The following is a 144179-nucleotide window of genomic DNA, read 5'->3' on the forward strand; positions in this document are numbered from 1 at the left end:
AAATTAAAGATGTAACAGAAGAAATGAAAACAGTAGGGTAAGTTAAAACTGAAATTTGGCGTCTCAGCTCCCACTGAATAATTTAGCTGTAAGCACTTGCTGGAATAACTATGTGCAATTATGTCACCTTTACGGGGAATCATCAGGAAGAATCCTCAAAAGGGCCTGAGATGCCTCTTGGCGCGCCATGTTTTACTTCTCACGTTGTCAGACGAGACTAATGCGTTGGGTACTGTTCTGAAGTACATGGGCCGAGTTCGCTGTGCCCTTTTCCTATAAGACGGGCCTGTCTACACCATAGGAGACATGCACATCCCCTGCTGAGGCCCTTTCTGATTTGGTGCAAAATTGCCTGTCCTTTTGATTCTAGATCTCTATCAATAAATTACAGAAAAACTGGTTCTATTGTATTCCAAACAGAAGTGATTTACCTCGAAGCTAATGAAACTTAAGCCTCCGGGGTCCTTGCTGGTACTGAGCCACTTTCAACGTGTTAATATGTTTTTGTAAAATTGCAAACTCAAGATATTTTTGCCTTCTTGATTCTTAAAGAGGTTGTCCCAAGTTTTAAGCCTCAAGCCCCACAAATGTGGACCTGCCTCCATCCCAAAGAAAGCCTTAATTGGACTTGACCACAAAAGGAGAGGCCATATTAAAATTTCATCCATGGCACACATCTAACCAGAGGCAACATAATAAAAAGGCTCAGAACACCCCTTGCACCTGCTGGGATGTTCACTTGAAGGTTTCATACAGGTGCTCAGCTGCAGCTGTGAGTGTCCATTCTGTCTTTTCTCCTCTATAATAATGGGGCCATACAAGCTTCGGGGCCTAGAAGTCTCCAATGATTGAAATTTCCCACCCACCTCTAGACAGAGGGTTGAACACCATGCAGAGGATAGCTAGATATTGTATAAACTTTGCAGGACAACAGAGAGCGTGAATAAACCCTGAGTTGTCTCTGGCACTTGCTTTTTGGAAACTCCCTTTTCATGGCAAGTCAAAGAATCAAGTTTGGTAGATCCAGAACATACCACCTAAAGCCAACTTACTTCTATTTTAAACTTTTCCAGGGGACACTGAAGTGGGTGATTCCATAGTCCTTACTCACCACTGCCAGGAGCTTGCAGTGTGACCTGCAGAGACCCCTTCATTCCATCATCACCTCAATACTCCTGCCTGAAACAAAGAGACATCCTTTCCTCATCACAAGGTATGTTTCACAAAGCTTCGGATGCTCTAATAACCAGAGGATTTATTAAAACTACAGTTTTCCTTACCTTATATGACCATATATTCATCCATTAGAAAAGAAAAATCCTGATAATGTTCTGCTTGTATTCAATAATAAAATTTTTATTTTGGAAAATAATAATTTATTTTGAAAAAAACTGATAGTTTCCTAAAGGTTGGAAGGGATTTCATTGGCAGCAGCGAGTTGGAGGGTGGTTAAGAAGAAAATCAGGAACTGAACCTCTTGGACCTTTCTTGGCTGAGTTATGACATGTCAATAAAGAGGAGCCCCTAAGAGACTTCCACGGGGTTATGAGAAACAAATGTCACCAATATGTTGAACAAATAGTACTCATGGAGTATAATCATAAACGCAACTTTATATTTGTCTCTCACCATCCTTTATATTTATTCAGCAGAGTTCTTCCCTGGCCCTTGGATGTAAACTCAGGGAGGCCGCATGACATTCTGTTTACTCTTCGGATATAGACAACCTGTAAGTCATAAACACAGTCTCAATTCATAACTTAGTTTGAGCAATAATAACCATAGTTCTGAATTTCATTCAGTCAATGCCTTCCCCTGCTCTAGTTAATGACTGCCATGTGGACTGGCTGGAAGAGAGGTGTGTGGGCCTCTTCTCTTTCCCCAGCTACCATTTTTCCTTCTCAACTCCCTTGCTCACTGTGGTTACTGACTCCAGCAAGGCTGAACAGGTTGAGGTGAGAGAGGAGGGGAAGGAAGATAAAATGCTCCTAATTTGATTGATACCCTTGCAAGCTGGTGTCATCTCTTCATCTGGCGTACGTGTAAGATGCCAATTTCATTAATAGTGTCTTTTGTGGGATCTTCAGAGACCCCATTACGGTGAATGTTTTCTCACTTCCAGTTCCTTTGACCTGGGAAAATGACCCCTATTTCTCCAGGGCGTGGTGTTGCACACCTAATTTCCCTCTGCTGAAGTCTCATACACACTTTGGGTGGCCCTCTGAGATAGGACGTGAGGTAGGTCTTGGACCAGCTCTCTCCCAGGTGCCTCACTCATGTGCAGTCCATCCGAAACACCCACACAACTCCTTGCTCATACTCAGTCTGGAGGCCGGGGCTTTCTCTGGGTGAAGGCCACTCTCCCTCACTCTGCTGCCAAAACAGCTCACCCCTCTGATCTCCTGAATGGGAGTTGACACAGTCCACCTCTTCCCTGTAAAACAAGGGGCACATACCAAGCTCTCTGAGTGGTCACACTGAGGTCTCTCTGATCAGATGGAGGAGGAGGGCAGGCACTCCCACTGCCCTCCCTCTGTAAATCCCCAAAGTATTGAATTCGCGAACCTGGCCTTCAGCCATGGTTGTCTTACAGCTTGAGTGGTTAAGAACAAGGGCTTTGGAATCAGATAAATTCCTAAGTTCAAATCTCCACTCTGCCTCATGTTACCTTGGCATTAGAAAGTTATTTAAATGCTGCAAGCCTTACTTTCCTCATCAGAAAAATGGCAACGGTAATACCTTCCTCAGAGATTGTTGAGGAGATTCAATGAGACAATGCCTGAAAGAGTGTTCATACAGTGCTTGGCACAAAGTAAGTGTTGATTAAAATAACCTACTATAATAAATACTATCCTAATCTTGAGAGAAAAGGGTACAGTATCATAAGAGAATGAAAAATAAAGAGATATAGGAATTAGAGGTGCTCATTTCCTGGAGAGTAACCAGGGAATAATGAACAGGTTTGTCTCAAAAAATGGATATGACATGGAGCATTGCGGAAGTAAAGCACAGACATCTCTCGTGCGTTCTGGAAACAAATGAAGTGGATAGTGATACTAATAATAATTATAGTTGAAATTTAGTGAAATTTACTGTGCGTACTAAACCTACACTAAAGTCTTTGCTGAATTATCTCTTTTACTTCTTGCAATGGTCCATGGGGTAGGTGTTATTAACTACATTTTATTGAGGAACCTGAGGCTCAGAGAGGTATAATTAGTAACTCAGTGCATTTAGCTAGTAAATAGTTGGAGGCAGGATTTGAACTCCTGAAAGTTTGTAGACCTCGATCTTCTTATCTGCTATATCAGACTAACATGAAGTCTTTTCGTGGAATATACTTGCGTTATAATAGGGTATTCTGGAGCAGGAGTCCCCTAATAGCCCAAACACCCCAAAGACCAGAAAGGAGAGTGCTTGAGACTGTGAACCTTCAGGATGCTCCTCAAATTCAGAATGCCTGGGTAATGTTCTGCCCCCACTCACAGAGAAGCTAACCCTTCTAAGATAGCATTAAACCAAAGGATGTCCTCCATTCTCCCACCTCCCTCAGCCCCTACGGGGAGTCTTGAATTACTAATAATTGCTGCATTTACAACAGTTAAAACCAAATAATTGACAGGGATTTTTCCTGTATAAATGGTATTAGTTATAAAACTTCTGCTTGCTTGCTCCAGTGTTTCACCGGGAATCCTGAGCAAGGCATAGCTGTTGCCTTCATGCAGAAAGCCCCAGCAAGGGCAGAGAGAGGTAAATTTCAGGCATGACCAATAGCATATACACTGGGTTCTAAGCCAATGCAAATGTGCTGAAAGTTCATCAGATGTATTTTCACTGATTATTCCTTCCTATATAGGACCAATCCAGCTATTGAGAAGTCAGTTTCCATTATTTTTCTCCACGCAGCAGAACTTGCCAGGGGCCTGGAATACAATTTAGGCTATAGTCAGATGGGATTTGCACTTCGTCCAACCCTGCAAAGTCACTCCTTGGCTATTATTTTTCACTCTATTGTAAATAGCAAGAGGCAGATGAAAAGGTAGAAAATATGTTGGTTGGAAGATACTTACTTTCGCCTACCTAGGGTAATCAAGGGGAGATGTCAGCTCCAGGTTTGGTAAGTAATAACTCACATTTGACTTTAATACACTGTGATAAACTTTGAGGAATATATCTTTTAAAACATAAAATGCTTTACCTCTGATTTAAAGTTTGGGGGATTGGTCCTGTACCATAGGCAGGTTAGATTTAGCATCTCTGGAAATTCCAGAGCAATTTTAAACTACTCTTTTTGATCACTTGCTGCAGCTCCAGCTTTCAAAGAGAATGAGATGTTTTGGGAATGAATTGTGATGGACTTATATGAAAATTTATATGACCAAGAATTGGATTTGTTCCCCCGGAATATTATAGATTATGTTTTATGTTGGAATTACATCAGTGTGCAGAGCAGCAGAAGGCTGGCTTAATGTAGCTAAAAATATACCTTGACTTTCCACTTAGACTAGAACTCCCCCCTCCCCAACTCATTTCTTCCCTAATGAAAATAATGGCTTCATGACTCATATATGTGATAGACAGTGGGGAATATTTGAGTCTTAAAATAAGAAGAGTTTGAGAAAGGACTAATGGTCCTTTTCTAATTTCTTTCCCATCCATCTCTTTCCTCCTGTTTTCCCTGTCACCATCCTATTTCAGGCCTTCATCACCTCATGGCTTATTGCAAATACTCCTTTGTCAGTGTCCAGTCTCTCCTTGCTTTAATTTGTTCTATGCACTACTGCATGCTCAGTCTTCCTCCCACACCACTTTAATCGTATAATCCCTGCTATACTTCAGTGGCTTTTCATCTGCTCCCAAGGAAAGCGCAAGCTAGCGTTCAAGGCCCTTTCTAGACATGGCTCTTGCCTTTTCTTTTCCCCCACAACCACTCACTCCACAACTACCACCTCTACTAGGTCTTACCTGTGTTGGGTAATAGCCTTCTAATTGGTCACCTAATTGGTCTCACTCTTGCTTTCATCTAACCCAGTGTTTCCCAGTATATTATACAAGTACCATTGGTAGAATGCAGGGTGGTTTTTGGCGCTACATAGACTCTTTTATTCTCAAAATTATTTCTAATACATTGCTAATACACTATTGTAAAAATATGACTAGTCGATCAAAATTAGGAATTTATGCATATTATTGCTTGGAATGAGAGTCATTAAAAATGTGAGCTAAGAGATAATTTCATGCGGTCCGTGGATCTCTTGAGTCCCTTCTCCAACATTTAGAACCCCATCTCCACCTCACCTTCCAGGATTATGTCCATAAATCACTCCTAAGCTGGGTGGTTTACTGCCATGCCCACATCAGCAATTATTTGATTGTAACAATGGCAGAGTGACAGCACTGGCACCATCCTACCTTCTTGCCTTCTTCCCCCATTGCAGGGACCTGTAGCTAGTATTGCAAAGCTGTACAGCAGTGATTTGAAATGTTAATGCAGCTTTCTGAAGAGCCTCAATTACAAATGATGACTAGCTTAGCTACTGCGAGAATCTTGTTCAATATTCTTATTTTATTTTTTTAAAAATTTACGGGAACTTGATATTAAATGAGGACTCATAGGCAGAAAGTGCTGAAAGAGGAAACAAAGAGGATGTTGGAGAGTGCTGAACCTAGTGAAAGCTCTGTGTCCACAAAATAAGTTGTGGCTTTGTAAATTCACTCTAAGTACATTTGAGGAACAATAAACCATAAAAGAGGTTACCGTGACCTTGGTTTCTACATAGCTTTTGAGATAAAAGGTCTAAGTATCAGAATGCATTTCGTTGACTGTAGTGTTGTTGACTGATTAAAAAAAATTTATGCTCCTACAACCTCTCGTGGAATGCTGATGAGGGGCTGGCCTGGGTGCTGTATGCAGGATGGACTTTTGAGGCAGAGATCAAAGTTGCTTTGCTAAAATGGAACACTAAAAGGTAAGCCTTCATAACCACAGATGAATGGGGCAAAGCTACTGACATAAAGATTAAATTGCAATACATTGACTTTGCATTTATTACTTATTGGGTACATATCTTAAAAGCATTTTGAAGATGTTTCAAATTCTAATCATTGCACAGGATAACAACTTTTAAAACATTTACTATCAGCAGATGGTTTTCTTTGAATATAGTCATTATATTTTTCTGATTGCTTTTGCTTTAGAAATGAATACTTGAACTTTATCTTGATTTGATCATTTTTCATACGTACAACTTTTAGACTTAGTGATTAAAAGCACGGGCTTTGGAATGAACAGACCTGGGTTCAAACCTTGTGACAATTGCTTATTTGGTGTGTGACCTTTTGCAAGTTGTTTAATTTCTTTGTCTCTAATTCCCCTAGGAAAAGGGGAATAATAATAGAACCTATTTCATAAAGCTGTTTAGAGAATTGCAATAATGTATGTAAAGCACTTAATCAAATATTTTCTACTTGATATTTTTCTCATCTGTAAAATAAATAAGAATAATGTAGTAAAGGGTACATGTGGGGTTCTCTGGTCCACTCCTAACTAGGTAATAAGAGTACATGGTGAAGTTGGGTGTTAGTAGATGGTATTGCAATCCAGGTCCAAGAAATGCCTCGGTCTTACCCACCCACCCACCCCTTTTCCCTACAGAGCTTTGACAGAGAGCGTTTTATGGAAAGGAAAATAGCTAGATAAGGGAAAATGCTCACTTCTAGCAGTGCAAGCACAATCAAGATGGGCCTTTCTGGCCAAGACTGAATCAGAAAATGTGGTTTAGATGTCAAGGCTTAAGTGAGGACTTCTGCTTCCTACCCCTTGAATCAAGGTAGCCCTTGGCTGAGGGGACTCCTCAGTGCCAACAGAGAGGTGAAGCAGAGAGAAGGAGCTGTAGCCAACTTGGTGCAAGGCAATAGGCCCTGGGGCAGAAGGGAAAATGAGAGTGTTCTGCTTCCGAGCTGATCTTTAAGCCGGGCTCCCTCGACCTAAATCACATCACACTGTAAAATGTGGCCCAACGAATGTCCTGGCCTCTGGACCACGAGATAAACAACTCCTCCTCTCTTGGAGGCAGGGAGGGAGCTAAAGGATCATCATTTCCATAGATTCCTTCTCAAAATGCGGGGTCTTTTGAATGAGAGCTGCTAGACTTAGCAAGTAGAAATATAGGACAACCAGCTCAATTTGAATTTCTGACAAGCGAGGAGTCAATTTTGTAGCATAAGTGTGTCACATGAATATTTGGGACATGCTTATACTAAACTATTATTTGTTGTTTGTCTGAAATTCGAAGCATCCTCTATTTTATCTGTTTCTAGGGCAACCCTATTTCCAACAGTGTTTTAAGATCAGTTTGGTGATGATCCATGGAAACTGATGGAAAGGCTTTCAGAGCTTTGCTCTTTGTTGTGAGAGGTTGTCCTGGGTGTTGGAGGACATTTAGTAACCTTCCTAGCTTCTGCTCACTAAATGCTAGTAGCCTCCCCCCTCCTTCCATTGTGACAACTAAATATGTCTCCAGACATTGCCAAAGGTCCACTGGGGATGCTGGGGGCAAAATCACCCCTAATTGCGAACCACTGCTTTAGACATAGTGGCGAAAGCAGGACTGTGAAATATATCAAGATGGTAGACCAGGGCCGGCCCTGTGGCTTGGTGGTTAAGTGCGCGCGCTGCAATGCTGGCGGCCCGGGTTCGGATCCCGGGTGCGCATTGAGGCACCACTTCTCCGTCCATCCTGAGGCCGAGTCCCACATACAGCAACTAGAAGGATGTGCAGCTGTGACATACAACTATCTACTGGGGCTTTGGGGGGAAAAAATAAAATAAATAAAATCTTTAAAAAAAAAAAAAAAAAAGATGGTAGACCAGAAGATGGCACCTTTATCCAAATAATGATACAGGTCCTGCCCCTACCTCCACTGCTCACCCCCTCCCTACATTCTGGGCTCCCTCCCAGTAATGTGAAGAGCTGTCTCCCTCTGTAGAGGAGCCCAATGATACAATTTCAGTCCTGTGTTGACTCTAATCGCTAGAAAATCATTCTGTATTCACTTTGCCTTTCTAAACAGCTCACATGAGGCTATATATGGCAACTGTTTAGGTTTTAACTCAGATATCTTATTCAAAGAACACCCAATGAACTATTAAACCGAGTACTTACATTTTCTCACAGGTCACCAGTTTGTGTGGCCTGGAGGGACTTAGCGTGTGATGGGCAAAAATCTTATAGTCAAACCACTTCATGTAAGTGTATGTATTATTCTTTTGCTCCATATCATAGAGGGAGAGATTTGGAGGCATTGGATAAAGAATTCTGTCCTTCAAACATATCCACCTACATGTTTATCGTTAGAAAAATATGCTGATGTGCATCCACATCACAGTTTCTATTTGTAAAGTTTCCCTGTCTGAATATGTTTTCTTACTCTCTTGGAAAAAACTGAAGCCACTTTCGCTTTATTAACTTTGTCCAGCATTGATAATTAATTTCGTAGGCCTATCAGCTTATGTAGTGGGAAAATTTCATTAGCAAGTTAAATGTAACTTCGTTTCTTCATCGCTTTCCATATTTTGTAGGGTTTTAGAGGAGCAATGGTTTTATAAAAATCCATTGAGCAAAGCAAAGACAATGTAACTATCTGGTTATATTGCTGTGGGAAAAAAATCTCTGTTCTCCATTCCCCATGAAGGTTGTATATTCTCAAATCTCTTTTGTCCAGTGTTCTTCCTTAAACAGGAGTACTCTGTTCCCTAAGAAGCCCATCTTAAAGAATAACATTATCTTTATTTGTAATCACAGGCCTTCATCATTGCTGAAAAAAATCCGAGCCTTCTCAGATTCTGATATTTGTATTTAGTCAATAACCACATTGCTTTTTCATCTATCTTACCTCTACAATTGCATTTTCCCAGCTGTGTATGTTTTATTGTGTAAGAATTCAATTGAAAGAGCCATTCATGGTTGCAAAAAGGATGATGTTTTATTATTGGTCATAAAGAAAAGAAATTTCACACTTTGTATAACCGACCCTTTCCGTTATAGCATGGTGAATTCTGAAAGTGGGGAACAAGTTAACAAACTGTGGAGAGGCCACGACAATCTTGTAGTAGTCTGACCACATTATAAAATAAGACCTGGCAATTTTTATGTCTCTAATTGACAAGCATTCAATTCACATTTGAAATGCATAAACTTTGGACAATTTAAGGGTATACAGATTAGAAAGGATAAGGGGATGATGGTCAAAATGTTTAACACCAGTATGGCATGGCCTAATCAATGACACCAGGTACCATATTATTGGGACAGGATCCCAGAGACCCCCTGCAGGTCCTGGTGTTCTTTTAGTGGCTGGACCATGGGAAAGTGGGGTGGGGGGGGAGCTAGGAGAGGGGCTAGGGTGTCTGGGGGCACGGGGGAAGTACTAAGGAGGTTCAAGGTAGCAACTGTGTATGAGCCAGTTTGGAACTATTTTAATATTTGAACCATTGGAACAGTTGTACCACTGTGTGGAGAGCTATGGAGTGGTGTGGTGTAGTTGGAAAATTAGACTACCTGCCAGAGTTCCTGACACTGCCATTAGCTCACTGCATGGTTTTGGATAAGTCAGTTCCTGCGGCCTCTATTTTCTCTTATGAAAAATGAGACTATTACATAAGAACAGCCCTAGGTTCCCTTCCTGTTCTAAGAATCTACTTTTTTTCCCTCCTAATGATCTGTAAGTTCTATGCATAGAGTATAGAGCTGTCCCTGAGCTTCTGAAAAGCATAGAGACTGAAGTGTTTCATAAGGAGTGTGGGACACTCTCATGCTCTGTGGCTTGTGAATAACATGATAGTCAAACAGGAACGAAGCTGGCATTAACCGTGGATGCACTGTGCTGTCAGGAGCAAGCCAGGAGCAATTAAATACCTTTTTAGAGGCAGTTTAAAAATATTTTTTAAAGACTGCTAGTTTTCAATGTTTGGAGGAATTTATTGCAGCGTAGAAAAATGTGCTAGTTTACTATAGAAATAAAACAAATGTTGCCTTTGCCTGAAATTATCCAAGTCAGGCAAAAACAGGTATTTTGTAATTTGTTGTTGTTGTTTGCCTAGATTGCAAAAACTTCCCTCGACTCCCCACTTCACTTTTGTGTTCTTTGTTTGGTTGTTGATATATTCTACTTTTTTATATTCAATGAATATATTGAGATATCTCCATGGGAATATAAAAGCACACATTAATGAGCAATGTCATGCCTGTAGAAAGTAAAGAAGATTCCAGAGTAACTTCAACCTAGATTTGTTTCCCCCCCAAATTGCTTGTTTTAATTTGTTTGAGTTGGAAATCACTTTCCAAGTTTTTATCACATCTTGAAAAAAAATTTTTGTAAATATGAAGTGGTTAACATAATTATGCATTACTTTATCAGAAAAAGAAAAAAAAATGCTTTCTGAAGCACATGCTGTATTAGGAAAGTCAGTGCTGAATAAGTACCTGCATATGTCCTTCTTTTGGGTGCCTACACAAATGATGAAGTTTAGTAAAATGAGCTGATTCTGTTTTAATATCCTGTTGCTTATTGTACCCAACAGAAATGAGGAAAATGAAGAATTGATTATCTGGGGTCATTTTCTTGAAACTTGCACATAATTCCCATTTATACTCATTAGAATAAAGAAGAGCCTTTCTGTAACAAATTAAGAATATGCGTAACCTGTTATGACATAGTCATAGACATATAATAATATGGTCTAGAATTACAGTACTCTCTCAAAGTACATCATATTCAAAATTCACTGGAGATGTCTTAGAGACATCTGTTGTAATTACAGGAACATGGTTTCTAATTCATTTAATTCCCTTTCCTACCTAAACTGTACATATAAGTGAATTTTAAGAGACTGTATAAATAAATTTTTAATTACAAAATGATGTTATACAATACATTATTAATAATAACCAACAATGCATAATGTTTATGCATGAGTCCATTAGAAAGACAAGCTAATGTATGTCAATTCTAAAAGAATGCACTAATTTGTCCTGAATTTGTGAATGAAGTTGAATCCATGATGCAAGCCAATGAGTGCAATAACAGAGTGGTTTAGCATGCTGTTTTATAGTCAAGAAACATCTTGTACCTATGGCATTTAAGAGGTATTTAAGATTTGTTCGTCACATGTGATCAAGATCTTATTTTTCAGTGAGCCATGCGGTTGTGAAATTTGGAATGAGACCGTTGAGTTGACAATACTAGCTTTCCCAGACAGGTGCAGAATAAAATGGTCGAGAGCATCCAAGAAATGTGTACAGTCCTTACGTATCAGCACATGGAAATCACAGTCTCATTGTAATGGAATTTCCCTGCTCGGCCAAAGGGTCTGTCAGAACGTGGTTATTTCATGGCACTAGCGGTAACAGATTTCTGAAATCTCCATGGCCAACTCCAGACACTCGCTGGTCTCGTAGCAAGGTTCAAAAAGGCTGCAGTCCACGTCACAGTTACAGTTACAATCGTTCCGAGCGTGGCTTTCATCCGAGGTGTGGTGATACCTGTGAGAGGGGCAGCACAGATTGGTACACACCGTTTCGCACATATCGGGGAGCATCAGGAGACAGTCCCAAAACTGGCAAAACAGACAGGTGAGGATAAGGGAGGCACACTCCTCTGTTTAAAGAAGAAGAAAGAAAATTAATAATGGCACATATGGGGGCGTCTACAAAGGGCAGGCGTGTGTGGTGGTATGCTTGATAACTTTACAGCCAACTCTCCATTATTTATCCATGTTAGGGGTAATGTACACGGCTACCCTCTCAAGCTCCCCTCCCCCATGCCAGTACTCACTCTACTTAAGTAATTGCTTTATTAACTTCCTGAGCATTTCCTCTTGATTCCATGTAATCGGGTTATTTAAAGTGCTGTCACTTTTCTAAACTTTATTTACTTTGCTGGCAGGGAAGCCACACAACTAGCCACCTGTCTGGAAACCTTGCAACTGTCTGAAAAACAGCAAGTCCTCCCCCAGGTGCAGGGAGCCTTCAGGAGCAATCAGAGTTGGGGACAAGGAGAGACTGCACAAATTTCCAGCTACTTGTCACAAGGTTTTCTTGTTTGTTTGATGTGGATTCTCATAAACCTGCCGCATATTCAAATGCGAGTGAAAAACGTATTTCAAAACCTAATATAAACGATTTTTTAAATAATCATAGTTTTTTTAATTATATTTTATTTTTAATCCCTGTCTCTTTTTTTCTCCAGTTATGTAAAGCCTTGATTTTATATTCAAGTTAAATGAAATACGTCATCATATGCCTAAAAGGGGATAAATCTTATCAATCCTCTTTAAGAAAATTGGTTTAAAAATTTACTATGCACAGTTGTAAAAATCTGAAAAGTATCTCTAAGGCATTGAAGGTAATTGGTAATTCAAGCCAAACAGCTGTGATGGGTTATAAATTATTATATTTTTTGTTTCCATAAAGGGAATTAGTTAGAAGATGTAGCAGTTCTCTTGTTAAAATTATAACTTTTCTTTTTTTATTCTTAAGTTAAAAAAGTCTCCGAAACACGTGAGGGTTTCGTAAAAGGCTAGGTAAATGTTCCCGTGATATATCATCTAATTAATTAAAACCAGTATCCTCAAGATTGTTGATGGTTGAACATTCTAGCACGAATTGGAGCAAAATTTCTTCCTTCTGTTAGGCTTATCAATTGATTCAAGTTAGACTTTCATAAGGATTTATTTTTTTTCCCCAATAAGAATGTTAATAACTTTTGGTTTTCAAACTTGGGCCCACTGAGACTGTACAAGCCCACAGGAGAGATGTTGCTCTCTCAACCAAGTGTTCTTAGGGCCCAATTCATTTACTCCGAACGGTATTTTCCAGAAAACTTTTTTCTTTTATTGTTCATATACTTGTTAATCTTTAAGAGAAAGGAGAACATGAAAACTTGCTCCATAAGGGAACTAATATTTTAAAGAAAGCCATTTCAATTTCTTTTAAAAACACTGTACAAAGGTCTAAAGTGAGTCCTGAATCTAGGTGAACAGGAATCTTCTTTCCTCCCTTGGTTCCTCCCTCCCTCCCTGCCTTTCACCCTCCTTTCCCTTCTTCGCAGTAAGCTGATGGTAAAGAACCACACCACGACTTTTATGACAACTTTAATTGCCATATATTGTTGCAGGTGCTGTGGTCATTACTCAGTATTTATAGTTTAGGCAGCATATTCCATAATACCTCTATGATGTATGTACTCATCTCTTTGCCAGACGGGGTGTATTTTTATTCACTTGGAGCCAGCTTCTAGCATGTGGCCAACTCACCCATATCTCATAAGTCACCACAAAACACCCACAAAAATTCAGAAGTGAGTTAGTACAGTATATAGACTCTATTTTGCGTATGCATTTCTGAAGAGAGCATGTTGGTGGTCAAAGATCTGGGGCATAAAACCTCATCAAGTTTTACCAATGCCAGGACTGCTACTATAGCAGCCCCTGGCAAAGAAGAGCGTCTCAGTAGAAAATATTCCAAGCAAATGCTCCCTGATCCCTCAGGCTGGAGGCTCAAGAGACTTATACAGGCTATGACCATAGAAAAATGATCCTACTAGATTCTGTCCTTTGCAGATGCAAGGTTGAAAGTTTGGTTTGGAGGTGAGTCGAGTTGGGTGCAGGGTGACTTGTGAGGATAGAAGCTGGTGTTTCAGGGTGTAAGGAACCTGTTTGTAAAATGGCCTTATAATTTCCTGAGGGCATATAACTTTTTGGTTCAATTCCTCTTGCCAACGTCTCTTCGGGTTGGCAGACTCTAGAAGGCTCTCCTTCTGATGTGTACCGTAGATTTTATTTACAAAAAAATGATTTGGCCGAATCCTTTGGCCAAATTGGCATTTGTTTCCTTCCACCTCTATTTTGCACTTGAGAATAGAGCCCATTTTTTTCTGTTTATAAGTCAGTCCTTTTTATTTGGTTATAAAAGGTAGAGCCTCTTGCCCAAAAAAACACGGCCACGTTAATGAATTGAAAACAGATTTTTCCAAACTTTCAAGCGTGTCCCATGTTTTTCCTAAAAGACATATTAAATAATTCTACACAAGTGGGCAAAACTGTTTTGCATATGGCTGGTTTTTGTTTGCACAAAGTAACATAAGCAGTTCAGGGGAAAATTTGCAACTGTTTGAAAGGAGCGTTAGACTTCTCATTCTCCTGAATGGGTATATTTTCCTTTGCCTGCACTATTTCTTGGGGCTTTAGTGTTTAATAAACATGATATTTACAGTCATAGCCCATGATCAGCACCCCTTCTCTCAGCCCCCACCAAAGAGAATGCCATGCGTCTAACTGCCTGTTTCACATCTCTTCTGAAGTGTCTTCCAACATCTCACACTCACCAAGGCCCAATTGCCTTACGAATCTCCCTCTTTCCCCCATTCCGCAAACCTGCCCCTCCTCTGGTTTTCCCTTGTGAGCAGCTCCTGAGCACTCAGATGAATTCCGCAGAACGCTGGGACTCCTTGTCATTTTCAATTCCTCATCATACCCTCTCATCCAATTCTTGGCTGAGTTCTGCTGATTCTATTTCAAATTCGTATTTGAAATTCATAAGCCTCCATCCCCCTCCAGTGCCACTACCTTAGTTCTAGGCACCATCAGCCATCATTAGGTCAACAGCAATAGCCTCCTATCCAAGATGCTGCTTCCACATGAGCCCGTCTCAAATTCTTCAGCACCTGTGATATTTTTAATCAGAAATTAGAACAACTCACTCTCCCCTTAAAGTCCCAAATCCTTGCCATAGCCTGCAAGACCCTGTATGATCGGGTTCCTGCCTATGTCGCTGACTTCTAGTCCTAGTCTCCTCCTCACTTGCCGCACTCCAGCCACGCTGGCTAAATTTCAGTTCCTGTGATGCACCTAGCTCAGGGCCTTTGTACATGCTCTATCTTTGGCCTGTGTTCTTACTCTCCCCTCACAACTTGACTAACTCCTACTCAACCTTTGGGTCTTTAGCTTAAAATACTTTCCTCTAAATCACATCCTTGCTGAAACTCTCATAGCACTCTGCTTTATTTTTTCTTTATGGCACTGACCACAGGATGATATTAAATTAATTAGTTTGTTCATTAGTTTCTCCTCTACTAGAACCCAAGTCACAAAAAACCCATATATTTTGTTGAATGAATGAATCAATGAATAATAAGAGATAAGTAAAGTGATCCCCATTTTTTAGATGAAAGGACTAAGGCTCAGAGATTGTCACTGATTGTCCCAAATCTTTCAACTATAAGGTGCTAGAGCAAGGATGCAAATCTAGGTCTTTCTGGATCCAAAGCCCGTGCTCTCTTTCCCATTGTTATATGTGTCAACTGTTTCATGGAAAGCAGATTTGCAGTCCTCCATCCTTTGTATGTATCTCACATGGGTCTTTAAATACCCCTGAGCTGAGTGCTATTACTATTCTTGTTTTATAGAGGAGGAAGCTGTGACGCAGAGAGTTTAAGAAACACAGGAAGTGGTGGGGCCGCCATTTGAACCCAAACTGTCTCCTCCAGAGCTCTTAACTCTGAAGCTGGCCTGCCCTTCCCAACACTCACACTTGCTTGCATTCATGGTGGAACATGGTGCAGGATGCTGCAGGCTTACTAGTGCCTGCTCTCCCTCCGTTCCCTGCTCTTACCCTGCTCCGCTCTGCATTCCCAAGACTGCTAATGTCTATTTTCCAGGTCCCATCAAGTGGCTTCTAGCTGGCTCCAGTCAAAAAGAGGCAGCGACAGGAAGTGGGAGGGTGGGAGGAAGGGAAAGCCTGGGGTATATCTCCTTCCCTGTCTCTGCTTTGAGTGGTGTCTTTGGCAGTATTTGTATCTTCTCCTTGGTTTTATCTCTTTCTGAATGCCCTTCTCTCTGTGGCTGCTGCTAATGCTGCCTACTATTGGTCTGTCTAGTAATGGTTAGTTACTAGTGGTCTACGAGCTAATGTCAGTACTAGTGGTCTGCTGGTGACCCAGAGGGACAAAGGGAAGAGGTGGCAGAGCCTTCTTATTGTTGCTAAGTTCTGGGTGGCCTCACTGTTCCGTTACTTGGCTTTCACATCTTCTAAAACCTTTGTGACAAGTTCTCTGTATATTCAATTCCCTTATGGAACCACCTGGCATCCTGGCATAGGTTCCAATTGCTGCTGTCAGAGAGCCCTTCTCATGTTCCCACTTCTTACTTTCTTAAACTGGATTAAAGATGGTTTAAGATGGCTCCAAGACCTGCAGGCCTTACAGCCCAAGTGGTATTTGGCTGTGAGCAAGAAGCCTGACAAAAACCCTCTGAGGGTTGTTTCATTTCCTTTTTACACCCCTAGGGTACCTTTAGGACATCAGGCTCTAATGTGCTAAGTGATACCCTAATGACACTGAAGGACTAATGCAGCCTCCAGAAGTGCTAAATGTACAACTGGGGATTAGCTAATTAAGAGAGAGAATCTGCCTCATTAGAAAGAACCATGTTTAATTATAGCGGCAAAGGTAACAATGCAAGGAGTTTCCACAAATGTATCTGAGCTCAGCCTCGAGGTCACGGTCCTGTGATTCCTGAGTTTGCCCTCCCGGCTTTCCATCTTGCCACCATGATGCCTGGGATTCAGAGGAGGGAGGACAAGAGGCAGCTTTAGCTGCCCACTGTAGTTCCTGTAGCATTCCTCAACTCCAGAGACGTCCCTCCTGCTACTTTGGGAATCATTGTCTGAAGTAGCAAGAATATGGTTCTTCCAGAAGTGACCCCACATAAACCACAATCTCCCCTCCTCTCACCCCAAAACAAAGTAAGAAAAGAAAAGAAAGCAAAATGAACCTGGCCCAAACCCAGCATTCTAATACGTTAATGGTTAACGTGTTATCACAGAATTTGACGTAATAACAAGATTCGTGACACAATGGCTCTGACTGATTCCTGAAAGTTTTTGGTCAAAAAGTACAAAAATTGGTTCCCACTCCCCCAACATTCTGTTCTTTAAAAAAAAGGTCTGTAATGTAGAATGGGAATAAATAAAGTGTGACTGAATGCCTTTCTCTAGCTGGGGTATCATCCCTGATGTTATCAATTTTAATAGCTACTTAAATATGTCAAAATCTATTTAAGTTCAGACAAGCACAACTAACGTTCTAGTCATTTCTTTAGAACTAGAATGACTAGATTTGGGTGATACTTAGTAAATTTGTGCTTATGTTTTTTTCTGAGCAAATGAACTGAAATAATTATAAAATTGAAACATTTTATAAGGTGACACTATTGCATTTAATTGTATGAAATTTACAGTGTAGAAAATGTAATCATTTTATTCAGTAGTCCATGGTGTAATTAAGACTATTCTTTTGAGGTATCTTGTATTTACGATTTTCTTCTTCCACCTGGTTGAGACGTCTCAAATTCAAAATTATACATCAATTAGGTCTAGTCTCAGGATTCTTTTTAAGGAGCCTGTTTTCTAAGATCGTGTGTATCCCTGGTTTTATTATCCATGAGGATGCTTTTGCAATCAGAACAGAGAAACAGAAGCGAGACACAGAGAGTGCTCTGGACTTTATCCATTTTCTTCGGGAAAGGGACCACACAGGATGAGCCACGATTTCATAATAAAGTAATGTTGCAGCACATAGTGTGTGATGTACAGTAAAGATTCTTTTAAATTCCCATCAGAGCACACACCATGAACTGTGCTAATGGATGTAACACATTTTACAAAATCTGCATGGGTGAGATTTTTCCATCCTATTTTAAGTGGGGGAATGTATATAAATAATAGATATTAGCAATTAAGCATCCATTCCTATGCACTCATTTATACATTTGAAAATAAATTAACCACAAACTACATGAAAGTGAATGCAATCTTCTCTTTTCCCTTCTGTTTCCCCTGCTGTTCCTTAAAGATATTTCTGTATTATCTCAGTACGAACAATGACCCCAGCTCTCAATTTCTGCATCCTTAAATTAATTACTATCAAAATTTCCCTAAAATGAAGTGAGTCTGACTTAACTCTTGATTTCCTTGATGTTTGCTGTTTAGGATAATGAGGGCTTTTTACCAATATTTGTGAGCCTTAGTCTGGGTGTTTTACTCTCTCTTTTATCCAGGTACCAAAAACTCTACTTCAGTGGGGGGTATTTTTACAATGGGGAGGAAATGAAGGATGGGCTACTACTTGTGTTGTCAGCTTAAAATTGGAATTTCCTGGGTCGTACTGGTCTCAGCCCAGACCTCAAGAAAATAGTCTAACTCAACTGTTGTCACGAATTTTCTTTGCTCTTTTGAAGAAAGAGTAATTGATTCTTTTCCTGCATGAGGCTCCTGAATATCAGTTGTGATTTTTATGGAGTAGTCATTTTGGCCCTTCCCTGAGAATACAAGGATTTGGGTATCAAGCTAGCTGCACTGGCCCTTCTCATTCTCCCAGAATCCCTGATAGAACAAGTCAGAGTAGTTCTGGAGGGGCACTGTGTTTTACTGTGTGGATACGAACAGTGGCAGTTCCTAATTCTGGGATCATTACAACCAAGAACCATTACAAGTAAGATCCATGCATCCCTCATACAATCTGATAAGATGCTCTAGCATCAAAATGCTTTTGCAGAGAACTCTCCTGTATTGCCTGTTTTCTTGATTAGCATCAAACTTTAATAAAGCCAGAGACTTGGGAATCATCTTGGATTTGAGGTCGTAACCTGGCAGTTTACAGACCAAAGTTGGCCCAAAGCTGTGTGTTGTTGGGAGTGTCTGGGGCTTCATAAAAGAAATAGAACTAATGTCAGCACTTAAAAATTTGGAGACTTCACATAATACTCTAGATCTGGCAACTCTGGGCCTATATTTCCTTTTGGCAACTATCAACTGGAGCTGAGTAGAGGCATTGAGCTTTCGATGAGACATGTGTTCTTCACTTTGACATAGTCCTCACCGATCCCTATTATTTACTTCCAGTTTGCTTTATTATTCATATTATCTCCTGGCAACCGCAGGCAATTGTGTCTGTAGCTTCTGATCTAAAGCTTCCATGACAACATTTGCACAAGACACCACATATATAACATATGTTAGAAATCTTCCCTCCCTTTACTTTCTAAAACTGTAGTCATAATAAAAGCAAAAATTGAATATCTATTATGTGACAGGTTTTGTACTAGATGCTTTACACATGTTATTTCATTTGATCTTCAAAACACCCTATGGTGTGTTACTAGCTCCATTATATAACTGAGAAACTGAGATTCAGAGATGGTAAAAAACGTATCCAGTTTTACACAGTTAATAAATTTCGGAGCCAGGAGTTAAACTAATGTGATTCCAAAGTTCTGTTATACAAAGTTTATTTAACTTTTTTTCTCATTTTCAAAAAGTAAATATGACTTTAAATGTAAACCAGAAACTATACACTATTATATTTTCCTTTGGGAAATTCCTAGCTTTCTTTAAATGCAAATGTAGGTATTGAACACTACAAAATTCTTGAATGGTTTATGTCTCCTGTAAAAGTCGCTGCAAAGTTAACCTGAATAAAATTCCACGTCTTGATGTGGAGTTCATGACTTTGAACTTGACTGTGCTCATCATTTAGCACCAAATCAATCTGGCTTTGCAAATGGAACATGCCTTTTATGTCATATACAGGGATGGTTTGGTGTAGGTTTGCACTGATCAAAATGCCTAAGAAATGATATTACCTAGAGGAACCAACACTTTTACACAGGTTGCTGATGTAAGCATCTTGATATTTTATACAGTCTATATATACACATTTCCAGCATTTCAATACCATTCCACTCTGATTTTACTTCCTCTCATCCTCGAGTCATGGGCTGAGTAGTCCCAGATCTGAGAAGAGAAAGGAGTTTGCCATTTTTCCTTATCCACTTCACAGCCCCACAGCAAGAATGATTACACCTCACCCCAGCTTTTAAAAACAGTTTGCCTCCGATTCCCAGCTTTGAGAGCAAACAATCTGCCAAGCGCCTCATAATTGCAAAATGACCTTGACATGTGTCATTCACCAGGGTTTTCAAATCGAAGTCTTCCTGTTTAATATTCATAAAAAATTTTTTTTTCCCCAACAGCATATGTGATGATTTTACAGGGGCTAGGGGTTGAGGAGCTTTATTTAGAGATGGGTTGATTCTGAGAAACATACCATCAGTGTCTCTCTGATGAACTGAAGTATCTGTTTGGAGGTAGGAAAATTTCGTTTGGCATTCTTCAAGGGAGGACAGTGATGTGCTGGATTCTGACAGTTTTTTCTCACTGGGGGTTTCTTTGGCTGGTCCATCTGTGATATTGAATTCGGATACTGAATTTATAACAATAGCATTAATGGGTTTCTCGTCTGCATGCTTTTCATTTGTGAGTTGCGTATCTAGATGAAAAAAGAAAACACACATACACAGACTCACTGTAGTTGACATGACCTAGTGATCTAAGAATGGACATTTGCAGAAAATTTCACATTCTAGACGTTTATAAGAGTGAAGTCTTATTTAAAAGAATGAAGCATTATTGAGTAGGATAATTTTGAATGAAAATATAAGAATAAAAGAGGGCAATAATTGCAAAACTTTACACATGAGTTTTACCTATCACAGTAATATGTAACCCTTATTTCTACTGTGGGTTTTCTTGGTGATGGGTGGAGCAAATCAAGGAATTTATCACTTGGATCAACAAACTCTCGAAGTATGTTGTCAGCTTTCTGTCATAGGGTATTATGGATCTGAGAAGCAATAAAAAAGTCTGAAATGCTGGGAAGTACTGCTCAATAACGTGTGTGATCTCTATCAAGTCGTTTTATTTCTTTGTTTCTACAAACCTCAGTTTCCTCCCTTGCATAAGAAAAGAGGATATGGGTTAGGTCTCTACTCAGGTGATAGTCTAAAGCTTTGGGAGTATGCTTCTTGGGAACATGCCTTATTTCCATATACCCACCTGGCACAATTGTTAGAGATGTTCAGGGAACCTCTAACAAACTCCTTGTCTGAGATTCTGGTTTGGAGAGGTATAGAGAAGGCTGAGAAGACCTAGGTGTTTCATGTATTTTAGAACTCCCGTATGTATTCATTCATTCCCACATGGTAATTGAGGGTCTGTTATATAACAAGCACCGGGCCCAGCAATGGGGATACAGTGATGACTAAGACAGGCATGGGCCCTGGCTTTCACAAGCATGAAATAAGTTAGCAGAGAAATAACCACTTAAGTTACAATATTGAGGAGTGTGTAAAAGAAAGCATGCCATGAAAACGTGTTAGAGAGAGAACCAGACTTGGTAGTGGTGCAGTTAGTTTGTAACTTATCCACATTCATTAAACAGAGTCCTAAGATCAAGAAAAGTGTTCATAGAAGGTATTCTCAAACATGCAGCCAGGCCGATTCCCAGGGACATCTTAAGACCTAAACAAGTAACAGTCCTGGTGATTTGACGGCACTATTGGGAGATGGTAAAGATGCATTCTGGAGATTTACATTCTCATTGCTAGCGCAATGCCTGGTTAATTCAATTGTGTTCATTGAGTGCCTGAAATAAATAATAACATTGGCAACCTGGTTTGATTTTACCATGCTTACACAGCTCAGTGCAAGAAATATATTCTTGCCAAGTCCATTTTCATTGTCATTTCAAAAGTTTTTTCTTAGTTTGGGGCAGATAGAAATCTCTACTTGGTCCCACCTCTTAGGGCAGTGGTTTCCAGACTTGTCTGCAGAGTAGAATCACCTGGTAAGTTTTTTAAAAATTTGGAATTATTTTTACAGCTTATGAAGCCCTCTCCAACAGAGTAGATCACAATTCCAGGGGATTTTTGAAGCTCCCCAGGTGATACAAACATGCAGACAAATTTGGGCACCACTGCCACAGGGGCCTTCTACTTTTGAAAGTGGAGGAAGGAGAGAGAACAGCCCCTGACCTGTGCATCAGTGATTTTCAGAAACCAATCATGAGATAATTGCTCTCTGAAGGCTCCTGACTGGCACAGGAGCTAACAGTATGGCACACACAGTTGCCTTAGGCCATTTTTGTTTTCTTCAGAGCCTACAGCCTTGGCTTCCAACAATGTTTACTTTTTATTCCCTACCACTTGTGCTGCTGGCCTTCAATCTCTTAGTTGTGATTTGACTCACCCTAAAAAGGATTGGCAGAAATAGGGGTTCAGGAAAATATCTATTGTTGATGGCAATTAATATAATATTGAATAGATAGAATTAGCTCAGCAGATTGGGAAACTCTAGGCTTCCTATAACCCAAGAAAGATTTACCAAATTAATGATATGATGATGATAATGATTATGATAAAAACAATAATTAGTTTATTTTTCTTACTTGGGTATCAAAGTGTCCAGTAACCAGCTAATATCGCATACAGCCATTCAATGCCTTAGGACACTTAGAGTAATATTGATTTTTTGGGCTAGATAATTCTTTGTCATGGGGAGATTGTAGGGTCTTTAACAGCATCCCTGTCCTCTACCTACTAGATACCAGTAGCACCCATCACCCTGGGTGATGACAAACAAAAATGTCTGTAGATATCGCCAAATTTCCGCTATGGGGCAAAATCACCCAGAGTGAAAACCAAACCACTGCTTCTTTATACACATGCACACATACACATATGTAGTTGCATGCATTTAATGTCAAGTTCCGTGTTGCCACTTACATACCTTATTTAACTTAAGTATTACAAAGACTCTAGGAGGTAGATATTGTCAGCCTCCTTGAACAGATGGGAAATGTATAAATTGATATCTCCAATTAACAGATAAATGATGGTACCAAGGCTTAGATAGTTTACCTAGATAATTTGCCCAAGACTTCCTCATTAGTAAATGCTAGAACTGACATTTGAACCCAGGCCTGGTGGATTCCAAAAGCTTTGCTCTTATCCTGGTCTCTTTATATTACGCAACATTTTCTTTGATTTGTTCTTAGGTTTATCTCTGCTTCCTAGCTGCTGAGACTGCTCATCAGCAAAACACGCTTCACCCTAAATCCAATGATATGTCACCTACCAAAATCGAGCCTTGCAAATAGCTTAGTTTTACAGATGCGTCTTTCCCTGAGCAGTCTTTGCAAACCAAGACTACCTTCTTGCACCCTCGGGGAAAGGCTGTTCATTCACAGCTGCTTTATACTGTATATTAAAGAGCAGCTCAGAAAGAGCTGATAGATGACGAAACCTTGATGAGTAGAGATTGCAGCGGCTATTTACGTACAGAATTAATTAACAATCAGTTCAAATTATCACACGTAGTCAGGCTGCATGTAATTTAAATTGCTTTTGCACACAGTAATTCAGTAGCAAAAAAAAAAAAGTTGGATAGAGGTTACTGGAATGTAAGAACATGCAGAGAATATAGTATACAGCCAAGTGGTATATGATTCTCTTTTTAATTTTGCAACAATTATAAGTATAGCATTTTGAATGTAAGTGGTATGCTACATTAAGCAACCATTTGGAGAAACTAGCTTGTACTGAGAGGATTTTATGGAGAAGTTAAACTGCCATTCATAAAGTTATTTTAATTCTATATCCCTGTTTATATTTTTATTTTTTTCATTCCCCAGTGGGAACTATCTGTTGCTCATTAGAAAATCATCTGACATACACACATTTCAGAACCCAGTCTGTTCAACCCAGAATTCTGACATCTGAAGTGAGTCACAGTTTTTGGGTGAATGTTGCTGACATCTTCCATCTTTTATAGATGGAATGCTAACAATAATCTCCCCAGATTCCTTCTTTTGCGGTGTTATTTGACATCATACCCAAAGTATTATAAAGTAGCATAAGCTAAAAGGAGAAACACATGAAAAGTGGAATCACATCTTCTGCAGAGAAAACTATTTTGGAATTAAATAGGGAACTCGTGAAACTATATTTGGGATGTTATACATAGTTCTTGACATTAACTTAGAGAAAATAATTTTTTTCAACAGAAAAAAAACCACCAAAATTAGGACAAAAATTAGAAGCTCAAGTATATTTCTTAAGAAAAAAATTAAAGTGTATCTTGAAAGTCAGTGAAATAGAAAATTCATGTTTGGGCTAGAAGTAATTGTGAAACCAATGGGCATAAACGTAAGTAACAGAAAAGACAGACAGTTAATTAATTTTTTATTACCATTGAGCAAATGTTATTAATTTAATTCAATTAACATTTATTGAGTACCCACATGCAATAGATGAATCAATGTGACAGGAGCTATTAATTTATTTACTTTACGTTATTAAGGAAACATTTTAATGATTTTCATTTTTGCTCACTAAATGTGACTTTGTAATTTTTGCATCCATGTATTCTCTATTTAATTCTATATATATAAATGCATTCAAATTGTGAATAAGTAGCATCTCTTCTTTCCTGGCTCCTCTGATTCTATTCTTGTTTATTCCTTTCCATCCCTTCCCGTTCCGTTTCTCTCTCTCGGTTTAATTCTCTGCCTGACCTTCCCTGTCTCTATTATTGGTTTCTTTTTTTCCTCCAGTTCCTTCAATATATTTATTTCTCAAGACTTTGTCCTCTTAGTTCCTTTTTTGTACCCTACCCTTGAAGGTTCTATTTGTCCACACTCACAACTTAATTATTTTCTTTGTGAAGTTGGCCCCTAAATCTCTATGCAGTCAGTCAGCCAGCCAGCCAGACAGACTTAATGAGCATAATCTATGTGCCCAGCCCTGTGCTAGGTGCTGGGGAATTCAAAGAAGAATGACAAATAGTCTTGGTCCGCAAGAGACCCATGGTCATCACAAATTGCAGTCACAATCTTGTAACTGACTATTGGATATTTTATTTGAGTTACCAGCCAAATCCTTATAATTATTATGTCTCTTTCTACTTATTCCCTCATTCTTCTCCCCAGACTGGGTAACTCTGGATAACCCTGGGGAATTCATAATTCAGTTTATTTTTATTGTATTGTTATTTTTCCAGTTCCCTAAGCTTAAAAATAGTCTTTGACTTGCCCCATCCCTCCATCCAATCATTTACCAGTTCTTATTTACTCTTCCTTCTAAGTATCTCACAAGTCCATGTCTGATTTTTCATTCCTATCACTATCACTCAGGTTTAATCCTCTGTGTCCTCAAATCTGGGCTATTTCAGTAGCAACTGGTCTCAACCATAGTGACGACCCTCCCCAAGACATCTTATACACTATAATCAAAATGATGTTTTGAGCACTATTCTTCTGATCATATTACCCATTAAAACACACACACATCATGCACAATACAAAATGTTAATAGCTCATTATTACCTGAGTATTTTCCCATTCTCTTGTTCTCAGTTAACCTATCTATTTTATTGCCAAATTGCCTTTTGAAAATGATGGCTTGTTGTTAAGTTTTTCTTGTGAGCAGTGAACTCCAGAAGTGTATATGAGAATTATTAGATAAACTTTTAAGGCAGAATGATTTAATTTTACTTCTAGACCAAAATGTTTAAAGTGAGTGTATATTTCAAATGTATGGACGATTTTTTGTGTGTGTGTGTGAGGAAGATCGGCCCTGAACTAACATCTGCCAATCCTCCTTTTTTTACTGAGGAAGATTGGCCCTGGGCTAACATCCACGCCCATCTTCCTCTACTTTTTATGGGATGCCGCCATAGCATGGCTTGACAAGCGGTACCTCGGTGCGTGCCCAGGATCCGAACCGGCGAACCTTGAGCCGCTGCAGCGAAGCGTGTGTACTTAACCTTTTGCGCCACTGGGCCAGCCCCACACATGGCACATTTTTAAAGCTATAATGGTGAATTATATTTTCCCTTGGATTTAAACTATACTCTAGCTTAGAATCTAATACTGTAATTATATATGTTTGACATCACATCAAAGCAGACAGGTGACATTGCAAGGTATAAGCTACGAAACCACTAACAAATAATCATGGTTAGTGAAAGTAGTTAATTGAAGTGACACTGTAGAGGGGAAAAAAAGTTTTTTCCTTTGTATGTAAAGTTTGTAAAGTTTACACTAATGTCAGAAATGACTTTTTTGTTGTTATTGTTAGAACATATGGACTGTATTCTCCACAAGTTGGTAGGTAATAACACAATACACAAAATATGGGAAAGCATTCAACATAATCAAACCTGGTGAAAATTATTAGACAGAGCTAGAGTCACATTTTTTAGATGTGTGGAGCACTATTATTCTTATGTTGAGTAAAATTTGAGAACTGATACTATGGCTAAAACAGAATAAAATTAAGATGGTAAGAATTCCTCTGATCTGACAAAAGCATAATGAAAGATAATTGATACTCAAAGAAGCTGTGTTTTTTTAAAAAAAAAAAAACATTTTCTTTTTTGGAAGCTGAATGGGATAATTTTCTCGAGCTGAAGGATGAAGGCTTCCCAAAATATCCTCACCTTTTTGAAATGAATGGAAATAAGTAATTCATGGAGTGTTCCATTTCTATATTCTGTTAGACTGGACAAAACAAAATCTTGGGTTCATTAAATCCATTTTGGGGGGGGGTGAGGAATAAAGGAGATTATTAGACCTTTTTTTCTTTGATTTTCAAATGCCAGCTCTGGTTGGAAGATGTCATTTAAAGACTTTCACGTTAAAGCAGTAGGTTTATATATCATTGCTTTAATTTGTCTTCTGCAGCCCTTCAACTAAAACTCTGCTTCAAAGAAACATTAGATGGAATGTTTATCAAGGGCCCTGACAAGAGGACATGTTAAGCCTTTTCAATCAGCCTTAGTAAATCTTTTTTTAAAAAACAGAGAAAAAGCAAAAAAATATTATTTCTCCAGAAATAATAGCAGTGAATGTTTAAGGTGAAAAGGATTAAACAATAAGAAAGAACTAAAAGAAGAGTGAACACAGCCCCCTCCCCAAGCGTCCTTGACACTAGCAAAGTAATTTCGGTCTTTTGGGGCCGAAGTGGGTTTTTTGGCCTAACTCTTCTAGATAATTACCTCAGTTTTCTGCTTATGACTATATTTTGCAGTGTAGACGGATGTAGGCTAAGTGATATACTTTTATAGCTAGATACTAAGCTGTAACAAGGAGCAATTCACTCCTAGGAGGTGGTTGAATCTTCTTCAGACATGAAAACAGTTTGCAATTATGAGTCTCCATTTCATTTTTATGCAGTTATCTTCAGTTTAATGTTTGTATAAAATGTCTCAAGAAATAAAGATTATGTTATCTCAGAAAAAAAAATTGGCTAGCAGTTCTTATAGCTTCATGCACTTGGATTGGTGATAGGTGTAGGGCTCTGAAAAAATAAATGAAGCCAATCAGGCTATAAACTCATGCATAATTGGTATTACATATACAGTTGAATTTTTTTTACTGTCAGTGTTTAAGTGTAAATGTTAAAAATTAAACTATAATTATTCAAAATATTCTCTATTATGTTAAAACCATCACAATTTATTCAACCCAACTATTTGAATGTCACTTAAATTCTCTTACTTGCATTATCTCATTTGAGGCTCACAAGAGTTTTGCAAAGTATTATTATCATCACTATTATATGAATGAGGAAGTGGATGCAGGGTTAGAGAGTTTAGTGGTTTGTCCAAGATTGCCCAGCTGGTAAGGGACAGACCTAGTACTTGAACTTAGATCTCATTCCCGTGCCAGTTCAACTTTACATTCACAAATTGCTTTATGAAACCAGGTACTCTGTTAAGAGATCAAGATACTTTTCTGGAGTGAAACTCCCTTGTCACTTCTGACATTGTTCTCTCCAGATTAATCGATCTTGATGATATCTGATTAGGAGGCACTGTATGTATATGCTCAAAACCAAAACTCCTACTAGTGATTCCATTTTCCAGACTTACCCCTCAAAGCCCAGTGCAAGTGTCACCTCCTATGTGAAGCTTCCTATAATGCCCTCTACTTCAGTTGAAATTAATTTTTCCCTTTGGGAGCCCCCAGAAGCCTGAGTTGATATCCTCATTATAGCTCCTACTTCAGTTTATTGTATTGTGGTTAATTGTGGATGTATCTCTCTTCCCTGTTCTATTGTGAGCTCCTTGAGGAAATGCGTGCTCCATTCATCTTCAATTTCCTAGCACCTAGCACAGAGTCTGGCAGAAAGCAAGTGCTAAATAAATTTCAGATGACTGATGAACTGACTGACAGATTGAATGTGGGGTGTCTCAGCTTTCAGTTGACAATCGACTCATTTTGCCTGGGACAGGTTTTCTGAGCACATCTTCCATTGGTCTTCCTCCCCCACTTTCGCTATGCCAGTTGATCCTGGTGCAAGTCTAAAAATTCTCTCTATATATATCATATATATAGTGCTTCTAAGATGTGTCACTCACTCTTCTAGGACCTTTGCATATATTAACTCATTTAATACCCAGCAACCCTATGTGATAGGTACTACTAGTGTCATCACCATTTTTTGGATGAGGACACCAGAGCACAGGGATGTAAAGTAACTTACCTGAGGTCCAACCATTATAAATGATGGAGCTGGGATTTTAACTAAAGCAGCCTAGCTCCAGGTCCATTCTCCTACCCATTGGGCTATAATGTCTGTCTAGATAGAGACTTAAAAAGAAAAACAATGTTGGGTTTTTACTGAATGTATTATGTGTTACCATTATATCATGAGTATTTCCCTACATCCTAAAGATTATTAAAAAATATACTCAGGTCTCAGCTCAAATGTCACCTCCTCACAGAGGCTTTCCCTTGCGCGAAATCTAAAGCAGTAGTTTTCATTCAGGGCAGATTTTGCCCCCCAGGGGACATTTGGCTGGAGACATTTTTTATTGTCATGACTGAGGTGGGTACATTTAGTGAGTAGAGGCCAAGGATGCTGCTAAACATCCTACAATGTACAGGCACCCTCCCCCGCCCCAAAAAACCCCCATAAAGAATATGCTTTCAAATGCCAGTAGTGCCGTGGTTGAGAAATCCTTATATAAAGTGGTCCCAAGCCTTCACCACCAGCCACTTCTACTACCTCACTGCTTCATTGTCTTCATAGCGCTTTTCAGTATTCTGAAAATGTTTTATATATTTATTTACTTGCTTATGGAGTACATGTCTCTTTTACCTTTGGCTAAAATATCACCTTTATGAAAGCTTCGTCTGTATTAATTTTTTATTTTTATTTTTTGTGAGGAAGATCAGCCCTGAGCTAACATCCATGCCAATCTTCCTCTTTTTGTTGAGGAAGACCGGCCCTGAGCTAACATCTATTGCCAATCCTCCTCCTTTTTTTCCCTTTTTCTCCCCAAAGCCCCAGTAGATAGTAAATGTCATAGTTGCACATCCTTCTAGTTGCTGTATGTGGGACGCCGCCTCAGCATGGCCGGAGAAGCAGTGCGTCGGTGCGCACCCGGGATCCGAACCCCGGCCGCCAGTAGCGGAGCGTGCACACTTAACTGCTAAGCCACGGGGCCAGCCTCTGTCTCTATTAATTAATTGCTACATCCTAGAAGAGAGCCTGGGACATAGTATGTACTTAATAAGTAAGGAATCAAAGAACACATAGCATTTCTTGCATGGTGTATCATAAATCATTTAACAATTCTCCTATTCAATGAAAATGTAGATTGTTTCCAATTTTTGCTATTATAAATATTCTTAAACATTATTTTGATGAATATTTTCATATATGTGTTTGTTTATGTAGGTTGAATTGATAGGGAAGGACTTATTGAATTAATGGCCAGATTTCTAAAGCTTTTACTATAATTTACTAATTGTCTTCCAGAAAAATCATGTCAATTTATACTCATACCAGCAGTGATTGGGAGAAGTTTTTCGGCTGTTTTCTGGCCAATTCTAGGTTTTGGAATTTATTTCCAAATAATTTATTTATTTTTATCAATTTATTTTTATCAATTCAAAAAGAACTTTGATTCAAGTTTCCAGTTTTCTACATCTGAAAAGATAGTCTTTCACCATCATGAGAGGTAGAAGATTTTTTTCCATATTCACTGCCTTCCTGGGGAATTTTTGTTCCACAACTAGATTCCTGGGTAATTCTGAGTTCTCCTGCATTATACAGAATTAGGCAGTTAAAGGCACTCATTCTGTGTTTATAGATCAATAAATTCTTGTTGAAAAATATTTATTGGATGATTGACGATTGGATTTGTTTATTTGGCTGGTTCTTGTCTATGTGTTGCGTGGGCTCTGAGGCGACATATCGGTTGACAGACTTTGGAGGCCCCCTGTGGGCTTCTAGGCCTTGATGGGTTAGTATCCATCTGTGAGACATGGATATAAATGTAAGATAGGGATAAATCTATACAGAGGCCCTGGAGAGACGAGAAGTCAAACCACACTAGAAGGAAGAGGCAAGAGGTAAGAGGAGGGAGTGAGTGGAGAAGAAAATCACATGCTTATTCACAGCTCCTTTTGCCCATTGTGTGCCCAATGTATCATGGAATCTATCAAAGGCCTAACTGGGGGCTTAAGATCTATTTTCCTGGCGGCCCACCTGGTGGAAGTTTAGCCCAATGGTCTCCAAGTGGCATATATATACCTAGGGAGGGTACAAGTCTATCCAATGGGGTTAGAGCATCTATTTATGTTTATTATTTTTTGAAATCCTGATATTATAGCTATTTTTGCATATTATATAATGTATATAGCAGTTAATATAGCAGCATATGTATCCATTGTGTGTGTATGTATATACATAAGGTGGGCTTGCCGTTTTGCCCCTTTTTTACTAATAAAGATTTACAATAAAAACTTTGGAGACCACTGGTCTAAGTAATAGACTGAGGTCAACTCACTACATCTCTCTCCACCTGAAGGAAATTCAATTTTCTTACGCTTCCATTGGTACCCAGGGTGTGGTTGCTGGAACATTTACAGCCACAGCAGCTGCAGTAGTGGCCTGAGTAGACTTTTCCTCTGAGTTTCTATAGTGGTAACAGGATTAACAGACTCTATTCTGGAAGTACTTGGGTGGCGTAACACCTCCCAGCAGAACTATTCCTGACAAGGATGTGCAGATGGAAATGCATATTTATGTCACTTAAAGCCTACCAGAGACACAAGGATTTGAGCTATAACAATAAATAGAAAAAAAAATCTCCAGCGTTTTTGGTAACCCATGCTCAAGCGCATTGACTGTGCTTGGCGAAAGACCTACAGTGTGCTCTTTGTCCAAGCATAAAATATTCAGCATTCAAGCATGTTAAGGTAGAGTATCCTGAATATATTTTAGAGTGTTAAAACAAGCTAGCTCAAAGTTAGGTTAAAATTTCAGGTCTTAAAAATAACAGGACAATTCTATGAAGTGTTTGGGCCATTTCAAGAAAAAAAAAAAGTCTCCTTTAAAAAAGAGTGTTCATTTGTTCCATTTACTAATAATGATAAGTTTTATAAAATTATTTCCAAAGGCCAAATAGTCATTGCAGTCAAGCCTTCCAAGTTTAAAATAGTCTTTATAGCATTCCTTGATATACTTTCTTCTAACTTCCTCCTCCAACACCTCTGACAATATAGAAAAAGAAAAATGCTCACATCCACAAAATATGGGTTTGATAGTCTTGGGAAAAATTTACACTTCATATCAAACCCATTAGAATTGAACTGAAGAATCCCATCAGTCTGGCTCTGCTGAGAGTGAAACGAACATCCTTGGTTTCCCATGTTCCTGGTTCAGAAATCAATATTTTGTGTCAACCAGAAAACTGGGCAGCCACCTCTTTTGAAGAGGTGTGATTTTGATCTGACCAGAGAGCTATAGTTTTTGTCACTCTAGCCAATCCAGATATAATATATTATAACAAACAGAAGAAAATTTTCAAAAATTGTTCGAGCTTCTCATTAGTTTGCACAAAGAACTCTGAAGAAAAGAGAAGATAATCTTAAGGAGCAAAAAATTGAGATGAAAAATCTACAAGATAGATCCAAAGGAACATGGTGAAATAAGAAAGATTCTGAAGAAGTCAAAATTGTAATTACAGAATTAAAATCTACATTAGGGGCAGTAAAACACAGAATTGACACTGCAGAAAATACCAACAGTAATGTAGAAAGCAAGTATGAAAAATTTTTCCACGGTTGAAAAGGAAAGGACAAAAGATTAAAGTTATAACGGTAAAAATGGTGTGAGACACAGGGGTCAGGGCATATACATCTCATCCAAGAGATAAAGAGTTTCCAAAAGAAGAAGCCAAAACAATTTAAATATAAGCTTTGTTCAATGGTAATCCTGTGGGCCGGCCCAGTGGCATGGTGGTTAAGTTTGCGCACTCTGCTTCGGCAGCCCAGGGTTCACGGGTTCGGATCCCAGGCCACAGACCTAAACACCACTCATCAAGCCATGCTGTGGTGGCATCCCATAAACAAAGTAGAGGAAGATTGGCACAGATGTTAGCTTAGGGACCACTTTCCTCAAGCAAAAAGAGGAAGATTGGCAATAGATGTTAGCTCAGGGCCAATCTTCCTCACCACAAAAAAAAAAAAAAGATAATCCTGAGGTATATGTCCTAAGTAGAAACAATTTTTAAGTGTGTACCTCACTGCCTAAAATTAAGTAAAAAGAGACCCACAATCCTGGAAAGTATTTTGAATTATGAAAATAAAAATCATTTTCAAGCACCCAGACAAGCAAAACTAGATCATATATGAAAGAAATGTCCTGAGGTTGTCGCCCAATTGTTCCTGCACGAAACTAAGTGCCAGAATACAGTGGTGTGATGTTTTTAAAATTCTGAGGGAATAAGATCATCCCTGATAATTTTGTCCTCAGTCAACTTGTCTTTTCTGTGTGAAAGTACAATAAGGTGTTCTCATCACATATGATCAGAAGAAAATATACTCCTCTTAAAAAAACCAACAAAAGCTTTCTTGAAAAAATTAGTGGAAGTCATATTTTCACTTCCTGAGAGAGCAAAACAAAATTAGAAACTGAAGTTTTGAAAGGCTGAGGCAAGGAAAGAATGACTAATTGTGTTGAGGAACCATCAATTGGAACAAAATCGAAATCACAATGAAAGCGTTGAGGTGAATTTCAGCATTGAAAACTAACTCTGACCAAAGGCGACAGAGCCAGAAAGCAGGAAGTGTTTGGCAGTGTTTGGTCTCCTTGTAGGATGGTGTCTGAATGTAATGTATAAGGAAACCTTTGCATCATTAATTTTTATTCTCCATTATGCCAGTAACCTGGAAAGTACACGTAAGAAAGATTCTCTGACAAAACCTCCACTCACAAAAGTAGTTTCTGAATTTTCCGAATGTCTGTAATGAGCATGAGTTTTCCAAATTTTCTGAATCTTTCAAGTTTTCTTAAATGAGCATTTTAATGCAAAAGCCCTTCATAAAATCTAAGAAAAATATATTTTTTCATTGAAGAAATATTCCTTTTCAAAATGACAAGTTAAAAATAGGGCTCTTTAAAATGAGTGTTAGAAAGTACTAATGTGATGATATGGATTAGAAACCAAGATGGTCAAATAGAAACATTAGCGGCTAGAGTGATCAGTGTGCATACGCTGACACATTGATAGCTTTAGTCTTTGGAAAGTGTTATAAGTATTTCTTTTGTTTAATGAAAAGAATGATGAAGGCAAGTATTGTATGTCTTTATTCTTTAGTGATTCTCTAAAATATTTTCATAAAGAAAGGAGGAAGAGAGAATTAAGGCATTTTGGAGAAGACCCTGGAGCTAGTGAACGTTTGAATGAGGAAGCCAACTCAGAACTATGTGGGTGCCGATGAGGTCAGAACGAGGGCAGCGATCAACACAATAATAATGGAGTTGTACAGCACTTTGAATTCAGACAGTGTTTTCATAGCCACTCTCTCATTTGATATGCAGTTCCTTCCCTCCGGACAGCACCCTCCGATACACGTATATTTGCGTCTCCCAATTTTGTGAATGCCCTTTACAAGTGTCATTCTTTCTGCTGAGAGTTCCCTTCTTCTTGTCTCACCTTACTGAACCCCTAATCATCACTCAAGACTCAGAGGCAATGGTTCTTTATTTACTCAACAACTGTTTGTCAATTGCTACTATACTTGGAAACCCTGCCAGGTACTGGGAATGTGGGATGAATGAAACCCATTTCCTGCCCTCATGGACATTTCACCTTCTCTGAAGCCTCTGTTGATTTGCTAAATAGAAGGTCATTTCTGTGCTTCCATGACGTTCTGTTATAAGCATATCTTTCCCACTGTGAGAGAAGGGGCCTATGCCTTTGTATTCCTGAGCTTGCCATAGTGCTTGCCATCAAGATTGAATGAACATAGATATCTACCAGCTTACTAAGTGTTAAGTAATGAGATGTTTAAATTCTGGTTCTCTGGCTTCTAGTCCTATGCACCTTCCCTGTATTATATTGCATCCCAAGTAGGCACAATAGTAGCCAACACTGGTGAAATATTTTCAGATAAGAAGTTTTCAGGCATGAAGTTCTTTGAAAACTCAATAGAGTTATAGGATTTTAGTTGTGGAATAAACCATAGGTGTCAGTTAGTTTCATCGCCCACACACCAATTCATCCATTCATTCATTCATTTAACACCTGCTATAATAACAATAATGATAGCTAACATTCGCTTCCACTATGAGAAGCTTTGGCTAAGTGCTTTAAATGAATTCTGATTTAATCCTCACAGTAACCCAATGAGGAAGTTGTTGTAAGTTCAGTTTTCCTAGTGAGGAAAAGCAGCTTGGAGAGGACGGCAGCTGTGCCTTATTTGTTGTTGTATTCCTAAGCTAGTCAAGAGTGGAGTAAGAATTTGAATTGAGGCGTTTGGAGGCTGCAATCCTTCCTCTTAACCACTGGGGTATGTTCAGGAGATACAAAGATGATTGAGGCACCATTGTGCCTTTGGGGACTTTGTGGTCTATTGAAAGGAGGCAAACATGTCAATGGATAGACTGCCCACAAGCATCCCTTCTATGCCATCTGTAACCTGATTTTTGTACCAGTGTAATTCCCTTTAATGACTAATGGCTGGTCAGAAATCCCCAAGGAGGCCAAGGTTCAAATGAAGGAGGAGAAAAGACAATGAGATAGATCTTGTATGATGGGAGATAAGGCAATTTGGCTGTTGTCTCACTTGCTGGGACTCTGATGCATATGATTATGTCAAGCTATCATTGTTGAGGCGGTCTTCGGTATTTACAGGGCACCGCTAAATTAGATGATGAGTGTTGGTCTTCAGCCCATCAGTTGGGTAGATTAATCACCTGATTCCACTTTAAGACCCTCTATCAATTAGGTTGTCATAGAAAAAGAACCATTGAGCCTGGCTGAAATCCTGTGTGTCAAGTAGGTGAGTGCCCTCGCTCTATCCTGCTTATTAAATAACAAGAACAATATAACTATTACCACACCCGCCCTTTGTTTTAGATTTCTCTAGGTGCTTTTATGTTCCACACACTCTCCCTCCAAGGGTACAGGATGAAGAAGTTCTGCTGGTCTCTTTCTCCAGAAATCTAAGGTCTAAGGTAGGAGAGCATGCAGAGCCATGAGAGTCAGAGGTTTGGGTAAAATTTGAGTTGTTCTTTGCAACTAGAGATGAAGACTCTGAAATTCTAGGACCTCGGCTTCTGAAATACTTTTATGTTGCCATAAAGCTAAAGCTAGTCATTTTAGCTCATTGGCGTTTTTGTTTTCGTCAAATGTTATATAAAACTATGCATTTTAAATAATTGATATTTATGGATTTGTTTGTGTCTGTGCTTATAATTTAGTACTTTGGATGGGTAGGCTTTCAACAAAGCAATTCTTTACTACTACATCTGCTTTGGATTAATCTCACTTTAATTGAATGCCAAATACATTTGCAGAAGCTCAAAAGGTTGAAAACAGTAACAGAAACTCTAAAGGAATAATACTTAAGATGGAACCATAGGGTCTCCTGGGTTACATGAGCTTCCTTACCACTGAGCTAATGGAATATTTAAACCTGAAATGAGCCAGCCATACTTTGTTTGAAGTTGTCCCTTGGTGATACAAACAAGTATAAATATACCAGGTGATTCCAATTCAATAACTGTGGCAGACGAAAGAAATTTTTTTTCTCTATGAGAGCTCCATAAGTCATCAGAAGATACTGCTGATGTTTTAAAGGAAGTACCTTTGCTATTGTCAAGGTTGCTCTAAGAGGAATACCTTTACGGGTGATCAGCTCGTTGAGTCCAACTGGTACTTGTGCATAGTTTATACATCATGTTGGCATGAGCCCACCTGAATATTGTTTTATAATACCTAGGTCAGTGGTTCTCAAACTTCAGCCTTCATCAAAATCACTTGGAGTGCTTGTTAAAACACAGATTGCTGTGTCATACCCTCAGAATTTCTGATTCTATAAGTCTGAGTTAGGGGCAGACTTGTAACTTTGAATAAATTACATTAAACAGAGAGCAATGGAAAACCTGGCATATCTTATGGCCAAATTTCTGCCACCTGCTTCAGATGAGTCTCATTATTCTGTTCTGTCCTTTTAGTTTATTTGCAGGAGGATGTTAATATGTGAAAATGACACTTTTGGTCAAAGTTTTCATTTATTGTGCACCTGTTATGAGCTACGAGGCAACTGAGACTCAGAGATGAAGCAACTTGCCCAAGTTCACATAGCTAAGACTCAAACCCAGTTTGTTCTAACTCCAAAATCCTATCTCTTGCTGCTATCTATCTCTGCACAGATTCCTTCCAGTCACCTTAAACAAGTGCAGAGCACTGATGGAAATACTTGTATCCGGTACTTTGGGCCCATATATGCTTAAGAAGATGTTTGAGTTAGAATTAGAAATGATTCCATCTTTTCCTTTCCAAGCAAAATTTATCTTTCTAATTTCAAGGAAACTAGTTGCAGTGCCTCAATTCAGAAAGATTGAAGTTCTCTCCCTCTAGAAATTGGGAAATCTATTGACAAATTCTTGTACTCTGGGCTGTCATATTGAGTCTTAAAGGCTGGTGCCCTGTCCCAGGTTCATCTCCGAAACTGAAATCTGAGAAATTTCTTTTCCTGGCAGACTACCCAATTTTAAGAGCATCCCAGAACAGAACCAGGTCAACAACAAGCTTGCATACAATCGATTTAATTCACATACAAATAAATATTTGGCTGCTTTGGGTTCTTGCAGTGTTTTTTTTTCTCAGAGGAGAGTTTGTTTTTATCACTCTTTTACACCTAATCTTTGATCCTCTTAATTTTTATTTTTTGCTGAGGAAGATTTGCCCTGAGCTAACATCTGTGCCTATCTTCCTCTATTTTGTATGTGGGTTGCCGCCACAGCATGGCTGGCAAGTGGTGTAGGTTGGCACCCAGGATGCAAACCCGTGACCCTGGGCCGCCAAAGCGGAGTGCGCCAAACCCAACCACTATGCCCCAGGGCCAGCCCCTGATCCTCTTTTATTGTGCTCTTTCTCTGATACCACTTGGTCAATCTGACTTTTACACCCTCCACCCCCACCTTGTGGTTATCTTTCTTTCTTGACTATAACTTGATATGCTATCTGCATTAGATATGTACAAGAGCACAGTATCTATAGTCTTTGTGTATTTCCCCATGCATCTTTACCTTTATTCTTTATCACAATAGACGTTGTAGGAAACACCAGGTTAGTGTAAAACCCAAATACCCGTGTGTATCTTTATCACTACTAACAAGCAGAGGGAAAATAATTGACTGTGGGTGAAACTGCATTAGTAAACTGCAAGAAATAGCAAAAATATGTTTTCTTCTAAGTTTGTAAATGGGCGTTTCTCATTCCGATTCAAAGTCCCAGCTAAGGACTCAACATGGACCAGACACATTGCATTCTTCCTCGGTATTCCAAGCACATTATAATGGCAGATGAACAACCCCAATTCACGTATAGAAATGAGTCCATACTGCAGCTGATGTTGAAACCTCAGTGGCTGAGCCATTTTGCTTCATTATGTTCTATCACTGATTCTGGAAGCCATTTGGATGGGCTCCAGATGTTCCATAAAAGGTGGCACTTTTTATAAAGAAAAACACTTACTTTTCTGTTGGCAGCACTTAATGAGCGTGTTCTCTGAAGATAGGAGAGCACCCTGCAGAGGATACATTTAACACGCTATAATTTCCGCAACGTTCGCTCAGTGCCTGACTTTACAACTGCCCCTTTGCCTTCACAAGTGCCAGAGGCAGTAATGGGGTCAGTCAGAGAGCTGCCTTCAACACTTGCGAATCGACCCTCGGAGACTTCAGTGGAGTTAAACATCAGGAGAAAATTCACCCTTCTGTTTTTTTTTTTATTCATTCATTTAGAAGTTCACTCAGCAAAATGCCATTTCCAATTCTGTTCTCTATTAAAACACTGCAGTTGATAACATCACTGTAATTTTTACAGTTTTTTTCCCCTTAACCATCCAACAAAAAAAGGAGATGGATGAAAATGTATGTTAAGTGAAAACATAATATTATATCTTCTTTTACTTTCGCAAAGGGTGTTAAAACAGATTCATTAGTTTTGACTAAATATGAGGTTTCCGTGAAGATTTTCGATAAGTGACATGTCAATGTTGATACGTGCACTCAAGACAATGGAGATTAAAACTGTTTTGAAAATATATTTCTCTAATATAGCTTGCATGTTGGGAAAGTTACAGAATAAATATATGGTAGATATTTTTCAACGTAAGAAAAGGATTTTCAAGGCAGGTATGTCTTTTCGTAAAACACCTTTTGTGCCATGATGAGCTAGCCAACAAAAGAATTTTTTTTTTGGTTTCATAAGAGAAAGTAATTTATAATACTGATATGTCAATATGTTTTTTCAATAAACTTTTCCCCAGATTTTCTTGAATTCTCGTCAATGTAAGAATTATAATTATATATCTTCCTCCTACTTTGAAAGTGGTACAAGGTGCTCATTTGCAGTTCTGCCGTTCAAGTCGTCACTGGAATAGAAATGTCACGACTCAGTTAACAATGCTTTATTATTCACATTGATCTTTTTTTATAGTGTTCTTTATCTCAAAAACATTGTAAATCAGATATCTACCTCCCACTCTTTTGTTCATTTGCAAATTTTTGTTATTCTAGTTTAAGGAAGCAATGGTGTGTCAAGAGTCAGTGTATACTGTTTATGTTCTCCTTGCTTCAAAATCCTTTTCTCTGTAAAAAGTGAAGATGCCAGAAGCATGCCTAATTCCAACTTCTTTGTACACATTCATAAGAAATTTCGTTTCTCTTCTGGATCAAAAGAGGTTTGGTGTTTCTTGAATCCATGAAGATGAAACAATGGAGGGAACATATATTTTACTGATAAGAACGAAAGCACTTTAGATTTATGTTTTTAAAAAAAATATCCTTTGCTTCTGCCTCTGTTTCTCCTTCTTTAGCTATGTATATGGCTTGTACTGCAGTAATGCTATTTTACAGCTCAAGATATACGGTGGTGCTATTGTTGAAACAATATTACAATGATCCCCCTTTAGACAAATGATGCTAATGGAAAGGATGCTGGCCTCCTATGACTTAAAAATCATGGTATCAAATCTTTTTTCCATCACCAGCTACCAAGTTGTTCATTGATATGATGCTTACATGATTTAAAACAATTTAGGAGGGGTTCACGTGAAACATAGCACCTTATTCCTGAATTCATCTCTGTGTGGAAGAGTATGGTAATCACGTGAATTAACCAACATTCATTAAGAAAATATCCCTCAGAAGATGTCATGCAGTATCCCATCTAAGAGATGAATTCAAAGCAAAGCAGTGATCAGTAATTCACTCACTCATTCAGAAACATTTATAGACTCTTTATAAAGTGCCAGTAAGTACGCTAACTGCTTGTAGATACAGAAAGATGAATAAGACCAGGCCCCTGCCTTCAGAGTTCACTTTTCAGTGAGGTGACAGGCACTAAGACAACTTCAATAGCAGATGATAAGTGGATAATAGAGGCATGTATACAGTTCAACATGGAAGTGTGGAAAACGGTATTTAGCAGAGCGTGAAAGAGCATTGTAGGGAGAGGGAGAGAGAGGAGGGACTGCGGCAGTTAAGGTGAAGCTTTTTATGTTTACCTATGGATTTTAAACTTTAGCTATTGGAGCAGTGGTTCTTGATCCAGGGGGCATGGACCCTGAGGAAATATATGGATCCACTCCTTGGAAAAATGCACCATACGCAGACATACTATACAGTTTCCCCACCCCGGCCCTCCCCCCACAAAACACACAAACTATATCCAGGTTCCCTTAACTCCTATTTAAGAGCCTGAAATAAAGGTTTTACATAGGGATGAAACAAGATCATATTTGTCTTAGAAATGCCAACATGGAGGATGAGTTATAGGGAAAGTAGACTGAAGTCAGGACTCTAGTTACTCTTATTTGGCTAGTCTCCTTCAAATTAACCTGTAAACCAATTACAGCCTTCTCCCCTTCTCCTTACACTATTTTTCTCTGAGCTATTATGATATCAGTCTCTCTGAATTTTTCCATACCTCTTCTTCTTGCTCAAGAAATGAGAACATTTCAAGAAAAAGGGTGTGATTAAATGGGCCAAATGCTGCAGAGAAGGCAAGGATACTTCAGGATGGAAAACAAACCACTGAGTTTAGCTATTTGGTGACTTTTGCTAGAACAATTTAAATAGCTGGATAAGGCTAAAAGACAGATTAAAATAGGAAGAATGAGAGAAAACAGAAATAAGTAGAAAGGTTGAACATATATTACTCTCTCAATAGGTAATAATAGCTAAATGTTTCTAGAGCCTTTTGATGTGCCAGACAATGTTCTATCAGGCTTCCAATGTATAAGCTTATATAAATCCTCACCTTAACCCTATGGGCTAAACTCTATTACTATCCACATTTTACATATGAGGAGGCTGAGGCACAGAAAGGTATTATAAGTTGTGAATTATTATTACAGATAGTGAGTGGCAGAGCTGGGATTTAAACCCACGGAGTCTGGTTCCAGGAAAAATGAGCTTTTAATTACTATGGTGCACTGCCTCTGATAAAGTAAACTTCATAAGTAAATAGTAACATTCATAGTATGTGTAATATAATAAATAATATTGATAATATAGTAGTATTATAATAGTAAGAAATATAAATTATATGCAAAGGAGAAACTTTAATGATCTCAGTTTGGGTAGGTCACCACTATTATTAGGATAATGTGTGCTAAATATTTCAATACTTCGAACTGAATAATATGCTAACAGTAGTTTTTACTACCCCTAAGTTTTAGAAGTTTGATATGAAGAAAGATATTTTTTAGAGGTGAATATCTACAATAAGATCTAAAATGCTACAATAATTTTAAAATACTGAATATAACACTATATTATTTTGTGTTTCACTGTGAATGGAAAAATATTGACAAAAAAATCTTTTCTCTAATCAAAGTTTAATTATGAAAAGTCAGCATAAGTATTTTTTTCCTATCTCTCAGAGAGAACTGTTTGTCTTGTAACTGATGTTAGGCTACCAAAAAAATCATGTTTCACTAATAGAGCTTCAGAGATGGTCTCTTTTTTTGTTAATATAGCACAAAAGTTTTGGGAGAAGGATCCCTGGTATGCTTGTTCTAAGTTGTTTGTCCTTTTTCTGCCTTCTAGTTATAATAAATTAATACATGTAGGAAAGGAAAATATTTCCAAAGTCAATTTACTGGAACTTGGTGAAACACTCAAGATCGTTTACTGTTTTAAAGTATGGTGCTAAACGTTAAAAACTGAAAACAAAAAACCAAGAGTTTTATACTTTTATAAAGGAGAATGTATATTCCTCCCATTAATTTTTTTTGTGAATCATTTATTCTTTGTCAGACAGCACTCCCGTTTCATTTGTATTATGGTTTTCTTTACTTAGGAAGAGGTACAGCTGGGTTACACCTCAAATTTCTTTAATTCATTCAGTAAATGGTGTTGAGTGTCTAATACATGGCAGACATTGTACTAGGAGAGGAGAAACTCAGATAAAAGACATGTCAGTTTTCAAATAGCTTCTAGTCCAATAGCAAAGTCTAATAAAGAGACACTGAGAATTCCACATAACAAATGCTATGACAGAGGGTATGGGGATACCAATGAGGGCATACAGCTCAGGCTCCATTGTAGAAGAGGTCCTCCCAGAGTAGATGAATTAAGACCTGAATCTAGAGGAAGAGTAGGGAAGATGCACTTTTTCTTTTGTAAAAGCATAAAACTTTTTGCAAAAAGTTTGTTTTTCAATTATCAGCATCCTGGTACTCATGTTAGAAGACGAACCAGCAAAGGAGACTGAGGAAGAACAGTCAGAAAGTAGAAGAAAAACCCGGAGACAGTCAAGGAAGGTGAGTGTGTAACAGAATTTAGTGGTCAACAGTGCCAGTGCATATATCAGGAACATTACATATTCAGAAAGCTCCTTATTTGCAATATATTGGCATATCCAATGCTTCAAATATGGCTAAGGAAAATACTGTCAATTACGTCATCTTTAGCTCATAAAGATTGATGTTGGTGACAGAGACTGGCTGGATGCATATTGAGCCAAATCTACTTCTTTCTGGAAACACAGTGAAACTCCATTTTCTTGCCTCTTTGCATCTACATTGGGTCATACAAATAGTTCTCACAAAAGGGATGTGGGCAGAAATGATGTGCCCCACTTCCAAGTTTGTATCCTGAAATATGTCACATGATTCTCCACATTTTTTCTTTACTTATTGGAAAGCTTTAAGCAAAGAATACAGTAGTAAACCCTGAGAAGCCCTCTAGGGATGGCAGAGGCACAAGATGAAAAAATCCTGGATCCCTGAGTCACCACATGGTGGAGAGCAATCCAGAAATGTCTGCCTGCATTGAGCTTCAGGTGGCAAAGAATGAAATTTATTAAGTTCGGCCACTGAAAACTTGGGAGTTGTTTTTTACAGCAGCTACTGTTCATAAATCTGGCTAATAATATGGACTATACCTCATACGTAAATTAGTCAATAAATGTGTTTCAGTATTTAGTATAGAATAATAATGATAAAAATATTTAATATTTTTTGAATTCCAGGATTTGTACAAAGTACAATGTATTTATTATCTAATTTTATCCTATAAGAAATGCGATGAGGTAGGTACTATTACTGCCGTCCCCACTATAATAGTTAAGAAATTGGGGCTCAGAGAGTTGGAAACATTTACTTAAGATCATAGAATTAACAATAGTGTAGCCAGGATTCGAAGCCATGCTGTTAGACATGAGAGCTATCCACTTAACTGTACATTGTCTCCCATTGCTGGATACCATAATATATGTTGAACAACTAATATCTCATATTATTTCTTTCAAGAAGGTAAACATAGTTTAACAACACCCAGTATAGTTCCCTTTATTCTGTAGACTAATATAGGAGATCCATTTCACCTTTAGTATAACAATAAAAATTCTTTTCACCAGTATGTCCTTTCATAAAAATATGTATTTGTTTGTGTGCTGGTGTCAAACCCTTATTTTTGACCATTAAAATGGTTATTTGGTTCTCAAAACCTCTACCAACTCATTGTTATTGTTAGGCAAATAATAGATGAATCATATATACACACACACTTTTTTTAACTCTAGCCAAATGGATGTTTGAATAACAACAGAAATCTCTCTTGAAATTGGCTGATAAAAGTTATCTATTTATTATTTAGTGTTTAATATCCAGATTCATTTAACAAAAACAAAATGAGCTGTGATAACAGCAAGCTGTAATTTATTAGTCAAGGATTCTAGTTTTTTGGTGGATACCTCTTCTAAGTGGTGGTTTATCTATGGAACGCTTTATGTCATCCCCTCATCCTCCTTGAGTTTTGAAGGCCGTGCTCCATGATGAATCCAAGGGCTAAATACATACTCAAATATGAGGATGCTGCAGGGCCCACCTCACTTTGCTTGTATTACCTTCCTCCTCCCAGGTGGGAGAAGAGAGTCTGAACAAACAAAGCTCTTTATTAAAAAGGTGAACTTCAATTTGAATAAAAAGATCACAACCTGATCTCATTTTGCTACATTTCCCTGCCCGCGGGGGCTGGATTGACCCTTAGGAGGGACTGGCAGCCATGAAGCACAGCCACACTGGCCACTGCTCTGCGTTTGTAACAAATACTTTTTTACCTTTCCTGACCAAACAGCCCTATTGTTATCAACTGTAAATGTAGCAAAAACACACAAGAGCATTTTAGTATGTGTATCGTGCATGAAAAATATTATTGCCTAACTGGCTCCAATTGGCAAGTGAAAGAGGTTTTATTGAAGGAAACAGCAGTAGCAAACAGCGAGCAGTGCGCACGAAGGTAATTGTTCCTCTAACGTTGGCGGCACACGTTCACTTAAGACTGAGCTCCTGCCCCTGCCTCGTCCACGCCCAGAGCACCTGCTAGACAAGCAGCCCGCCGCCTCTCTCTGGGATCAAGCTGTCAACGCAAACTTGCGTTCTTTCCCTTGTTCTGAGCTAAGCTCTACCCCCAGAGCTCCCGACGCTTCCTGAGTGAAAGCTCGAAAAGAGCTCCCTTCTAAATTGCATCACGCGCGCCGCACTCTTCAAACTGACAGAACAAAAGAGCCAAATTCCAAAAGTCTGGTCTGAGTGACTTGTTAGTTGCGCAGGATGATTACCTCTGAATGGGCTCTGAGAACAGGCTGTGGTCGTTTTGACGCTGCTTAACTACGCCTTGCAGAGTCCTTTCCTGGTTAGTTACTAATTAAGGTTGATTTGCTTAATCAGCAAAACACACACTAAGGAGAGAGAGAGAGAAGAGAGGGGGCAAAAGCAAGTCCCTACTACGCTCCCTCACCTCTCCCACTTAGTGGCAATGAAATTACTTGGACCAGGAGTCACAAAAATAAATTCTAGTGTGGAAGGACTAAACAGGCCTGCTGTGATGTGTGTGTGTATGTGTGTGCAGGTCTTTTTCCCTCTCAGAGCTGATGCTACACCAAATAATAGCCCTGTTTTCTTGACGGCTATTTAGCGCTGTGTGCTCCCAAACCTTGTTGTCTGCTCCTTCCACCCTGCTCCCCGCTAACCGTTAATGCGTATGTTCAACTGGCCAGGGTCACTTGATTATTCTGACATAATGAACTGGGGGATGTGATTTCCAAGTTCTGAGGCTGACACGGGCAGGGTGACGCCTTCACCTCGAGGTGCCCCGACTGTATACTCGACACACTTGGAAGAATAAATATTGATCTGCTTTCTGAGGATGTGTGCCATGTGAAATGTTAATGCTTTTAAACGACTTTGGACATACAAAGCGGCTATTATTACCACTATTATTATAAGGTATAAAATCTCAGAAAGTAGCTAATCTTTACCCTTTATCCTCATGATTAGTGCAACATGTGTTGAGTGCCCACTGTATTCACACCACCACTCATGTGACTGGATACTGTGATGACATTCTGAGACAAAGACATTGATTTTGAGACTCCCCAGCAAGGGAGATAAGGATTATTCTCAACAATAATGTGAATACATATTGTTTGGCAGACTACCAATAATCTTCATGAGGCCTCCCTTGTTATTATGGGGTTGGAAATTTTCCATTTGTCTTCCCTGGATGATTCACTCTTTTGCACAGAGAGAAGGAAAAAATTGCCCATAGCCTAAAATCATTCTTGCACTTATTTAAAATCATAATTGGCTCTAAAAGTTTGGGGGCCTAAAAGGGATGAGGTTAATATCTGACTTTTGGTTTGGCAAAATAATTTCTGGGAAAGTTTGGGTTTTAAAAGTGAGTTCCCCTGAAGGCTGGTGTAGGAGATAGTCACAGTTAAATTTTTCTACGTAAGAAAAAGCTAAATTTGGGGTTTGGGTGTTACTGGTGAAGCTTTAGGGAGATACGAGTTCAGCAAGATGGTAAGAGGGAAGGTCTCAGCATGGATAATGGCCAATGAGGATGGCCAAGTGACACAGTTAACAATTTGGCTATCTAATATCTAATTTTAAATCACTTTCTAGCTGGTGCTTTGATGATAATGCCCTCCTCCCTATTGTAGTCTCACTGTTGTCGAAGTTTAGGAAAAATCTATTACACACACAATCTATTGCTGATGGCATGAAGAATAAAGAGACTGAAGTCATATTCAATGGAGCCAGCTGAGGCCCTAGGTAGATCTGAGTGAGATGTGGAAAAGTACTTGCAATGAATGACTTGGGATCAGATATGAGACAATTCTACTTTTGTCAAGGATTCTAGACATTTGAAGAGAGGGCTAGGCTGACATCTGAGTTATACATTTGTTTATTTACTAAGTTACTCATTCAGCTAATGTTTATTGAACGTCTACTATATGCCAGGGACTTGATGGGGCTTGGGAATGCACAAGTGTACGGTACTCATCTCTGTGCTTAGAACAGCTGACGGTCCTAAGTAATGAGATACACATGTATCTATTTTGCAGCAATTTAGAAATTTATAATGATCCTTTGTGATCTGCCCACCAACCAGCTTTTCTATTTTCTTCCCTATTTCCTCTGTGCTTCCTTCATTTTAGGTCAGTTAATTTCTTTACTAGCTCTTAGTTTTTCAGATTTTGCTCAAGTTATTATCACATGTAATGACTCCCCTTCTTCTCACCCAGTCAAATCTTGCCAGCTCCTCTTTAAAGCCTGCCTTAGACACCTTCAGCCTAAGAAAATTTCCAGTTTTTCTGATTTAATTGGTCTAGAGTGCAGGCTGGGCATCACAATTTGTAACAACTGCCGAGATGATTCTAACGTGTAGCCAAGGTTGAGAACCACTTCCAAAAGTGTACATATAATCTCATTGGTGCAGTTTCCTATGATTGCATTTTACTGCAAAATTTCTCTGTTCCTTTACATTTTCTTCTATCCTCTATCAGAAGAGAAGGGGCCTTCCTCCTTTTAAAGATGAACCTCTGCATCAGGAGTGTGAATTCCTATCTCTTTCACCATCCACAAGATGTGTCTTTTTCCACCATCATCCTCTTTCTCTGTATTTTTTAGTCTCACTCTTCTGACTCCTTCCTCTGCACGCATGCTTAGGTGTACCATAGCCTAAAATCCTCCTTGTGCTAATTTTCCCATCACCAATTCCTCAGAGGAGTCCTTAACACATACTATTTCAATATCCACTCATTCCTTAATCCCTCACAATTGCTTTTCGTCGCAAATGAAAGTGATCTTTCAAAGCTCATGTGGTACTACATGCTAGGTCTTAATAAATATTTGTTGAATGAATAAACAAATGAATACATGACTTTCTGATCACCAAATCAATGATCTTTAATTGGTTTCCCTTCTCCTTGATACATGGTTAGTCAGGCTCATGACTCTGTCCCTGTCTTCTTTAACATAGAATTCTGGTTTCTTTCTTATTCTGATGTTTCTTCTGTGATCCCTTGGCTGGCCACTTTTCAGGAGGCCGTGTTACACACGTTTATGGGTTGTGGTGACGGACAGACTTGGGGTTCAAATAAAATCTCTGCCACTTCATAGCTGCATGACTTAGGACAAATTGCCTACTTCGCTCAGCCTCATTTCTTCATCTGTAAAAAGGAGAAGATAATAGTGTTGTTCTAAAGGTTGACATGATACTTAACGCCATTGTAAAGGCAATAAACGCTCAGTTAACGTTAGTGAGTATTTGCACTCCAGGGAATATAAGCTCCCTATGGGCAGTTACCATGCCATTTTTTCTGCCATTCTATTCTGTCTTCAAAACCTGCAGTGTTTGGCTCAAGGTCCTCGAAATTATTAGCTGTGAATGAATGAGTGAATGCATTCTTCCCCTTCTCTTAACGGATAATCTTTCCCGAGGTCTTGGCTTCAGTTCTCTTCACTCTCTCCCTTGCTGACTTCATTTAATCCCTGATGACCTTTTGACCTCATTCGCTTCTTCAACTATCGTCTTCATGGAGATGACCACCAAATCTAAACTGAAATCAGACTCAGCTCCTTGTGACCTCCAGATTCAGATTTGCTGTCTTTAAGATACTTCCCAAAAGACATCTTCAAGACATTCTTTGATACCTTTTTCTATATTTAAAAAAGAACTAGTCTTCACTCTTCATCTTATTATTCATTCGTATCTATTCATTATATGTTCACTATGGCATATATTTGTTTATTATACATGTGTATTTGGAATAGCCTCCTATATAAAAATATATATGTTTAATCTATATATTTGTTTAGTTTATGTATACATATACACACACAAAATCTATGTATCTATATTTGTAATAACCTCCAAAGAGTTCTACCTGCCTCTTGGTTAATTGGCTTTAAGATAATCCCACCTGCAAAATATTATTCTTCCTAATGTATAGCTCAAGGTATTAACTACCTGCCCCATTGACAACCAAAAATAATAACATTAATTTTTAAAAGACCACACCCCTTATCCTGCCAGTAATTTAGCCTTTATTTTAATAGAAAACTTTATTTTTTGCAAAGAATATTTATTTATTAAGCAAGCAACATATAGGTACATTTTTATTGTGAGAAAAAGTAGCTCAAGCAATACAGGAGTGTAAAAGTAAAAGCAAAATCCCCACTTGGCTGCTGCTTGCCTCGTTCTTGCTACTCTTTACAGAGGTGATTCCTGTCATCAGTTTGGGACAACTGTTTTCCAGACCTTTTACTTCCATTAATGAACATCTGCATGTTTGATTTTTTGCTTAGTGTAAATGGGCCATACTGTATTTAATAATGTGAAACTGGATTTTTTCCCTCATTAATATGTCTTGGAGGGGTGCTCATTTAGATCTGCCTCTTCCTAGAGAGCTACTGTGCAGTATTGCCTCGTACAGAAGCATCATAACGTGTTTGGGCAGACTTTTATTGATGAATGCTTAAAAGCTATCTTGCTATTTATTTACCATCCCTCTCATATGTGTGATCTTTTAACTAAATGAGGGGGCACATTTCAAACTTGTCTCTCTCGGCCCCTTTGTGCATGCCGTTCTTTTCTTATTCCAGACAGTGAAACTTCTACTTAGCCGCCAAAACCCAGCTCAAATGTTAACTTATACATGCAGTCCTTTAAGCTAGCTCCAGCTTAACGTAATATATTTAAGAGATTTCATGATCCTTTGAAGAAAGACACTGAGGTTTTTGTACTCCCACAAAGCTTAACATAGGGTCCTACATATATGGTAGAGTCTGAATCCATGTATTGTGTAAACAAGTATGTGATTATTAACCTTTTTTCCTCTAACCTGTATACACAGACTATAAGCACCTCGAAGGTCAAAACATATCTCAATGTACCTTGAATAATGCAGATATTTGATGTTTTATAGGCCAGTGCTATGGCAGCTGTACTATGGACATGGACAAAATGGAGTTCATCTCTCATCATATTGCACCAAAAGTGCCTGTCAGTCAATATACAAAGCTATTACAAAGAAACAGAGATGAACCTACCAGGATCTCCAAGAGGATTTTGAATTGAGCCGAATAATGCTAAAAGAAGGCAAATTAAAAAGAATTATTTTCATGGATATCCATTGTTTTTTTGTTTGTTTGATTTTGCCTGTCCAAGATCCCTTTCCCTTTTTTTCAGGAAAGAGAACCTCACTTTCCAGTGGAGGACCTGTTCCATGTGGCTTGAGTGGAATGGCCTTGCTCACCCTTGCTCCCTGCACAGAGACGTGGAACCCAAGTCCTCTATTTCCTAACCATAGTGGTTTGTGTGGGACGGTTCTGAGAGTCAGGTAGTACTAATCAGGGTGTTCCCTGAGACTTGAGATTAGCGTGCTGGGAATGAGGGTCCACCCCTCCTTTGTGAGGTGGAAAGATAATGTAGACTTGTGACTGACAGAAGCCATCCTTCCAGCCATGTGTAAAAAGTCTGAGAATAAAGCCAAAACAAGGGGCCAAACAGCCTAGAAAATAAGGTAAATGCAGGGCACGGAATTCGTCTTTGGGTTCCTGGATTTACTTACTTCTGAAGCTTGTCTACTCCTGGACATCCTAGATGTGTGAGTCTACAAATTCCCTTTACCTTAGCTAGTTGAGTTTCTATGATCTATATTGGAAAGAGACTCACAAAATTGTATAGGAAGTTTAATTAATTTTGAATATTTCTTCTGACTCTATTTTCTTCTTATCTCTTTTTAAAGGATGTATGCTGATGAAATTCTCTAAATTTAATTGTTTAGTCTCTGCTTTCTAACTCTCAAAATGTTCACAGAGTGGAAGGGTTTAATTTTGTGAAGGTATGCCAAAAATGATTTATAAAAATGGCTTCAAATTAGAGTCTGGATCTTATGTTAAAATGACTAGTAAGAAACTGAGATGTGGTTTCTACTGACCTGGTCTTTCATCAGTCCTATTCCATTTACATCAGTGAAAAGAGGGGACAGAAACTGCTATATGAGTACCTACTCAGTTCAACTGTTTCATGAAATTCATCCCTTTCATGTAGATATTGTTATCGCGATTTGAAAGATTTAAAAAAATCCAAATGATTTTCAGAGTTCCATTCTTACTCAATGTCACCTAGATGGTTAGGTATAGAAGATTCAAGATTAGAATCTGGTTGAGTCTGACTTCAAAACCCTCCCTCTCCACCATCCGAGATGCCATACAATTAGGATGGATGTTGACTCTGTTCTCCTTTCTCAAAGCACATTTCCAACTCTTACTCAACTGTCTTGACATTCGTGGCTTGGCCATTACTATTTTGGGGGAAAAAATCATTTTCTGGGGAGAAGTATATTGCTATATAGAGAGTATGAGATTTGAATTGGGAGACATGAATTCTAGTCCTGTGATCTTTCCATTAAAGAGTGCTGTGATTTTGGAGCTCAACGTTTCTAGGTCTCATTTTCCTCGTTGGTCAAATAAAAGACAGGGCCAATCATCTCTGAAGTCTATTCCAGCACTCTTCCACTGCTAAGTGCTTCCCCAGAACCCTGTACTTCCCCGTTAGAGATCATGTCACCTATGTTATGATTATATGCTAGATGCAGTGATGCATCTTCCTATTCAACTTAGCATTCCCCAACCACAAGCCCAGTGTCTGGCAAATGGTAGATGATCAATAAATATTTGTTGAATAAATAGATGAGGGGATGAAGTCTATTCACTTTTATGTACATAATACTACTTTTTATATTATTTTTTTTTCAACTGACCAAAGAGTCATCTTTGAAATTATAGAAAATACTTCTAATTTTGTTGGTGAGAAGTAAAAATAGGTTAATGATAGATTAGAGGACTACAGTGTTTCATACATGAGCATGGATTTTAAAGAAGACTTTCCTTTAATTCAAAGCTCAAGATAAGCAAACAGCTAACTCAAATTTTAAAAATAGGAGATGTACTTTAAAGAGTCAAATGGTCATTTTAGGTGGCCATTGTAAGTCAGCTTTTAAAGCTTGGTAACTGAGCGATCCTGGTGAACCTTCTGTGTGAATGAAACCTTCCTTAATCGGCTTTTCCTGTACTATTTCATCCTGGGAAAGAAAAGCAGTAGCTAAGCCAGAAGCAAGCAGGATAACAAAAAAAGGAGTCTGTGGCCAAAGCAACAGAATTACTTTTTTTTTATCCTTTCATTTGTGTTTGTGAAGGAAAAGTCAGAAACATAATTTTTTGTCTTTGTTTAGACATTGGACAATACAAATCACAAGAACATATATTTTTGACATACTATTTTTTTGGTGTTCTTTGGAATTTGGACCCTAATTAAAAAATATGTGTTTCCTAGCCCTTCTTTCTGTGAAAATCCTTGGCAATATAAACAGATGCACTGGTTGGCTTTTAATTCTGACACCAGACTGTCTGAAATAATAGCTTTAAGAAAGTGTGAATTCTTTCGTTCTTCAAGCTTTAATTATAAGTACTTAATTTGTTTCTCTTTCTGTTGCCGACTATTGTACTAATCTGGTTTATTTTTCATCTGGCTAAACTTGGTGTACCTCAGAAGCCCCTCATTTTGAAAAGTTTATTCTTCCTGGGAAGACAGAAACAAGCTAAAAGTTTGAGTTATTTTCATACTCTGGGGCACGTCACTGTAATTTAACAATTAAGATATTAAGTGATGTTCTAAAAATTTCAGTAATATAGGCCTGTAAGATGACAGAATGAGGATCTTGATAAGCAGTTTGAAAACACTGAATATTTCTCACAAAAGTTGATTCATCATTTGAAAAATGAGCCAAGTTAATAGCTTACTAACTCACCTTGACCTTTGACAATTGCAAATATTCTTCCCTTTTTGTGTCCATCATTTTTTTGTGTGTGTGAGGAAGATCGGCCCTGAGCTAACATCTGCCAATCCTCTTCTTTTTGCTGAGGAAGACTGGTCCTGGGCTAACATCTGTGCCCTTCTTCCTCCACTTTATATGGGACGCCGCCACAGCACGGCTTGACAAGCAATGTGTCAGTGCGCGCCCGGGATCCGAACCGGCGAACCCCGGGCCGCCCGCAGCGGAGCACACGCACTTAACCGCTTGTGCCACTGGGCCGGCCTGCATGTCCATCATTTTTCACACTTTGTAACCGATTTGCTGCCACAATGTTTTTAGCCAGGAGACTGACTGTGATGATACTGATTTCTGTAATTAGATGAGGTACCGCATATGGCACATTAGCCAAAAAAGTCATCAGTTGCTGAGAGGAGGGATATTTTGAAAGAATCTCTAGGTCTGATCTTCCTGAATATTGTCATGTTTCCATTTTGAAAACTTCACTATGTAGAGATGTATTTTTATATTCTAAGGGCAAAAATAAAATCAAAGAAAGACAAATCATTGCTGGAACTCATGATAAACATAATGAAGAAAGGCTCGTGATCTTCCTTCCAATTGGTTTCTTTCCAAGCCTCTCTCTGTATATGTATTTACATTTTGAGATACTTTCACAATTATTTTGGAGCCTAATACTAAAGTTGTTTGTATCCTCTTTGTATATATGATGGAAAGAATGATTATGGCTAAAATGTAATGAGATTTATATTAAGAATTGTTAAGCCCCGTATTTTTATTATCATTTTAATCCTCATAACAGTCCTTTAAGGTATTGTTATTATTATTAGCCTCATTTTAGAGGTGAGGAAACTGAGATTTGGTGTAGCTAAGTAACTTACCCAAGTACACAGAGCCAGGAAGCTTTGGAAGCAGGGATTTGAACCCAGGAAGGGCCAGAGTGTTTAATCATATCCCTGCTGCTACTAGATATTACAGCTATTAATATACCTTATGCTTTACACACATTTAATCCTTCCTAAAAAAACATTAACATGGGGACTATTATACCCATTTTACAGATGGAGAAACTGAGACTCTGATAAAGTAATTTGCACAAGCTCACTCATTTCACAAATAGTGTGAGCTTAGAATTGAGGTCTACCTGATTCCAATAACCTTGTGCTCAACACCTTCATTCTAAACTGCACAATAACATTTGTTTAGGGCTTTAGAGTTTATTACCTAAATCTGGTAGATAGCACCAAAAAAAAATTCTTCGGTATGTAATGACTATCTTAGATGCCAGAAAGATTAGAGATAAGGGTAAGGGCCAATAACGTGTACTGCTGTTTTTGACATTTTTATAACAGTGATGGAAAGGAGTCTGGGGGATATGTATTTCCAGTGGTAAAAGCAGAGGCTAGGGGTTTGGGCTCCTGGATTATTTTCGTAACTCTCCTTTACTTGACACATCATTTAACTCATTTCCCTCCAATTAATCTCCCCCCAAATTAAGTTTGCCATGATCACATCTCTTGAGAAACACTGGGAAAAACACACGGTGAAACTCTCTTGATCTTTTTGCCAAAATGCAAGTACTATTTTGTCCATTTTTTTACTTTTTTCCCATAAGTAGAAAATTTGTTTTTGTGGAATTAGATTTTTGAGAATATGAAATCTCAGTGGCCCTTGAGTTCTGTGACACACTTTGGGGCAATAGCTTGGACAGCAGTGATAGCTTCTAAGTTGTTTCCTGTTTTTCTTGGTCTCATTGCAATCCTTGCCAAAGCTTCCCTCCTTCTCTGCTGCATTAGTAATGCAAAATGAAATTCATTGTGCCCATTATATCTGTTAAATGGTTTCCATTTTAACTTGAGAAAAATGTATTGACGTTCATGTGTTTGGCATGGAAAATGTGTATATCTATCGAAGATAGCAACTTGTCTGTTGGAATTACAGTGCATTATGTATAATGCTGCTTTTAGCTGTGCATGTACATTTCCTGGAATCTTATTGTGTCAGAGCTTGGAAAGTTTACACAAGCATTGGTAATCTAATTTTTGTCTGATGGGTGGCTGTGGAAATATGGAGTATTTGAAAAAGCAAATGTCTTGGCCATCTGTGCCAGGGAGTGGTTTGGTGGCAGGGGTGTACAGTCAGGTGGGTAAAAAGCATCCATCAAAAAAAAAAAAGGTTTTAAAAATATTGCCCCAGGCCTAGCCTAAACATTAATTTCCCAAGAGCAGAAAGATACAACAGTTATTGTGACATGATTTTTAGCACATATGTGGTTATTCTTTTTAGGAGTTCTAATTGTAAGGTTGAGGAATCTGTTTTATCTTTCTCCTGCCTCTTAACAATAATCCTCCTCTAGACTATATTGTTTCCTATGTCTTTTGTCTTCACAGACATGAGTCTTTGGCTCACGAACATCTTGTTAAGGTCTGTTGAGGATTAGGGGCTGTGACACAATTTTCTTGCTGAGTCTTTTTATTGGGGATTTTTCAGTTGGTTTGTCTTGGAGGTCTTTGAAATGTCTTCTATCAAGCAATGATTTTCATTTTTCTTTGTTCTCCTCAAAATTGGGATTGTATTCTGCTCAACTGTTCCAGGGGTCTAGGTAATGAATTGTGTTATTTAATAGGCAAATGTGAAATTCTGTGTGCAGCTGCTGTACTGCTCTCTGTCTCTCAGAGTTGCTTAAATCTGACTGCACTGCTGCTGAACTGTGATGTAGTTTTGTTTTTTAGCTTTAAGTGTACTTCAGTCATCCACCTAAAGTAGGGTTTCTTAACTTCGGCACTATCGTCATTTGGGGCTGAGTAATTCTTTGTTGTGGGGGCTTGTCCTGTGCATTGTGGATATGTAGCAGTGCCCCTGACCTCTACTCATCAGATGCCAGTAGCACCTTCCCTCAATATCTCTAGGTATTCCTAATGTCCCCGGAGGGGGGTGGGTGGGGAGGGGGGATGAAATCACCCCATTTGAGAATCACTGATCTAAAGTGAGGTTGAAAGACAAGGTTGGCGTGATGTAAAGGAATTTCCATAAAAAGCAGTGAACTCAAGCAATGTAATGACTATACTGAGAGAGCTTTGTGTCTTGGAGGATATGTGGAGGAACTGTATCACACATCCCTGGAGGAAATACTGTAATAATTGTCTATAGTTTCTTAGACTGAGTAACAGAGGAGGTAAGGGTCACCTTTTAACTGCTTTGCTTCTGATCTGCTAATTATCTCCTCACCCTGTGATGCTTTTTATCTTGCCTCTGCGAAACTTGACTCACATAAGGAAGATTCTAATTCTTCTCAGATTTTCCACCTTAACTACTTTTCTACCCTAACCTCCCTGCTCTTCTGTTTCCCCACTGGTTTCCTTTGGCTCAAATGGGGACATGGTGCCCATTTATTTCTTTAATCCACTTCACCACCTAATAGTATATTCTCTTCTGAGGATGAATTTTAACAAGATGCTTTCTACTCATAATACCCTTTGGTAGAGAACTAATGTTTACCATGATCAGCATCCTCTGTTCTGACTGAAAAGCAGAGATGCCATCGACCACTGCAGTGTAGACTTTTTCGTGTTTAACTTTTTCTCAATGCCTCTTTGAGTGAGTTCTATCTGTTATATTTAATGGCAATCTTATAGGCCTGTCAAAAGGGCATCTTTTTGCTACTGAAAATAGCAATTAAGATAACACACAAACGAATGAGGTAATCAAATGCATCTGATGATAACATCGAGATTATTTTTTGTTTTTTTTAATCCTGTGAAAGCTGTGGAGGTATGCTAACAAATCTATTTGATCAATATATGGGATATAAAAAGAAGAAGAGACAAGATTGACTGATGAATAAAATGAAACTGACACAAACAGGCTGACAGCCAGCTGTAAGTCTCTTTAGGGCAAATGCAATTAACTTAGAATAATAGACTAAAATTTGATGGTTAGAAATGCATTTTTACTAACAATCACAGGCTGAATCATTATGCTCTTATGAATAAAATGGTACTTATATTTTGTGCATGTGTGTGCATGCATATATAAATACGTATACATATGTCTCTGTACGTATATATCTATGCCTTGCACATTCCTATGTGCTCTGCTTACAATTTGGGTGGAAAAGTTGATTTTTAGAATAATGTACTTTAAAAAGGAAATTCATTCATAAATTGTCTCCAGGACTATAAATTCTGAATATTCTCCCAAATTACTTATATAAAAATCATGCTACTTATCTGGTGCTATTAGATGTAAAGCCAGTGAGCCCTGGTCCCAGAACTGCTGCTCCTTTGGGGATTTGGAATTGCAATCAGGGATTTACAGATTTCATTTTGAAGAGGAGAAGTCATTACTAGAAACCTAAGCTCATTTCCTCTCCTTTAATAGCTATTTTAAATCATTCATTTAGAAAATACATTAACTATTTAGGGTACTTGCAGTGCATTTTTCTTGGCATTAAGTCTGCATTTTTTAAAGAGTTTTTTTTCTCTAAAATTATTTCAAAAGAAGATGAGCATTAGGAAAAAAAAGACCAAATGACTTTTTGGTGATATAAAATTCCTTTTGCATAACATTTTCCTCTCTCATTACCTAAGAAGAAACAACTTAAAATTTTAACAAAATATTAGAATATTATTAGCAAACTCTTTTAATGCCATAGAGATGAAAAAAAAGTGTGTGCCCCTTGGAAAATTACAAACTAGCCTTTGAATATGATTAAGAAATGGCATATGGTCAACAGCCTGTTTAAATGAATTTGTTAATAATTTTAAGAGAAAGCAGTTTTAATTCTGTACTACTTACTTAATATTGATTCCAACCTTAACTAGTAATTGGATAATAAAAGGAAAAAAGGTTATCATAAAAAATAAGTAACTTGATAGTAAAAATAAGTAACTTGGAATATGGAGTCTTGCATAGCGCTGCAAACTGCTTTATATATATATATATATATTTCCAAATGCAAAATAAAGCTCCCTGAGTTATGTAATTGCTATTCTTCAAAAGGACATCGTGAAGGTTGACAATTTAAAATGTACTCTTCCTGTCACCATCCAATTTCTTTAAATGTCTACTGATGGTGTTAAAAACAATCTCCACCGAAGAGGGCTGCCATTGCCAATTTAGGACACTGGCTTTGTTATTAGCGTAGGCATATTAGATCATCCTCTTGCTCTTTCTGCCTGCTTTGTTCTTTTGATGTGGCAGGGAACTGAAATTGACAACAGCCTACATTTATATAACAATAACCTGCATTGTTAAATATATAGGTGTAGATAGACAGATAGAGAGTTCTTTTATTCGCAAAAGATATCAAAGTTCACTACACAGCCTGAAAAAAACCACAGAAATATGCAGATGCTTCTGGGGTGAACCATGGCAACTATTTAAAAGCATAAAGTATTGACAGCCTCAAGTTTCTTGGAATAGTTCATAGTCATTTTTAATTTTTGATATTTTTATCCCTTTAGAAAATTTCTGTTTTCTTCGGGAGGAGGAAAGGATAAAGGTCACACTTGGTGACTTGTGGGATAAACCAGAAGCCTTTAGGAAAGTAAGCTGGGTATATAATTGTCCAAGTCTACAAGCTTAAAAAACATTTCTGCTGTAAACACAGGGCTGAGTAGGCTGCTTTATATCTCAGTCATTGTGTGATCCATTGTATCTGTTAAAACAACATACAGTGAACTCAAAGTGGGGAGTCTGAAGATTGGATGGGCACCACTATAAATAGAGTTACCAGATTCAGCAAATAAAAATAGACTCCTCAGTTAAATTTGAATTTCAGATAAATGACACATAAGTTTTTAGTATATGTCCTATGCAATATGTGGGATATACTTAATACTGAAATTGACATCAGCCTACATTTATTTAACAATATGTGGGACATTAGTAACACTAAAAAATTATACATCATTTATCTGATATTTAAATTTAGCTGACATTCTGTACTAAATTTTGCAATCCTAACTATAAAAGCAAGGCTTAGTGTGCTGTTTAGAAAGTAGATTATAATTGGGGTAAGGAAAGTTTTTAGAGAAAAAACAATAGAACTTTATTCTTTGTTATCCTTAAAACAACATTACCATCTTAGAAACTTGTAAATCTCTTTTCCTTACAGAATAGTAACTCACAATATTATATTGAGACATGACTCTTTGCTCACTTATTCATGATTATAGGTCCTGGACAGAATATTCTTGAACAATATAAGGTTCAGGTCATATTATAATAATCCGTGGGTATCTGTCTGTCTCCCTGACTGCCCATGAAGAATAGAGAATTTTTTAAAAAATTATTTTCCTGAATACCAGATACGGTGCCAAGCAGGTGGTAGGAGCTCAATTCATGTTACTTGAATGAATTTATTTTCTGGCCATTGAATTTATTTTCTCTCCTTTCTTCTAACTTTTTGTCATTTCCCTCCTTTTTCAGACATAATGATAATATTTCCCTCTATAGTTTCATTTCCATTTTGAGATATTCTTCATCATGCACAAGATAAAATTTGACACCTTCCTAGCAGTAAGGTATAGGCAATATTTCTCTGGCTATATTTCTTACACGGATGGGACTAGATTAGGTCTGGGTGGTCGAGGGTGACTCTCCTAGAGGTGCAGAGAATTAGTGAAGTATTATTTTTTTTTAGCCTAGCATGAAAGTTGTATTATAGAAACATTTAACTGAAGATATTCAGCTGTACTCTTGAGCACTTCATATGTATTCTTAATTATGTAATGTACACTATCTATTTATATGAATGTGTTAAGAATTTTCTTAGAGGACTTTAAATATATAGAATTTTTATCTTAGGCACTGTACCAACTTTTGAACCACAGACCCAAGCTGCAACTCCATTGTGTTAGAATTTTAATATATAACATTATATCCCTTTTAAAACTCAGAATTTTATGACTCTTTAATAGCAAAAAGTAAGTCTTTTTATCCCCATAGTCATTGTCATTGGTTTCCTTCCTATTGTATACATGCTATGGGAATTTGCCAAGGAAATATAAAGCCGGAGGGATTGGGGTGAGGGTAGCAAGAAGCAGAGTGAGATAGAAACTTAAGGAGAATTCAAGGTTACAAACACACAAAATAAGATTATGGTCATCAAGAATATAGAAAATAGAAGTATTCATCAAGCACGAACATAATATCAAATTATTTTTCCTCTTAAGTATAAGTTTGTATTTTCTGTGGTAAAGAGATTCTTATTCTCCTTTTAGATTATATTAGATATTACATTAACAAATGAAGTAAAATTTTCAGTTAAGATAATCGAAATAAAAGTTCAAACAAGTCAATTTAATCCATCTTATTATTTGGAGGGCAGGGAAGAGAGTGGTAAAGGAGCTGGGCTAACATTTATTGAGTACCTACTACTTTCAGGCACTGTGCCCAGCAATGGGAATACTAAACCATAATCTCTGACCTCAGGACTCTTTGACTCATGGTCTAATAGGAGAGACATGCAGAGGAAGTAAATGACTGCAATGCATTGTAATTTAGTGCACTAAAGACGTAGTATGTTGTATTGCCATGGTCTCATGTAGAATGTTATCAACCTTCTAAAGAGATTGCATAAATGTCTTCACTCGGAAATAATACTTGAGTTGGGTTCTGAAGGAGTTTATCAACAGGGCAAAAAAGGATTTTACATAGAGGGTACAACAATTGCCAAAGTGTTGAGTCATGAAGCAGCATTAGAAGCAGACTGATTTGATTGGAGTGTAGGGTTCAGGGTAGAAAGAATTCCAGGAAATGGGACTTGAGAGATAGGCATTACTCAGAACTTGGAGGCCCCATATATCATAGAAAGGAGAATTTAAAGCGGGAAAATATATGGTCAAATTTAGAAAGAGAATGCTGGCAGCAGATTGGAAGGGACAAGATTAGGTTAGAAGAGCAATGTTTGGGCTCTTGCAATCAACGGTTCAGGCAAGAGGTAATCAAGGCTTAAACAAGATATCAGTTTGTAATTGGAGATGGACAGGATGTAACAGATTCAAAAATTAATGAACCAAAGAACTCAACAGCTGAACATTCTGGGGAGGGATGATAAACCCAGTTAGTGTACAATAGGACCGTACTGAATAGGCTGCGGTATGTGATATGTTTGCTGATGGGAGCCTGTATGACTCAGATGAAAGGAAATCAAGAGAAGGAAAGCAAATTAACTTTGTTGATGGTAAGTCACCTTAGAAGGAAATGGTTTAGGTTGTTTTACATACATTATTCCAGTTGACTACTTCACAGCCATCTTTTTTCCTATGGAGTTTTATCCCAGTTATCTGAAGAAGAAACTGAAGCTCAGAGATGTTAAGTGTAATATTATAAGTTCACAGAGCTAGGAAGAGATGATGTGGAGGTTCCTTCTCAAGTCCATGTAGCCACTAAGTCCTTGATCTTTCCTTTAAATTGCAAAGCCTCACATTGACTTCAGGTGGATGTGGGTATTTGTACCAAGTTGAACAGGGATTTAATTCTACATCAGGGACACTTTAAGTAATCGATCCAGGGCTATGAAGTAGATTTCAAGAGCTTTGTGTCTTTAACATTTCCTAACCAATTTGAGAGGACAGAACTGGATTCATTCATTCATTAACTCAAGATTTATTTTGTGTCTTCTTTCTTATTGGGGTCATAATTTAGAGCTACCTCAGGCTTTAGTGTCTAAGAGAGGAAACTGAGCACGCCGCGCAAGTATGAACATTGGTTTGGATGGAATTTAGGAGAAACTAACAGATGCTACCATTGTTGTGACCACCATGTCCCAGGAGAAAAGGGAGTAGAAAATAATTAAATTTCAATTTTTTCCCTTACATCTTTCGTTTTTTGATTAATCATCCTTTTCCCTCCCTCCATCATCCCTGTCCCTGTAGGTCAAAGTGAATTTTTTCCTGAAATATATCAGTGCAGGTGCCCCCGCCGTGAAAATGGAAAGAAATGTAATGTTTTTGGCCGTGGGAGAGCTGCCAAGTCCAGAGTACCAACACGATGAGAGTCATCCTCCGTTTATTCCTCCCTTTCCCTTTTTCGGATGTTGATGAGACACTAGTGTGGCATGAAGCCTGTTTGCTCCTTGCTGTATTTATTTTGTTAAGATTAGAGTTGCTAAGATACGGTAGTTATTTCAAATTGTAACCGCCGATGCCAGTGGTCATAAAATAAAGAACTAAAATTCTTTTATTTGCTAACTCTAATGAAAAACATTCTTGAGGGGGTGAGGGAGTTTTTTGTCCAAAAAATGAACAGTATGCCAAGTGGCCTATGTTATAGCATGTAATTAGATCCACTAGTCCAGCTGATGTTGAGCTATTTTGGTTTAAAATCTAGGGAGAACTTCTGAGTTTGAGTTGTTTATTAAGTTATCATTTTTAAACAAAGGGCGTGGTCAGGTTGTGCAAATTTTATGTCCCCTCTTCCATTTAGTGGTTTAAGCCAAGGGATTTCTTTTTCAATCCGTTGCTACTTATTTTTCTCTGTTTAATAAATATTTTGAGAGATTTGGAGTTTCAATACTTTCTCGCAACTTCTTGAGTTGGGCCTCTTAATTCTTCTCATCTTGTGTAGTTAAGGCCCGAAATCTCTCTCGCTGTACTTATTAATTCTACTTTCTTAGTATATAATTTTAAATTACTTGTAACCTCACTGTTATCAATGATGTTTTTTAGGTAATTGAGAAGAGGCCACACCCTATGTTTCAGATTTTATTGTTATTGACAAGAAAACATTCTGTATTTTTATTCATAATGAGTCATTTTTTAAACACTCAGAATGTTTTCCAAATTTCAATCAACTCCAGGACATTCCTTTGAGCTTGTAGGTAAATATTTTCAACTAATACTTAAAAGAAAAACCATTAAACTATTTGGGCGGAAAAATAGTCTCTGAGCAGCCAGTTTGGCAAAGGTTTGTTCTTGTGAATATGTGTAATTTCAAATTACTGTATGTTTTTATTTCACAAATATTTCCAGCTTCCCCAGAACACTTCAAATACTAATATCCAGAGTTTCCACTGGCAATCTTTTGTTTGTGCTGGAAGCATCCTGCAATTTGGGACCAAGAAAATATTGTGTTCCCTTTGGATTCATAGACATAAACATATGTATTTTTCTTCAACACACTGTTCTTTTCAGACGAAGCCAGGTTTAATGGGCAGATTGTCAAATAATAAGAAGGCTTTATCAAAACTATATAGCATGTTTGGCTAAAAAAGTGATCTTTGATAAAATTTAATCTCTTTAGAGAAAGATAAACCATAAAATAGTGACACATCCCAATGTGATTTAATTAAAAGTAATATTTTGTGAAATCACTGTTTAAATACCTTTCCAGAGAGACTTAGAGAATATGCTGTACACTATTGAATTGTATTCATTAAGCCCAACTTGTAATACCCAGTGGAGCCTTATTCCACAACAAGCCTGTGGTTAATTGTAATTCCATTAGAGAAATTGCAAAAAGGTGGTTTCTGCCCTCATCTTTGGAGACAAAGTGACTCCTCAGGTTCTGTGGTTATTGTTGTCTCAGGATTTTGAGATGCCAGTGCTTTGTAGAGTTTCAGCTCTACCCTCTCAGTTCTTAGAACTTAATGTCCAGAAGGTAGAATGATTTACCACAGTCTTCGGTCTTTATATTCTGTTGATAGTTCTTCTTTGCCATAATAAGGACACCATCTGAATTTTATTTTATCTGACTGCATAGTGAGGTCTAAGATTATAGACATACCAGTCCTCTGTCTACTTGCATATAATAGTAGGTGTATATTAGATTAATTTATTGGTCTAAAATTTTCACTCCCTAAATAGCATTTTACCTGTACACTCTTGCTCTGGCTCATGATGGGTGGAGTGTACATCCCTGCTATTTTTTGGAGAGTTTAATATTGTGACCTGACTTGGCCAAGATAAAGAATATGGTGAAAGCAATGTACTTGCAAATATGGGCTCCTGCCCTTTGCATTGAGAATAACATGCCTAGATAGTTGCTAGTCCAAGAAAGATGAAGGACATGTAGGGCAGACCTGAACCCAGTCTGCAACTTTGAGCTAAGGCCTACTGCACCCAGCCTAGATTAGCCAAATTGCAACTGACTCATAGATAACGCAAGCAAGAAATAAATGCCTATTATCATTGCCATTGAAATTTGGAGTTGTTTGTTACACAGTATTATTATGGCAATATCTGACTGATACAGTGTGCCAATTCTAGTTCCTTAACCGGTGTCTTCAAAACAACATTCTGGATAGGTGAGGAGGTGCTGATCTAAAGGGTGACATCTCTTCTGTTCTTAATTAAGCCTTTTGGCTCTATGCTAGTTTGAAGTGGCAGTTTGACTTCAGCTTGTATAGATTTGATTTGATTCAATAAAGTTATGAGTCATATGTAATTGATCAATGCCCAAAACTGTTGGTGAAAAAGAACACAATAGGAGGTTTTTGCAATCTTGATATAATTTTGGAAATGGAGATACACATAGTCTGGGTGGAATTCTTACCCAATATATCCCTTAGGCATAAAGTATGTGTATTACACACTGTGATTTTCCACTGGGATATGATGGGTCCTGCCAATGTCCCAAACCTTTTACAAGTGCCACCTCATTTACATCAATGAATAACCTTTTTTTGATGGGTGGAGAGAGGAGAAAGTCTCAGCTGAGGACATAAGCTATTATAGTAATATCTGTCAAATGGATTATTGAGCTAAGCAGTTCACTTAAGAGATTCGAGAGTAATAGGTTAGACACATGATTCAAGGGTTATAATCTCAAAAGTTAAGCAAAGCCAGGCAAACATAAATCAATAAAGTGGGCCAGGTAATAGGAATTAGACATCCATGGTAAACTGGAGAACATGTGCCTTATTTATAGGAGGGAGCTATTTCGCCCCAACTGGCTTCGTCGTGCAGGCACTGTATTGCCTTTTGTTTATTCAAAAAAAATGTTTTGAACACCTGTTACATGCTGAGAACTGTTTTAGATTCTGTGGATACAACAGTAAACAAAACAAACAGAAACTTTCATGGAATTAACATTCTAGTTCATGAAACACATCATAAAAAAACTAAAGTAAAATGAAAAATATTTTAGATTGTGATAAGTGCTAAGGAAAAAAAAATATAGCAGAAAAGCAAGATATGACATTTTAGAAAGGGTAGCAGGATAGGTCCTTACTGAGATATTTTACTAAAGACCTGAGTGAAATGGTTAAGTGAGCATGGGGACAGGGAAGATCGTGTCATTCATGGGGAATGGCAAGGGCAAAGATTCAGAGGTAGGAGTGTGCACAGTGGCCAGTGGGGAGGTGATTGTGGAAGGGGCTGAATGGATAAAGGTGAGCATGGCATGAAAAGTTGTAGAACACCCAGAGCCTTGGATTGTCTGTCCACTTTGTTTCCACATTGAAACTATTTCGTCCAGACCTTGAACTCTGAACATACAACATCCAGGAAGACCATGCCATAACCCATTTAGAGAAGTTTGAAACTCTTGCATCAAATAAACCTAAGAGAAAAATTCTATTCTAGGAGATAAAAATATTTAAATATATTAGAAATGTACAATCATGTCTAAAAACAAAACAAAATAAAATCCAGAAGCTTTTCTATGATGATCATTGGTATAATGTAGCTAGTTCAGCAAATGAAAAAAAAGGAGTTAACAAATGCAGAAATAAGGTTAATTATGAATCTGCATAGTTTTATTTAAATAACAGTTATTTAGTAGGCATATTTATATTTTTAATATTCTTTTCAGAACATTAAATTTTTTTGGTAATTGTACATAACAAAACCCAGTTCCAATTACAAAAAAATTGTATGCTAAATAGTGATGATAAAACATTAGTGTCAATTGCATGATTTTAACAGCTGTAAAGTCTGTACTTGAATTCTGTTGAATTTAATGGATAAATTAAAGTCATATTTTAAGACTACTTAAAAGAATCTTTTTTAAAAAAAGCTCAACCCCAAACATTCTAAAATTGCTTATTTTTATTCAATCTTGTGCAATTATTCTCAATTATTATTTTGTTTTATACAGGTTTTACATTATTATAAACAGATGTGAGTATGAACTGAAACATAATCCATCTTAGATACAAAGGATATAAAGGCAAAAATAGACTTTATTAGGGCTTTCCTTCCACTAAACATCAGGGAAAATTAGTTTTCACTTAGAAGACTTTTGGAATAATAAATACAAGTCTCTTTTCCCTAATAGGTGGCAGAGGTACTTGCACTTAAAAACCAAAAAGTGGAAAGAAATTTTCTTCTATAAAATAGGGATTATCAAGAAGTTCATTAGTTAAGTTTACCACAGTGGTAGAAAAAGGCAGTCTTTTTCTCAAGATTATAAAATGAAAATTAGACGTCCTACCATTCCTCAACCACTCCGCCTCAATGGAGATGTCCAATTACCTCTCCTAGTGGTTAAACTATGTATTCTTCTATACATGATTTATGCATATAATAGCACTCCCATTTTTATTTAAAAAATGAGAGCTTATTATATGCAATAGTCTTTATTTTTCGTTTTTTCCACTTTAACATTTTTTCTCTTTAATGATTTCATAATATTCCTATGCATTTGACCAGTAATAGACTTATGGCATTTAGATTGTTCCGTATAATCTTATAATAATAATTTTTGGAAAGAGTAGGGAACCAGCTTGAAGAAGAGAGAAGTGCAGGTGACAGTTGTGGACCAATTAAAGGTGCATGTTTCAATTAATGAAAATAGTAAACAAGTGAAGTGCTTAAACCATGCTGATCCTTTGGTATCCAGGAAGTTATTTTGAGATATGTCATTACAAGAAAAGTAGAAGGAATTTAAAATATGTATTATTAAACAACACACTGAAAGTAGATTGTGCTAATGACTGATGATTTTGTTTTTTTAATAAAAGGAAATATGAAAAATATTTTGTAATTTTACAGGCATCATAAGTACACAAATAAAAGGGCCAAAGATGAGTCTGGGCTGGTCTTGACATTTCGTTCATGATAAGCAGATATGGAATAAACCTGCTGGTTCTGTGATTCAGGAGTATATAAGCAGTATATATTGAGCAGTATATGAGCAGTATATTGCTCAACTATGCCTTATGTACCCTCTAAACATTGGGAAGTAGGGAAACATGCACATCAATTGACGAACACCTCTGTCAACTTGGAAAAATGCTTTAACTCCTCGGTTATGTCTAAATGGTGGATCCGGAGCATTTTATGAAAAAAATCTTAATCACATGGAGAATTAGTAAAAATTTTTAAATTACACTTATTATTTTTTTTTCCTACTTAAAAGTATTTATTGGTTACATTCTAGGATATTTGAACCCCCAACATATAATATTTAATGACTATATATACACAAAAAATAAGACAGGTTCTTTGCTATATGACCTTCACAAGTACAATAAAACTCTTGTATATGTAATTTAGATTTTTTTTTCTTTTTTTTAATTTTTTGTTTATTGCAGTAACATTGGTTTATAACATTGTAAAAATTTCAGGTGTACATCATTGTACTTCTATTTCTGCATAGATTACATCATGTTCACCACCAAAATACTAATTACAACCCATCACCACATACATGTACCGAATTATCCCTTTCACCCTCCTCCCTCCCCCCTTCCCCTCTGGTAACCACCAATCCAATCTCTGTCCCTATGTGTTTGTTTATTGTTGTTATTATCTACTACTTAATGAAGGAAATCATACGGTATTTGACCTTCTCCCTCTGACTTATTTCACTTTGCATTATGCCCTCAGTGTCCATCCATGTTGTCACAAATGGCTGGATTTCATCATTTCTTATGGCTGAGTAGTATTCCATTGTGTATATATACCACATCTTCTTTATCCATTTGTCCCTTGATGGGAACTTAGGTTGCTTCCAAGTCTTGGCTATTGTGAATAACGCTGCAATGAACACAGGGGTGCATGTACCTTTGCAAATTGGTGTTTTCAAGTTCTTTGGATAAATACCCAGCAGTGGAATAGCTGGATCATATGGTAGTTCTATCCTTGATTTTTTGAGGAATCTCCATACTGTTAAAATCAGGGTCTACCCCCTCCTCTCTTCATTAGAGTCGATCCAATTTAAGGTGTAATAATAGCACCCAAAATTCTTTTTTAGTACAAATAGTAATAATATACCAAGAATTCAGGATTCTAAGTAATGGGGCAACAAAGTCAAAGAATTTTATCTATTGGTTTCCCCATGGTAAGGAATAATTCTTTAAGACAAGTACTTGTAATTCAGATGGAAACGTTAAAACCTTAATTATATTATAAACTGTTGCTAGTAAAAATAAAATCACTTTCTGGGAATCAAGATAACTTGTATCTATATTACAGGTTCTCTGAGTCATACAGAAATGCATTCATTATTTGAGAGACATGGTTTGGCCTTTTTAGCAACACTCTCTCCGATGATCTATTGTATAAACTAATCTCTAAGGTTTCCTTAAGATGGAATGCTGACTGTAAACTGTAACTATTAAAAGCTTATGATACTAATTCTAATTTAGGGAGGTATATTAACTCTTTGAGAATCTCGGGACCTGATGGTTCAGTTAGTTCTTCTAAGTGTTGTATATTGGGACCCTAGTGACTTTAAAGATATTAATAAAGTATTGAAAAATCTGTGCCACTTTCTGTTCCATCAATAAAATAAATAATGCATTATACAGGAAAGCCTAAAGTTATAAGATATGCCCCTCCTTTTCTAAGGGTGTGGATAAGCAATGGAAAGGGTCAAATGATATTATTGGTCTTCTAGTTTATTCTGACTGTGAGAAATACCCCTATTCATCATTTTCTTCCAAGTTAAGAGCTTCTAAACGTGTTTAACATACTAATACTACAATTCAACATAGATAGGCTATTTCCCCTGTGTTGGCAAATAGAAGCTTAAATAAACTTCTTTAGATGGATACTTGGGATTTTAGCAGATGCTTTTAGTTCCCTGGAAAGTGGATCAAAATTTGTCCCCGCTGTGAAGCCCACGAAAAAGCCAGACTTTGTGGGATAAGCAAATGAGAGGAGGGAAAGACCAGTGGTAGGGAAACTCTCTAGTCAATATCATAAAGTTCAGAGATTTGATGGTGAAAATCAAATAGAACATAGATTTACAAAAAAGGAAAGAGACTATTTGTACAGTGTTTATGGAAGGGTAAATCAGCACTACTTTTCGAGAAAGTAATTTGATAATATATGTCATGATTATTGTAGAGGACTTGTTAACTATCCTTTTGTCTTTCCAGTACCTTCCCTCAGTATTGGACAGGGGTTTCTTTGGCAAATTTTTTCCAATTCTTGAAAACCTGTTATATTTGGTCACTCAGGACAGTTAAAGGATAGACTTCTTTGGGAATTTTCTGATGGAGCTAAGAGGGAAGCATCTTTTCCTTTTGGATCATAAACTTTAAGTAATTAGGTTTAGGAATGTCAGTGGTCATTTTTTCTCTTGGAGAGAACCTGTTTGTGGCAGGAAAGAATATGGCCAAGAGGCAAAAAAAGAACATAGACAAGCAGAGCTGTAAGATGGAGGGAGGTGCGAAGAGAGAGAGAGAATTGGAAAATGAATTTGAAGAAAATACCATTTACTATAGCATCAAAAACCATGAAATACTGACAAATAAATTTAAGGACATGTGTGTAAGATCTGTGCACTAAAACCTACAAAACAATTGATTTTTGACAAAGATGCCAGGTTAATTCAATGAGAGAAATGAATAGTCTTTTCAACAATTGGTACTAGGACATCTGGCTATTCATATGGACAAACTAAATAAATCCCAACTTTCATCTCACATCATACACAAAAAATTAACTTGAAATGGATCATAGATCTAAATGTAAATGCAAAAACTATCATCTTCTAGAATAAAGAGAAAGTCTTTGCAACTTGAATGTTAGGACTGGCAAAGATTTCTGAGGACACTAAAAGGATGAGCCATTAAAAAATTAATAAATTTGGCTAATCAAAATTAAAAATATCTGTTCTTTGGAAGACACCATTAAGAAAATAAAAAGGTAAGTCATATATGGAGAAAATATTTACAGTACATTTATTTGACAAAGAATTTCATTTGAGAATACACACACATACATACACATATATACACGCACAGATACTCATAAACTCTGGATGCAGCCATAATTCTAGATCAAGCCCTAGACTATCCAGTCATACAAGCCAGTAGAGTCTCATTTTTAAGTTAGTACGATTTGGATTTCTATCAACTGTAGATAGAGAGTACCGATTGGCACAATCTTTTAAAATATCCATATGCTCTAACCCAGCTCTCACACTACTAGAAATTTATAGAAAGTAAAAAGAAACTATGCAGTCAAAGCTTTATGTACGAGTATGCCTTGAAGCATGTTTTAAATAATGAAAACTTTAAAATTATATAATTAGCCATCAATAGGGAACCTTACAGTAAAATATTATTTATCCAATAAAATATAAAACTGGAAGGAAATACACAAAAATGTTGACGGTAGGTGATGGCTATAGTTAATTTTTTTTCTTTAAAAATTTTAAGAGCATATTCTAATGGTGAACCTGTTATTTTTATAATTAAAATTTATATGTAAAATTGAGAAACAACTAAAAGGTAAAGAAAAGTACGAGAGAGATAATAGAGAAAGATCCTGAAGTTAGTGCTAACTAACTAGATCAAGATAATGCACGTATCTGGTCAGTCCCTACTTAAAATTAACCACTGGCTCCCAATAGTTCTCAGTTTATCTTCTAAATGTCTCAGGATCCAGACAAGGTCCTTTATTATGTGGCCCTTTGTCCAAGTCTACAGCCTCAGATGTAGCCATTTCCCAGAATACATTCTATTCGTAGTCAATGCTGGAAACCTAAAAGAAAGAGTAAGGTTTGGAATTGCACATTGTCTTTCAAGAAATACTGACCTTTATCAGTCTAAAGAAAGTAATCAATCAAGTCTTGCACTCAGGTCTGTGTGGTGTTGCAAGTAGTAGGGAAGCATTTGAAGGGCAGGGACCTGTCTGCTATATTCTAGGCTGTCTCAGAAATCAGAGCTGCGCAGAACTTTCTAGATTACCCCTCTGCTAGATACTTTTTGTTTGTTCCTCCAGATTCACTTTCTACCCTTGTCCAATCATCTCTGTACCCTGAAAGTCTGATGCGTATGGACTGCATCAGTAGAGTCTTGCTTTAGTTTCCTGTAACCAAGTACCAAAAACTACGTGGCATAGAGTAACAGAAATTGATTGTCTCACAGTTCTGGAGGCTGGAAGTACAAAATCAAGGTGTCTGCAGAGCCATGCTCCCTCTGAAACCTGTAGAGGAATCCTTCTTTGCCTCTTCCTATCTTCTAGTGGTTTGCAATCTTTGGCATTCCTTGGCTTGAAGCTGAGTACTCTAATCTCTGTCTTTGTCATCACATGGCATTCTCTCTGTGTGTCTCTGTGTCCTCGTGGCCATCTTCTTATAAGGAGACCAAGCATATTGGATTTAGGGGCCCACTCTGCTTTAGTATGACTTCATCTTACTAATCACATCTGCATGTTCCTATCTCCAAATAAGGTCACATTCTGAGGTACTGGGGACAAAGACCTCAGCATATCTTTGGGGGTATGCAAGTGAACTCATAACAGCTCCCTTGCCTTTTACCTTCTGATTATGTTAAGGAAATGGCAAGGAGTCCCTCTCATGAGATTAGAGGGTGGGAGGAGAGAAAAGTCTGGCTATTTTATTTATTCCTCAATCTTCTTCCTTTTGGGTTCACTGGGGACTGCACCCCTCCAGGAAAAGTTGCAACCTCTGTCAGACCACCCTCTCTGTAGGCTGCTCTTTCCAGATGCAGCACCTAGGGTGTCCGTAACTACTTCCTCTCCTTTCACTTCAGATGTAATTCATGCTAATGACTCACTCCTCCATTGTTGCTGGCTCCAAGGTACTGTGCTCACTTGTTGGTTTCTCTGACGTCTGCCCACACTTTTAAAAATAGTCCCCTTATGAAACTCTCTTCCAATTAGAGAATGTGCCATCTTTTTGCTGCTGGGACTCTGACTGATATACTCCCATTTGATGGATAAACCAAGTCCAGAGAAGAGAAGTGAGTTTTTTCAAGGTCATAAAATTTGCAGAACTTGTAGACCCCAGATCTCTTGAAAAATTTCCTTTGGCACCAAACAGACCTTGCAAAAGGAGTTACTCAAAGACTAAGAATATAAGCACTTCAGAGTTGTATTTAAAGTTTACTTCCATTAATTCTGGATGAAAGCACCAAAATCAGATGTCCATAAGCAGAAAATATTATATTTCAGTTTAGTTCTCTTTTGCACTGTTTGAAATGTACTCAAAGACTTTGGGTGGTCAAAGCTTTGAATCATTCACAAGGGTCAATCCTAGATTTTTTATATCAAAGGCATGACTATTGCTCTTAAATTAAGGGAGTTGGTACGGTGTAGCTTTCTCTTGACTGATCCCTTGCCTTGTCCCTTCTTCATCATACCCTAACATCTATGCTTCAAAAAAAAACATGCGTGTGGAATACACATGCGCTAGATCTGAACCTCAGCAACTTCATTCTCTCCATCAGCTGTGGCCTGTCAGCATCTCAGATGCAACTTCCCTTGATGTTTGTGACTGTATTTTCCTTGCTTCATTCTCTACCTCCTGACTGTTAATGTAGATTTTAATCCTCTTCTCTAGGTAATGATCCCATCATCACCCCTAACGTTGTGTGATTTTTATACTCATGCGCCCAGAATGCACAGAGACTGGATGAGATAGTGGTTAAAAGCATGGGCATTGGAGTCAGACAAACGTTAAGTCCGAGCCCTGTGACCTTGGAAAGTATCTAACCTGTCAAAGGCCTATTTTTCTTCATCTGAATGGCAGAGAAATAAGACCCCTTACAGTGTTGCTGTGAGGGTTAATGAGATACTGCATGTAAAGTCCTCAGCACACTCTTTGGTACATAAAGGAGTTCAATGAATGAAAGTGGTTGACATAAAGTGGTATTGAATGGGCTTTCTTCACTTTCAATAATTTTTGCTTTCAATAGAACCATCAAATAAAGATGAAAGAACAAAAGCCAAATGAGGACAGATTGGGAATCAATAGATAGTTGTACAAGTAATGTTTGAGTGAAAATAGGCACTGGACTTAGAATAAAATTTAAGTCTGAGATTCCTGGGAGCCAAAGAAAAATGGAAAATAATACATTGTTAAAACTCATCATCTGATAAAATAAGCTGTGATGAGGGAAAAAATCTAAGTGGAATCTAAATTGAAAAGCATAATGGACAATGACTTCAATAAAAGTTCTTCGAAAGATGTGGAAACATTCTTCACAAGTCTCTTTCTATAGAAATGAAATAAGACCACCTTTAGTCAATGCAGAGGAGTTTATCTTGGGGGATGGCTTAGGGAGACCTGGAAGGCCATTTCATGTGGGTCTTACTTACTGTCAAATAAAATAATTTAAAGGTTATTTCTTTATAAGGTTTATGTAACGTATGTACAGAGATTTACTGCTAGGTTCAAAACAAGTAGTCATTCACTGCAGTTTTATGCGTGTGGCACATAACAGGACTTTATGATTTGTGCATGCATTGTGTTTATCCTGCTTGGGGTTATTTGAGATTCTTGGGTCTGTGGCTTTCTAGTTTTTATCAAATTTGGAAAATCTTTAGTCACTTTTTCTTCAAATATTTTTTTCTGTCTCTCATCTCTCTCCTCTTTTTTCTAACTCCAATTACGCATATGTTAGACTGCTTGATATTGTCCTGTAGGTCAATAAGGCTCTGTTTTCTTTTTCAATATTTTGTTTCCCTGTGCTTTGTGTTGAATAGTTTCTGTTGCTACATCTTCAAGTTCACTGTTCTTTTTATCTTCAGTGTCTAATCTGATGTTAATTACATCAGTGAAATTTTTATTTTAGGTATTGTATTTTTCACCTCTAGAAATTTCATTAAGTTTATTTCTATTTTAATCATCTCTCTCCTTATTACATTGTATTTCCTTTACATCTTTAAGCATGAAAGCAAATTTATAATAATTGTTTTAACACCCTTGACTTTAAAATTCCATCATATTTTTCATTTATGGTTCTGTTTTTAATCAACTGATTTTTCCTTCTGGTTATGGACCACATTTTCCTGCTTCTTCTCATGTCTACTAATTTTTATTTTATGTTGGACATTGTAAATTTTATGTTATTGAGTGCTGAATTTTTTTTTTTTTTTTGAGGAAGATCAGCCCTGAGCTAACATCCGTGCCAATCCTCCTCTTTTTGCTGAGGAAGACCAGCTCTGAGCTAACATGTATTGCCAATCCTCCTCTGTTTTTTTCCCTTTTTCTCCCCAAAGCCCCAGTAGATAGTTGTATGTCATAGTTGCACATCCTTCTAGTTGCTGCATGTGGGATGTGGCCTCAGCATGGCTGGAGAATCGGTGCGTTGGTGCGTGCCCAGGATCCGAACCCGGGCCGCCAGTAGTGGAGCACGCGCACTTAACTGCTAAGCCATGGGGCCAGCCCAAGTGCTGAATATTTTTATATTCCTCTAGGTGTGTTAGACTTGTTCTAGTGGCAATTAAATGAATTGTGATCAGCATAATTCTTTGAAGTTTTATTTTTAAGTTCTTTTAGGGTGGGCCTATAGTAATATTTACTCTAGGGTTAATTTAGCCCTTCTTCTAAGATGTGAGCCTTCTGGAATCTCCCCTGAATGTTCATGTATTCATAGAAGTTTTTCCACTTTGGCTGGTGGGAATTCAAGTAATTCTCAGCCTGAAGTAATGTCTGGAAAATGTTTGGCTTTCAGATCCCTGGTAATTGTTCTTTCTCTGGAAGTTTGTGATGCCTAGCCTCCTGGGGTTTCACTCTGCACATGTAGATGGTATGCCTCAAGGACTTGTATGCAAAATTCTCAAATATTTCTCTACATAGCTTATTCTTCTTGGGCTCTCTGCTCTGCAAATTCTGTCCTATTTGGCTTCCCCAGTCTTCAGTCTCTAGTTCTTCAGCAGTGACATTGCCTGGCTCCATTTGGGTTCCTCTTTCTATACCACAGTCAAGAAATTACCCCTAAGCAGAAGGTCTGGGGGATGGTAGGATTTACTTTGTTTGTTTCTTTTCTCTCAGGGATCACAGTCATGCAATTCCTATCATCCAATATCTACAATAGTTATTTCCTATATTTTGTCCAGTTTTCTAGTTGTTAATATTAGGTGGAAGGATGATTCAGATCCTCCTATTCCCTCATGTCTGAAAGCAGTAAGTTCACTATGAATTATTATTACTTTAAAAATTCTGTAATTATCATGTGGCTAGAGCAATCGTTTTGCCTTTTATCTTTTTGTATAAAGCTTTACTTTGAAAATGATTAAAAATATAAATATTTAAAATATAGTTTAGATTTTGCAACAGGGTCTTGGTATTTCTTCATTTTTTTAAAAATATAGATTGCCTCAGGAAAAATGGCAAAGGCTTGAGCCTCTCTTGACCTCCCTTGACTCCTAAAAGGCCTTGCTATTGTCAGGGGAATACTAGTTGTCTACTTCATTGAGTTTATTTTGGTCATTTTCTGCAGGACTCCATCATCTTTACATTCTCAGAAATCTGCTTTTGTTTCATCTTCCAAGAATGGATTTATTTTTCAGGGACCATCTCACAGCAACCAGGCTCCTTAGGTGAATGTCTAAGAACTGAACTAATGTTTGCTAATTTATGGAACACTCACAAGAATCAAAGTGCCTGAGTCCACATGACCAGTGCATTCTCTCCCTGTAGGAGACACAACCTAAAGACTCAATGGTGAACATGGAATTTGAACAGAGTTAGGTGAATCAAATATTGCTGGCATCAGACCACACATTCCATCACTCATCTATGCAACAAATATTTACTGAGCACCTACAATATGCTATTTACTGTGCTAAAGACTTGCTTTGCTAAATGCAGTGAAAAAGGCAAATGCAGTCTCTTGCTCTCAGAGTTCTTGGGCAAACATTAGACAGGGAGTAATAGCATGGGACGAAGCTTATGCTAGGGAAAGTACAAGGAGCTATGAACTCTTGAGGGGTGTGTATAACGGGAGAAATTAAGTAGGCTAGAATTCAGGTAAGGATCTCTGGGAAAATCATAGTTAAGTTGAGATATAGAGGATTAGTAAGAACTATCCACATGAAGAAGGCAGGAAAGCTAACCTAGTAAATTATTCCCTGAATTGTGGTGTTCTTTTCGCTAATAGTAGGTAGAAGCAGGGGTAGAGTGCAGGTTTTGGAGCAGATATGAAGGAAGAAAGAGATAATAGAGGAATTAGGCATCTCTTTTGACTTGGGAACTTTGATAAACACCATTCCAACCTCTCTCCAGCCCCACCTTATGCCACCTCACCTCAACACCCTGTACGCATATACTAATACACAGTTCATGAACGAAACTTCCCAACCATCTTGTGACTTTTGAGATGGGGTTGAGCTATCAAGAATGCAGATAGTTGGAAACAGCAGTTCCTGGATCTCTATACTGAAAGGGCCCCTAACTATATTCATTGCTTTGTTCAGGGGTCTTGGGAGGACTCAGGAGGAATTGTAGCCTTGAAATGTGATTTAGCTGAGGGCAGTAGCTAAGAGCATGGCTCTGGAGTTGAAAACTGTGTTGCATGGTCTTCAGCAGATCTTGAACTCAGTTTGGTTAGGTATATAGTGAAGATAATAATGGCACCTATCTTCTCCAGTTATTGTGAAATTTAAACAAAGTCATGTAAATGAGATTGAAATGAGGTATGTTAAACACAATGCCTTATATCTAAAGAGTGTCTAGTAAATGATAGCTTTGTTATTTCTTTATCCTGCGCCAGAGACAGTACCCCAAGAATGAGAGTCCTGAGAGAAACTGACTGAGAGTCCATTAAACTCATTCATCCATTAACCAATCCACAAATATCCAAAACTTTTTCCCCTCTCTGAACAGCCTTACTTTAAACTTATCTGAAGAGCTTTATGAAGATATTTGACACATTATGTGAAGACATTGGAAAGACATGATCAAGATGCTTTATTAATATTTTTCACAAACATTGAGCAACATTAAGTGAATAAGGGGCATTTTCCATAATGTACTTTGGAACTTTCTAAATGAGTAGGCATTTTTAGAAGAAAAAGAGAATGTGAGATCTTTGTCTTTTGAACCAAAAGTTTATTGAACAAACGTTTCTTACATTATTTTGTTTTTTATATCTTTTTCTCCAATTAAGTAGCCTTAAACAGAATGTCCCTTTATTACAAAGTATTTATAAACATTTCTGTTCTTTTCATTGAGGAAGCTATTTTTAGCTACACATTTTTGTAAATTGATTCCATCTTTTATAACTTATATTTAATTGTTTATATCTACTGTCAAATTTTGAATTTATAAAGTAGAATTACATTTTGTTTAAACTCTTTGCTTTTTAATCGAAATATTTTATGGCAACTGTAACTGCTTTGCTGTTTTACTTATCATGGAGATAATATCATTTTCTTTTAAAATATGTATAGTTAGTTTCTTAAACATGAAATCAGTTTTCAAGCAAATTAATAAATATCAATCCAGATGGTACATGAATATGTCAAAAATCATTAAGGTAGAAGTTTGGGAACATTAAACCCATGTATCCATCTTCACAAGAGGCATGGTCTGGCAATGGGATAAGATTATTGGAGTTTGTTGGCTGAGGAACCTTCACATACGGACGTGCTTGGATGGACACTGCCAACATTTGCCTCTCATAGTTTCCCTTATTCAAGCTCTCACGAATGACCAGTTCTAGCTTCCTTCTGAGCAATGTTGTGTCAATGGATTAAATTGGGTCACTCCCCAAAATTGCTGGCTAGGTGGGTGGGGAGTAGAGAAGAGAGTATCAGGCTTCTATTTTTTAAATTTTTTTCTGATCAATTATACAAAGATTTTATACTTAATTTTCCCTTATTTCTCAGCTAGTATAGGAAGCTTCATTTTTATCAAGGGCAGAAGGAAAACTAAGAACTGATGGATACATCTTAGTATTGTGAAGGTATTTCTATCATGTTCTAAGATAATGTAGTCTAACTTTATAGGATTGTGGACTGTACTATCTAATATAGATTTTTTAAAAAACAGTATTTTCATGGCAGCTGCATAGCAAACATTTTAAGATGAAGACCCTCGCCAGGTGAGAGCTAACTTGTTTTTATAGGAAACAAGTTTTGTTAAGTAAAAATGGGAATCTGACATGATAATCTATTCAAAGGATTAGTTCACCTTCTGAAAGGTGAATTTGGGAATTTGAGCATTGGCTCTAATTTCTGAGCATTCCTTTTCAAACTATTAAATTCTCAGTATCTTCTCCATTTTCTTTTTGCGACTGATTAAAAAAAAGCTATTGATTCTGGCAACTCCTTTAGAGAAGTACGTCAATGAAGTTTCAACTGTATGTTTGATTATTTGCTTTGGAAATATTTTTCTTTCATTTATAAAAGAACTTAAACTATTATTACCAAATATTTTGTATCAATAGATCTATAAAATCTCAAATTATGAAAATAGTTTTTTTCTGAAGCACATATTGAGTGTGTCCTCTATAGATAATTAACAATGGAAGCAATTAAAACATAGTGCTCTCCTTTGGATCAGAAAGAGGCTTCAGCTCCTTGTATATTACAGAGGTTAAATATAAAGAGAAAATGAGAAAAATACTGTTGTGGTGGGAGATCTTAATATCCCTTTATCAATCTGTCAAAAGTTAGAAAAATACATGTGTTTATACATAAATAAAGAAATAAAGATTGGAATAACAAAACTTACAAGGCTGAATTATATCAGAAAATACATATTCTTTTTAGACATCCATGGAATATTTATTTGGAATATCCACATTCAATATTTACAAAAATTAAAAGTTACTCACCCATTACATGCGAGGTCATAAGAAAATACCAATAAATCCCAAAAAAGCAGAAAACGTACAGGCCATATTTTTACTATGGTGACATAAAATTAGAAATTAATGATGACAATTTAAAAAAGAAATGCTTAGCCAGTTGAAAGTTTAAATATTATTCTCCAAATTGTTATTAGGACAAAGAAGTAATTAAAATAAAATTATATTGTATTTAGAACACAAAGGCAGTGGTACTAAATGTCCAAACTTAAAGCAGGAATCAAATATAAATGTGGGAAAATTACTATTCTTAGGGGATAGTAACTGGAATAAGTATTCAACTCAAGAAAATTGACAAAGAAAAAAATGATCCTAAGGAAAAGAGACGGAAGGGAAAACAGGTTGAAGCAGAAATAAGAATTGGACGAGAATACAAAGATAAATAAATCCAAGAGTTTATTTTTCCTCCAGAGAAGGAAAGACGTGGAGAACACAGAGTTCTGAGAAATATAATGCAAACCACAGAATTGTGCAAATAAATTAGAAATTTTAGATTACTTTTAAATTTGGAATACATGGACAAGCAGAATAGACTAACAACTTTGGAAAAAGTGGTAGAAGTCTCAACTACCAGTTGATTTTATGGACGAGTCCTTTCAAATTTCTAAGGTACAGCTAATTCCAGCACTCTGTAAACTATTTCAAAGCAGGGAAAATAAATAAGAACAGTTTCCAAAATAATTTTATAAAGAATATATAATTCTGAACTCAAAATGATAAATTAAACAAAAAAGAAAAACACAGAGCCATCACGTATAAATACAGGATCTGTTTCAGGGCTTTTTGTGTTTCTTTCCGTTGTCGATCAGTAGCTGACTCGCATAGTGTAAGTCCTGGGCTATTTTAATTACTGAATCTTTCCCTAGCACATGTGTGGCTGCTTCCTTAGTCCTACTCCAGTGTTGGCAAAAGGCTGGCTGGAATTTCACAGTTTATGAGAGTTTTCTGTACGTATATACATGAGTGAATAACTTTACAGGACCGATTTTCATTATGTTAAAATTTTATTCCTAAAATTAGATCATAGGTCATTTATCAGAGCTGAGAAGTTGTTTACATCTTGAGGATCCCACTTATTCATCAATGATCTAGTTTAGGGTTTCCGAACTGAAAATGACCAGGGGCTAGACAGGTATGTAAATGATGAAAAGGGCCTGGTAGGAAGCAAGGCGAACTGGAGAGTATTATGCATGGATAAGCAGAGTTGTGGCTAATCAGTTCCAGCTAATTGGTGCCATTTGGGATGCAGATTAAGTATCATCAGATATTTGCTTTTCAAGAGAAGCCAGAAGTCTGGAATTTCTATGAAAATTTTCTGATTCTTAAATATTGGTAATTAATTCAAATATTTAACAAGAATTACTCTGCGAGTATTACATTGTACTGGACTTGCAAATGTTGGCCAAATGTGACCCATGGGCCACCAGTTTGCAAATTCTGACCTCATCCATTACCTTCATCTTACAGCTGAGAAAACTGTGACCCTGGTAAGTAACTGACCCATCTAAAGAGGTCTCACAGAGAGTTGGCAGCAGGGATGAGCCTGAATCTTAGCCTTTTGACTCACAGTCCCCAAGGCTGTGTTACGTTGAAAATCCTCTGAGAAGGTCCTCAATCCCAGTGGTTGAAGTTGGGATGATTCAAACACTTTTTTTTAAAGGAATAATGACAATCTCTATTACAAGCCAAGGATTGCACAGCACATTTATTTTGGTCAACTTTATTGAAGTATAGTTTACGTACAATACAATGTACCTATTATAAATGTATGGTGGAGTCTTGGCAGTTGAAAACACCATCATGATCAAGATGAGAATATTTCTATCTCCCCAAAAAGCTATCTCCTGCCCCTTTGCAGTCATCACGCCCCTCTACCAGCCAGCCCCAGGGAGCCGCTAATCTGCTTTCTGACACTATAGATTAAATTTCCCTTTTCTCGAATTGCATATAAATGGAGCCATACAGAATATGCTCTTTTGTGTCTGGCTTCTTCAGCTCAGCATAATGTTTCTGAGATCCATCTACATTGTTGCGTTCATTCATTTGTAATGCTGAGGCACAGTTCCTTTTATGAATAAGCCACAATTTGTTTATCTATTCTCTATTGATGGAGATTTGAGTGTTTCCTGTTTTTGGCTAATATAAAGAAAGCTACTAGGAATATTCATGTGCAGGTCTTTCTGGGGACATATGTCTTCATTTCTCTTGGGTAAAAACCTAGAGAATAGGTTTTTACCTATTCTGGGTAAATGGTAAGTGTATGTTTAACTTTATAAAAGTCTGCTCAGCACATTTTAAATTGTGAGTTTAGGTAGAATATGTAGCATTGCTGGAATGTAGAAACCCTTTTATCCTTCCACTAAATTCTTCCGTGCTTCCTCCAAGTTCTCACTGAAAAGCCTAGATGAATATTTCCTGTGTCACTGAGTTAGAATTCTCTTTCAGCAAGATTTTTGGAAGGAAAAGAAATGGAAGAGAGATCAGAGGAGATCACTGGATTAAATAACTAAAGAAACAGCTAGCAAGTAATATTGTGCCAAAACTCTTCGAAGAGCCATTCATAGCCATCTGCCTTCTAATTGGTGCCATTAAAGCCTCAATCCAGGTCAAACAGTATTTTCTCTCCTCATTCTACCTCCAAATAGTCTTCTCACACTCCTGCCTACCAGTTGCCAAAGGAAGTCCAGCCGGAGAGCTGAATGTTGTCTGAGAAAGGCTATCTGTACAAGGAAGATGAATCAGATCCTAAGAGGACTGCCAGATCTAAGATTTACCCCTGTGATCAGTGAGACATGAAAGGTATGCATGAGGTTTCATGCAGATGGGAATGCTCGTCCCAGAGGTGGAATAACAAGTGTGCTAAGCCCAGCTAGTTCATTAAAACTTACTCGACTCAACAATTTCTCTGAAGATTACTCTAAAGAAAATATGTGTTTATATAGTACTTATCGCCTCTTTTTTCATTTTAAAAATGAGATGCTAAGACCTTTAATCCAGAGGGAAGTCTTAAAAGCTTCAGGATGAGATCACAGAATTGTTTCTCTCCAGGAGTATTTTAGGATGATTGCCATCACCCAGGAGATGCTCCAGAAAAATCCTCCCTAAAACCGTAAACTCCAGATAATACAGTAATATCATCTAATTGGGAAAAAGTCAACCCTTGTGTAAAGTCTGAGTTATAGAGATATTTTTTAAAAAAGAAGTATGGGTCCTGTTTTTGGTTTATAAGAGTATTTTGATAGTGTCAGAGGGGAAAAAGGCAAGGCATAGAAATACTTGGCACACATATGCTGCCATTCTTCATATACTGTACCAATGGCAGGCATTACTAATCGATCATAGTTTTTAAAGGGTAGCTTTTTTAGAGTTGTTTAGTAGTCAAATGCACAATGAGGTCTAGAATTTGCTTTTTGATACCAAGATTTATCGGCCTTTCAAAAGCAAGAGGTTGCTGTAAATATTATAAATAAAATGAAGAAATAGTTGCCTCTGTGTGTGTGTGTGTATGTGTGTGGAGAGAGAGAGAGCTGATTTTTTTTTTTTTTTTTTAATAATCTCAGGAGGTTCAATTAGGCAATTCAGATTATACTATTTTGGTGCTTTTGATTGCAGATCAATTATGACTGATGAAAACAAAACAAGGTTTAGAGTCATCATGTTCAACAAAATAAACTTAACTCTGTTGAAATATCAAGTGAATATCTGACGGAAATGAGCTCTGATATATAATTTTTTAATGATATTGTTCATCAACTTGGTGTTATAAGATATATTTAAAAAATATTTTCTGAAAATAATTCAATTTTAAACTGACTGAAGAACTTAGGTGCCTCTGAATTGAATATGCATTAAGGAATGTCATCAAAATTATTAGATAATTGCAAGCGATTTAACTTTAAAATCCCAATTTCTTACTACTCCTCCTGGAAGCTCTAGATTAGTTCTGTTAAAGAGTTTTCCCCATTTTGCAAAATGAGTTATATAAAAAGGAAGAATAAAATCTATCACTATTTGAAACTACTTATCTGTGAGAACGAAGACGCTCAGTACTTTGTCTTCCAAAGCAAACTGCAGAAATAAGGGGTCTCTTCAGGGTGATGTAAGTCTGCAGCTGTCATTTATAACTTCCAAACAAAAATTCCTATAGTTATCGGAAATGCCTCCTTATTATTCTTACTCATCTTATAATTATATAAATGTTAGAAATTTTAACTTACAAAAAAATCAATATTAATAAATTATTATGTTTTATGTATTGTGTTTCCAAATAGTATTTATGATGATTAAAAATACAGGCCCCAGAACCATATATATATAACAAAAGTGCTATATGAGAACCTCATAAATAAAATAAATTTCACTTGAAATAAGGACTTTCTGCTAAAAGGTTCTAAAACCCATGTCTTACTCTGTGAGTGTTTAATTAGCAATAATTAGTTAAAATCAGATTATTTGTTATTGATGCAATTCGTGTTAACTAATCAGCTTTGATAAATATTCTTAATCAAAATTAAGTGAATGAAATTTCCCATGATTTTATTTCCCTATAATTAATTTTTTAATGTTTTGATGAAGAATATTTCAAACTTAAAAAAAAAATTTATGTATACTCTTTTTAACAAAATAGCAATCATACTTAATTAAGATAGTATGATATCAGCTTATGTGGACAGAATTCTTGCCAGTTCCTGCTGTATTTCAGTGTGTGGACTAATGCTTGGTATATAGTAGGTATTAATAAAAATACTTGTTCAATGGAAAATACTTGTTTCTAATAAAATTTTTTACTTCATATAGTTGAACATATTTTAAAGATGTTAAATATTACTCTTCCAACATTATATATCATCATTTTTAATGATTGATTAATGTTACATCTTATTGCTATACATATTTTCTTCATCCACTTCCCTATTGTTGGATATTTATGTTACTTCTATTGTCTTGCTATTATACACAAATATTGTGACAAGTACTCAGAGTGAAATATTTGCATTTACCTCTGATTATTTTCTTAGAGTAATGCCTAGAGGTGGCTGGCCAATGAATTATATGGAGTTTTAAGGCTTATGATTCATTCAATATTTATTTAATAAATATTTACCAAATATCTGACCTATGCTCTGTGCTAGACACCTACGTGGGGACACCATGGTGAATAAAGCAGGTATAGTCTTGTTCACATGGACCTTATAGTCTAGTGCAAGGGTAAACTATGGCATGGGTCAAATGTGACCTACTGCCTTTTTTGTTTTATAAATAAAGTTTTATTGGAACACAGCTATACTCATTAGTTTATGTATTTATGTTCTCACGCTACAATGGCCGAGTTGGATAGTTAGGACAGAGACTGTATGGCCTGCAAAGCTGAAAATATTTACTATCTGGCCCATTACAGAAAAATTTTGCCAACCCCTGGACTAGAAGATTGTAATTTTGTGAGATTATACTCCAGAAAGTTTATGTTTTCAACTATAATCTGTGAGAAGTCCTTACATTAATAAGGCAAATATGTCTTGGTTTCACTGGATTTATTTTTTCTTAAGAAACTCCTTACAAATCAGTCATTTTTAGCATCGCACACATGAGTAATTGAGATTTACCTTAAATGAAATATGAGAAATATTGGCTGAGCGTGTGTGATTGACTGAGCCCTCAGAAGTTTTATCGAACTTTCCTTATATGTTCATAAGGACCGAGAAGGCTTGAACAACAAAAGTAGCCCATATCTTCAACTACCTGGAAATAAGATTTTAAAAAAATACTGGAATTATTGAAAGGGATAGTATATCATTTTACATATGAAATCCATTTTGTTTATTCTGAAACTAACCAAGATTACCTTAATCACTTATGTAAACGGAAATATCAGTTATTTGACTTTTTTTCCCCCAGCACTGGCCTCACACAGGCACGCTAATGATTATTTGTCAAAGTCACACTGTTTGCTTACAAGGTATGAACGCTTTTTAGACACTATAATGACGGCTCTTGATTCATTTGATAATATTTAGAATAAGCCATAAAAGCCAATCTCTGAATGAACAGACCGCTTTTATTGGCTTTTAGTGCTATTACTGCTGTCATAAGTGGAAAATTGGCCTAATGCAAGCAATACTGCTGTGTCATACTGCAAAATTGCTGCTTGGTTTTATGGTGTATTTCTTCTAATGAATGCATGGCCAGGTATGAGAATGGTTCCACCACCTCCTGAGCTACAGAGCCTGATGCCACCATAGTCTATGTTTCACCTGAGGAACAGGGAGAGATGTACTTAAAGATTGGTGGGAACTTGCTTAATGTCATAGACCTGTGCTCCTTTGTTACATAAATGCTGTTGAGTTCTATTATATGCCAAATGTAGGGGATGAAAGTGAGAGACAGATCTGATTAAGATGGAACTCAGTTTTAATCAGAAAGTTGATGATTGAGGGCCTGCTCGCTAGATTTCATTGGCTTCCTTAGTGTTTTAAATTAAATTTTTATTGAGATTTGATTTTATATAGAATAAAGCGCACAAATCTTAAGTGTACAGATTGATTTAATTTTTTGTGTAGGCCGGGTAACCACTACCCATCAAGGTAAAGAACACTTTCAGCACCCTAGACAGCTCCCCTGTGCCCCACTCCCAGTCAACACCTTTGCCCCAAGAGTAACTACTATTCTGACTTCTGTCAAAATAGGTTGCCTTTGCCTGTTCTTCATATAAATTGGATCATCCGATGTATATTCTTTCATATCTAACTTTATTTGCTCAACGTCATGTCGGTAAGATTCATCCACATTCTTATGTGTACCAGTAATTCATTCTTTTTACCGTTGTATAGTATTCCATTGCAGGACGACACCACAATTTATTTACCCATTTTGTTGTTGGTGACATTGTGGCTATTTCCAGTGATTGGCTGTCTTGAATAAAGCTGCTTTGAACACTCTTATACATGTTTTTAGTGGACATAAACACTCATTTGTGTTGGGTATAAAACTAGAAGTAGAATTGCTGGGTTGTAGATTAGGCATATTTTTAACTTTAAGTAGATACTGCTTAGCAATTTTCCAAAATGGTTCCAATTTATACACCCATTAGCAGCATATTAGAATTCTGGTTGTTCTGTGTTGTTGCCAGTACTTGGTATTGTCAGTTGCAATATTGTTTCAATAGATTTGAATGCCTTTATATGCAGCATGTACAGAAAATTTAAGAAAAACACACTTTAAAATATGTTTTCTGTGTACACCTGAGCATTGGTGGAGAATATGATGGTCGATAGGGAGGTAGTGAGAACACATGTTTTGGAATCACAGGCATTTAAGTTGATGTCTCTATCTCTACCAATTTGTAAATGAGTAGTCTTGGTAAAGTCACTTACGTTGCCTATGCCTCAGATTCCTCTTCTGTAAAGCATAGCAAAACACCCCAAATCAAAGGGTTGTCATAATGACAAATAAAATAACACATGTAAAGTAGAATGCTAGTGTCTGGCACGTGCCTGAGGCTCAATGAATAGTTCCTTTCCCCTCTTCCTAGTGGTCTGTGCGGTCAAGCAAAACAGTGAAGCTGCTCTGAGAAGATCCATTTCCATATAGCTGCCTATTGGCATCTCATTTTCTACCTTGTCAAGCTTTCTCCCCTCCTTAAAATCCTCTCACTTGCCCAAGTCAGACTCCTGAATGTCCTCTTACATTCTGTCCTCTGCCTCACTCACGGCATGCAATAATGACAACAATGAGTACCATTCCTATTTTTCATTTAGCAAATGCTGTGTGCCAAACACTGAGAAATGCTTTACACGTGTTGTTTCATAAGAACACTCCAAAGTGCATATTATTACTTCCATTTTACAGATGGGAAGAAACTGAGACTCTGAGAGATCAAACAAATTATTCTTGATCTTAGAACTAAGATTTCAAATCAAATCTGTTTGACTCCAATGCCCATTTGACTAACTACAATTCTATACAGCAGAGTAGTCAGAAAGTCCTCTTGAATTTATCTCCTACACATCCCTGAATATATAATTTTATCTTTATCCCCTATATTGCATGAAAATCTTGTACACCTTCTCAGGTTCCCTTGACAATGTTCTTCTTGCCAAATGTGTCACCCTACCATCACCTTTACTGGCACCCTTGGTGAGCTCCCAGTCCACATGGAATCAGAGATGAAGACTCAGATTTGGATGAGTCTCTTCTACTACATGGTGAGTCCCATTTGCGTTAAGTAGCTCCTCAATTTCCACATTTACATGAAATGCACACTACGGGGTAGAGAATCAAGTTTCTTGAGTAGTCACCAAGGGGCTGGATGACACACTCTGGCACATAAATTACCCTTTTCCCTTTCATGGACGGCTGTGGAGTATGGTTTCTCCTTACATACCTTCTCAAGAAGTCTCTTGGGCTGCACAGCTCCACCTGCCAACCCACCTGCTGTGTCATGTCGTGGTCCTGGTTCTTTGCAAAGTGGTGGCCAGCATGGTAAGGCATCATAATACATTATATCCCATTGCTTTGCATCCTTTCCTTCCTTGCTACTGTATTAGTTTCTTAGGACTGCTATAACAAATTACAACCTTGGTGGCTTAAAACAACAGAAATTTATTCTCTCACAGTTCTTAAGGCTGGAAGTCTAAAATCAGTTTCACTGGAACAAAGTTAAGGTGTCAGCAGAACTGCACTCCCACTGGAGTTTCTAGAGAAACGTCATTCCTTGCCTCTTTCAGCTTCTGGTGGCTGCGAGCATGCCTGAATTTGTGACTCCTTCACTCCAATCTCTGTCTCTGTGGTTGCAACACCTTCTCCTCTTCTGTGTGTCACATCTCCCTCTTCCTGTCTCTTGTACGGACACTTATGATTGAGTTTAGGGCCCACCCAGGTAATCCAAGATAATCTCTCCAGATCAAGATCCTTAACTTAATCACATTTGCTAAGACCCTTTTTCTTTACAAAGTAACGTTTACAGGTTCCAGGGATTAGGACCTGATATCTTTGGGTGGCCATTATTCAGCCTACTACTTTTACCTTATTTCTTTACCTTCACCACCTTAGGTATGCACCTCTCAACTAAGCCATCAACACTTTACCCTTGCCTCAAGCTCTGCTTTCTAGAGGAGCTGAGCTAATGCATTATCTTTGCCGTTAACTTAGTTCCAGCCATCACTACTTCTTGCCTATATTCCTGCTGTTAGAGGTCACATGTCAAAACTCACATCTGGTCATGTCACTTCCTGTATAAATTTCTTCAAGGTAACCCCCCATGGATTTTGTGTCAACATGTCAATTCTTTGGCTTATACAAAGACATTCAAGGACCTCCTGATCTGTTGTTACCTTTCAAACTTCATTATTTGACTCTCATTAGTCTAATGGTTAAGATCACAAGCCTCAGAGTTAAACCACATTTGTTTGAATTCTGCTTTTACTAGCCCAGTAATCTTGGATAGGCCACTTAGTTTCTCTGATCCTTGCTTCCCTTAAAGTCCGTTTCACAGTAATTGGGGTGATAAAATGAGATCACATATATGCCTGGCACAGGGTAAAAGTTAAAAAAAAAAGAAAGTTGATCCAGTTATGTCAAATCACATGAAGGAATCTAAGTGTTGGATGATATTTTATGTCTCTAGATATTTATCCACGATGGTTCCTCTCCCTGAGGGATCCTCAACATCATCACTCTCTTACCTCCCCCACAAAATTAACTCTTTCTTATCTTTGGAACTCAGTTCAAGAATTCTCTTCTCTAGGGGCCATCCCAGTAGAATAGCAGTTAAGTTCATGTGCTCCGCTTCAGCGGCCCGGGGTTCGCAGGTTCGGGTCCTGGGCACAGACCTACACACTATTCATCAAACCAAGCTGTGGTGGCATCCCATATACAAAATAGAGGAAGATGGGCACAGACGTCAGCTCAAGGCTAATCTTCCTCAGCAAAAAGAGGAGGATTGGCAACGGATGTTAGCTCAGGGCAATCTTCCTCACAAAAAAAAAAAAAAAAGATTAAAAAAAGAGAAAATAAAAAAAGAATTCTCTTCTCTGCAAAGCTCTCATTGACTCCAGTGGTTGTCCAAAATTTCTGTACATACAGGTCACCAGGGCACCTTGTTTGAAATGCAGATTCTTTAGCCCCAGCCACAGAAATTCTGGCTCATCATATCTTGGGTGGAACCCATGAAATCTTCAGTTATAAAAAGCAGTTTGGGTGATTCCAGTGTGGGTGGCCCCTTGATCATAGCTCAACACTCTGTGCACTGCACATGGCAAGTCCTGGCTGGGAATGGAAGCCTCCCGGACAGACACATCACTCAAGAAAATGTGTCCACCCACATGGAATCTAATGTGTTCTCCCACCGAATTCCCAAATGTCTGCATGTCTTCTCCCTACAGCCTGAATTTTACAAATAAGATCATGTTACCCACATATGATAATGATTTCCCATTCCTCTCAAACTAAAATTTAAAGCCTTCTATGATCCGGCCCCTGATCCTCTCTGGTCTTAACTCTTGGATCTCAGCCAGACTCATCCTACCTCACTGGCCTTGAAAGTGGCAAGCGTTCTCCTGACTCAGAGACTTTGCACTTGCTATTTCCCATGCTGGAAATTCTTTCCCTCCAGATATAAACATGGCTCTTGCCCTCATTTTATTCTGGTCCCTGCCAGAGTGTTACCTAATCAAAGAGGCCTTTCTCTACTACCCTATTTATACCCTACCCATGTCCACTCCTTAACACTTCTCGTCACCAGACATATTGTATTCTTGTTTGTTTGCTTATTGCCTGCCGTTCACCACTAAAATACAGACATCATAACTATTCTGTTTTCTCCTTCCACCATGTCTAGAACAGTGCCTGGAAAAGTGAGATGTTCATGATATTTGTAGAATAAATGAATCTTTCAGCATTGTCTCACCAATAAAAAACAGGAAAAAGGGGGAATAAAAGATGAGGTTGGCAATTGAGTGTCCAAGGTAGGCCTGTTGCCAAGACTAACTCTGGGAACAAGACAAAATGGAGCAGGAGACTGAAGAAGCCGTTGAATACAACCCAAGCATCAAGGCTTTTGAGACTAATGGTTTGGGAACCTCAGTAGGATGCTCTCCACCAATGGCTTTTGGGGTGATGGATAACCAAACAATAGAATCCATTTATATTGGCACTGGCAGCAGCACTAGGTTGTTGGGAACGTAAGTGGTCTTGTGGTAGGAGATGCCTGTGAACCCCAGCTTTATCAGGAAGGAGGAAACTGGAATAGCTTTGCAGAAGCCTTGTAGAATCAGCAGCGCTCTCGTTGATTGTTTTTTGGTTGGTCTGTGTTTTTAATGCACTGTACCTGGCAGATAGTAAGTGCTCAATAATGACGGGATGAATAGGGCCTGGATTTGGCAGAAGCTGAGCCTGGATGGTTACTGTTGAGACTGACGGATATTGTTATTCTTCCTGGGTACTGTAGACAACGTGCAAAGAACAAGGACCTTGAAGACAGGCAGAGCTGAGTTCAGATCCCACAGGTGTCACTTACTAGCCTGAGCAAGTCTCAGCCTCTCCTAGCCTCTGTACCACGTCTGCACAATGGGCATAATTGTGTCCCCCACCTCCGTGCTGTTTGCACGGATTAAAGGGATTGAAGCTTGGGTCAGGCTCTTTGTAGTTATTATCAGAATAAGAGTTGGGGTTTGGATGTCTGAATTTCAGGGGGGTTTCAAGTTAGAATCCTAATTTTATGCAGAGTAAGAGAGAATAAAGAGTATGTGATGCTTATTTTTAAAAAAAAAAAAAAAGAAAAAGAGAAAGGATCTGAGGCAAATATGGCCAAATGTTAACAGCTGTTAAATCTGGGTGGTAAGTAAATAATATATTTTTAAAAGAATGTGTAAAATGTCAAAAATTAAGTACTTAATATATGTACTGTTAATAATCTTACAAGATTGTTAACTCTGCTTCTGATCCCTGATGGCCAGTCTTCCCACCATCCCACCCTCGTACCAAAAGGCTTTCCATGCCTTTGGGTGACAGAGATACTGGCTAATGACTTTTTAAAATCCTGAACTGAGCTTGGTTTTAAAGCCCAATTAGACTGGTTTTCATGAGTGCAACTCGTAAAACTGTTAACTCGCTCTAGTTAAAGTTCCACGAAAGCAAGGTCATGTTGCGCTTCATTTATAGTTTTTATCTCATTAGAGAGACTTAATGAATGTTAACTAGCAGGAAAAGTGACAAGGCCAGGATATTTGTACTTGTTAATCCCTATGATTTATTTTTGTAATCCTGCCCTACGATTTTATAGAGTGAGGTTAGCCCAATTCCAAATGGTAAACTAGCAAAATTTGTATCAGACTCTTCATCTATTTCCTGTGAAACTCTGTTAACTCTTCTGAAAACAAAAGCAGGAACAAAACAAAAAAGAACAACTCTGTCTTTGAAGAATAACAAACATCAAGAGCATATGGAATTGCTATGGCTGACCCATGTTTTTGAAGTTTCATTGACAATGTTATGTGGATTAAACTTAAATCACTATTGTTCCAAATTACTTGTTTCTTACTAAGGAAAAGAATATTCTTTTTTTTTTTTTTTTTTGTGAGGAAGATCAGCCCTGAGCTAACATCCATGCCGATCCTCCTAGGAAAAGAATATTCTTGAAGTAATTTTTCTTATCTCTGTAGGAAATACACCAGTGCAAAAAAAGTATTTTTCACATATTTTACTGGTTAACGTCTAGGGCCCTGGACCATCTGGGGTTTACACCCAGCTTCCCCACCTACCACGTATTGATCTTGGGCAAGTTAACTTACATTATCTAGAGCTCAATTTTCTCATCTGTAAGATGGGGATAATAATAGCAGCCATCTCATATGATTTTTGAGAGAATTCAGTAAAGTAAAACATGTAAGTGCTTAGAACAGTGCTGGGCACATTGTAAGCATGCAGTATATGTACACTGTTATTGTTGTTATTATAATAAATCAAGTTACTAATTTCTCCAAGCAGAACTCCTATATCCCTTTGCTGGACTGACCCAGAAACTTGAACATAGTTCTGCTCCTGTACTTGTCACAGCATATTGTACATTTTCTGTTTCTTTGACCTTATCTCCCACTACACTTGAAGATTCTCCCGAGAAGGGACAATATAATACCCTTAGCATAGTGCTGGGAACATCAGTGGGCAAGAATGGCAAATCTTTGGCAAGTGTGCTGTCATTATCCCCTCCAGTACTCATGAAAGTTGCTCCCCTCATCCCACCAGAGTCCTCTTCGACACAGCATTCCTAGGAGTTGCTGACAACAGACGAGAACCAAGCAGTTCAAGATGCAATGTATTTGTTACTCATACAGTAGATGCTCATCAAATATTGAATAAAATATAACATTTCCCTTGCCTTTTTATTTATTTATTGTTTAAAAAAATTTCAAAGACGATTTTTTAGAGCAGTTTTAGGTTTACAACAAAATTGAGAGGGAGGTGCAGTGATTTCCGATATACCCCCTGCACCCACACATGCATAGCCTCCTCCTTTATAAACATCCCTCACCAGAATGGCACTTTTTCTTTTTTACCTAGGATGAACCTAACCTTCTTCCAAGATGCACAGCCTGCAGATCTTGTCTTTGGCTTCCTGGCAGAATGCAGGAGTGTAATATCTTTTGTTCTCCCATCTTTCACCTCTTCCTTAAATTTTGTCCAGTGTTTTATTTTTATTAAGAGTCATTCATTTGTTAAGTTTTACCCATCACATATAAGACCCGATGGTTTCAAAGATAAATAAATAAACGATCTCTTCCCTCAAGAAGGTAAACGTTAATACAATATAAAGCTGTTATTTTATGATTAATTTTGTGTATTTCCACCTCTCCTATTATGCTGGTAGCTCTGGTGGCCCCCTTATGACATGGGGCAAGTTACTCCATGTCTCTGAATTCCAGCTTCTTTTTATGAAATGAAGATAATAATACATATCTCATAAAGTTGCTGTAAGAATTAAGCGAGATAACACACCCTAGAATTTTCTTTCATAATACTGATAACAGTTGTATTTACTGGATTATTTGCTATATGTAGTATCTGCCTTACTAGACTGGGGTCTCTCAGTGTTGTTACTATGCCTGTGTTGTTCCCCTTGATAGCTACAACTTCAACCACTGTGCCTGACACGGAGTAAACCCAATCGCCGTTACTTAACGGTTAATCATGATTAACAATAGTAAGGGTGAATCTGGAAGCAGCTGCAAAGATGGAATTCAAGCTATTTGTGTCTGGCTCCTTTAGTTTGAGGGACATTGAGAAAAGAAGTTCATAAACTTGAGATTTTCTTTATGTAGCAATATTTTGTCGCTGTTATGTATTTTTTACATGGGAGTATTTTGTATTAGGATGAATTTTCCTCTGTTTGAGCAATAGCCCTTTTAAACCATCTAATAATTTGACAAAAACTAAAATTCATTTCCAGTATGATAGCCTATGAAAAGTTCTCTTGAACGGTGTACAAATGTTTAAAACTATATATTTGATGATATATATATATATATATTACATATATATCTCTATGTATAGATGTATGTGTTGTCTCTCTCTGTCTATCTGCCTATCTATTTATCTATCTAAAATTTGCAGGTAAAGGAAAGAATTCCTTTCCTTTTCATAGTTACACAATGGAATTTTAACTAAAAAATAGCAGTTTTGTTCAAATTTTTTCTTTGAAGGTAGAATTACTCCTGTGGATATAAATCCTATATGATAAACTTTTCCAAAGTAAGCTTTGAATATTTATGATTCAAAATTATCTAACAAGAGAAACAAATGTACAACTGATTACTAAAAGTTCAAGGGTTTATCTTTTTGAAAGAAGTAAAGGCTGTTTGTTAGTAGTGCAATCACAGGGCTTTGATTTTTGTTGTTTGACAGGAAATAAGTAGCGTATTGTATGATGAAGCCAGCCCTGGTGGTCTAGTGGTTAAGATTCAGCACTCTCACCGCTGCTGCCTGGGTTCATGTTCCGGTCAGGGAACCACACCACCCATCTGCGGATTGTCATATTGTGGCGTCTGTGTGTTGCTGTGATGCTGAAAGCTATGCCACTGGTAGTTCCAATAACAGCAGGATCACCCATGCTGGACAGGTTTCAGTGGAGCTTCCAGGCTAAGACGGACTAGGAAGAAGGACCTGGCCACCCACTTCTGAAAAAATTGGCCAGAAAAACCCTATGAATACAGCGGAGCATTGTCTGATACAGCGCCAGAAGGTGAAAGGATGGCGCAAAAAGACTGGGCAGGGTTCCACTCTGCTGTACACAGGGTCGCTAGGAGTTGGAATCCCCTCGACACTCTAACGACAAATTATATGATGGGAGGAGTAGCCAAACCTGCCTCTGCCCCTCGCTTTTCAGATTCCTCGAAGTGTTCTGTCCATTTGCGTTCTTTTAGTTCAGGACTCCTTAACATTTTTTGGTACCATGGAAGCCTGGTGAAGCCTCCAGATCCCTTCTGAGAATAATGCTTTAAATGCATAAAATAAAATGCATAAGATTATAAGGAAACCAATCACATACGGTTATCAAAATATTTGAAGATTTTTGATATAGTAATATATGTGCATCTTTATCAATAAATAAGACCTAGAAATTGAATAACCAATGATGGGATGAGAATAAACAATATTTTGAGATATCAGTAACAATTGTAATGTGATATGAAAATATTCGTGATTTCTGCTGTTCACAAAGTCACAGTTGTTGCCAGTACTGCTATTGTGATATTGCCTATGTTTATGATCAAAGGGAATTCTCAATTTTCGTCAGAAGTTAGTGAAAACAAAACACTTCTGTTTTAGCTGGGTGTTACAGTGATGTAAAATGGTGTTAGCTTGGTTTTTGTCCCCAAATAAGACTTTTTTTTGTAGACCTGCTCCTTTTTTTCCCCATTTTCTCTTTTCAGCACAACACTTGACTTCACTACAAGTAACAGGACTTTTTTAATGACATGAATATGCACCACACAGTCTTAAGAATAAAAAAAGATGAATGAGCATCTGAACCTTACTGAAAAGAAAGAAAAAAGACCTTCTCACGAGCATGGTTATATTTGCTAATTGGTAAAATTAACTGTACTACTTTCTAGCTCATCGCTTTATTTATTTTGGTGTTACACATTGAGGCTTAAAGAGACTTCTGGAGCTAGAGAAAGAGTGAAGTTATCTAATGAAAGAAGGAGTATCCAACATAAAAAGCCCAAGCTATCACTCAGGAGTGTGAATGTAAGATCAAAGATGCTACTTTGGGCAACAGTTGAATGAATTTTTAATATTTATCAATTTTTATTACAGACACAGCCTGGTTTTACAAAGACATTGTCATGTTTTAGGTTTTCTCATCTTAGTTTCTTTTGCTCAGTGCTTTAGAAATGTCAGTTGTTCAAAATAATATCGCCCTGGCATTTAAAACTTGGTTCATAGAAGTGTATATATATTTTTTAGAATGAACAATATATCATTCTTTAAAATGAAGGTTATATTGATTTTTTTCTCATACTATTCTTTAGAAAACAGTCTCTCTTTTTGCTAATGAAATCTGTCCATTCTTGCTCGTTAATAGACCTTATAGTACAACATGTGAGGATGCTTAGATTCAATTCTATTTGAATTGGACAATATTTGTAAGCACTTAGTGTTGACAGACACTGCTGTAGGTGTGTAGGGGAATATAGAAAGGAATAAGAAACCACACATTCCCTGATGGTTTCGAATGGTTCAGAAAAAGAGAGAAAGGGACCTAAAAAGTGAGAAAAAAGGTAAAATAATAATAACAGTCATTATTATTGGGTGCTCAGTACTGTTAATTCAGTATTGCTCATTCTACAAAGTAGCTTTCAGCTACAAATAACAAAATTCCAACTCAAACTGGCTTAAAAAAATAAGGTGATTTATTACTCATTTAGTTTCAGAGGTAGGGTAGCTCAAGGGTTGAACAAATCAATGGCTCAATAACATTTGTAAGAACTCAGTTTTTTTCCCATTTTTCCCTGTGTCATTCTAGTTTACACGTCTGGCTTTATCATCAGTCTGGCTTCCCTTTGTGATAAGAGGCTTCCCCACTTTCAGGCCTCACATAAAGACTTTATAGCATCCAAAAGAGGAAAGAATCTTTTCTTGTGAACTCTTAGAAGCCAAAACAAAACAATAAAACAAAAACCAAAAACAAACCACAAAGCAAAATAATGTGACCAAGCAATCTACCTTCCCCCAAACAAAATAAAATAAGCAAAACAAAAACCTTTACCAGAAGCTCTCGGCAGACAACCCTTCATATCTCATTGTCCTGAATTATTTCACAAACTTTTGTCTAAAACCATCACTGGCTAGGGCAGTGGGACCACCATCGTTGGGTTAGACCAATCAAAATTCATCCCACTCCCGGAACTGCTGATGGAGCCTGCCTCCCTGGAAATGTGTGGTTGCATTGAGATAGGTGGGTTTCTGAACAAAATCTAGGGTCTTTAAGAAGAAGGGGAGAATGGATGATGGGTTGGCAACCGACTGAGTCTGCTGCAGCAGCCTTTATTATTTTTGAATTATAGTTTTGTAAATCGAAACTCAATGATGTTAAGTGATTTGACTAAGATCTACGTTTAATTAGTAGTAGATCCAGATTTTAAATACAGGTCATTGTGTTTCCAAAGACTCGGCTCTTTACTGCATCACTCTCAAGGGTATAAAGACTACAATGGAACTATTTTAAAGTGCTGTATCTTTTGATCCATGATATCTTTTGAGTCATGAGCAATATCTCAGGCAGAGATGTTGCATTTTGTTGTTGATATAAGGCCTTATTTTATGAAACTGAATATAGTTTAATAAAAACACATGCTCCCTACTTTCTTTTCTCCTTGCTTCCCACACTTGCTCATTATATTCCTTCATCTTCATGGGAACAACAAAGCTAAACTATGTGTAAAAATAGAAACAGCTCTGGCTTGCAAACATCACAACCTCTTTGTACACGATTTAAGATTGCATCTAATGTGTCAACTTCTTGAAGACATCAACAGAATTCTAAATGTGTTTTACATCTTGTAATTCATTAAAAGCAGCGGCATTTTTACTGATGGGGCAAGGACAAAAGCCTTGTTTGTCAAGACATTTTCTTCACTTAGTAATAAGGCAAAGATGAAATGAATGAGTTGTTTACACCTGTCACTAACCTTAGATTTCCTTTTCCTATAAGCCCCCAAATAAGTTGTAATTTAAAACCTGAGATGCTGTGAAACTTAATTTAAACCCTATGCTTCATTTGCCTCTCCAAATCTTGAGCTTATTCTTCCTAACTAGGAGACTGAAATAAACTCTAAGCATGATACTTTCTTCATATTAACTATTGCATCCAGAGCCTACCAGAGAATATGATGGAACTCATTTTAGTTAACCAAAGTCAAAGAAACACTCAGCCCCAATTTCTAGAACCTATCACTTCTAACATCTTGACATTGGGTAACATACTTTTCCAAATAAGGTAACTTAAAAAAATCATTTAGTTATTTAAGTCACACCAGGTGGAGTATACACCATAGTTCCTGTGTTTCCAGTTGAGCAAAGAGCTTGGTCATTTACTCAGTAACTTGGATGCTGTCCTTGATGTCATTATCTCCTTCATCCCCTTAACCAATTTACCAGGAAGTCCTGACAATTCTTTTTTTTTTTTTTTGTGAGGAAGATCAGCTCTGAGCTAACATCCTTGCCAATCCTCCTCTTTTTGCTGAGGAAGACTGGCTCTGAGCTAACATCTATTGCCAATCCTCCTTTTTTTTTTCCCTTTTTCTCCCCAAAGCCCCAGTAGATAGTTGTATGTCATAGTTGCACATCCTGCTAGTTGCTGTATGTGGGACGTGGCCTCAGCATGGCCGGACAAGCAGTGCATCAGTGCTCGTCTGGGATCCGAACCTGGGCCACCAGTAGCGGAGCGCGCGTGCTTCACCGCTAAGCCACCGGGCCGGCCCCCTGACAATTCTAATTTTCAATGAATTTTCAAAATTTCTCTTCTCCTTCACATTGTCATTCTTTTAATTCCTACTTTGGCTACTGCAAGCCCTCCTACCTGCTTTGCACCAATCCACTTTTTCTCCTCTCCAATCCACACTACTACCAGAGTGGTCTTTTTAAAAGGCAAATCTAATAATGACCTCTCTGTGCTTAATGCAGTTAATATTTTCCCACTGCCCTTAGAGTAACTTCTTTCACATGGCTCTTGGGTACTTTGTGATCTGCCTCTCTGTTCTAGCCTATTGCCAGGCTCTGGTCCAATACCTCCCAGTGTGTCATGGCTTTACCAATGTGTGTTGATTGACTAATTAGGGTATATGTTATTCCTTATCAAAGGGTTCTTCTGAAATGATACAAACCTATTTCTCTCTGAACCCTGCTTAATTTAAAAAAGAGAACACACTAAATTAACATTTAAGCACAATTCTCTGCTTGTTGAATTTAATATTGGACAATTTTAATAATTGTACAAATTATTTTGCCTGGCTCTGGGTAATTAGTTACTGTAAAATGAATCCTTACAAAAACAAAGTGAAAGAACCAAAACGCCTACCTGTTTACTTAAATATGCTAGGGAAAGTTGAGATAGAGGTTGTAAGATGATTGCCACAGACCACAAAAAGACTGGATGCCTTGGTGGAAATTAACAGTTTGGATATTTGAGCCACTAGAGGGCTGTAATTAGACTATACTTCTGTTTAACCCCCAAGTTGTGCTTTTAGTTTCTCTTATTACTAATGTCAAATTCATATAATCTGTATAGTTTCAGTTGGTTAGACAGAAATACGAATGCTTATTATTGCATATGTCTGGATGCCTTGTGGAGCATTAAGTGTGTTTGTGTAATCAGAATTCTTTGAGTTGCATTAAATTTCTTCTTGGAGGCTGGAAAATATTTGACTTAGTTTCCTCTCTTCTGTAAGATGAGGAATTAAAATCCTTCCTAAAGCATTTTGTTATTGCTGTAGTTTTTCTTTTGTGGGGTAGATAGTAAGAAATCAGGTAATTTGTGAAATATCGTTTGATTACCTAAAAAAAAAAGTTTATAATTTTAACTAAAAAATATCATTATTGTAAACTCACAGGCTTCTGATTACCAGAGTATAATTGAATTTAATTCATGATTGAAAAATACAATGGATGCAGTATTCACAAGGGCTCTCTGAAATATGTTATGTTTATTTCTGGCTTCAAGCTTTTACAGAGTAGTGTCTTTTATTCTTTGCTAAATCCTACTATTTAAAGATTTAAGAGGACAAATTTTTAAAAATTCTAAATGTAACAAGGAAAATCAAGATCACGTCTAAGGTTGACGGTGGCATGCTACCTGCTAAATATGAGAAAGTGGGGCTGTGTGTAATATAATTTTCTTACTGGAGAGATGATATGACCAGATAAAAATATTTGAAAATTAAAGTTAGATTTGGCATCCAAATATCCTGAGGTTTGCAGGTTTTTGATCTGTTTATTAGCCATGCAAAAATATATTGCTGTTTCTTAATCTGATCAGAGTTGATTCTGCCACTGGAGTTATTTTTCCCCCACACATTGATGTGATATGTTTTATTTTCAAGTGCTTGTTTCACAAAGATCAGCAAACAAAATAAGATTTCCACTTTCCTCTTCCATCAGCCATGTTTTTTGTTTAGTTAGCCAACTTCAGTGGGAAGATATTAAAATGATTAATCCTTACAACTTGCCTGTGTCTTAAATGACTGGATACTGTGGGAGCTGAACTCCAACTTTTATCTCTTAAATATGAATGCAGTAATATTACAAAGTTGTAATTCATTCTGAACTATTTAATCACTACAATCTGTAGATAAGTCGGCTTCTGAATCTTCGCCTGATGTCATAACTAAGTCTTCTTTCCCATTCAAATCAGCATGACTGCTGAAAATAGGTGTTTAGAGAATCCAACTAAATGAATAATAGGTTTAAAGACGCCTCGTCTGCGTGACTTCCCTAAACTTCTCCAGTCTGTTTTAATTTTAGTTGTCAAAAAGAGTGCAGATGAGGGTTTATTGGTTATCCACCTTCAAGTACATTTCAAGGCAGAGTCTATGATGGAAAACCACTGGATTTAGGAGCAGAATAGCTGGCCTGAGACCTGGTCCTGTTGTCTATTACCTGTGTGACTTGGGACCAGATTATTTCAACTTCTCTGACCTTGACTTTCTTCAACTATAAAAAAAAAGAATGATAAGGCCATCTGCACGTGGCTTTTATGAAACTGAACGGAAGCACTGATGTGCAATACATTGTGAACTGTCACCTGAAAGCCACAGGTAAGATGTGAGGATTCCACAAGGTACTTTTAGTTAGTCTGCTTATAAGGAAATTCCAATAGATGTTGTAGTGTATTCCTTTGAGATTTAAAATAAAAAACTTTGAAACAACCTGAATATCCCAAAATGGAGAATTGGTTACATATATTTTATTACTTCAATAGTGGAATACCATGTGTATACCATGGAAATGATGCTGTACATCTATATTTATTAACCTGGAAAGGTATTCATATTCATTTATGAGTAAGGAAAACACAGTATTAAATATATTGCATCATCAGATTTTATTAAAATTACTAATTCATGTGTATGTCTATACATACACATTGATACATGGATGTAAAACGTATAAGAAAAGATGTACAGTGGCTATCTATGGGTGTTGAAATTTGGAATAATTTTTTGCCATTTACATCTTCCAATTTTTTAAAAATAAACATAGAATACTTACATAAAGCCACACACACACACACACACGAAATTTCAGTTTCACTCCAGAGCGTTTCTATAAATTCCTTCTCTCTCTCACCCCTTAACATCTAGTCCACGGCCAAGGCCTTGGGGTCAGCACTCTTGGATGCTAGCCCCGTGGTTTCCAGTGCCCTGGCGACCAGTATCCCACTCCAGAAATCATTCTTCCTCATCTGTGGATGCAACAACCTTCCAACTAGTTACTCTATTTCTACCCTTCCCATCCATCTTCATAAAGATCCTCAAATGAAAAACGTTTTCTAAAGCACAGAGTTGATTCTGTTATCTTTAGGTCCTACCTGCCTTTCTGACCCTAACCCCAGATATATTTGATGGCTTCTCTTTGTTCTAGAACATTCGTTTTATGTTCTTCAGCCTGGTATTAAAAGCCCTTCATAATATAGCCAAGATTTATTTCCTATTCTCCCATACATATCCTTTTTCCAGCCAAACATAACTGCTGTTCTCTAAACATCCCAGACAGACTTTTCCATGTCCACTTTAGACCATCATATTCCACCAGTTTGTAATGCTACTGCCTATTGAGACTCTACTCATGATTTATAGCCCAGCTAAATTTCCAATTTTTCTGACTTCTAGGTGTGCTCTTTCCTACCCCTGGATCTCATACCATCCTTGAAATTTATTTATTCATTCATTTATTTATATCGTTTTTGAGCATCTACTCTGCTCCAGGGGCTATCTGGATGCTCAAATACAGAGTAAACAGCCACATACACCCTTGCCCTTGAGCAATTCACAATTTAATACTTAACATTTTTCCTTTATTTAAATCTTTTGACTTTCGATGAACTTTCCTTAACTACTACCACTCCCTGCAACATGACGCACACACTAATTGTAGATACCTGGAGTGTTATTTGTGTTTGATTTGTAAGACAAAACTACTGTGTTGTCTTGCAAATAGAAGATAGTCAATAAATGCATTGTTGGAAGGCCAGAGAAAAAGATGGAATAAAATATTTTGTTCCAGTAAGATAGTTATATATATAATATATGTGTTATATATATAGTATATATATGTATTATATACTTTAACCATGTAACTTTTCCCTATATAGTATTTTTGAAAATTAAATTTGATTCCTAATTAGCATTATTAATTTGGTCTCTAAAATGATGAGAACAAGTTATTTCTGCTAGTTGTATCCAGGGGAGTCCAAGATGAGACTGATTTCCTTAAGTAAAATTGAAGCAAAAAAGTAAATTCTTCTATTAGAGAATAAGTTGTGTTACAGAACTCGTACTTGGTAATTTGACCTAGAAATCAGAGGCCTGAATGTTGCTTCCTAATTAATGCGTTGGCCTACAGAATTTAGAGGGTTAGTAGTATGCTGATTTTGGACAATGTATTCATGCCCTATAAATATACTATGTTTCCAAGTTGTGTTGTTATTAAAAACAAAAAATTGCTTACTGCAATGTTCCCTCTTCACTAAATAAATGACTCACTTAGGAATTTTCCTTGGAAAATTGACCTCCCTTACTATCTATTAAGTATCTCTATCTCTTTGTGTTATAATTTTTCCTCATTTTAAAATGAAGATATTGTTTTCCTTTTTTTTTTTTTAAGAAAAATGACTAGGTAATAAAGAATATTTACATAAAAATATTTTTTTAAGAAACATATGTAAAAAATCTAAGTTAATATTCTTAAATGAATCCTGCTGTTTTCAAGTGAGTCTTTAGTATAGTTGTTTTAGCCCCAATCTGCTGAATCTATTAAAAACAAACCAACAAGCTCTCTTTTAATCTCAAGAGAAATCTGCATCTATCTAAGGAGTCTGGTGTACTCATATGGTTTGGTGTGTGAGAGATTTAATACTGACAAATTGCATCCAAATTGGTTGTGCACATTCTACTGTATTTCAAACATAGCTGAAGAGTTTGCTTTTGTCTGAATCGTATGGGAAACAGGATGTATTGTTGATATTTTATTTCCTCACCTGAATTATAAGTTCCTTGAGCACAGAGTCACGGTTTATTATTTGTGTAAGTCTGTACTTTGCAGGAAATTAAAACATTTCTTGATTTGGTTTACTTAATTTATATTATTTTGTAAAACAAATGCTTCTTTTATAGTATGAATGGTTTGTCTTAGCAATCTGAATTTTCCCATATTGGTCTAAGAAATTAGTTTTAAGACATATGTTTAGAGTGGAATCTATTTTTTTGTTAATTGTGGTCTGAAAATAACTTTTGATATATTTTTCATTCTCCAGAAGAGTTTGTATATATAAATGTATGAGTTTATTTGTATATATATGAGTTTATTTACATAGACTTTTATATTTTTATGAAGTTTGCATTCAAGATGTTTTAGTCTTAACATATGTTTTTTGGTAATTCTACAAGAAATATTATTTCTTATCTATAATGCTGATTATTCTAAATATAAAAAAGAAAATAGGGCCGGCCCTGTGGCTTAGCAGTTAAGTGCGTGCACTCCGCTACTGGCGGCCTGGGTTCGGATCCTGGGCGCGCACAGACGCACTGCTTCTCCGGCCGTACTGAGGCCGCGTCCCACATACAGCAACTAGAAGGATGTGCAGCTATGACATACAACTATCTACTGGGGCTTTGGGGAGGAAAAAGGAGGAGGATTGGCAATAGATGTTAGCTCAGAGCCGGTCTTCCTCAGCAAAAAGAGGAGGATTAGCATGGATGTTAGCTCAGGACTGATCTTCCTCACAAAAAAAAAAAAAAAAAGAAAATAAATTTGGTAAGTGAAAGAAGAGCTGAAATGTAGATTTTCCTCTGCTATTGTCTGTTGTTTGAGATTAGACATCATGAAACACCTTCCTTACCTTCTGCAAGGTAGCTATTTCTTTTCAAATCCATATTGGTGCGGAAATTCAGCTTGAGAGGAAGAATTGCCTGATGTCTTATTTAATACTACGCCTCTATGAGTTGTCCTCTCCATTTTTTCTTGAAGTTATACACTGGCAAAAGGATTGTCATTGCCCTTGCTTTTTGTCTTTGCTGCACATTTACTTTTCGACAGGCTTAAATAATGGCTAAAATGGATGAAATGATTTATGCCTGTAGAGTGATGTCTTCATTTTCTCTGTTCACATTCCTTTTTTTACTAATGGTCTGGTGAACACCTAGTGTAGATGCATTTTATTAGAGAGTATATTCCCTCTAAATGCTGTTCCTAAGCTGAAAGAAATGGGCCATAATCATATAAAAATAAAGTATCTCTTTGTAGAATTTACAAGAAATGGAATGTCCTTATTCCTGAGGCATAGAACATAAGGGACTTTCTTCTCTCACTACAAGATTGCTGTTTATACTAATGTTGATTAAGTGTACCACATCAACAACTGTTGTGACATATAGGAAAATGAATGAGTCTACTGGACATCTCAGTTGAAAGGAGCAAATCTCTTGAAGTTTCTATTTATCTACAATTTTCATCTTTCTGTTGAGACAGGAGAGATTGGTTCTCAGTCTCTACAGATTGCTTCACTCCTAGTTCATAAAATTGCAATTAATAATGGTGAGCTAAGATCATTCCGGATTTGATGTACTGCCCTATCATCATTGAAAGAGAGTCTTTAAATCTGCTGTTTAACAACTTATAGGGACTTTGCACTGATTAATTCATCTGGTCATAGTCTCAAGGCTGACATGGCATCTTCTAGGTCTTCCATTCCATTGGGATCAACATCATCATTTTATAAGAAATGAACTTACTACTTTACAGGCTTAGTTGGAAAGAAATTTCAACCGTCAGCTGTAGAATATGCCACTGGAATTTAATTTGTTGACCTATGAGAACACAGAAGATCTCATCTTTTACTGAACTTTCTAAACATAAAATAAGGTTATCAGAGAATCAAAATCTGACATTTGAACTTCAGGAGAAGGCCAATATATTTAAAATAAGTACTTTCCTTCCTGAAATGTTCAGTGCTCCATCAACAGCACATGTCAGGTTCTTAAGAAAATATTATCCCTTGTGGAGAAAAGCACTGGAATTTGGGTCATGGGTACTGACACTTAGAGTAGGCGTTATTTGGGGGCCGCACAGCATTTGCTCTTCTTTTATTCTGGTGTTAGAACCCTGAATTCCCTCTGAAGAAGCATCTCTCCCTCTTTATGTGTAGCCTTGCGGTGCTGTCAATCAAGGTTCCCTGCCCTGCCTAGCCAGGAGGCAGACTCATGGCCAAAGCTATTGAACTTTCTTCCTTGGGATTTGGAGTCTTGAGTACAGAGGCATGAGAGAACACAAAAAGTATGTGGAGCTAATTTGTTCTGGGAATGGTGACTTGAATATACTGTTAAGTCTTACTATCTGAATTGCCAGAGCTAGATTAGTTCCTGCCCCTTCTGGACCTGGATTTTCCTTCTAGCCTGTGAAATACCTCCAAGGCTTCCAATAAACTCTTTTCATTAATTTAGCTAGAGTCAGTGTCTATTGCTTTCCTCTCAAGAACTATGTGATGATTAATTTTGTGTGTCAACTTGGCTAAGCTAAAGGATCCCTGGTAGCTGGTAAAACATTATTTCTGGGCGTGTCCATGAGAGTGTTTTGGGAATAGATTAGCATTTGAAGTAGTAGTCTGATTAAAGAAAATCACTTTCACCAATGTGCATGGGCATCATCCAATCTCTTAGGTGCCTTATAACACAAAGGCGGATGAAGGTCAAATTTGCTCTCTCCTCTTGAGCTAGGCCATGCATCTTCTCCTGCCCTCGGACATCATCACTCCTGGTGCTCAGAACTTCTTACCTGGGCCAAAATTTACACCATTGGCTCTCAGAACTTGGGGCTTAGACTGGAACTACACCACTGGCTTTCCTAAGCTTCCGGCTTATAGATAGCAAATTGTGGGCCTTTTTAGCCTCCATAATCATGTCAGCCAGTCCCTCGTAGTAAATCTATCTATCTATCTATCTGTCTATCTATCTATCTATCTATCCATCCATCTTATTGGTTCTGTTTCTCTGGAGAACCATAACTAGTACAAACTATTAAAGTTAAATTTTGAAAGTAGTGTGTTATTCTTTGGTAGTGTTTTACCTCACATTCTTTTGAGTATAAAATGTAGTGGGATATATTTTACTACAATATAAAATATATCTTTAGTAGATATTTCCGGGGTAAAGAGTTTATTAGAATTCAAAATGCTGGCTATGAAAGGTTCTAGGCTGTGTTTCTGGGCAAACTCCCCAGACTCATTGAATACCAACCTTCCTTTGGGTCAAGATGCTCCAGCCTCTCTTATTTTCATCCATTTCTTGGAGCATAACATATTGTTTTCTGCCCCATTCCTTCTACCTGAAATTTTATTTCATTTCCTTTACTCTCTCCATCCACAGATGCCTTCTCAATCTTCCAGTCTAAGCAAAATCTCTAGCAGACTTTCTCTGTCAACACTACTCAAAGTATACAACTGATCTCATATACCCTATTGCCCAATTGGTAGTCTTCATAGGGATGCCTCATAGGCATCTCTCCCTTAACCTGATCCACCTAGATTTTTTGGTTGTCCATCTCCAGCCAGTTTTTTCTTTCATTCTTTTCCGTTCAGCATTACCATCATGCAGTGTCTCAAGCCAGGAGTCAGCCTTAACTCATTTCTTTCTAGTGCCCCACACCAACGTACCAGACAGTTCAGTTGGCTCTACCTCCAAAACAGATCCTAAATCCTGTGCCTCCTTTCACCTTCACAATTTTTTCCTGTCCTGGTTATCATCTTTTGCTTTGTCAACTGCAATGTCTTCTATTTTATTTCTGTATACACTCTTCACCTTATAAAATGTAAGTGATTGCTTATACTCCTCTGCTTAGAATCTCCACGGGCTTCTAATTCTAATTGGGAAAAATATCCAAATTCTTGACTGTGGCCAGAAAAGTCCTACATTATTTCTAACTTAAACACCTTCCTTTCCCTCTGTCCCTCATTTTCTTTCTTCTTTCTTCCCCGTCCCCTTTTCCTTCCTTCCTTCCCTCCTTCCTCCCTTCCTTCCTATCAAGCCATTTTGAGCCATAGTATCTTTGCATAGGCTCTTTTCACTTTTGGGATGCTCTTCCCAGATTCTTTGCACAGCTGGCTCCTTCTTGTCATTAAGTCTCAACTCAAATATCTCTGCCTCAGAACTTCCTTGACCACTGATTCTAAAGTAGGTCCTCATGCCAATCTCTATCACATCCTCTTGTTCCAAAGCTTCAAAAACAAGTATCCTCGTGAAGTTATCTCGTTCTTGTACTTGCTTTACTTATTTATATGATTTACAAGGGCACATTTGCACATCTAATTTCTCCTTTCAACTATGTTTAAAAACAAAACAACATTCTATTTGGCTTACGTTTTTCTCACCTGTATTTTGGTTATTAAGTAGCACATTTTCACAAGTAATGAAGACTACAGAAATAAGAGCTAATCATTCTGTTTCCTGTGTATACACGTAAAAGGAATCTCAAGATATGCTATTTGTGGAAATTAACAATGTAAAATAGGCATGAATGTGGCTTAATTTTTAAGCTAGATAGAAAAAGGAGCCCTTTTAAAACTGAGAATTATCTGAGTGAGAGAATTAGCATGGATTAATATTTACTCATTATTCACAATAGCCAAGACTTGGAAACAACCTAAGTGCCCATCAGGGGATGAATGGATAAAGAAGATGTGGTATATATACACAATGGAATACTACTCAGCCATAAGAAACGATGAAATCCAGCCATTTGTGACAACATGGGTGGACATTGAGGGTATTATGCAAAGTGAAATAAGTCAGAGGGAGAAGGTCAAATACCGTATGATTTCCTTCATTAAGTAGTAGATAATAACAACAATAAACAAACACATAGAGACAGAGATTGGATTGGTGGTTACCAGAGGGGAAGGGGGGAGGGAGGAGGGCGAAAGGGATAATTCAGCACATGTGTGTGGTGATGGGTTGTAACTAGTATTTGGGTGGTGAACATGATGTAATCTATGCAGAAATAGAAGTATAATGATGTACACCTGAAATTTATACAATGTTATAAACCAATGTTACTGCAATAAACAAAAAATTAAAAATAAAAATAATATTTACTCATTATAATAAAGCACTTAAATACACGAGTTCCTTGAGGGCAGGAACTGCGGCACTGTCATTGTTTGACATCTTTGTTTCTTTGCCTAACATGTTGCCTGTGAGTTCAAGAGGAGCTTCATCAAATGGTCGCTGAATTGAATAAAATACATATTTTGGAATGGTTTTAATGCTTCTGATCTGAAATTATTTTTTGAGCAAATAAAATAAATTGTCTTCACTTAGAATTAAGGAAAGTCCAGTGAATTTATGAATGTCAATAAATGTGAGTAAGATTTTCACATTTGCAAACAGACATTAATCAGGAATGAGATGGAATCCTTTATTATGGACTTGAGGTTTTATATTATATTGAGAAGAGAGTTTTTGGACATGGCTTTCCGTACCTCTAGGCTATTTTCCAGTATCTTGAATAATTAGTCTCTAGTATTCATTAATTCTGATTAAATGATAACCAATGTATTCAAGATGCCGAGTCACTGATGACCCAACTCCTCTACATCAATACTAAATAAGTTTGGGGGAGTTTCTTCTAAAATGTATCTAAATAATGATTCTGAAATCACCAAAGACTATAGTCACCATGTAACTACTTGTAGAAAAGCAGCTATACTTAGTTCAAAATCACTATAGAATTATCTTCTTCCATGCTCTTTTCTTTTTGGCATTTACGAAAAGTAGGAGAAAAACTTGTTCATTGCCCTCCCCTCCCTTTTTTATAATCAAACCTTTTCTCTAAGTATGAATTTTCTGATTGGGGAGTAGTTATTGGACAGAGTCAACACCTGGTTAGAAGGTTATAGAACTATGCTTTGGTACTTTGAGGCCACATTTGTAACTCGATATGATTTTCTTCTTCCCTCTATTTGTTACACCCATAAAGAGAATCCTTCACTAAAACAGTTATAGGTAGCTAGTCTTTTACAGGACAGTTTTATTTCAATGTTGTTAATTTCACTGTTTTTTTTTTTTGGTGAGGAAGATTGGCCCTGAGCTAACATCTGCTGCCAATCCTTCCCTTTTTGCTTGAGGAAGATTGGCCCTGAGCTAATATCCGTGCCAGTCTTCCTCTATTTTACATGTGGGAGGCCTCCACAGCATGGCTTGATGAGCGGTGTGTAGGTCGGCCCCCCGGGATCCAAACCCATGAATCCCAGGCCGCCAAAGTGTAGCACACAAACTTAACCACTACACCACCAGGCCAGCCCATAATTTCACATTTTTCAAGTCAAACAATTTCTTGACTTTGCTCATACATGTACATATATGTGTATATCTATACATACACACATATTTTTATATATATATTTATTTTTTTATATGCTGATGTAGCAATATTTATGGAAAATTGGTTTTCAGGAAATCATGATAGATTTGTTTAGGGATACAAGATCTTAGGACAGAATTTACAAACTGGTAGCCTATGGGCTGAAATAGACTCATACAACTTGGTTTCATTGTCCTGCATGGTGCTTTATTCTTGTTGTTGTTGTTATTACTTAACCTTTAGAAATCAGGAGAATTCACATAAAAATCCAGATTTCCAGCTTTTCCTGAAAAATCAGGAGACACTATAAGCAACTGGGCAGTTCAAACACTGGTGATGCTGTGACTTTAAACTGCAAATGACAACAATTTAAAGGTTTCCATCCCTTCATTTTGATGTTTCTCTTCCGTATCAAATGGTGTTAGGTGCAGACACTGAAATGCTTACCCAGAATGCTCCCTGGCTTAATGGGGTATTACATGCCATCTTATTCTACCTGTAATTTTCCCCCCAATTTCTACGTTATATCAATTTTTCCTTCATAAAGTTTTTCACATTTGGGCCTATTTTCTTCATCTCCTTGTTATGGCTTTTATCCAGGTCATGTTTTCCTCACTTCAGTGTCTGATTGTTTTAGCCATCACCATCTCTCCTGCCGTAACCTTTTCTCTGCCTGCCCCTTCCCGCTCTGCACACCAGTTACAGATTTATATGCCCAAATCATGCTTCAATATATTAGTCCTGGTCCTCAGACCTGCAGTGACAACCCAGAACCTGTGTCCAACTACTTAACTATAGTCAGAACCCAGTCTGTCTTTCCCCCTCATTTTGAGTTAATCCATACACAAATAACTAGCCAATCTGCCCATATCCCTAGCACCAAAGCAGGCGTATTCCAGCCTCTGATGCTCCCAGCATTATCTCCTTCTCTCCATCTGTGCAAATAGATGGTGACTACCTTCAACACTGGCCTCTCTAGACCCCCTTGGTTCACAGTCCCAGAGTACAGCTCATCTTGCCTGGTGCATATTTCAAAATCATATTTTCTTTCTCTGATTGTCTAAAAGCAGGGTTTGGGGGCCAGGCCCATGGCCTAGTGGTTAAGTTCGGTGCACTCTGCTTTGGGGGCCCAGATTTGGTTCCCAGGCACGAACCTTCACCACTCGGTGGCAGCCATGCTCTGGCGGTGACCCACATACAAAATAGAGGAAGATTGTCACAGATGTTAGCTCAAGGCAAACCTTCCTCACCAAAAAAACAAGCAAACAAACAGGGCTTTTCCGAGTCCAGTCCCTGGATGTCTTACTTCAGAATCACTTGTTTTGCTCTTAAGCATTTATTCCTGGGCTCCACCTATATCATCTTGAATTCTTTAACTTGGGACCCAGGAATCTGATAAATCTAAAATTTGAGAAGTCTAGAATTTAAAGGCAAGGTAACTAATAGTGGTACAAGATTGCCTGATGGTTTGATAGAAGGTAAAATAGAATTCGATTAATTTCACGACAAGTGCATTTTCAGGTCTGCTAGCGTGTTTCTCAAACACTATTTATCCTAGTTGTTGATAATAGCTGTGCGTGTCGCTTAAACCGGCTCTTTGACACCGTTGCTGAGGCCCTCGTGATCCATCCAAGGAATAGTGGAAGGCAAATCAGAGCCTCTTCACCTTTTAGGCAAAAGCAAGACAATTACATAATGAACTTTTGAGTGCAGGACTGTTTCTTTTTTTTTTTTAATTTTTCTCTGCCACACTCATGCCTTGTCTCCAGTAATGCCACTATTAATAAATGTTGAACCGCACTGGATAAATTGAATGAATGTTTGAAGATGAGAAGTTAGAATGAATATCAGTACTTAGGCTGGCAACGATGGTGATAACTCTTATTGAGGTTACACACTGCGCTCAGTGCTTTATGTAGATTATCCCAGTGAGTGCTTGCTCCAGCCCTGATAAGGCATCACGATGACTCCCTACATTTGAACAATGGGGAGTTTTCAGCTGCAGTTCCAGAGGGAGGCAAGAGACATTGTGATGTGAGAAGCAACCACTTTTGTCGTTCATGAAAAACTTTTTTGAACAACTTTAAAGCATCTTTTTTTTTTTAAAGGAGAAAGGGGCCTGATAAATTTAAAATACTGATTGATAACTGTTGGGAAAGTCACTGTGATAAAGTAGTTTAAGGCGAAGAACAGAATTTGGAACTACAAGACCTGGGTTCAAGATTCAATTGGCCACCGAGAAGCTCTGCAAGTTTGAGCAATATCCAAAGTCTCAGCCTCAGTCCTTTAATCTGTAAAATGGGGACAATACTGCTACTGCACAGCAACTTGTTGTAGGGAACAAATGCAGGAGTTTATATAAAATGCTATAAAAATATACAGTGCTATTCCTAGTGCAGATTGTTCAAGGTGTGAACAATACTGTTTTGAATCATGCTGTAAAGAGAGAAGGAAAGAGAAATAATGAAATCTCATCCCCATAATTTCACAAAGAGGTATTACAATCCCTGGCTAAGGAATCTGAGGCTTAGGGAGGTTAAGTCTCATTGCGAAGTCAACCATGCCTGCCTGACTTCAAATGCTGTGCTCTTTCCACGGCACCAGTTTGCCTTTTTTTAAAACAAAACAACACATACACTTTTTCTTAACATGAAAAAAAAAGACCTTTAAGTTAGAAACTAACTCCTTCTGATAATTTCCAATTAAGATGTTGTCATCTAGCATCTGGTTCGATTTTCTTTTATGAAATATGGTAAATATAATTTGAGCGTAGCTTAAATGAAGTGTCCAAATGGGATAAAACAGGTCATCTGGGAAATTAGATTTTATAGATTACAAGAATTCAATGCCTAAATTGTGCTTAACGGACACCATTTTTTAAAAAGAAAATTCTTCAGGAAACAATTGACTAGTCTACCAATTTCATCATTATTTCTATATGAGACACCTATAGCATGGAGCAATTAAACCAAAACTAAATAATGTAAACTTCACTATAAGTAGTAGTGAAGAACACCTCTGTCTTCATGGATTTGGGGTTCACAAGAAAAACGAAGGGAGATCTTTGACCCAAGTTCAATTTTTTACTTCCACATTGTTTTTTAAAATGTTCTATTTAAAAATCGTTTTATAAAGAGAAGTTAGAGAATTTTCTTGCCCTGTGGCTTTTTGAAGGAAATGATCCTGAGAATACTTCATGTCTGTGCCAATTTTTATCGTAAAATAGGAGTTCTAGTGGAGACGAGCTCCAACTATTAATTTTGGTTGCTGGGCCATAGGGCAGAAGGATTGATCTTTTTTAAAAAAAAAGTAAACATTTTTAAAATGAGGGTGGGGGTAGGGCAGGATTAAGGATAAGAGTGAATGTGAGGGTATGCAGGAAGGGGGAAGTGTTGATTTAAACACTGTAGGAAAAATTTGAGCACAGCTCATGCCTTGACGAGTAACTTAAACATCTCTCCTTTGGAACACTCTGTGAGGTGGTAGTTAAGTTCCCGTGCTGTGGAGTCACACAGTCTGGGATCAAATCCCAGCTCTATCACTTCCTAATTTTGTAATTGTAGGTAATTTAGTTAAACTGCTTGAGACTCTTATTTTCTCATCTGAAAATTAGCAATAATTACTGCTTCATAGGGTTGTTATGATGATTCAGCATAATCATTAATACGCATTGTCAATGTGGTTGATATTATTATTATTGTTTTGGTGATGTAGGACTTACTTGACATATATATTAAAGTCTCCATGGCCTTATAAAACAATTTTGAAGAATGACAACTACTTGAGAGCGGTCTCTTTACAATTGAATAGATTCTTGAAATGGTGTAAAAGACACACATACCTATTTAGATAAAATATCAAGTCAGTTTCCTTTAAGAGACCTTGAAGATGTTCATAAAATGACAAGATTATAAAACCAAACCTTCTAGTAAATAATCATGAGTTTATACATTTTTCAAAAGTGCATAAATTTGTATTCCACATAGGAGAACTTATCGATTTGTGTGTGTATTTCAAGCAACCATCTTACGCACGCTGTGCCCGTGGCTGACGGCGTTCTCCCCTGGGAAGGTGGCTTCTCTAATTGCAGTGAATGGCGATTCTATTTGTAGACATTACTTCCTACAGCACGCATTCCTTTCTGTGATTGTTCTTTAAAAAATACTTGTCCTCAACTTTTTTAGTGTTCTTGGCTATCAAGGAGAAAATTCTACAGCACAAGAAGAATCCCATAGATAATACGTATCTGAGATGAAAATGTGTATTGTCTTACCAACAAATAATCTATGTTTACTGCACCACAGGGAAAACAAGAAGCATTTCAATACTAAAGCCCTCAAACCACCACTTAAGCCAAAAAAAAAGAAAAAAGAGAAAATCACAAGTATTAACATCATTTGAACTGCCAGGGCATTTTTCTTCCTTCTCTCACACTATCTCTTGCTTATAAACAAAAGCACAGTTTTCACATTGATAGAAAGTCAACAGCAAGAGGACTTACCTTCCTTCAACCAAGAAATGTTATTTTTATCATTTTCAAAACGCTCTGCTGTTTTTACTTTTATCTTTTCCAGCTCAGTTTCGGACATCTAAGTGGAAACAGAATTTGCGATATAAAAAATTCATTAAGAACCCAGATTTATAACACTGAGCTTTATATTTAGAGACTACTGCCGCATTATAGGAGAATTTTATCTCTGTAGTTTTTCAGTTCACTGTCTAACGGTAAGTCTTACCTTTATCCATTTGCAGTATTTTAAAACACTGGCGTTGAAAACTAAACGTTATATGATATTTCATTTTTCAGCAGTAAAGATTGCTATAAGATCTTATAATTTCTGAATATGAAAGAATAACAGATTAACAACTAGCTACAGATTTGTAAAAGACAAACATGCAGTTGCTGTTTTCATGTTTTTTTCAATGGTCTACAGAAAACACGCTGCAAAGTGATAGAAAAAGATATAAATAATAATAAAACACAGAAGAACCTTTTTAGCAATTTATTGGGTCAAATGAGAACCTTATGACCTAAGCCAGGCCAAGTTGAGCTCCCTGACGGTGTTGAGGAGACCTATATGCACCTTCAGTGCATTGCACTTGACTTGCATGGCACGCATACAATGAGCTAGGATGCTCCACATAGCACCTCGATATACTTACCTGTGTGTTCCAAAAGGAGGAGGCCCAAGCGTGGGACTGGGGAGCAGCGTGGCGATGCTCTGGGCAGCCTTTCTTGTTGTCTCTCAACGTCCAGCATTCCTCTACCCCGCCAGAAGTGAGCGAAGAAGCAAACACACTCTCTCCCTGGGTGGTGCTAGATTTGTACCGCTGCCAGAAGCATCCAACTTGCGGCTGAGAGGTTTTTTTTTTAAGGTAATATAAAGCCTGCGGTTCAAAACAATAAAAACCTTCTCCAGGCTAGCACTTATTTAAAATGACACTCTGTAAAATAGAGTAAAAATAATGAACTCTTTTCAAATTGACAGAGTTTCTTCAATCGCCTTCCTTCCACAGCCGCCATTCATCACTTAGATTAATATTAAAGGGTGTAGAAAAAATATATTGAAAAATACACACAGACTATTTGGGTTAAAAGAAAATGAAGGGGAACTTCTAAAGCTCTATTCTCTGGAAGTTCATCCTACAGCTGATCTTTTGAAAAGCAAGTTTCTCTAATATTTTATAAGCAACAAGAAAACATTTCAAGTTCGTTTGATAGTCTGTAGATATTCTGAAAAGGATTTGGAATAATATTCCAAAGAGGATTTGTCATTAGATTCTTGGTCAAAGATAACACTGTTTTCAATGGAAGGTTAAAAACAAATAAAACCATAACCCTTAGGTACGCATAGTAATAAATAGTCCAACATTCCTAAATGTTGTCATTTTTTTATCTTGGAAAATAATCTTTATTTTTTGGCCCAAAGCGGTTTGCTTCCTCTAGTGTCTTTATCTAAACAACTGTTATCTGATTACCTTGTGTCCATTTCACGTCCTTTTCCAGCTTCATTTCTTCTTGTACTTTGCTTTTTGTTTCATTGTCTTTAAAAACTACCTTGATCAGCCGATTTTCATACTAAGATAACTTTCAATTCCTCCCATTATCAATAAGATAAATTTCAGATTCCTTAGACAGCTAAGGAAGACCTTCAAGGGTCAGAATCTGGAACAACAGTAATTTTCAAACTGTGGCTCAAAGTCTTAAGATTTCTCTGAGGTACCTAAACTTTTACTCCAACCTAAATGTAATGCTGCCATTCCTAAAACTCACGTGCTTCTGTTATTAACATTCCAGAAATGTTTCCTCAAAATCCCGTTTCCACCCCCACTTTGAAGCCTTCTTGACCTCTCTCATCTGGAAATGATCTTTCCCTTCTCTTATTGGGAAGGACTTGGGACTCCTCACATAGTTGTCTCCATTTTAGTCCTATGTAAACCTGTCTTAGCTTCCTGACAAGACTATAAACCAGTTGAGGTCTCAGCCTCTATCTCAGTATTTTATGCATCTTGCTCAGTGTTTGACATGATCACCTACAGATTAATAATTGTCGAATAAACAAATCCACCACTTCAAAAACCGAGAGTGTTTTTCTTTGTCCCGAAGTCACAGGATTCACCTGATTACAAAGTTCCTGTAGGTTGTCTCTTTTCTGTGGTAACAACATTTTGTGTCCCTTCTTCATATATTTGGAGACGTAAACTAATTCCCTTAATAGTTTAGGCCCTGTCCTTTGGAAAAGCAAATTATCTAAATTTTATGTATTAGTAGGACCAGAAGACATTTGGTAAATAATAATCACAGTGATCTTAAAGCAATGAACAGTGATAACACAGGAGCTAAAGAAAGTCTAAGGTGCAAATATCTCGATGAGAAGAGACAATTGAGTACCCAGGAGGGAATGAGTGAGCCAGGGACACAGTTGAACATATTGTTCCTCCTAGTTTATTTTCAGTTGTATTTTAATATTAGACCATACAATTATTACTGTTATTCCTCAACAGAAACAATTTTTTGGGGGGGATTTGGAATGGATTTTGGATCTCTGTAAGGTTACAAGTCATGTAACCTCTTCTTCCATGCAGTTTCTAAGGCAGAGAACCCATTCCTGTGAGCGGGTGATGCTTCCAGGTTCATGATGAAGCCTTTTCTCAGATTCTGTGATCACTTTTGTATATTTTATTTGTGTCCGACTAAACTATTTTCCAATTACTGTCCCAAGAGCAACCCGTAACTCAAATCCTTGTCCACGTTTCTTACTTTGGAGATTATGGAATATTGTTGATTATGGTTTATTCTTTGATTATTCTTGATTTATACATATTTTCTACTTGTTTTACTTTTGCAATTAGTGTTATACAATTATTTGAGGTCCAGTGTTAAATAAATTGCAAACTGTAAGATCTTTTTGCAAGAATTGTTCTGAGGAGGAAATTTTTATGAAGATAAAGTTCATTTCTAATCTGGAAATATTACCGAATTTGGGCTAATGTATTTTCAACGTGTCCTAACACTTGGAATTTTTCTAGTGTTTTGTTTTATCATTTTTTTCTACTTAGCCTCTCACTGCCCTTTGCTTTTACATTTTTCCTTTGAATTGGCTTTTGTCTTCAAGAGTGAGTGCCATTACTTGAATTTTCTATTTGGAATTTTCTTTCATTTTGAAGAGCACCATTTTTTGAAATTGGACAACTCATTTTGAATTCTATTCCTGTCTTTGTGAGTATTAGCAATCATTCTTTATGAGAACTGTAGATGTTAATAAGCATCGTATTCATCTACTCTATCGGTAAAGATGATAAGAATAGGCACCAGGTACTTTTTCCCAAATCAATTGTACATGACTAGTGTCCTACTTGGACATTGAGTTAAGGGTATCCAATACTGGTTACAACCTTTAAACCATATGTTCATCCACCTAGAGAGGTACTTGGGCAACAAAATTCTCCATCTGGGTGATGGAGACTGGTTTGGACCGGGGTTTTAGTCTCTTGAGCTGAACTGGGCCTTGGGATGAATGAGATAAACCACATTTGATGGTAGGAAGTAAAAAGAAACCAAATCTGATGAATCCCAGGCAGAACAATCTGGGAAACAATACATCGTCCAAAATGAAGCTCAAAAAAGACAAGCCTCAGAAGACAAGCTAGTCTGACTTGAATCCAAAGAGAATAAACACATTCTTAAAAGAATTCCCTGTCCAAATCATGTTCATCGTACCCATTTGAAATAATGAGCTAAATAATTCAGACCCAGGGATGTCATCTCAAGGCTCAAGTTTTTTTGTTAAATTCTATTTTCATTTCTTTTCTAAATGGAGATAGTTAAACGTACTCTTGTAACTCTATTCCTTTTATTTTGACACATGCACACATGCATCAATATTTCCAGTTCCTTATCAAAATCTGACCTAAAGATAGAATCTTTAAGGGCAAACTATCCAGCAGAAGGCAATCTTTGCCAAGAGAAAAACCTGCAAGGTTATCATATGTTTCATGTTTTTGTTTCTACTAAAATTGAATGCAGGAAGCTAGAGCCTTCTTTAACAAACAAATAATTATGTGCTATCATATTAGTCTTTTTTAATTGTCTTCAAAATCATCACGTTGTCACTTGCCATTCTTTGTAAAACAATAAAATTATATGTATAATGTAACAATATGATATTAATCAATGTGTAGAGAAGTCACCAACTCAGATTATTGGATTTGAGGACAATAATTTGTAGAGTAGAACTTTCTGAAGGATTAGTGGATTGGATCCAAATGGAAATGGTATAGGAAGGTGTACTACTCCTTTGAAAGTATGTTTTCTGCTACAGAATGGAATCTCTATGTTATTTAGTACAGTTAATTAAAATGTTTTCAATAGCCATTCTGATGACCCATAGATGCCATTAAATGTTTTACATTTTTAAAATTCTCTCTGAAATTTTGTGGCCTTGATACAAAAATACACATGGAGTAAATAAACATTGGTCCAAAGAATCAAAGGGAAAGGTAAATAAAACAAGAAGAAAATTCCTTATTTGTAACACAGGCTTTCCCAGGGAAGGTCACGGCTAACACCACAAGGCATACCAATTCAAGGATTTATTAGATGTTAGATCTTGTCAAAAGTTTGGGTTTCAGAAATAACACTCAGGGATATAAAATGCTTAAGTTTTATCCTTGTTTCATGCCAGATCATTTTAAAAAGCTGTTTACCTTGACCAAATTATTTTTACACCTTGTAGAGTTGCTTTTACTAACTTAGACCTTGGCTGGCATTAGGAAAATATAGAAGAGTAAACATGTAAATGACACTTGCTAGTGGGTTTAATATGAAGATTTTTGGTTCCTCAGGATTACAGTTTGCTTCCTTAACTTAATATAGTCCACTTAGTGTAAATATTGTTTCAAGTCATGTTAAATTTAATAACTATATAACTGTATAATTCCATTTGCACACTCTCTCCTTTGTGCTATTATTTTCATATATTGTACATCTACAGATGGTATAATCTGACAGGCAGTGTTTGTATGTCTTTGTGTGTGTGACAACAGCCAGTTGTCTTTTAAAGAAATTAGGAGAAGAAAAAATATATAATTTTTTTTATGTTTACCCACATAGTTGCCATTTCTGGTTCTCTTCCATTCCCTCTATTAGATCTGAATTTTCATTTGATTTCATTCTTCTTCAGCCTAAAGAACACTTTACCATTTCTTAAAGTTCAGGTCTGCTAGTGTCAAAGTTTTTCAAAGTTTTTCAGCTTTTGTTTATCTAAAAATGTCTTTAGTTCACTCTTATTTGTGAAGGATATTTACCCTGGGTATAGAATTCTTTTTTTTTTTTTTTTTTTGGTGAGGAAATCAGCCCTGTGCTGACATCTGCCAATCTTCCTCTTTTTTTGCTGAGGAAGACTGGCCCTGGGCTAACATCCGTGCCCATCTTCCTCCACTTTATATGGGATGCCACCACAGCATGGCTTGCCAAGCCGTGCGTCGGTGAATGCCTGGGATCTGAACCAGCGAACCCCAGGCCGCCGCAGCAGAGCGTGCGCACTTAACTGCTTGCGCCACCGGGCCGGCTCCTGGGTATAGAATTCTTGATTGCCACTTTCCTTCCTTCCTTCCTTCTTTCCTTCCTTCCTTCCTTCCTTCTTTCCTTCCTTCCTTTTTATTTTGACATCATTCCTATCATTGTTCCCATTTTCCCCCTCTCTGGTAACTTTAATTGTTTTTTTATCTTTAGTTTTCAGCAGCTTGACTATGATGTGTTTAGGCGTAGTTTTCTTTGTATTTTTTTCTGCTCAAGTTTTGCTGAGATTCTAGGTTCTGCAAGTTGATGTTTTTCACCAAATTGAGTGAAATTTGTGGGCCATTATTTCTTCAAATATTTTTTCTGTCTCCTTCTCTCTCTTCTCTTCTTCTAGCATTCCAGTTATGCATGTATTAGACCCCTTAATATTTTCACACAGGTCACAGAGGCTCTGCTCATTTTTTTCCCAACCTCGTCTCTCAAATCTTCAGATAAAATAATTTCTGTAGATGTGCCTTCAAAATCACTAACCCTTTCTTCTATAGTCCCCAGTCTACTCTTAAGGCAATCTTGTGCATTTTTCATTTTAGATATACTTTCATTTCTAGAATTTGCATTATATTTGCTTATTTCTGATAGTTCCTACTTCTTTGTTGATAATACCTATCTTTCACTTATTATCACTGTTGATAATACCTCTCTCTCACTTATTATCACCATCTTTTCCTTTAATTTATTGATCATATTTATTATAGCTAGTTTAAAGTCATTATCTGACAACTCTGACATCTGGATCTTCTATTGACTGCTTGCTTTCTTGGTTATCAGTTACATTTTCTTAATTCTTCAAATGTCTAATAATTTTTTATTGTATACTGGACATTTTGGATGATACATTGTAGAAAGGCTGGACTATGCTGCATTCTTTTAAAGAGTGTTGAATTTTGTTCTAGCAAACAGTTAAATTACTTTGTATCCTGTCAGGCTTGGTTTTATGTTAGGGTCAGGTCAATTTTAGTTTTTTTCTTAATCTTATTATGTAGTTTATGCTAAAGGATCTGGTTATTATGACCAAGGCATGTACTTTCTTAGGTCTCAACTAAATGGCCAAGGTTCTTGGTGAGATATGTCCCTTCTGGATGGACCAGAGTGTCTTCTAGCACTATATTAACTGTGGTACATACATTCAGTGCTCAGCCCCACAGAAGCTACTTTTTGCAACATACTTCAAGCCTCATCCTATGCATGCATAGCCCAAACTTTAGCCAAGAATACTTGTGATGAACTCTGCCACTTCCCTGTTTTGTGCAGCTCCCTCTTCTCCAGAACCCTATACTGAAAATTCTAGCCATTTCAGAAGCTCAAACTCCAGTCTCTGCCTCTTCAGCTCAGACAATCTGCTACTCTACTTGGGTTCCACGTACTTGCACTATGGTATGGAAAGGGTTGCCAAGTCAAGAGCTGGGGCAAATGTGTAGCTCATCTTTTGTGTTTCTCTACTCTCAGGAATTACAGTACTGTTCTCTCTGTTGTCCAATGCTTAAAAATAGCTTCCTCATTTATTTTTATCTGGTTTTATAGCTGTATACGAAGAGATGCAAGCTCAATACCGTTTACTCCATTGTGACCAAAAGTAGAAAGAATTTTATGAATTCCTTTACCCCATCCTTCCATTCAATCACACATCAGAGATAGCTTTCTTTCACCATCGTCCGGTGCAGGGCAGATGAGCCTAGAACAAAGGGTAGCTTATCTTTGAGATTCAAATTTCACTTTATTTTAAGTTCATAGAAGAATCAGTAGTTTTGAAAGCAAGTCCTTTTTATGATAAGTACCAAAGAATTGAGATCACATTTAAACCATAAATCATATTAGGTAAGAATAAAATTTGCTTAAAAGTACTATTTGAGCTGATCACCCCACCAAATTAAAGTTTGACAAGGGAGTAGGAAGGGAATTTGAAGGGGATGTGTGACTATGGTTTAGATGCTGGATGTTCATTAAAAAGGAACTCAGTGCATTATTGTCTTAGATAAACCTAGAAAGATTCAGACAGTAGGATCCTCAGATAATCTGGAGAATACTGGAGCAGAATAGATCTTTGCCCAGTTTTCTAGAAGTCTCTTAGTGGTTTTTAAGACTTAGAGAAAATCTCTGCATCTATCATGACATCTAAGTATCAATAGCAGATGGAAAGGCTTGAGTATTTCCGTAATACAATGTATTATGAGACATCTGGGGAGAATCCCAAACTTCCTCCAAGTTTGAGAGAAGTGCTAAGGGCCAGCAAACAGGAATAAGGCTCTCGATCACAAAAAGAGATGCCATTAGTGGATGCTGCATAGAGAAGGCAAGTTAGAGGCAATGGAGGGGTTATTGATTTTGGGAGAAGAAATAGTGGAGAAAGAGATGATCCCCAAAGGCCAGCAGGAAGTACTCTCCCTAAGTGAAGATAAGCAATGACAGATGGTTACTGTGTACTAGATTTGCTACGCAGGGGGAAAGCAAGAACGAATTGTATGTTGACTGAAAGCCCCTCTTTGAAGCTGGAAGAGATTGAGTTAACTTGAAATCGTAAGTTTGTTTTCCACCATCAGCAAAGATGTGGGCTCAAATGCTAAGTTAACATCAGTTATGGAGAAATAAAAACATTATGTGTTTTGTGGATCTGAATACATAGCTTTGCTCTATACTTTCTTTCCATCTATTCTCCTGAGACCTGTAAGATGAGTTCACCAATGTAGTCAACACTATAGGAGTCCTACTGAAAATTGCTTCCTTCTTAGATAATGACCACCATCACTCACAGAGGTGGGTCCAGTACCATCAGGTGACCCTGTTCCTTGGCCATAACATATTGTATCAGAAATAGGTGATTCAAGCTGGCCAATCCAATATCCTCTTCCGCAAAATTTGGAATTGGGATCCAATCATTAGGATTTAGCAGTTTAAATCATCTAGGGTTGTCTGTGTCATCTAGGGTAACATGTCTGAGCTGTGGGAAAGTAGAGAAATTAGGCAATTAGGGGAGAGCAACTTTGCTCCAGTTTTGTCATTTGTAGAGTACAGAGAATAACAATGGTATATACTTTGGAGTTGTTGGGGGGTTTAAATGTTAATGAGTGTAAAGAACTTGGAAAAGTGCCTGAGCATGTAGTAAACACTCAGTAAAGACTTAGCAATTATGTTTATTACGAGTGATTTTTTTCAACTTTTTTGAGGTATAGTTGAAGTACAACAAATGACGCATTTAAAGCATGTGGTTTGATCAGTTTTTTTTTAATTGAGGTCATAATAGTTTATAACATTGTGAAATTTCAGTTGTATATTATTATTTGTCAGTCACCATATATATGCCCCTTTATCCCTTATGCCCATCCCCAACCCCTTTCCCCTCTGGTAACCACTAATCTGTTCTCTTTGTCCGTGTATTTGTTTATGTTCCACATATGAGTGAAATCATGCTGTGTTTGTCTTTCTCTGGCTTATTTCACTTAACCTAATACCCTCAAGGTCCATCCATGTTGTTGCAAATGGGACAATTTTGTCTTTTTTTATGACTAAGTCCATTGTATATATATACACCACATCTTCTTTATCCATTCATCAGTTGATGGGCACTTGGGTTGTGTCCACGTCTTGGCTATTGTGAATAATGCTACAAAGAACATAGGGATGCATATGTCTCTTTGGATTGTTGATTTCAAGTTCTTTTGATAAACACCCAGCAGTAGTATAGCTGGGTTATATGGTATTTCTATTTTTAATTTTTTGAGAAATCTCCATACTGTTTTCCATAGTGGCTGCACCAGCTTGCATTCCCACCAGCAGTGTATGAGGGTTCCCTTTTCTCTTCTCCTGGTTTTATCAGTTTTTATGTATGTATACACCCATAAAACCATCACTATAATCAAGATAACAAACATCTCCATCACCCCAAAAGTTTTCTCATCCCTTTGTAATCCAATTCTCCTTCTACTCCCATTCCCAGACAAACACTGATTTTCTTTTTGTCATTCCCTGTGGATTAGTTTGCATTTTCTAGAATTAAATATAAATGGAGTCACACAGTATGTATTCTTTTTGCTAAATTCTTTTATTCAGCACAATGATCTTGAGATTCATCTACATTACTATGTCAACAGTGCATTTATTTTTATTGCATTCCAGTGTATGGGCATACTGCAATTTGTTTATCCATTCATCTGTTGATGGATATTTGAGTGGTTTCACATTTTATCTATTACAAATAAAGTTGTTATGAACACTTGTGTACAAGTCTGTTATTTTTCTTTTTTATAGTTTTGGTATTTATCATATTAAAATTTTTTAAGGGGAAAAATGAGAAAAACCCTAAAATAAATTGAACTGTAACTAGAAAATACAGTTCTAAAAATAGTGTCCATTAGCTTTCAAAGTTAATTTTAACCTAGAATATACAACTTCACCTTTAAAGGACTAGTTGATATCCACATGGAATTTACAACTGTCTTGTCTTTATATGTGACTACTATGAGGTCTTTACCTAACTAAAACCTGCTAAAAAACCCTCTAAAGGAGAAAAAGATGGCTTACAAAAGTCAAGAAGATAAGACTAGATATTACCCCTTAACCTTTTAAAATTGCATGGTAGAGATGAAGAGACATAATGTCTTTCCATAAATGTGGACGATTATTTTTCTTAAGATATTGAAGTGTTAGTACTCAAGCAAGCTCAATTTATTTTATTTTAAAAATAAATTACAGAAATAGCTGCCTTGGTTTCTCACTCAAAACCTAGATATTTTGAAATACTTGAATGATAGCTATTGCAGGAATATAGAGTGTTGCTTACTGAGTTTGTATTAGAAGTTACTTTAAAATTATTTATTAATAAGAAGATATTGATTTATTGGATTCTTACAGTACAGTGCCTTTTGTTAAATTCTTAATAATTATTTAAAATAATTATGTAAACTAATAGATAATATTGATGAAGGTATGATGATGTTTAAAACAGTCTTCTTTAATCAGTACAATGTGTCAGTAAAATTTACCCAAATGTTAACATCTGGAAATGTCTCTCTCTTTGAGGGAGAGGCATTTCTCGACTACATGTAGTTATTTTCCTTCTGTTTTAGTCTCCTAATTGTCAAGTTCTTTGTCATCTTCTTGACTGTGTCTTTGCTTTGTAGTTCTAAGATATTTGACAGAGGTGTCAAATAAGGCAGACAAACATAATTTCTTTCATGTAATACTTGGTCTTCTACCTACATTAGTGAGGAATACTTTTGTTTTAACCCAGGAGAGAAAGAAAAAAAAATATGTTATCTTGATCACTCTTTTCCCTAGACCACCTCTCATGGGTCAGTCTTAAAGCAAGACATTTAAATAAATTGAACTTCAAATACAATTTCAGTTTAATAGGACTTTTGGATCCAAAAAGAAATTCTAACATTTGATCAGCTATTCACAAATGATGTCTTTGTATCCTTTAAAGAACTATAAAGCAAATAAAAAATTGTAAGCTGTTTTATTTGATGGTATGTGAGATAAAATAATTCTTTGAAGAGCCGTAGAGACTAATTGGAAAAGAATATCAGTATATCCCTAAATTATGAAATTAATAAAGTTAAAACCACACAGGACCTACATAGGTAATGGCACAGTGATTTAAGAATACACAATTGTTAATGTTGTATAAATTCTAAGGGGAAAATATGTTTTCTGGAGAAGAGATGATAAAATTTTAGTAGGCAGAGATTAAAAAAATAATGGTTGAATATGGGAAGGGAGAAGGTGAAGATGATAAAAGGGGAAATTTCTCCTTCCACAAATTAGATTGAAAATGTCATTTTCTTTGCTTTTTTGATAAAGGAAAAGTTCCAAGTTCTTTTTCTTGAATTGTAAATCACCTCTAAGATGCATAGGACAGAAAGAAGAAGAAAAAGAGAAGCTGTCCTTTCTCTCATAAATCTTGTTTGGAGTTTAGAAAAATATAAGGTTAATCCAAGATTTTTTGTTATTGTGAAAGGTGAAAAGAAGCAAAATCATTTTGAATGTGTTTGTTTCACTAATAAGTGGCAGGATTGGGATTTCCATGCAGGGCTTATGGGTCTTAAATTAATACCATTGAAAGGGAAATTTCCAACATTACCAGGTTATTTCTCCCACTTGCCAAGTGCTCTGATGTGACTGCATGATTCACTAGGATAGTCTCTTACATCACCATGCACTTCCTTTTTTTAGCCCTTATCATAGTAGAAATGTTACCCTGGTTGCATGGTTAATGCCTTCGGGCTGGCACATGTGGTTGTGCAGGCTGTACACTGCAGAACTCTAGGGTGCATAAGGTGACTTTGTAATATGTCAATTTAGCTAGGTTGAACTACATTTCCCAGAATTCCTTCCTTGTATATTCCCAATTAGAGTGGGCCACAAAAGATATTTTTGTGGGAGATTTGAAAGATATAAGTATAGTAGCAGCTATGTTGTTTTTACAATAGGAAGGTTAGGGTAGACACTTTTGTAGTTCCTGCACATTGTTCCTTATTTGCTGGCTCACTTCCTTGGTGTGGGCAGCAGCCAGACTGCAACTTTCCGTCTTCCCCAGAGTCATCCTCCAGCTTCTCCATCTCCTGGGCTGGTAGTGTGTTTAGCTCCATGATGAACGGCACCAGCTTCTCCTGCAGGACACCCACTTCATCAGGGTTGGAGGTGGTGAGAACCAACACAGATTCCAATTCAAACTCATGGGTTTCAGCTCAAGCTCAGGGGTTCCAGCTTATCCTTGTCCTCTTCCACTTTATATGCAGTCTTGTCTTCCTGATGACCTGCTCTGCCAACTTGAAGCTCCAGCATTGGAAGCAAGAACAATAGCTTTATAGAGACTAACCAGCTCCCCAAATTGAGTAAGGTCAAGTCCCCGTAGCAGAGCCCTTAATATATAAACCTCCTCGTGGTTCTGCTCTTTTGATTGAACTCTGACTGATAGAGTGCACCATTCACATTGCACCATATAAATGGCACCACCCCCTATAGTCATGCAGTGCACTGCCTGGAGGCCAAATCAGCAGCCCTGAAAGTCTATGTTCCCAAATTTTAAGTGGCATGAAGACTAGAATGATTTGTTTCTTGTGGGAAAGTTGGCTCCATGGCCAAATACATTTGGGAAACACTGAAATCATTCCTCAGCCCTGCATTAAGATCCTACCACATTCACACAGTAAAGGCTCTGTAAAGCTATGCACTGAAGTAATTTGTTCAGTCCTGCCAAACTTATTTGACCATGGAATCATTTTCTAGGTAGTGCCTGTTAGCATAGCCCTGGAACTAGTGGTCTACAAAACACACTTTGAGAAACACTGTATACATTCTGATAAGCTCAGTCATTTAACATTTGATTCTCATAATTTCTAAGTGCTATCTAAGTACAGCATTAATGTAACTTAAAATCCCATTTAGGCAGTCAAAATTAAATGCAACCAGGGGATGCGATAATAAGAATGTAACGAAGAACAATGCTTGCTGATGTGCAGTGTAATTCATTCCAGCGCTTTTCAGAAGATCTTAAACAAGAAGATCTTGGCATAGGAAAGGCACAATGTATTGCACCATGACAATGAAAAGAGGTGATAGAGGAAATGTTTCTTTTCCTCTCTCCATTCCTTTTCCTTCTTAGTGATGAGTTAGAAGATGAATATGTGAATGGCAAAAAAGGCAATGAGATCAGGAAGAAAAGGCATTGGATATTGAAAGCTGGAACCAGGTTAGCTTTGAGTGAAATGGAGGAAAACTAGGCTCAGAGCATCCACACAATTTGTATCTTAATTCAGCGTTTACATGTAGATGAGATATTTCAGGGGCATGCTTGTTGCTACAAGGCCAACCCAGACAAAATTGCAAAATAGACAAGGTTAATTTTTGATGTACTTGTTTTCTCTTGATGAAGCAAGCAGTGGTTCTCAAAAGGAGTTTTGGGGTTGCCATAATGACTGGGAAACATCACTGGTATGTACAGGACAGGAGCCTGAGATACTAAACATCCTATCGTGCAAGGAAAATCTTGCCCAATAAAGAACTGACCTACCCAAAATGAGTTGCCTCTCTGTTGAAACACACTGAAAGTACTTGGTTTGGTTCCATATATTCCTTTTCCATTCCAGTCACAGCACCCATGTGGGCTATGTGTTTCTCAAGTAGGTGTAGATCTGATTAGCTGATAAAAGTTATTGCAGAAAGATTGAATAAGACTCAACTTTCAAGTGTTCATTTACATTTCAAAAGAGGAAATAATCAACTCCAAAGAGTCTCAAACTAATTGATGCTGTGAGAGGGAAAAATGTATTAAAATATTTTATTAGAAGAGTAATGTAGTCCTCTTATATGCAGAGAAATTCTGAGACATTTATTTCCTTTGCAATTTGCTCATTTCAAGTTCTAGTATCTTTTTCTCTATACCTCTACTCATCATATGCCCTTTCCAGGGAATCAAATATGTACAGCTAATATTGCACCTGCACATCAACCTTTAATCTTTGTAAATATGTGTTTATAAAAACAAAGTGCCAGCATTTGAAGAGAACTGGTAGGTATGTCAGACTGTAAATCATGCCTCTGTATAAGTAAAAGAAGTCTTGTCTGAACTATTAATTTAAACTCTCTATGAAAAATAGGTGATCAGACAAAATGGCAGCCTCCTACTTTTCCTTCTCGCCTACACATGAGCGAAACAAAAATATTTAATATTCTTTCCTGGTTTATGGTGTAATAATCCCTTTCTCAATTATTATTTCATATCTTGGAGTAAAAGCTCCAAAGGTAGGAGAATAGGAGTAGCTGATGTGTTATAGGACTGGCTGCTTTACATATGTATTTATGGAAGCTCTACATTCTGAAATGTGCATTATCTCCATCCTAAATATAGGAACCTGAGGCTCAGAAGGCTTAAATATCTAATGCATTTAATGATAAGAGCTAGTACAATCGAGCCTAGGTCAGCTTAGCATTTAAGCTCATACTTTATTACTATGTCCTACAGTGTCCAGGTCTTTTTAGTTTGCTTTATAGGTTGTCCTGCATGAGTATGCATGTTCCAGATAGCTTTGAATGCAGCCAACTATTTATTGGACTACTCTAAGGGAAGTATAAATAATCCCTACCATCAGGGAGGTCTGGCTGTAGTTGGAGAGATGTCACACGTACAATGGCACATGCACATGGAAAGGTAGCCAACAAAACATGACATAATATTAATTAGTGCCAGCTGAGATGCACATTCAATAACTCTGTAGGATTTTAGCAGGGAAGAGCTCACTTTGAGTTGAGGTAGTCAAAGAAGAAGCCAAGGCTGGCTTTCAGACTTGAAGTATGACTAATAGTAGCCACAATTTACTCATTAAAAAATGTTTGACAAGCATTTATTGCGTGTAGACCTGGACTAGGGCCTGTGAATACAATGGTGAAGGGGGTGGACAGAGACCTTGTCTTTCTTGTGACCCCTTCCCTCCCAGGCCCCAACATTTCATATGCCTACAGAATCACCTGAGCATCCTGTTAAAATGCAATTTCTGATTCAGGAAATCTGGAATAGGGCCTGAGAGTCTGCATTTCTCACAAGGTCCCGGATAACAGCCATGCTGCTCCACACACAATACTTTGATTAGCAGGACTCTAGACGAGGGGGTGGATGAGTGAATGAAGAAATGAATGGTGAGCATATAACTTCAGCAAAAATAGTTGAAGGTCCATTAAGGGCATGTAGCCATCTTGTGCTAGGCTTTAGCTCCTATCTTCACAAACAGACCAGGCTACCATTGCTGCCTTGGCATAGCTGGATAGGCCTAAAACATCAGATAAATCACTTTGGCTTACCTTCTTCTACATCTATACAGACATCTTTCCTTCTGTTGAAGTGTTTTTCCTCACATATTTGTAATCCAGTTGATTGTTGCAACTTTTTTTGTCCATCACTTTTTCACTCTTGCTTTCCTAGTACTAGTCTCCAAATCCTAGCAAAATTGATTTAATTTCAGCCACATCCTGATCTTGGGATCAGCACAATGGCAGAGCATTTCTGAATTCTGTGAATTTCTGATCTCATTTCTAATGTGCTCTCTCTCTCTCCTCCCTTCCGCCCCACCTCTCTCTCTCCCTCCCTCCCTTTTTTCCTCCCTCTCTCCCTTCTTTCCTTCCTTCCTACTTTTCTTCCTTCCTTCCTTCCCTTCTGTTGTTCTTTCTGTCATTCTTACTTACCCTCAGAATGTAATATTTTCAAATTAGTGGAGATTCTTCATTTAGCCCCCAAATGATGAGTTTGACACCCTAGCTATGCCATTTATTAGTTATCTGACTTTGGGAAAGTTATTCAACCACTCTGTGCTGCACTTTCCTCATCTATTAAATAGGGATTAATAATATATCCATCTCACAGTGTCATTGTATGATTAAATGATTACTAAATGTTAAGTGCTTAGAACAATTGCTAGCACATAGTAAATACTATATAAATGTTGGTGCCTTTTGTTGTTGTTATGCAATCTTCTCTTCCTGCCTGTGGGACAACAAACTTTCTTTTTGACTTGACAGTACAGAAGTCCATGGCACTTAGCATGAAGTTCAGTGCAGTGGTTGTTGCTTATGTTCTGAGGAGACACTTGGGAGGGTTAAAGATTTATACCAGAATTTTTATCCTTCCATGCCTTCTTCCTCCCTGTCTTATCAAATTTTGGACATTTTTTTCCCTGTCTCTTATATATTACCTTTCCTTTATCTCATTATTCAATTACCTCATAAATGTATATTTCATGGGCATGTAGTTTATGTCATGATGGCAAGACAGTCATGGATGAAAATTGTTTCACTATTTTTAGGTATCATTGTACAAATTTGATGATGATGATGATGATTACTCCTACTAGTATTAATATCCATCAAGTATATTATCAAGGACTTCTGCTTCCAAAATAATGGAATAAGAAGAACCAGATTTACCCTCCCACCTTGAACAACTGAAAAAAAAGAAAACAGACAAACAGACACTGGACAACAGGCAATACAGGACAGTGATCCTTGACAGAAGGAAACAAATAAGATAAGCCCTATGACTGCCCCAGCTTATTGCCTAGAGAGATTTTACAGGTTCAGTGCAGGGTGGCTGAACCTAAACAGAGTCTAGCAGCCTCCCTAGAGTTGAGGAGACAGAGTTCAGGGTTCAGGGAATCCAAAACAGATAGAATTCACATGGCAAAATATTGGGGAGGAGACAGCCACACACAGAGCAAATGATTCCTTTCAAGTCTTCAGCTAAATATGGATCAGTGCCTACATGTGAGGAAACTACCAGAGTGTAGGAAAGCCTATCAGGAAGGAACAGGCAAAACAATACCTGGAGTTCACATAGGGTCAGAAAGAGTTTGTGTTCCCAACAGCCAGAGCAACAAGACCTAACACACTGGGATCAAGTAAGCCTTCAGCCTAACAAAGTGTAGAAGCAAGCCACAAAATGAGCAGATTGTTTCCAAATAAATTAATTGTGTCCCAGAACAAAGATGAAAAATATTTAAAGGAATGATGAATCCTCCAGCACTTAACAATGTAAAGACAATGTCTGATATCAATCAAAAATTACCAGGCACACAAAGAAGCAAGAAAACACAATCTGTAATAAGCAGGCGTAAAAAAATCAGTCATTAGACATAGACTCAGAAGTGCCACAGATAATAGAATTAGTAGAAAAGAACTTCAAGACCCCTATTAAAACTATACTCCATATATTCCAAAAGGTAGAGGAAAGCATGCACATGAGGAGACACATGGATGATATAAAAAATAACTAATTTGAACTTCCAGAGACGAAAAAATTACACTGAATGGGATAAAAAGTATATTAAATACTGCAGAAAAAAAGATTAGTCACTCTGAAGACATGGCAATAGAGATTATCCGAAATAAAACACAAAGAAAAAAATGACTAGAAAAAAAAGAACAGGCCATCAGTCAGGTGTGCAACAACTTTAATCAGTATAATATATATATAATCGAGGCTCAGAAAAACATGGAGAACTGGGGAGACAGAAAAAATATATTTTAAGAAATATGACTGGAAATCAAAATTTTTGGAAACCAAACTTCCAAATTCGATGAAAATTATACACCCATAGATTGAAGGAGCTCAATGAATCTCAAACACAAAAAACAGAAAGAAAATTACACCAAACCACATCAAATTACTTAAAACCAGTGTTAAAAGAAAACCTTAAAAGCATCTCGGAGAAAAGGACACATTACAAATAGAGTAAAAAGGATAAATGATAGCAGACAACAGACATCTCATCAGAAATAATGCAAGCTGGAAGACAGTGATGCAGCTTTTTTAAATATTGAGAGAAAAAAATCAACCTCAATTTCTATACCTAGCAAAAACGAAAGTAAAATAAAGGCTTTTTCAGACATACAAATGCTGAGAGACTTCATCACTAGCAGATCATTATTACAAATAGACAATATTGCAATGTGCTAAGCCTTCTATGTGCTTTTCTTCATCTAATCCTTTCCCAAACATTATAGGTACATGCCATTGGCATCCTCACCTTATGGCATAGGGAATTAAGGTTGTGAGATTGCAAAGAAACACAGCCATGGTGTAACCAGACTACAGAGCTTGCACTTACAGATTTCAAGCCAATCTGAAAAGGTTATATACTGTATGATTCCAACTATTTGATAGTCTGAAAAAGGCAAAACTATACAGACAGTAAAAAGATCAGTAGTTGCCAGAGGGTGCGGGTGGAGAGATCAATAGGTAGAGGACAGAGGATTTTTAGGGCAGTGAAACTACTCTGTATAATACTATAGTTATGTGGGGCCGGCCCCGTGGCTTGGCGGTTAAGTGTGCGCAGTGTGCTGCCGGCGGCCCGGGTTCGGATCCCGGGTGCGCACCGACGCACCGCTCCTCTGGCCATGCTGGGGCCGCGTCCCACATACGGCAACTAGAAGGATGTGCAGCTATGACAGACAACTATCTGCTGGGGCTTTGGGGGAAAAATAAATAAATAAAAAATCTTTAATACTATAGTTATATAGACGTGTCATTATACATTTGTCCAAACTCATAGAATGTAGAACACTGAGTGAATTCTAATGTAAACTATGGACTTTGGGTGATTATGGTGTGTCAGTGTAGGTTCATCAGCTGTAACACATTACCACTCTGGTAGGGGAGGTTGATAATGGGAGAGGCTGTGCATGTGTGAAGGCAGAGGGTATATGGGAAATCTCTGTACCTTCTCTTCAATTTTCTTATGAACCTAAAACTGGTCTAAAAAAGTCAAGTCTTAATTTTAAAAAATATCTGCTACCTTCATATTTGTTTCACTAGTCTAAGACCTAATTTATACCCAGGGAATGTTTTGGCATTTAGCAGGATGTGGGGCCATCTCAGTTGAAATCAGGTGTCCCAACAAATGTTTTTGACTATTAAGCTATTAATGTTACTATCATTTCAAAGAGTGATCATATTTACTAATGACCTTTGTTACAAGAAAGATATTTAAAGAAACTTCTTAGCTATGTTTTAAACAGTAAACATATAGTGCAAATTTTAGGCAACACAGTACAAAATTTTAGACAATCATGTCTTCATATATTCAATCATGGTCATTCATCATATTAAAATAATAATAGCAGCAAACTTTCTGAAGTATTTAGTATTTAAAAAAGACTCATAGACCTCCTTAAGCTTTTCAGTAGAAACTCTCTGAATACAAGTGAAAAATTAACCTTATATGTTTGATAGATTATTAGATTTTAAAAGCACTAGTATTAATTCTTGCCTTTATTTTTTCATTCAAAAAACTCTAAAAATGCTATCTGTGAGCAAGGTAATGGTTAAGCTATTTTACTGTTACTTTACTCAATTTTTCTAAACACTATCGAATTGGGAGTACTGTAAGAGAGATTTGTAACTCAATTTATGTCTGGTTGCATTAATGAATTATTAGTAACTTGATCCTACATACTGAATCTCAGTAAGAAGCTGTGCAAAATTATTGTTAAAGTATTGCATCATAGAAAAAATTGAGGGGCTTATATTATTGAAAGTGTAACTTCCACATAAAAAGTGTTTTTTTAACAAAAATTTTCAGGTGATTTTGATATACTGGAGAAACTAGAAAACATTGTCTATGAGAGAAAAATTATAATATAAGTTTTAGCATATTTCATAAAACTCATTTCTAGACACACTATCTGGGATTAAAGAAAAATCACATGATTGAAAGGATTTTAAAGGTTTTACTACTTTAAATTTTGAAGGAGCAAATAAGATCATCTTGTCTCATAATTTGCTTACTCAAAGTTTCTCAAAACTTCAATGAAATAAACGGTTTAATTGAATAATAAGAAATATTTTCAGTACAGAGGTTCATCTTTGTATTTTGTAAATTATCGAAAAACACCTAGATATACTTCATATACTTCACAAGTATTGGTAGAAACTGAAATAATTTTTTTTTTTGGTGAGGAAGATTCCCCCTGAGCTAACATCTGTTGCCAGTCTTCCTTTTTTTTTTTTTGGCTTGAGGAAGATTAGCCCTGAGCTAACATCTGTGCCAATCTTCCTCTATTTTGTATGTGGGTCACTGCCTCAACGTAGCTGACAGTGGTGTAAGTCCACGCCCAGGATCTGAACCTGTGATGCTGGGCCACTACAGTGGAGAGCACCAAACTTAACCACTATGCCACGGGGCTGGCCCCAGAACCTGAAATAATTTTATATGTAATAGAAAGTTACTAGATATTTAAATTTTGAAGATTCAAGGAAAAAGGTGTAATCTAAGTCTGCATTATAAGACAGCTAAAAAACTTGATTCCAATGTGAAAAAAGACCACTAACTCTGTCTTAAAAAAGAGAATGACTAATCTGTAAATAAGTATATAAATTCCTTATATAATATTAACTGTTCATAAGCCTAATTCAGAAAGAATATATAATATTCTTTGAAACTACAAAAGTGATAAAAAGAATAATAATATTATTATGTATAAATGTTTTTACATTTTTAAAAAGTCAAATCATTTGAAAATCTTAATGATGAACTGATAGTTGATCTAAATCTTTCAAAACCCACATACCTTTTTCTATAATTAGTTATAGAACTTTGAGAATATCAGTAATCTGATGTACATGAAAAGTGAAATGAACAATTAACATTAAGTGGCATATTCAGACAAGCTATCTTTATCTTTGTGATATATCTATATTTGTCTTTATATAATATCATTGAACATAGCATTTATGTTTCTTGAGGTCTTTTGTAAGTAAAAGAAAATACTAGGAAATAATCAAAGGAGGGGAAAAAATATTCTTTGTTTTTCTGTATTACCGTGTTGGCTTATTTATTAATTCAGTCATTCTTTCGTTTATAATATTTTCATAGTACTAAAAATAGTTGTTTCTATATTGTACTTGATAATTATTTACTTTAATATTGTGCTATTTGAGTTAGTGTGGCTTGTTTAAAACTAGGTCAATTGTAAGGAGGAGGATGTTTTGGGTTTTTGATTAAATATAAAAATAGTAGTAAATTATAGTAAGTAGTTAATTTAATGCTGTAATTTCCTCACATCTCAATAAAACATTCCAAATAGAATCTAAACAAATCATTTAGACTTGTATAGAAAATACTATAAGAAGACATTTATTGTATAGAATCTGAATGATTGCAGTGATTGAAAATCAATTACAGGCAATTCATTATATACGATTTTTACACTTATAAGTGAAAACAAAATGTAATTACTTTTAAATTAGGATGAGTTAAAAATGCACATATCTTAATTAACTGAATTTTATTTCTGTTGATAACAATATGCATAACTATCCTATGGTGATATAAAACTTGGGAAAACTAAGATCTGAAATTTGAAGCTTTTCTCCTCTTAGAAGAAGCATGAATACTTCAAAGCATGAGCCCTGAAGATGGTTTAAATGTGCCCAGTGACTCCCACCCTACCTTGTCAGGAAGAACTTCTATAACGTTATGTTTATTTCCATCACTCTTCTATTCTTTTTTTCCTCTCCAATGCATGATTTCCTGCAACTGTCAACCCTCCCACTTGACCCAATCAAAACATAGTCCCTTGGAGTAATTGGTACAAGTGGATGATCTAATATTGTGGACAGCTAGGACTTATGTGTGCAGCTTATCACATCATGGGACTCCAGGGGGAGAAATGCGTGTTTTCTGTTTCCTTCTTATCAGAACAAGACTTGGGACCACCTGATATCAGACACTAGATTTTACCTCCCCCACAAATCCAATTTATTCAATCTATTTAGACTTAAGCATTCCACATAGCCCTCGACACCTCACTGTATTTTATAATAGATAAGGTAGAAAATTCAAGGCACTGTTGATGAAAATAAAACAACAAAGTCTGCACATAGAAATCTTGCCAGAGAAGTGCATTTAACCATTTTGAAACATAGAATTCACTTACTTAAACTTTTCTAAGCAGCTTGTTTATATAAATGACAGAATAAAGCGCAGTTGTTTTTGTTTCTAAAAATTGTCAGATAATTTGCATCCTTGCCCTTTATCTGTACTATTATTGAAGTATTAGAGGAATAAAGTTCCATTTGCTTCTATTCACAGAAGACTGTCATAGTCAGATAATGGCACAATTCAGAATTTATCAAGTGCCAGGAGATTATAAAAGTTAATGGAACAAAATGGTGTTAGTATGAGATTTTGGGAAAATCTCATGAGATTTGGTACAGTAACTTCACAATTAAATTACTATGTCACTACTGTATGTGCAGACAAAGGGAAGTGTGGTATTTGTGAATTTAGTATTGATGGATCTTATGAATGATATAGAAATCAAAAGCTCCATTTTTTAGATAAATGTGAATCTTTTTGGAGTGTTTCTTTCTCCTTGTACTATAAAAATATTCAAAGTGCCTTCACACAGCAATGCAAATCAATAAAGTAGACATTTAAGGATGGCTTTCTTTAATTCAAAACACACAGTGTTGGGTTCACGCACTCTGCTTCGGCAGCCTGGGGTTTTCAGGTTCAGATCCTCGGCGCGGACCTACGTATTGCTTGTCGAGCCATGCTGTGGCAGGCATCCCACATATAAAGTAGAGGAAGATGGGCACGGATGTTAGCCCAGGGCTAATCTTACTCAGCAAAAAGAGGAGGATTGGCAACAGATGTTAACTCAGGGCTAATCTCCCTCACGGCCCCCCCCCCCAAAAAAAAAACCACACAGTGTTGAAAAGAGATAAGATGTGTTTGAGGATACAGGTACTTTATCAGAAGCTCACTTCAGATTTGTTTTATTTTCTCTTCACTAAAATCTTCCATAAATAGGCTGACTCTTGTAGAATTCATTCATGGTGTTGAAATGACTCTATTTCCCTCGTTGGCACTCCAGGCTAGTCGGCCACACCTAGGTGAAGCGCCTTCTGAATGACTCCTAGGCACCTCCCTCCAGTCCTCATCCTGACTGCAAGCCACAGTTCTTGTCTTCACTTTCCTTGTGGGTGTCCAGATGTCATCTCAGACTTAGTGTCCCCCAAACTGAGGTCATCACCTTCTCTAGGAAGAAGTTACTTAAAATATGTCATCAAAAGGATTATAGTGAGAGTTAAATGAGACAATCAAGCTCTTAGCACAGTGTCTGCCACCAAGTCCTAATAACTGTTAGTTGATGCTATTAACAAGCAATAATATTCTCAAATGTAGTGGGTCCTCCTGCATTCTCTATTGTCCATGTTTATCTTTCCTTGACCACTAAGTGTCAGAAACTTGAAGTCTTTTTCATTCCTTTGTCATCCTCACTCAGGCTGTCCTACTTGATCACAAGTTCCTCTATGTTCTATTTTTTGGGAATTTCTTTTTCTCTTGTCACTGTGACCATCATCCCTTAACCTCTTGCTTTAAATATTGCTTAACAACAGCCAGTCCTTCTTCCTTGTTGACTGAGCCTGTTTCCCAGTTTGGAGACTGAAATGCCATATACTAGCATTCTCATCCTCCTTTGCACCTAGAGCAGAGTCATGTGAGCCAGTCCTGCCTATGAAATGTGAGGGAGACTTCTAGGAAAGGTATTGTTCTCTTTAAAAAATAAATAATCAATAATTAAAAACAAAAAATAATAAAATAATTTGAAATACTTAAATCATGAAAAACTATACAAAAAAGACATAAGTAGAAACCTATTTTTAAAAAGACTTACGTAAGTGGAAACTTCCATAGTTTTCTTCACTGGAAGTTGTCACATCTACATGTGATCCTGGAACAGCCACAGTCATCCTGATACTATATAAGAAAACATCACCTTTATACAGGATGACTGGGGGATAATGGAAGCTATCTGGGTCTTGATTTTATTTTATTCCTTTTAAACTTTTATATCGAGCCTAGACTCTAAATTGGTCTTCCAACTGGTCTGCTTGTTTCCTCTTTCATCCTTCCAAACTACCCTATACATTGCTGCTAACTAGTACTCTTCAAACCTCCCTTTTGTCATGTCTCAATCCTGATTGAACACTGTTAATAGTTTTCAGTTTTCATAGTAGTGATCTCCAAATGGAGTGGAGTGGGCAGAATAACCTAGTGGAGCGTGTGAAGAAACTGTTAGGAATTATATATAAATGAGGGAAATTAAACTTTAGTTGTATTTTATATATCGATTGTTGGTGGCTTTTTTATTTATTTATTTATTTATTTATTTAGTGAGGAAGATTAGCCTTGAGCAAACATCCATGCCAATCCTCCTCTTTTTGCTGAAGAAGACTGGCCCTGAGCTAACATCCATGCCAGTCCTCCTCCACTTTACGTGGGACACTGCCACAGTATGGCCTGACAAGCGGTGCCTTGGAGCGTGCCCGGGATCCGAACCTGGGCCACCAGCAGCAGAGCGTGCCCACTTAACCTTACGCCACGGGGCCAGCCCTGTTGGTGGCTTTCTAACCAGTTCATTTATTTGATGGTCACATATCACACAAGGTGGGTATTCTACATTGAGGATCTATAAACAAGGCACCCTCACTTGTTCAATTGCTTTCAGAATATTTTGAGATATTGAAGGTTACCTGAGCTTGGTTAAATAGATTAACAGATTATATAATTTAGTTTTTTCTAAACTATCTCTAAAAAGCGGCTTAGAGAGATTTCTGTTAAGTCACAGTACTTGAAGATAGCATAGTTATGCAAGCGTCCTTCTGCTATTCAGGGCATGAGCTCCCTGTCAGCCTCACTGTAAGGCACGAACAACAATAATCTAATAATATTCAACATGAATCAGCCAAAGAAATTCAGAATTATCAAGAAGACAATTTAAAATATGGATTTATATTCACTGTCATTAATGATGACACCTCCTCTTAGGAAGAGAATGCCTTGAGATATGAGCCCATGATAGAAGTATATGTTTGCTGTGTATAAAGAAATATCTGTACTTTGGGGGCATAAGCTCAAGATGGTGTTTCACTCGTACCAATTTCCATGAAAATAAATTGGACATCTGTTACCTATAGCACGTCATCCTTTTGCTACTTAGCTAAATCCTGCTCCTTCTTCAATATTATAAATGATTATAAATAAGTACTCCCATTTATTGAATGCTTAATTGTATGCCTGGCTCTGTGCTAAGCCCTATGCATGATAACATTTATTTTGTTCAATATTCCCTGTAAATTAAATATTGTCCTCCCATTTTTATAGATGAAGAAACTGAGATTTGAAAAACTTTCCTGCTCATAAGTTAAAGATGTTAAAGAACTGGGATCCAGGTTACATTGAAGCCCTAAATACTACTTTAAAGTCTCTCTTTATCTTATCTCAATTCCTATGTCACCCTAGGAGTGGCACCAAATAAATCAATAAAAATAATTAAATAAAACAAAGCATATACTATGTATTAGAGAGCATGCTAGATATTTTACAGCATTTTCTAATTTAACATTTTCAGTAACCCTGTTTGCCAGCTGGCATTCTCCCCCTTGTATTTCTTATTTTATTTTTATTTATTTATTTTTTTTGTGGGGAAGATCAGCCCTGAGCTAACATCCATGCCAATCCTCCTCTTTTTGCTGAGGAAGACTGGCCCTGAGCTAATATCTATTGCCAAACCTCCTCTTTTTTTTCCCTTTTTCTCCCCAAAGCCCCAGTAGATAGCTGTATGTCATAGTTGCACATCCTTCTAGTTGCTGTATGTGGGACGCCACCTCAGCATGCCCGGACAAGCGGTGCATCAGTGCGTGCCCGGGATCCTAACCCGGGCAGCCAGTAGTGGAGCGCCGCACACTTAACCGCTAAGCCACAGGGCCAGCCCCGTCCCCCTTGTATTTCTGATGAACAAACTTCATTGCCTTCCATCTCACTACAATCCTTTCTCCTTTTGAAAGTTTTTCTCAATGTCTACCATTTCTTTGGCACTTAATTATATCCTTCCTTGTGATGTATTTTTTTTTTTTTTTTAAAGATTTTATTTATTTATTTTTTCCCCCCAAAGCCCCAGTAGATAGTTGTATGTCATAGCTGCACATCCTTCTAGTTGCTGTATGTGGGACGCGGCCTCAGCATGGCCGGAGAAGCAGCGCGTCGGTGCGAGCCCGGGATCCGAACCCGGGCCGCCAGCAGCGGAGCGCGCTCACTTAACCACCAAGCCACGGGGCCGGCCCTGTGATGTATTTTTGATACCTGATTTTGCTTATCAGAGCCAGTGTGATGTAATGGGGAGGGGGAGTGGACTTGGTTGCAGGTTGATCTGGAATCTACTCTTGGTGCTTCACCCATCCATGAGTCAGTCCAGATAAGAAACCACAGTTCCCTCATAGGTAGAAGGGGCACAAAAGTCATTCTTCAGGTATGTCAACATCTAGCACACTAGACGCTCATGCACATTCAATGAGTGTTATTTTCTCACTTGGTGGGTATATCTCATCTCCAGCTAGACTGCAAGTTCCTTGAGGGCAAAGTGTGGATGTTTTGCTATTTTGTTTCTCTCACAATATTGTCTACATAGTATACCCAGTACATGTTGGTACAGCATGTGGCTAGCTCCTCAGATCTCCAAACATAGTTTTGTTTTGTTTGAGGTTGGTTGTGGTAAGCAGAAAAAAAAATACATGCTCATCTTTTGTCCTTTTGACCAGCACATGATCATATTTAAGGTTTTCATAAAAATTTTATCTAAGTATTTTTTCTTAATACCACACACAATATTTCTAAGAGAGAGAAAGAGCTCAATTAGAATTGACCATTGTGAGGCTGAATAACCAAAATAGCTGCTTTGAAATAAAGACAGCCTATTAGCCACTGTGGGACTGTCCAGTGTTGAAATCGTGAGTAGCATTGACATACTGCAGTGTCTTGAACTTGTGCCCACTCCTATCTGGGTAATTTTCAGTCAATATCCTAGGCTTATCTCATGCTTATGAAGTACAGAAGTTAAATTCATTTTGCCAGCAAGAAAACAGCTTTACGATAGCGTCAGCAAAGAGTAAAGGGACTTATTCTGATATCTTAAAAGTAGGGATCTCAGTCTTCTAACTCCTCAAATAGTAGATTTGAAATATGCTGTAAGTCTCAAATTGATCTTTCCCATTATGTTATTATAGCCTTATCCAATAGGAGCTGCAAAGACAATTTAATGTCTAGAGGGGTACCAAGATCTAGGCATTCTTCTAGTGTAATTACAGTTTCTGGCTGAAGATAGGAATTGGCATCACCAGTAAGACTGGAAGTTCTTCCTAAGAAGGGAGCCTCAAATTTTAAATTAATAGACCCCCCCAGTCAAGGTCTTTAAAAGAATCACTGTACAAATAGCACTCAGCACCCGGAAGACATGTGAGCTTGGACATCTTCTAGTCTTGCAATTTGAATCAGTAATACATATATGTTGTGGCTTTAACTTGAAAATTGAGATCAACTTTTTAAAATATCTAAGAACTATATGGTAAGTTATATGAAAGAAAAAAAGTAAGTAGAGCCTGAGTTTTTTTAAGGCAAGAACCAATTTGATGACTTTCTACAATTTCATTATAGTTTCTTTGGAAAATTAGTACTCTTTTATACTGGCAATTGTAAGACAAGAGTAATCAGTGTAGCAGTGGGTATCTCTAAAATTATACAAGAATTTACTTCCTTTCCAGAGTTTTCCATGTTATAAAGAGTTCCCCTTTCCCACTCAAAGACATATCTGTCAATCATGGAGGTTTGTGGGAGAAACTTGTGGGAGTCAGAAAAAGTCAAGCTTCAGGAAACTAACATTTTTCTGGGTCTTTTTATTGGTTTGGACATCTCCTACCTAGGAATAGCTTTTGCTCTTGATCACTCTTGTAAAATTTAAATAAACCACAGCAGTATGATGCCTGCCTGAGATGGGACTTAGAAGAACTCAGTAGTTGAGTTTAGAAGGACGATTTTATTTTCTTCCATATCCATACCTAATGAGCCCTCTCTTTAGAAAAGAATCATCATCTTTCCTTTGGCTTTGTTATAGGACTTAAACATAATGGTCAGTTACATGGTTCTTGTTTTTCTCTGTGTGTGTGTGTGTGTTTTGTGTGAAAGAAAGAGAAAGACAGAGCAAGAGAGGAGTCCATTCAAGATTCGAGTCCTTACCAAAAGGTAATAGTTCATCTAACTATTCCCAGACCACCACCAGTGAGTCAAATATTCTTCCTCATGTTACAGAAAATTAGAATGACTTAATAATAGTATCTAAACTTAATAGGGAGTTTTATATCTCATGCTCTTAGGTATTTAATTTAAAAATAATTGCTCTGCTGTTTCAGGATTAGAACCGTAAAGATAGTACCAGCTTCTCTTTGAGACGTAGCTTCCTGCTCTAAGAGTGGGCCAGCTGAGCTGGAAGGCAGCTTCTGTTAAGTGCTTGTTTCCCCATTGTCTATTCTGCACTATAGCTACATTTCAGCTGTTAGTTTTCCCCAAGGAAAAAGCAGCAAGCAAAGAATATGAATAAATAAGTGTTCAACATCTTGCATGTCCAAACTTTATTATAATTTCTTGCAATGATGATAGACATTTTGCAAGCTTTATTTAGGGAGATATTGTCATCACTTGGCATAACCATATGCTGTAACTAATATTTGAAGATGCCTCTGTTCCTGCTAGGATATGGATTTGGATACTAACGTAAATAATGATTGTGTATTTCATAAACTGATCTTAAAAATATGATTCTCAAAATGGAATTTTACTGGTCATGGACTCAATGAAGATTTACATAAATAAAATTCAAAACAGTAGCATTTATCGTGTTATGTTTTATTTAGTAATTACTTTTGTTTTTATATTTTGTTTCTTCATAGATCATACAGCATACTGTTGGTTTAAAGTAAGCTCTAATGCTTTGTTTTTATTTAAAATTTCATTTCATTTCATTTCTCTAGTTCCTTTGAAATTAATTTGTAGATAGAAAAATCATAGTCAAAGTATTAAACCCTTTTGATTGTATACTTCACAATATGTAAAGATTATCGTCATGTATTTTTATTACCTGGTCATTAAAAGTTATGATATATTTCAAATATATTTATTATATGACCAATTTTATGAAGCAGTGTGTTTTAACGGGGGAAAATTCGACTTGAACATTTGGACAGGCCTGAGTTAGAATCCCAGTTCTGTCGCTCCTTCACAAAGGTTACTTTTTAATCTTGAGCAAGACAGATGAACTCTCTGATTCCCTACTTTCTCACAGTTGTAATTAGATAACAGATATCTGTATATCTACTGCTTTTCTTTTGAATGTTATAAATTCCCTTTATTATAATCAAAAAGCAAAAAGGGAGATGATGGGATGTGGAATCAGAAGACCCAGGTTCAAGTCCAAGTTTTAGAATACTCTAGATCTGTGATTGTGCAGAGAGAAGAGCTAACAGCAGGCCTGAGACTTCTATCCTTAGAAAGGCCCACTTGAAATGGTGGCCTTGGGTGAGTATACGGGAACTTGGATTTGGGAAGAGTTCCCACCCTCCTAACCCATAAGAGTGGCTGGCTGTGCCTAAATTGTTTGTATAAACCATGTGGTTTATGCCGAACACCTGCTTTCCTTCAGGGGATCTGGAATTTGGATATGTGCTAGGCAGAGGGTGCCTGTGTGACCAGCCCCAGTAAAAACCCAGGGCACTGAATCTCTAACGTACTGCTCCAGAAGACAACGTTTCACCCACGTTGTCACAAGTCATTGCTGGGGGAATTAGACACGTGCTGTGTGATTTCACTGGGAAAGAACTCTCGGAATCTTGCTCCTGGTTTCCTCCCCGCTTCTCCCCATTTTTCCTTCGCTGATTTTGCTTTGTCTCCCTCCACTGTAAAAATCATAGCTGTGAGTGTGACTATATGCTGACTCCTGTGAGTCCTCCTAGCTCATCATTGAATCTGGGGTGGTTTGGGGACCCCCTAACACAGTGGTCTTGAGCAAGTTAATAAGCCTCTCTGAGTCTGTTCCCTCTCCTGTTAAATGTGTATGACACTGACATCTCTCTTGCAGGGTGGCTGTGGAGTTAAAATGTGATAGTGTATATCTGCAAAATGTCATATGTAGATGAGTTGCTGTCGTTCCTATTATTATTATTATTATTATTTTATTTGCATCATCGTCATCACATCCCTTATGTTACACCTCTTTGTGGTGCTTTGGGCTATACTTTCTTGATGCAGCATGAGTGGAGGGGAGGGGCATCCAAGTGACTCCCCTTTCTCAGCTCGGCCCTACTATGGTTCCCATAAGAGCCCACGGTAGAGCTGAAAGGACTTACATATACTGTGACCAGTTCTCCCCCACTAGCATCGAGAACTGTGTGGCAGACCTGTTTTTTTACCTGCTAAACAGGCAGCCAATACCATCCTCGTTTCCACCTATCAGAACCCTGATTTTTTTCATGGGAGAGTAAGAATGCTTAATCTCAGTGAAGGTGGTTTCCTACCCAAGCCCAGAGGATGAATCATGGCTGGTCAAAACATATCATGGTAAAATAATCTCATTTCCCTTGACCACTGATTGGTCTAAGAGTAGACAGGTGACCGTGTTCTAATTCATGAGGTGGAAAAGTAAGACTGCTAGGGAGTATTTCCCTTCCCACATAAAAAGATAAAGCCTCATGAGGAAAAGCCATTTCCTACTTGACTCTTTCCTCTTTCCTGCCAAGAACATGAATGTGATGACTGGAGGCACAGTGGCCATTTTGTGTCCATGAGGACACAAGCCAACAAAGTAAGGACATCCAAGCAGAAGGACAGAAAGAGCTTTGCCTTTAATGGTGTTATGGAGCATCGCGCTGTTTCCTTACTGACACACAGTGTCCAACATGTGATAGGCACTCCAATGAGAGAAACTTTTAAAATATTGCTTTATTGACATTGGGTACATATGACAATATATATGATATACCAGTAATATATAAAGCCTGTGATCAGATATCCTTGTGATTCAATGAAAGTGTCAAATCCAAAGCAAACATTTGCAAACATAGCTTTTGGAGCCTGGCTGTAAAACTGTCCTTGTTTTAAACCCCAAAACAGACTTCCTGTTGGATTATTACAAGGGAACAAACACTTTTAGAGCAATAGTAACAAAGTTTGTTCTGAAATACAGCCGTTAATGGAAATGCTTTATTCAGTTTATACCATTTCTGGTCATAAAATACTGTTCCCATTGAGTGTTTGGGATCATTTTGTTTCAGGCAGAATTAGTGATGACAGAAAGCACTTCTTCTCTTTGCAAAAACTGGGGAGAAGATCACATGGTGTCTATAATAAGAAACTTTAGGTGACTCACTTCAAACTCATATCTTCAGTAGCTGTAAACACCTGCTGTCATATTTGACACTGCTTGTTAATAAGTGGAAATTTTTTTAAATATCTATATTTTAGCATATCTGCTTAGCTGGCTTAGAATTCATGAATAATTGATGGCAATTTTGAGTTGAGAT

At 37.2% G+C, this 144179-nt stretch overlaps 1 protein-coding gene across 1 annotated transcript; it reads right to left on the reverse strand.

The window, feature by feature from the left end:
• Positions 1-11398: 11398 nt before the first annotated feature.
• Positions 11399-93181, reverse strand: MDFIC2 (MyoD family inhibitor domain containing 2). The gene is made up of 3 exons (XM_014788548.2): positions 93046-93181; positions 20164-20385; positions 11399-11658 (listed from the first exon to the last, which is right to left on the reverse strand). Exons 1-3 carry the CDS (start codon positions 93179-93181, stop codon positions 11399-11401), a joined length of 618 nt encoding a protein of 205 aa, XP_014644034.1.
• Between the last annotated feature and the right edge of the window lie 50998 nt (positions 93182-144179).

Source organism: Ceratotherium simum, chromosome 5, assembly GCF_057802395.1.
Source record: "Ceratotherium simum simum isolate JZ-2026a chromosome 5, ASM5780239v1, whole genome shotgun sequence".
Taxonomy (NCBI): domain Eukaryota; kingdom Metazoa; phylum Chordata; class Mammalia; order Perissodactyla; family Rhinocerotidae; genus Ceratotherium; species Ceratotherium simum.

Bases quoted from the DNA above. Each gene is read 5' to 3' on its own strand.
- MDFIC2 (XM_014788548.2), bottom strand. From the start codon at position 93,181: ATGGGTGATCCTGCTGTTATTGGAACTACCAGTGGCATAGCTTTCAGC. The intron at 20,386-93,045 runs GTGAGAGTGCTG...TTTTTCATCTAG, and splicing joins CATGAACCCAGGCAGCAGCG to ATACGCAACTCACAAATGAA. The intron at 11,659-20,163 runs GTATGTTTCTCA...TTCTTTAAACAG, and splicing joins TCATCAGAGAGACACTGATG to AGGAGTGTGCCTCCCTTATC.